We start from the raw sequence: 108,223 nt of genomic DNA, 5'->3' as shown, positions 1-108,223 counted from the left end.
TCCTCGAATGCAGAGAGCCGGTTTCTCCGCTCACCTTCAGGAGAGCACGCTCTCGAATCGAGGACATTTTCAAGGCGGTGGACAACAGGAGCATCGACCTGATGGAACTAAGCTCGATGGCTAACGAATTGTGTGCAGAACTTGCAGACAAAATGTACCAATATGTCATCACCAACCAGAATCCTGTTCAATCTCCAGATACATCCAGGAAGTTCTCAGAACCACTCTTTATGGATTTGGGCCAAACAAACACCGACAACACCCAAGTTCTGACAATGATTCTTGAAGATTCTGCCAAAACGTTCGTGCAACAGCTGCTCCTCTGGCTCAAGATGGAACCCGGGACACGTCAGAACCATGCCAACGAGCTGTGCGGCTGCTTGAACGACATCCATTCGCTTGTTAACGGGAGCATCCATTCACAAAATTTCCTGGAAGACGCGTTGAATCCAAACAGTCTACCAAAAGACACGATTGAGTCCTACCAGATTGACAAGGTGGGAACAAATCCAGAGAACATAACAGAGGTACATTTAAAAGAGGACAATGAAGGCTCCAAGGCAGATACCCTGTCATCAGATGTGATGCAAAGCGCCGTCCCTTTAAGAAAAATCAACATCATAAATAATCCAGAAATCAAGGCAGATGTCAGTTCACAGAACGCCGATTCCTCAGGACCAGGAAACCATCCACCAGATGCCATCGGTGAAGCTTGCGCCTTGGAAATAGTCTCTCCTGGAATTCCAAGTCTTGAAAACATACCACAGATGAATTCCCCAAAGCTAAAAGGTCCGCCACCTGTCTCAGTTTATAACTTCTGCACCTTGGAAGTCTCATCTCAGGCTACAAGTTCCAAAATAAAGCCAGAGGTACACATGCCAAACATCTTCCCCAAGTACTCAAAACCAGTGGTCCAAAGAGACTCCTGCACTTTGAAGATGTTCACAGAAACCGAATATCTTAATGAGGACAAGCGCAAGTTCATGTCTGATGTAGACCTACCACTTTCCATTGGTACCATGAGTCCCAAAGACCAGGACGTTTGTTTGCAAGAAGACAGCAAACTTCCCAGGTCAGAAAACCTGAACCAAGACACAAATATGGACTCTGATCCACTGCAAAGGGTCCCCACTGAAACTATACATCTAGGAAACAAGCCAGAGATCGATTTTCAAGATGACACAAACACTGACAGATTGGAAATACCAACCCCAGGCCCGACGAGTGACCCCAAAACATTAGTCTCCACTGATTCCACAAGCCCAGAAAACCTAGCAAAGCCTAGTTTACAAGAGGCCATAGAAGACACATCCCACGACACCAACGGCACCTCCACCTCCTTAGAAAAGATCACAGTCAGAACTGCAAATCCAGTCAAAAAACCAGAGGTCCAGTTCCAGGACGTCATCTCCCCTGGCTCCGTCACAGAAAATGGCATGGGTGACTCCAATCCCTTAGAGAAGATCGTAACAGTTGCAGACTGCCACCCAGAGGTCTTCTTTCAGGAGAACGCAGATGCCATTTGGTCTGAAAGTACATTCCCGGGCACTATTGGCGACTCCAGGACTGAAACAAGTCCAGAAGACAAGCTATACTTGACTGTAGTTGAACTTGAGTATACGTCCCAAACCGCGGTTGGTACAGGACACTTCCAAGAGCTTTTGCTTCCACGCCCATCTTCACAAGAGAACACGGGGACGGACTGCTCTCATGCTCCACGGCAGGGTGGCACGGCAGACCTTTGCCCAAGAACCCCTACCCTACTAACTAAGGGTGACTCTTGTCAATCGCTGTCCAATATATTTTCTATTCAGGAGGCCGAGCTTACCAGCAGCAGTGAGAGTCCAGACTACTTCGGAGAGCTAGAAGAACTGAGCAAGCTGGACAAACGACATAACCTGACGGACACCCGACCCCAGACCCCGCTCCCAGTCCTATCAGAGTCTCCGTTCCGTCCCATGTGCACGGTTCACGAAGAGCTCCTGACTCTGGTGGACGTGATCATGGTCCAACTTTTCGCGGGTCTGCCCGAGAACGTGGGACGACTGGTGGCCTCTCAGGACGCGGTGGCGGCCGTCCACAGGGTCTCCAAGAGGATGACTCGGGATGCGCTCCTGCTGCCCTGGAACAAGTTAGGACCTCGCAAGGTGAACCGGATGGTGAAGGAGGTCATCCGGGGTCTCAAGCGGGAGTTCCAGACCCCGCAGAGGCTCGTCGAAGTCTTCTCGTTCGACCCCGACGCGTTCGATGACGCCGTCCTGGAGCTTCTCCTGTCTAAGTTTGATAGTCTTCCCTGCGAGTCCCGGCTCCGGTCTTCGGCCGTGGGCAGCTTCTTCCGGGCCTTTTGTATGCGCCCGGGGAACCGACGAAAATAAGGAGCTTAGAAACGATTCAACAGTTCTCAGTTTAAGAAATTCCAAAACACGACCGGGTTTAATTGTTCGGGTCAAATATTAAAAATAAATCTCATATTCAGTTTCATTCTTGCTTCAGCGCTCGTCGTTTCACATCCAAGGTTTTTATCAAAGGAAATGTAAATAGCAAGTTTCACCGAAACGACAAATTTGAGAGAGAAACCAGAACATTGTTCATCAGGATGCACTTTCTCACCCTGATCAAGATTTTAAAGGGACAGTGTGTGTTAAGTGCAGGGGTCTCCCACCTTTTTAAATTGCGAGCTACTTTTCATCGCTAATTAGCTCAAAAGGGCATCCTGGCTAACAACCTTTTATAAAATAATGACATAGCTAAATAGCTTGCAAAACGGTAGCTTGATAGTTAGCGAGAGGTAAAGGTAACTAGATAGCTAGTTCAAAGTCTAGTAAGCCATTTAATATCCAGATAATAATAATAATAATAATTTACTTGTATTGTCATTCTTTGTAACAATGTACACAGAACGAAATGTCGATGCACCTGACCCGTACAGTTAAACTGTAGCGAGCCGATGCAGCCGCAGCCAAACGGGGCGCAGCCATTTTAGTCATTAGGTGAGCAAACCCCCCATTCCACCCCTTAATGCTGAGCGCCAAGCAGGGAGGCAATGAGTACCAATGTTGTAAGTCTTAGGTATGACTCGGCCGAGGCTCGAACCAGCGACCTCCCAGTCTCAAAGCGGGCGCCCTACCATCTAGGCTACCGAGCTGGTACTACAAAGCTAAAAACAAAGCTAGATAGCTAGCTGGAAAAGAGGCCATTATTTAGCTCGTTAACTAGCTAAAAAGTTAAAGGTCAGAAAGGTAGCATGCAAAGAAAAAGCTAACTAGCTAGCCAAATAGCTAAAAACGTAGGAAGATAGCAATCTAGCTACAAAGCTAAGAAGGTAGATAGGATGCAAAAAAAGCTAGCTATCTAGCCAAATAGCTAAAAACGTAGGAAGATAGCTATCTAGCTACAAAGCTAAGAAAGTAGGTAGGATGCAAAAAAAGCTAGCTATCTAGCTTGCCAAATAGTTAAAAAGGCAGGAAGATAGCTATCTAGCTAAAAAGCTAAGAAGGTAGGTAGGATGCAAAAAAAGCTAGCTAGCTGGCCAAATAGCTAAAAACGTAGGAAGATAGCGATCTAGCTACAAAACTAAGATTTCCAGATAAGACAGCTAAGAAGGTTGCCAGATGGCTCAATAAAACTGCAATTTTTTGCTCATTCGCTTTAAATTGAAATTGAGTTTGTTTTACTTCCTGTAAAATAAAAAAAAACCTGAGTACATATATTTGTTTAATACACAATGAAATGATCTGCATTTCAATAGCGCTTTTCAAGTCAATGACTTCCCAAAGCGCTTTACAATGTGCTCCACATTTCCCAATAGCGGCCTTGCAGCCATGTAAGACGCTAACCTGCTTATTGGGGGTTCAGTGTCTTACCCAAGGACACTTTGAGGTTTGACATGTAACACGGACGAACCGGGATTCGAACTGGGAATCCGGACTAGCGTCATAAGGCCGCGCATTTGAACATCATTTTCCAAAGTAGAAATACAGAGAACAAGAAAAATGGAGAAGTGGTTAGGAATCAAGCCAAAGAAGAAAGATTCAAAAGAAGCTAACAAAATTGATGACGCTACAAAACGTCTCCGCCCAGGTCGCCAACAACTTTTTCAAGAAAAATAAAGTAAAAAAAAGAAAAATTTCTTTTCAAATCAAACTTTGCTTTATTCTGATTTTGAAATCTTCATCCAATTTTGGAATTTCGGTTTGTTTGGTAATTTGGATACTATGCTGCCAATCAGAAACCTGCATTGAATAACCCTGCTTCCGGACTTTCCCGAGCCTTATAAGGTCGTGCATTTGCATATCATTTTCTAAAGTAGACGCACAGAGAACACAAGAGAAATGGAGAAGTGGTTTGGAATCAAGCCAAAACCTCAGCCCCAGAAGATTCAAAAGAAGCTAACAAAATTGATGACGCTCCAAAACGTAAACGTACATTAAAAGTATCGTGCGATGAGTCGTCTTATTGTGTTTCTGTTGTGGTAAATACACTTGCATTTGTAGAATAGATTTGCATACATTTAGAAATTTAGAAAGACTAGCTTACAGTTGTGAGAAAAGGTCGTGTTGACATCAGTTCGGGAAATTCTTGGCAGACAATTAAGTTTCCTTGAAGATAGAGTGCAAGGAACGGGAGTCTCTGTATAAACTGACCTCAGGGTGTTTAGAGGAGCCATCTCCTTGTCTCCTTATAGGGAGACGAACGAGAAAAACAAATTCCGAACTTGATACGTGATACCGGACCGCCTTTTGGGGTGTACTCAATTGAAGCTTTAAAAACATTGTCATGTCCCGAGCTCTCTGAGACCTTCATTGACGCATCAATAAAGTTGTATCTCCCTCCTACGAGGCTGGCTTCTGTCCATTTTCCTTATCCACATATGAGAAGACTTTTCTCTCGATTATCGAACCTCCAATTTCCCCAACATTTCAAGTTGTGAAAAATGGGGCAAGGCCACTTTATGGCTGGGCAGGCAACTTTTCACAGTTGTGCGCTAATATTTTGTCATGACTTTCAGACACTGCCATAGCTAATGATATGTAAAAAAAGCTAGTATACAATAATTCCTGTGAAAATTTTGAACATGTTTATTAAACATTTCATCAAAATGACATAAGATTTGAGTTCCCACTCTTAACAAGTGTAACAGGGTGGATGTGGTATGCTATCTAAACTAAAAAAAAAAATTGAAAAAACAAAATAGTGGTACTTACTCTTCTTGAACGTTTTCCCCCAAAATCTAGTGTTACAACAAAGGCAATCCAGAAAATTAAAATTGAACGGAAGTCCATGACAAATGACTGGGGACATAGCACTTTCGAGTACTTGTACTACAGAGAAATTTATTTGAAAAAAAAAATTGATCCTGCATACATGTTCGTGTGTCCTACAGTAGAGCACTAATAAAAGTCCTTTCAAAATAAGACGAAGCGCATTTTTACACAAAATATAGCATGTGATGCCACCGGATAACAGAGAGGAGTTGAATATGAGCTAAACAACCAAATGCGTCTTTTATTTATCGAATGACAGGAAACTAAAAGAAAATCGTGAAGCCTCGATTGGTCGTCGCGAGCACAGTTATTTGGGATGTGCTACTTTCATGAAAACTAGAATGACTCCGATGCCAAAAACTGCTCTTTTTAAATCTATTTTCAACTTACTAATGGAAATATTTCACAGGAAGGATAGCAGAATATGAAGCTCGTTTTAAGGACTAGTTTTTAAAAAATGTGACTCAATCCTTAAAGCAGAAATATCATTTCAAATGTGTATCGGAAAAATATTCGCATTTAGGACCGCAAAGTGCTAATCACGATCCATGTCATTCAAATGAGTCCAGATGAGGCTCATTTTCCGACTCTTCGCGTCGCCGTCTCTCTCGGACGATTCCTGCGCTCGATGTTCTGTGGCGGAAGCCCCGCCCGGCTAAGCCCCGCCCTCCAAACCACTCAACCAATGAAGGGAAAGCGAGAACCTTCTTTAAAATCTGAGTTCAGGACCTTGGCCAGAGACTCTCATTGCTCTGGGAAACACTGGATCCATCGTGTCTTTTTTCTCATTCCTGGTGCTGAATCAAACACACGGTCCCTTTAAACAAAATGTGTACATGTTAAAATTGCCAAAATATCTTCTTCATTTTAAGCGTTTCTTTTTTGATATTGGTACAAACGGGAATCTATAAATGCTCATTGCGAAAAAAAACAAGTTAAATAGAGAATCGACTAAAAAAAAGACACTCAAAACTGCCTGAAAGTTTATAAAACGATAAACTAAATCGTTTTTTTTTAAATTTGAAAAACAAGAAGTGAAATGAAGACAAGGTTTCCAGTCAGATTTCCTTTTACTACGGGCGCTAACAGAAAATGAGCAGACTATGAAAAAAGACGGGACGACAACAAAAAGCAAAAGAAAACAGAGTGGTTCTCTTATTTACAGCTCCTCTTTCGTCCTTGAACGCACCGCGGAGCCCCGCCTCATTTGCATAATGAGCACTTTTAAATAAAAACAATAACGGGGACGCGCCTCAGCCCTTGTAAGTGTTTGAGGAGAATCGCGCGCTGCTCCTTTAAAGTTCGGGGTCGCTTTCCAGAGTCCGATGGCGGCGCTCTTCCACCTTCCGGTTGGCGTTCGATTCCTTATCCCTTCCGGCGGCTACAGCCTGGCTCGCTGGAAAAAGACCTGAGGAGGGAAGCGTGGAGGTGTAAAGACCCCCATCCCCACGAGGATCCCTTTCCATAAAACAACCGCCTCAGAATCAGGGGCGTTACCGAGGGAGGGGGACAGGGGTGAGTGCCCACACAGAGAATGCTGAATGGAGTGGTGAGAGCGGTCCGAAAATTAGAGAAACAAAAAGAAAAAAAGACAAAAAGGAAAAACAAAAATGATCAAGCAAAAAAACAAAAAAAAAAACAAAAAAAAAAAAACAAAAAAAAAAAACAAAGAGGTCAGAAGCTGGGTAAAAAATAAAATAAAATGAAAAAGCATAAAAAGCAAGAAAGGGAAAATACCAATAATAAAAGAAACAAAAGACAATAGAACAGAGGGAGAGAAAAAGGGAAAAAAAGATAAAAGAAAGAAAGCGAGAAAAAAATAATAAAGAAGAAAATAACCAAAGAAAAAGATAAAACTTGAAAGAAAAAAAATAATCAGGCAAGATAAAAGAAGTAAAAAGCTAGGAATAAAGAAACAAAAGGGAAAGAAGAGAAAAAAGCAAGGAAAAAAAAAGACAGGTTTTGGGGGGGTCCCTCTGTTCACTATATTATTACGACTAATGATATCATATCCCACACACAAAAAATAATCCATTATCTTCCTAAATTATAATAATAATAGTTGTCTCTGGATCTTGAACGGAAAGCAAAGCAAACCTTTAGGTAGGTCTTGAGGACTTTGGCGTCGGGCTGCTGCAGGACGTGACAGAGTTCCTGGAAGACACAAGACGGGCCAAAACTTAAGCTACCGTGCAAAAAATTTGGGGTCACAATTTCTGTTTTATTGATCTACGAGTTGTCCAATGTCTGCGGTCCTTTGCCCGTTTCATGCAGATTTGGCTACATACACCCTTTTCAAGGCCAAATTCAAGCACTTCAAGGCCCAATTTTTAAATTTTTCTAGTTCCTCCAAAGGAAAAAAACCAGTTCTGATGAATGACTGATGACTTAAAGTCGCTATCTTTCTGCTAGCACATACTTGGTGCTATTTTGAGCTGTACCTATCTATGATCTTTTTGTGTCAACGGGCTGCTATAAAGTGACATGAATTCTGCCGTTCTGCTTCAATAATGCTGCGTCACACTTGTTTACAAACATGGAAAGGGCTTTAGAAGTGTTGGGGAATAATGGAGGTAAAAAAAAAAAACAGTACTTTATGTATAAAAGCAAAAAAAAAAATTGAGCCAAATTTTGACTCATTTTAATCATATTGATTGCTCCGAAGAGGAGTGCAGTCAATCTTTCAATCCAATCATTTTTTTTTTAGCTTTTTTCTCGATCTAATTTTTTGCATGTTCTTCGGATGATCTGTCCCCAAGTTATTATTTTTTTAGCATTTAATTATGTATGTGATGGACTTCTAGAAAGAGTAGTCAAACATTTACTACACTTTCACAATGTCTAAAACTTGGCCAAAGTCAAATACGGTTGCAGGGGTTTTTAAGCTGTAAATTGGTCTTGTCCAAATGGCCACTTTTGGAAACGCTTCGACATACCTTTTGTAAAAGGTGTAAAATGCAATTTTTAGTTTTTCAGATTGTGATCAAGAATAAACAGCTTAATTACATTTATTGTTCCGCATTTTCAGGGATCTTGTGTTGGTTGACTTTAAATCTTTTCAGTGTGTAAAAAAGATAACATGGTTTTATATTTTACCCCAAAAAATTGAAGATGTGTAAATGTTTTAATTTATATTTCATGGGTTTTCAAGGATCCCCTGCATGACATATGAAATTATTATATGAAAAATCTGAGAAGCCATGAGGGAGACAAGAGACGGTTTTCTAAATAGAGCTGTCCTCTTGGGTGCGACCACTAGGGGCAGGTGGCGTTTCACATGACAATGGCATAACGACTGAGAGCAAGTGTGTCAGTGTTATTTTAATCACATTTTTCAAATGTTTCTTCACTTATTTGGTGGGCAATAGAGTCAGACTGCCAAAAAACATGGCAATGGCGACACAAGTTCAAGCATTTACAGGCATCTCACCCAAAATTCAAGCATTTTCCTGACCTTGAAAAAGACAACATTAAAACTGAAGCATTTTCAAGGATCGCAAGCCTCTAAGGAGCCAGCACAGTATTAAAATCTGACCTGCGCCACGTCAGGACCCACGTGCAGTGACGGGAGGTAGTCTCGCTGCAGGAATTCCAGCAGCTCCGGTCCCTGGAGAGCACAGAGACATCAAAACAAGGAACAGATGGGAGCGAAAAACGGAAACTGTACCTGCTTGATGTAGATGGTCTTCAGCGTGGCGGCCACTTCCGATAATATCTGAAAAGGCGGCGCGGGAAATCAAATGAAAACCTCGGCGTGCAAGAAGGAAATGCAGACAGGCTCAGAAAACGCACCAGTACGGTTTGAGCGTCGGCCATGTCGAAGGTCGGCTTGAGAGGAGCCAGGAAACAGGCGGGAACGATGTGTTTGTAGGTGAAGTCGCTGAAGCCCGACATGCCGGCCTTCCCTCCTGCAAGTGCGGCACACAGACGGTTGGCGCGTAAACTATGGCTCGCGAGCCAGATATGGCTCTTTACATGATGACTTATGGCTCGGACATCAAATCACAATCGCATCATAGCGTTCCAAGCGCGTTGTCTGTTTCCAACCTCCCAAGAGGATAGAAGAGAAACGTACATTAAAGCAATAAAGCGCGTTCCCTTTCTGCCATGTCTTCTCTCTGCGTATATTTTCCCATGATAGTGAGTCAAACAGGTTCCCGACCCCTGGCCTAGATACCCTAGTGGTCGCGAACGCCGCCGACTCACCCCAGAGCTCCACCAGCTTTCCGAGAACGGCGAAACAGGTCTTTTGCGCCACGGGGTCCGGGATATCCACAGCTCCCTGGATGACGGTGAAGACCACCCGCTCCATGTTCTCTGCCCCTAGAGACGACGGGAAGTCAGTCCCCGACGGCAAAGTGGAGCCGGGAGAGAGGAGGGCCTCACCCTGGTTGGCGAGGACCTCGTTCATGCCGCTGCCCGCCACCGTTTGGACGAAAGAGAAGTAGCTCCTTCGTAGCATCTGCTTCTCCAACGCCGCCGCCTGGTCGTTGGCCTCGGCGGGCCGGGCCAGGGCCTCGAATATGGACAGCACCAGAGGCATGAAGACCTGCTGCAGGAACGGGGACACCTGCCCCTGTCGGGACAAAGGAATCGTCTCTGGTCACAACACACTGACGCGAATTTTCACAAAGGGCCACGTCGGCGTCATGGATGTCCTCATTGGGCCTGATGTCAATTGTTTTGTCTAAACTACAAGGAGCACACAAATACCCCGATCTGGCCATGAGTTGATCAATCAAGCTTGTGTTTTTGATGGAGCGAGAGCATAAAAACAAGCTCAAGTGGAAGTGATTAGCTATTATCATAACATGAGTTGGTCAATCAAGCTTGTGTTTGTGATTAAGCGAGTGCATAAAAACAAGCTCAAGTGGAAACGATTAGCTGCTTGAATTTGAGTGGCAATTGCCATGTTTTTTGGCAGTCCAAAAGTACGGCGGATCCGATTGGAAATGCATGCAGTATTTCTAGGTGTGCCTTAACATACAAGGTTCTAGGGTTGGACCGTATTTGAGAGAAAAATGATCAAATAGACATGGCTGACCAAAATTGCAAAACATTTTATGCACAGGAATCAAACTTGAGACACTTTACCACTAGAACTACACCAACAATGGTACAAATGCCATAAGAGTCGGTATTGGAGCTCATCTCATTGTCACACAGTTTTTAAGCACGGTGCCAGGAACTCTGATTTGCATAGTACATTCTGAGAAGTTCAGTCTCTCCCCACTAATTCAACAAACAGAGAGTAAGTATTTCAACAAATACCATACAAGCTCTTTTACATATGCATACATATTAAACCAAGAGGTTATTTACACACAAGTGAATATGTAGGGATAGTTTAACCAGTCAGAATGCACTATGCAAAACTGTATTGTGGCACCGTGAAACAAGTTCTTATCGCATTCTCGCTTTGAACGAGTTATAGTTCAGTGCAGCTTATCTACGAAAGATAAAGTGGTACTGCTACATACCAGCTTAATTTGTTCCAGGATCGTGCCTGTAGCTCAAATTTCTCAGGAATTTTCTGGATAAGAAATAATGAAAAACGAGTTTGTCTGTTGTCAACCTCTCAAGAGGATAAAATAGAAACGTACATTAAAGCAATAAAGCGCGTTCCCTTTCTGCCATGTCTTCTCTCTGCGTATATTTTGGAGCAACGCCCAACAACGTTCTCTCCATAATAAAACATCTTCCATTAGGAATTTAAAATTTGAAAAAAATATAATATGATAAATACTACAATACCACCAAAAGAGAACGACAAAAATACCCCGACAGAAATATACTAAAAAATTCCCACAAAACGGTCTATAAAATGAAGAGCTTAAAAACAGGGACCTATTATTTAGGTTTTTCTAAGAGTTTGAAAAACGTGTTCCTGGGCCACCTTGACATATGTGATGTCCTTCTGCCACTTACTTTGAATTTGCAGGTAATCTGGCTGATGAGCGGGATGAACTCCTGCAGGTCTTTGGCCTCGCAGTCCTTCAGCATGTGCTCTGAAGCGGCGGGGATGAAGGGCAGCACCTCCTCCTCCATGCAGATGATCATGCGGTGCAGGAAGGATCGCACGCAGCAGCGCAGCGCCCCCCTCTGGACGGGGCAGCTGAGCGCCGGCAGGAAAGTGCGCAGGCACTCCCGGTAGACCTCGGTGCACCCGCACTGCTTCACCGTCTGCTTGTTGCTGAAGGCCTTGCTGGTGCGACTAGCCATTGGAATAGATTTCTTGTTAATTCGTTTCGAGGTAGCCCGATATGAAACGCATTAAGTCACGGGTGTCAAACATGCGGTAAAGATCGGGCCCGAGAGAAGAATTAGCTGCAGTTTTGAATGTGTCCACTTGATGTCGCCAAAGCCAGGTGCAACTCGCAATGTAACCGGAGCTGTATTTCTCTTTTTCTCTATCCCTTTTAATTAGTCATTTTTGTTGTTCAATCACTTTCTTTCTCCCTCTCTTTCACAATGACAATTTATTGATTTGACTCTTTTACTTCTCTCATTCTTTTTCTTTATCTTTGTCCCTTTCTCACTCAATTTATTTCCCATCTTTCTCCCTTTTCCCTCTTATTCTTCCTCTCTTTATTGTGCTTTCTCCCTCTTTCTTTCTCTTACTCTGTCTCACTTGTTCTCCCTCTTTTTCTATCACTCTCTCTTCCTCTTATCTAATATTTCCCCCTATGTTGCGGTCCGGAGCCTTCGCACTGAAAACGCTGGTCTACTAGTCATCCCAAGAGCCAAGAAGAAATCCAACAGTGTTTTCCATTGGGTGCTTTGGTGCTGTGGAATGTTCTTCCCCCCGAGATTCGATCTGCAACCTCAGTGGGATTGTTTAAATCCAGGCTTAAAACACATTTCTATTCTGTAGCGTATGAATAATCTATATTTTATGTTGATAATGTGTGTATTATTTGCCCTCATGTAGGTTTTAGATCAGGGGATGTGTCATAATAGTCTGTGGGTTGCAATCATCTGTGGTCTGTGCAGCCCTTTGAGACTCTTTGTGATGAAGGGTGTCACAAATAAACTTGACTTGACTCATCCTGAGGTTTTTGAGTTTTTCCTTGCCCTCGTGTCGGTTTTAGATCAGTGGATGGTGTCCCAAAAGCCTGTAGTTTGCAATGGTCTGTGGTCCGTGCAGCCCTTTGAGACTATGTGATTTTCATCATACATCTACTTATAACATTCATTGCATGTTTTTCATCTGCCATCAGTATGTACCTGTATTAACTCATCTTCATTCATGCAATGTTTGCGTTGCCTCGTCTGCTAAAAGCCACGTGAACTCCCCTTTCCACGATGCTTTTCATGTACGTTTACGTTTTGTAGCGTCATCAATTTTGTGAGCTTCTTTTGAATCGTTCTTCTTTGGCTTGATTACTAACCACTTATCCATTTTTCCTCGAGTTCTCTGTGCATCCACATTGGAAATGATATGCAAATGCACGACCTTAGAACGCTCGGGAAAGTCCGGAAGTTATTCGATGCAGGCTTCTGATTGGTTGCCGAGTAAGCAAATTGCCAAACGAACCGAAATTTCCAAACCGAACAGAGATTTCAAAATCGGAATAAAGCAAACGTTTGATTTTTTTAAAAAATCTTTCAGTTGTTTTTTCCCCCTTGAAAAAGTACACCCGACGTAAAAGATGCATGCCCCGATTTCAGACACTGATCCCACGATATATTTTAACTTGTATGTCAAGTACATCTGAGGAAATGGACATTACAATTGACACTGATTGAACATTGCATCAGAAAATCGAAATTATAAATTTTAATCCTTAAATGTCAAAATATACCCAAGACTTTTGGAACAGCCTGTATTTTTTCGCGCCAGGGTTCATATTCCCATTCACCTTACGAATCCGACGGCATGGCTGAGGCAGTCGGCGATGGCCGCCTGCGTCTCCTCGTCGCTTTCCAGGGGAAGCTTGTCCAGCAGCAGGCGGAAGGCGTCCATGAGGGGCGCCAGGAGGCCCCGCATCAGGGCCTGCTTCCTCTCCAGAGGACTCTCCCCGCTCACGATCAGCACGCCGGCCGCCTCGAACATAAAAAGCTGGTCGTCGCTGGTCAGCGCCGCCGTCAGAGCCTTATCCTGCGAGACGCCAAAAGACAGCGAGTCAGCTAAGGTCCCCTGGAAAACGGTTGCCGTGAGGATGACGTACGGGTGGAGCCAGTTCCAGGAGGTCCTGGATCCGAGTCAGGATGTCTTCGATGAACGAGGTCATGTGTTTGCTAGGAGGAAAACCAAACGTCAGGAAACGCAAATGTTGCTGGATGAAAACGGAACTCACTGTAGTGTTTTGATGAAGCGCGAGAAGAGGTAGGCCACCCGACTGCGGACTTTGGGACTGTTGTGTCTTAATCCTCGTTGGTCCAGAAACGCCATCTAAAATGAGGGGGAAAATGACTTTGGCGAGCAGTGACATTAATGATCAATTAGTGCCAACGTTTCAAAAAAATATATATGCACTAGTCTCAATGCACTCTTATTACAAATTAGGCCAGTCTCCAAGCACTATCGCATGAATATTTTGGACTATACTTATAACCTTTCATCTTATTTTTCTCTTTTAGCGATAGAGTAGAGAGAAATAGAGAGAGAGTAAGAGAGAGAGATAGAGTAAGAGAGAGAGAGTAAAAGATAGAGTAGGAGAGAGATAGAGAGATATCGAGGGATAGATAGTTTGTGTTGCATTCAAATAATTTCCAATGATATCAAGTTAATCTTGTTGCCAACATTGTACTTCCACAAAAAAAATTAATTAAATACAGTTGTGTATCGTGCAACCGACTCAATAAGCCCCCAAAAATGTTAGTATTATGCGACAAAAGATACCAGGAAAAAAAAATGGAATTCTTGTGAAAGAATTGTAAAAACAAATGACGTTTGTAGGCCCTGCAACCTTTGCAATCGTACATGAGTCAATGAATTCAAAAGCGAAAAATAATTTTGCATTGCCGGAAACTCAGCAAAATGTAACTTGATGTCAACTTTTGGACATGTTTGATAATGACTTAGTTGCCACGCTTGTGATTGCCGTCGCTCACTGTTGTTTCAAGCGTTGCTCACCGACTTTGTGTGAACGCTCAGACCCGTTGAAAATTACAGGGAACATTGCTGGGCAGGGAGCAACCGATGATCTTTTGGGCTGTGTTGTTTACTCTCTGTATTTTGCATTAAAATAGTTATTATAATCACATTATTATAATTCATGAAATGAACTGCATTTCTATAGCGCTTTTCAAGTCAATGACTTCCCAAAGCGCTCTACAGTGTGCTTCACATTTCCCAATAGCGGCCTTGTATTGCAGCCATGTAAGACGCTAACCTGCTTATTGGGGGTATTGGGGGTTCAGTGTCTTACCCAAGGACATTTCGACATGTAACACAGACAAGCCGGGATTCGAACTGGGATCCCTTGATCCCAAGACGAGCGATCTACCTCCCGAGCTACTGCCTACTTCATGAAAATGAAATGTCGATTTGATGTAGAATTCATTGAACATGCGCTTCAATCTCCCGTCCCATTCCAGCCCTGCGCCTAATCGATTCATTCAAAAGTGAATTTTTTTTTTGCCTCTCCGGAATCTCCGCAAAATGTAACGTGATGTCAAGTTTTGGACATGTTTGATAATGACTTAGTTGCCACACTTGGGATTGCCGTAGCTCACTGTTGTTTCAAGCGTTGCTCACTGACTTGTGTGAACGCTCAGACCCGTGCGAAAAAAGGGGGAACATTGTTTGGTGAGCTTTGCACTTTTCAGGTTCCTTGCTTCAGATCGTGATGTTTCTGTGATGAAATCATATCTTGAATCCCACATGTTTGCACTTCCCAATAATAGATAGATACTTTATTCATCCCCGTAGAGAAAATTCCCACTTCCAGCAGTCTACCCCGTTGTTTATTAACAGATGAAAATGATGCCCTAGGGGTGCTTGTAGCGAAGTGGATGACGTCACGCCAGTCCAAAAGTTCGACATCCCTGCGGCAGATGGAAAACTTCTCTTTGTGAAAATCCAGAGATACACCACCTCGTGTTAGCAAGTCCGCCTCCTCTCCGATTCCCCCCGGCTTTCGTGTCTCTGTTTAGCGGCATTGAAGCCGGATAGCTCCGGGTGGCTACACGTTAGCGTCCGGAATGGTAAACGTGAGCCACGTTTCCGCAAAACACAGCAACTGCGCTCCCTGTGCGCTTCGATGTTTTCCACCAGCACTCGATGATCTTATTTGGTCGTGAGTTCGCATTTACCATGATTACGGATGGTACCGAAGACTTATAACGCCGCTAGCCGCTTCGCTAGCTCCGGCTCTTCTTCCACGATAGGCCCCTTCAGAGAATTCTTCAGAGCAAGGAGTTGAAATTCCTTGAATACACACATTTTTGTGCGCTAAAACCCATGTCCCAAAGGATAGAAGTAATCCATAGTGTAGTTGTCAAAACGGGAAGAAAAAACACCGAAGATAGGAGCAGACAATAAAACAATAGGGCAGCTGCTGGAAAAGGCAGCCGTTCGTGGCAGCTCCGCTTTGATGTGGCATGATGGATTTCTGGTGACACGGTACAGACACGTATTTGCTTCTGAGAACGTTAACGGGTTAAGTCCTTATTCTATGTCAATTCCATAGTGTCAAATTCCGTCGTTATTGAATGCAATAAAGAAAATTCAATTCTATGAAATCTCCGTACCAAAACGTTTGGAATGTGCTGCGGTTCCACGATGAAGAATTTGTCGTATCGGACCACCGTCTCGAAGAATTCTAAAGAGACGGCCGTGTGCGGGTAGTCGCTCACGCCGCACGTCACCAACTGAAAAAAAAAGGCAAAAACAAGCGAACCTAGCTTCGAGTATTTTAAGATATTTCTACAAATCGTAGTTCCTTGGTTGACATTTAGTTGTGTGATGATAATCGTGGTGTGTTTCGCTCACCGTGGTCATCATGTTCTGCAGCGCTCCAGTCTTGACGGCGTCCCCGGTGAAGTGAGCCCCGTGTGAAGCGGGTAAAGCTTCTCCCAGCATGTACAGTAAACGGATGGCCACCTCCACCTCCATGAAGGAGGCACCCTGCCACTTCCTGCCATATACATAGACAGGGTTCGGACACCTTTTTCATGGACAATTTTACGCACCATCAAAACAAGTTTTCCAGTACCTTCAAAGACACGATCAAAAGAAAGGTTTTTTTTTTTTTTACTATGATGACTAAAAGTCGCTATCTTGCTGCTAGCACATACTTAGTCCTATTTTGCGCTGTTCCTATTGAAGAATGTTATACATTTGACCATAAAAGATTTTATACGATTGAATACAAGTTACATTTATTGAGTGCAATGAAGATTTTCACCCAGTAGGCTTAAGTTCAATGACAGGTCACGCTGATCCAAATGCAGAATATTTTGGCTGGTTCTGTTGATAACAGGACTCTGACGGAGGACGGCAGACATTGTTTGGATTGGTCCAGACATCGCGGCGCTCTTCTCCGAGATGGTGGAGCCCAGGGGGCTTCCCTGGCACGCCCAAGAGAGGAGCTGGCACACCAGCTTGCGGAAAAACATGGACCGAGAGGATAAGCGGGAAAACGAGAGTAAGGAGGCTTGAGAGAGACTCCAAAGACACTAAATGTGCCATATTCGATGGAGTTCACTTAGTTAAATTGTTTATGAAATTAAATCTGCCCCTGTGTGGAAATGCCGGTCTCTTGTCCATCTTTTCCTTCAAGAAACGAGCGCGGATTGTTAGGTGAATGTAGGATGTGTTTGGTTAATGGAGTCAGATAACTCATTCGAACAATTTGGTGAAAGATACATTTTAATATTTAATTCCCAGCACTATCTATGATCTTTTTGTATCAATGGGCTGCTATAAACTGACATGAATTCTGCCATTCTGCTTCAATAATGCTACGTCACACTTGTTTACAAACATTGGAAGGGCTCCATAGATCCATCCATCCATTATCTGCACCGCTTATCCACAGAAGGGTCGCGGGGGTGCTGGAGCCCATCCCAGCCATCTTCGGCTGAACTGCTTGCCAGCCAGTCTCAGGGCACACAGGGACAGACAATTCACTCACTCATTCACACCTAGGGATAATTTGGACCCAATATGCATGTTTTTGGAATGTGGGAGGAAACCGGAGTGCCCGGAGGAAACCCACGCAAGCACGGGGAGAACATGCAAACTCCACACAGGGAGGTTCGATCTCATGACCTCAGAACTGTGCCGCACACGCGCTAACCACTGCGTTGCCGTGCTGACGGGCTCTATAGATGTTGGTTAATAATTGAGTTCAATACTAAAAACAAAAAATAAATAAAAAAAACTGTATAAAAAGCAGAAAAATGAGCCAAATTTGGACTCATTTTAAATATAACGAGTCCATTCAATCTTTCAATCAACTGTTAAACAGATGCTTTTTGTTTTACTCAAATTTATATTTTTTTGCATATTTTTTAAAGGATTAGGGTCAAAATAGAATTATAGGGTGTTTTTTTCATTTCATCATTTATTTATAGCACTGGAGATTTCATATTTAAATATAATTTAATTTGATTGTTTTGCATTTTCAGGAGTTAGGTTTTATTGTTCGACTTGAAATCTATTCGGTGTAAAAAACTGTGAATATTTCACGTGTTTTTCAAGATTCCCTGCAAAATATACCAAATTACGAGTTAATAAATAATGTGGCGTATCTTTTTTTTAACGTTATTGATAGTATATCATAAAAGAAAAGTAAAAAAAAAATCTGAGGAGCCGATGGGAGCCAAAAGAGCTGGATTTCTGAAAAGAGCTGTCCTCTTGGGTGTGACCAGGGTGGGCTCAAATGACAACACCATGATGACTAAAAGCAGGCATGTCTGCCATTTTCACGCACTTTTAAAAGAAAATTCTTCATTTATTCCATGTTCTAAAGCACAGGTGTCAAACAGGCGGCCCGCGGCCAGATTAGGCCCGCTAAGGGATTGAATCCGGCCCGCGACACAAGGCTCAGAGAAGCGCAAGAGAAAAACAAGCGTCAGGTTGAAGTATGTCAACTTCATGTTGCCAAAGCCAGTTGCCTCGAACAAAGACACTGTATTTGTTTCTCTCGCTTTCTCTCTTTTCCACCCCTTTTCTCCCACTCTCTCTCTTTCACTCTCTGTGTCTCTATTTTTCTTTTCCTTTGTTGCTCTTTGTCTCTTTCTCTTTCTGTGTATTTTTAACTTCATTTGCTCTAACTTTCTTTTCTCTCTTTTCCTTTTCTCTCTTCCTACCCTTCGCACTTTCTTTTCTCTTCTTCTGTCTTTCTATTTCTCTTTGGATTTCTTTCTTCCTCTTCCTTTCTTTTCCCCCCTCTCTCACGACTTTTTATATTTTCTTTCTCGCGCTCTCTCCTTCGCTCTCTTTCTCTTTCTTTGTCCCGACCTCTCTCCTTTTCCCTTGCTCTTTCTCTTATTTCTTTCTCTCTCTTTTTCTTTCTCTCTAATCTACTTGTCCGGCCCCCGACAGAATGTTTGTTCTATCGTGTGGCCCCCGAGTTAGAATGAGTTTGACACCCCTGGTCTAGTCAGACTGCCAAGAAACATGGCAATATCACCCATTTCAAGCATTTCCTTGACCTTGAAAACACAACCTTAAAATTCAAGCATGATCAAGGATTTCAAGCATTCGTACAGACCCCGATAAAAACAGCCTAAGCGCCCATGACACGGTTCGTGCGCTGGTGGCTCACCGCATGGTCTCGTTGAAGATTCTGCGAACAGACTCTAGGACCAGCTCCGGGGACACCTGGGCCAGGCGGTCCAGGAGCATCTTCAGCTGCTTCCTGTACTCCACAAACATGGCCTCGTCCTCACCCTGCCGCGGGCATTAGCATGTCAGCGTGGCGGATACATGCGTGGCACGTGACGGGACGTGAAAATACCTCGTTGTCGAAATTGTACTCGTCGTCGTACGTCAGCTTCTTGATGACGGCCAACATGATTGCCTGCTCATAGAAAGACCATGAGCCGTGTCTCACACGTCAACAACTCCAAGCACACACACTCACCTCCACGTTGTTTTTCTGACTGTCGTTCAGCTCGGGCAGCTGTCAATCACATAAGAGTGAGTTAGAGCAATGTTTTTTCAACTTTTTTAAGTTAAAGCACATAAACGGAAACACTACCAGACATTGAAGATCGAAATTTAACAGGGCAAACTAGACGGGAACGCTAACACACACTGGAGATCTAAATCAGACAGAACAAAAATAGACAGCAACGATACTGGAGATCGATATTAAGCAGGGCAAACTAGACGGGAACGCTACAAGACACTAGAGATCGATATCAAACAGGACAAAAATAGACAGGAACGATAACGGAGATCGATATTAAACAAGACAAAATAGACGGGAACGATACCGGACAAGAAACACAAGCAGGAAACCGGGCAGGGTCTAAACCCAGAGGTTCGTTGACGGACTGACAAAGGGTGAGTGAGAGCACCAAGCTCAAATAGGAGGGAAGCCAATAAGTCAATGAGCCGCAGCTGGCCCCAAAGCTGCGTTGATGCTGTTATGGACTTTCCGAACAAATTTCAACATGTTACCTAGTGTTTTCTTTTATTGATGTTTACTATTGTTTGTGTACTGTAACTCAATGCTAAATCTATTCCACCCTGGTCATCCTGGAAGGGAAATGACCACTTGTGAGGCCCCTTCAAGGTTTTTGTTTCCCTCACGCTGAGGTTTTGAGTTTTTCCTTGCCCGCATGTTGGTTTAAGATCAGGCGCTGGTGTCATTGTAATCCTGTGCAGTCCTTTGAGACATTTCTGTGATTAAGGGAGTCATAAATGTGACTTGACTTCTTTCATCGAAAACATCTGAGTACAACCCCTATAGAAATACACAAATAAAAGTATTAACGATTGAATTGAAGACATAGGCTACAACAAGGGTTTCCAGAATTTTCAGAAAGCGGACTAGATTTGGTAAGCTGAAAATGTCTGAGGTCCGATTATTGAGCCTGGCATTCTTTGAACAGTTTTCATAAATTCAACAGCCGTCAAAGGCTTGCAGTGCTTGGCGATCGGCAGTGCTTGGCGATCGGCATTGCGACCTCCTAGCTTGCCTTTGTGGCATTTTCCATTGACTCGCGAAGTCGTTCAGCTTTCAGTTGCTTCACTGTTTCCATTTTTTTGTAGTCAGCATGTTTCTTATAGCAGTGCCTTTTGATATTATATTCTTTGACAAAAGCCACGGTCTCTCGGCAAATTAGGCAGACACAGTTGCTTCGAATTTTGGTGAAAAAAATACTCCCATTTTCACCTCTATGTGAAGTGGCAGCCCTCACAGTCAACTTTCTTTTTTTTTTTCTTTTAACTACAGTCAGCATGTCAGAAATTGGCTAAAATTCTCACAGAAAGCTAAGGGGCAAGGTGGCCATTATTTCATACTGCAGTCAACATTTGACAGATGGAGGAAGCCAGTAAAAATGTGATCACGGGCTGGAACTGGCCCCCAGGCCAGACTTTGGACATGCCTGAGCAACAATATAGCCTAAACTAAAAACGTAGGCTGTTGTGATCCAAATGTCTTTAATGGGAATCAATCTATTTGTGGCGGTAGTGACTCACGTAGAGATGAATATTTTCACAAAAATATTGACAAAGACATTTTTAAGCTATTTTCGTCTTCATCTGGATTCAAGTCTTAATATTCTCATGTGCCAATGAACGTGGTAAAAATAAAGGGACTGCAGTTCCTCATCTCAAAGCATGAGATGATTCTCTACTAGCGCACGAACATTGTAGTTTTAGGAAATCAGTTTATTGTATTTTCCATTTTAGTCAAATAAGAAAATTCATCAAGCAAAAAAGATTGAGAGATTGAGGAAAGAGAAAATAAATGAGCAAAATTCTAGCACTGGATTTTAAAGGGGTTGTTTTCATGGCACCATTTAACTTTCCATCTTTGCAACATTGCTCTCAGTCGGATGAGAGATTATAATTCATGCGTTTGTTGACTGCAATGCCCTACTCTCCGGTCTCCCGAAATCCAAAATCAAGAGCCTTCAGCTGGTACAAAATGCTGCGGCAAGGCTTTTAACTAAGAAAAGAAAGTTTGATCACATGACCCCGATTTGAGCTAACCTGCATTAGGTCCCAGTTAACTTAAGATGTGATTTGAAAGTTCTGTTGGTAGTATACAAAATCATGCATGGACTTGCTCCCTCATTTCTTTCAGATTTAATATCCCCCTATGTTCCGGTCCGGAGCCTTCGCTCTGAAAACGCTGGTCTACTAGTTATCCCAAGAGCCAAGAAGAAATTTTCTCCATTCGGGCCCCGGTGCTGTGGAATGCTCTTCCCCCCGAGATTCGGTCTGCAACCTCAGTGGAAATGTTTAAATCTAAGCTCAAAACACACTATTATTGTATAGCTTATGAATAACCTATATTTTATGTTGAGAATATCTGTGTATTATTTGCCCTCATGTGGGTTTTAGATCAGGGGATGGTATCATAATAGTCTGTGGTTTGCAATATTCTTTGATCTGTGCAGCCCTTTGAGACTCTTTGTGATTAAGGGCCAAATAAATAAACAGGACTTGATTTGATTTGCTTTTCTTAAAGTGCAATGCAAATAGCAATCTGCTGCCACCCAATGTTCCGGGAAAAAGTAGTTTTATGGATAGGCGATCAAACAGATACTCAAACATTGTCGGATTGTTGCAGATAAATTATTTGTAGTCAATAATTAGATGAAATTGGACTGTTTTCCGCAGCACACCAGACAAAGTCTCGACTGGTTGAGAAGCATTAAGACAAAGAACAAACCGTTCGGGATGAGGTACCTGTTTGAGGACGTGCAGGTACTCGTAGCAAAAAGTCACCACGTTGGCGGAGATGTCGTCGTCTGGGTGCATGAGGAGGCGGAGCACCAGAGTCACTTTGGCCTCCAGTGCCTCCAGGGCGGCGCCGGCGTCCTCGGCGCTGCCGGCCTTGGCCAGCTTGGTCCAGCTCAGGACCAGACTCTGGCCCATCCCATTGACCAGGCGCGAGAACTTGGCCAGGAAGTCCACATCTTCCTCCTTCGAGAAGCACCAGCCAGAACGCGTGAACACCACATGAAGCAACTTCGACCCGGTTATCGCAAATCCGTTTTTTGAACAGTGGTCACTCTTTATACCAGCACCTACGCAAAGTTTGGTTTTACAGGGTTCGTACACATTTTCATGGCCAAATCCAAGCACTTATAAGGCCAATTCTTCAATATCTCCAGGACCTTCAAAGGAAGAAGTCCAGTGTTGATCTAAAGAACGTTTTCTTCTTGTTGGCTTTGATGAATCTTACTGTGGGGTCCAAGTAGCAGGCCACTGATGTGTGGGAGAGCTATGAATTGGCCAACGGTAGAAAAAACATCAGGCAAAGACTTGTTAAATTTTTAAACAGCTGTAGCAGGGAGAGTCGCGGGAGGACAAGCAACTGGCTCGTTCTCGCTCACCGTACACACACACTCTGGGTCAGGAAAAGTACTGGTATGTTTAAACAAAGACAAAAGACCACCTCCATGGAAAAGCACCAACACCTTTAAACAAAGACAGCAAGACTAAGAAACGGTCAAAAGGAACATCAACTGATTAGAAATACACACCTTGAGCAAATACGTTTAGGCCTACTTATACCTTTTAATTTATTCTTCATTTATTGCGTGGTCTATTTGGTGTGACAGCCAAGAAACATGGCAACAATTTCAAGCACTTCACCTAAAATTCAAGCATTTTTGAATGAATGAATGAAAGATTTTCAAAGATTAAGCACCCATACGAACCCTGTGTAATGCGTGTTTTTTTTCGAGCCAGACAGCAGCTAAACATGGCAAGGTTTTCAAGCACTTCACTTAAAATCCAACCCTAAAATTCAGCAGAACAATCGGGACGGGGGCCGACCTGCTCGATGTAGAAGAAACCCGCCGACTGCAGCACCTGAGCCAGCGACTCCACCAACTTGGTCTTGTCTACGGGGTCCATGCCCTTGTTGACGATCTCCAGCAGACAGTCGCAGGCCTCCTCGCGCAGTTCCTCCACCGACATGTGGCTGAGGAGAAGGTCCACGAACCTGCCGCCACATGTGTAGCACGTCAGCTAAAACCTTGTCTAGGGTTGCCGTAAATATGACATGTACGTAGTGAAGGATTTTATACATTCTACTATAAAGGATTTTATACGATTAAATACAAGTTACATTTATTGAGTGCAATGAAGATTTTCACTGAGTTGGCTTAAGTCTAATGACAGGTCACGCTGATTCAAATGCAGAATATTTTGTCTAGTTCTGTTGCTATAAGGACTCTGACGGAGGACGGCAGGCATTGTTTTGATAAACGCTCTGCTGTTATGAGTTTTTCAGACATAGCGACGCTCTTTTAAGAAATGGTGGAGCCCACGTGGGGGCTTTCCAGGCACGCCAATGGGAGGAGCCGGCACACCAGCTTGCGGGAAAAACGTGGGTCGAGAGGAGAGAACGAGATAGGAGGCTTGACAGAGACTCGAACGACACCAATTCGATTAATTCCTAACAGTAGCTACATTCACTCGAAATGTGTAGAAAACTTAAAACCAGAAGCGAAGCAAAGAGACCTTCATTTGTTCTGCTTCTGTATTCACTTTAGGTGTGTGTGTCGATTTGAATGATATTTTTACTCATCTGTGCACCTCATTGTTTGCACTGTATTCAAATTTTGCACTTTATGACTGAAAATTTGAGTCAAGACCCAAGCGCACAAAAACTGGGAGCGTCTCTTGAAACAGTGGTGAGCGACATCAATCCCAAGAGTGGCAACCAAACCATTAAAGAACACTCCCAAAACCAAATCAAGTGACATTCTGCTGGCTTTCCGGCAACACATTTTAATAAATTGGCTAATGGAATAATAATAATAATAATAATAATAATAATAATAATAATTTCCTTTGTATTGTCATTCTTTGTAACAATGTACATAGAACGAAATGTCGATACACCTGACCCGTTGTAGCGAGTCGGTGCAGCCGCAGCCAGAGGGCGCCGCCATTATACCAATTAGGTATGTGTCGGTCGAGGCGCGAACCAGCGACCTCCCAGTCTCAAAGCCGGCACACTACCATCTAGGCTACTGAGCTGGATATTGGTAAGGTTGCACGGGCCACGCTTGTTGTTTTTACAACAATGGTTTCTCTTTTCTTACATAAATTTCACAATTAGTGCAGTGTTTTTCAAGGCTTTTTGAACCAAAGTACACTTTTATTTATAAAAAAGTTCTGAGGCACGCCGTCCGTCTAAAATGTTTGAAAATAAAATGATGTCAAATATTTCACTATACTACCTCATAAGAAAATAATACTTAAAATAAAAAAGAATGATGTGCTTTATTTATGTTTTTATTCTTTTACAGTGCAATCTTAAACCGCTTTGTTAAACAAAGTTATTAAATGTACTGTGCTACCTCATGAGCAGATAATTAGTATATAAAAATCTACTGCCACCTACTGATATGGATGACTATTACAGTTCCTTGTCTGAAGATAGCAAAAATACTGAAAAATGGCTTGATTTTTTGGGAAAGATAAAATTCGGCAAATTCCAGCGGCACACTAGACAAGGTCTCACGGCACACTGGTTGAAAAACACTGAATTAGTGGATATGTTCCATTGGTTGGACGATACAGAACTGTATTTAATCACACTTTTTAGTAGAAGTACAATGTTGGCAAAAAGATTGTTTTGATATTTTTGCTAATTATTTAAATGTAAGACAGGCGCAATTAAAGAGACCTGGGGCGGCAGTGGCTCAGGAGGTAGAGCTCGTCTTGGGATCAAGAGATCGCAGTTCGAATGCCGGCTTCTCTGTGTTACATGTGGAAGTCTCCTTGGGTAAGACACTGAACCCCTAATGCCCCCAATAAGCAGGTTAGCACCTTACATGGCTGCAAGGCCGCTATTGGGAAGTGTGAAGCACATTGTAAAGCGCTTTGGGAAGTCTTCATTGACTTGAAAAGCGCTATAGAAATGCAGATCATTTCATTTTTCCTTCTTATCCCTTTTTCTTTATTTCGTTCTACTTTTCTTTTTTTCTTGCATTTTTTCAAAATTTGTTCTGTAGTTTCATCTTTTTCTTTTATTTGTTACTTCATTTTCTTTTTTTTTTGCTTTTTCTTTGTCTACTTTTCCCTGCGGTTTTCTTTTCTTCCTGTTCACATTTTTCCGCTTTTCCCTTTTAAAGTCATTTTTGTGCATGGTTCGATCACCCCTCTCGAGGGATATGACGTGCGTGGGTAGGTAGAGATAGAGATATATAGAGATAGAGATACAGAGAGAAAGATATCTAGAGAGAGACAGATATAGAGATATAGAGAGACATAATAACTGGCAATTTATGGATGAAAGCAACAAAAACAATCTGAAGAGGCCTTTTGTTGAGCAGGTTCTCTAAACAAAGACACAAACTTGACGTAGTCACAAATGTAGGAACGGTCTTGAAGCTACTAGGTAGTCTAACTGTGAAGGTGATGGGTAAATCACACTCGTCTCTCAATATTTTCATGTCTTCTATCTATCTACCCTGGTCATATCCCTCGAGAGGGGTGACCGACAGCAAGACAAACGCATACAGAATAAACAAATTAAAGGGGAAAAAGTAGCAAAAAACAAAGATAGAACTATTTTTAGACCATGGCCAAACCAAATGCCTTAACACCCTAACAGGTTGGGCACCTTGGCACCTAAGTTGGTCATGCTTTCGTCCCTCACTCAAATGGGACACGAGAAAGCGGCCATGTCACTCACACTCTTCTGTTCAACAGCAGGTCCCGACAGCTTTTGCTGGTTTACCCCTGCCGCATCATAGAAACCGTCCAAGTATCCCACTATCCTTTCACAACACCTCTTCACTTATTCCTATCACCAACGAGAGCTCTAGCTTCCATTATATTTAGACCTCTTTCCTGTCTTCCATGTCTGAGTGATAAGAAAAAATACAATTTTTAAGCAATCTCCTCTATCCATCAAGCCGAGAGCTACTTTTAGATACTATCTAGCGCCAAGGGCTACAAATTTACAGTTGGATTTGTATTTCTAAAATAAAAACTTATCACGCTATGTTATTAAAATGTTATAACCAGGTCAATAATTGGAAGGAGGGTTAAATAGTCCTTATCAACCCCCCCAAAAAAAATCACAAAGACCAAGCACTAACAAGCTGTTTTTAAAACTGGTCCGCAGGCACCTCAGCTGTGCAGTATGTGTCATATTAAGCTCGTGTTGTCACCAGGGTTGGGTAGGGTTACTTTAACTGGATTACTTTTGGATGACTCCAATACCAAATATGCTCATAAAAGACAAAAGAAACGAAATAGGAATAAAATGACTCCATTTTGTGCAGGCTTGGGGAGTAACGGAACACATGGAAGGGCAAAAATGATGTTGGCAAGCTGTCTGGATTGATTTTCATTTTCTTTCTGTCGCATTTTATGTTAGTTTTGCCGGAGATCAAAGCCAGGAGAGAAAGCTTACCACGTGTTGGGAGTCATCATTTTATTCCTATTTCGTTTCTTTTGTCTTTTATTAACATATTTGGTATTGGAGTAATCCAAAAGTCATTGAAAGTAATCCAGTTAAAGTAACCCTAGCCAAACATGGTTATCAGAATAGCGTTCGACAAAAATTTGTGTGAGGAGAAATTCTTAACGGTGACGCACCGCTGGTTGGCGATAAGTCCCAGGTCGATCCAGGACACGTAGGCCCCGACCACTTCCAGGCACTGGCAGGTGAGCTCCGGGTGGCTCTGCTGGTACGTCTGCAGGATCTGGAACCAGGACTCCACCAGACTGGGGATGCACTGCTCCCGCATGGCGTCCTTGATCAAAGTGTTCCGTCGGGATGCCTGGACAGATGCCGGCGCATGGCGTGGGATATACAACTAAAATAACTTTTTTTTTCACAACTTACCTCTGAAAATTCGCAGCACAGAAAATGCAAAAACACAAATTGAAGACGATTATGTTGCAGTTTAGGCCCCTCAGAGGACAAAGTCGACGAGAATGAATTTGTGTTGTGTTGATAGTGAAGGATTATTATACATTTTACTATAAAAGATTTTATACGATTAAATACAAGTTACATTTATCGAGTGCAATGAAGATTTTCCACTAAGTGGGCTTCAGGTCACGCTGTTCCAAATTCGGAATGTTTTGGCTGGGGAATTTTGATAACGGGACAATGTTTGGAGAACAAGGCCCTGATGACGTAGAAACGCTCTGCTGTTTTGAGTTTCTCCAGACATCGAGGCGAGGGGGTGGACCCCACATGGGTTTTTTTTTCCTGGCACGCCCATGGGAGGAGCCGGCACACCAGCTTGCGGAGAGACGTGGGTCGAATAAGAAAGGCAGAAGAGAGGGAGCTTGACAGACTCGAGCGGCACTAATTCGGCCATATATTTGATGGAGTTCACTTAGTTAAATTATTTAAGAAATTAAATCTGCCCCCGTGTGGAAATGACGGTCTCCTTTCCATCAAGAAACGAGCGCGCATTGTTAAGAAAATATAGGTTGTGTTTGGTTAATGGAGTCAGATAACTCATTCGAACAATTTGGTAAACGATACACATTTTAATATTTAATTCCTAACAATAGTATGTTTTATTGTCATGATTACTGATGTGACTCAGCTGTGCCTGCTCCTTTAGCGGCAACTGCCTCAGACTCCGATTGGCTCCCTGTCCCTATTTAAACCCACTCCTTTCTGTCACCTGTTGTCAGTCCGTCTGCGAATCTCAGATTACTCTAGGCAAGCCTTTTTCGACCCTGACTCCCACCAGTTTTTGCTCCCGTCTGTTCCACTGCTTTGACCCGTTTTATGATCCTGACCATGTCTACTCTCCTCTCCTGGCTTTTGACTCGTTTCTGATCCCGACCACGTTTTTTGCTTTCCTGCCCCGGCTACTGACCCGTTTTCCGTTCCCAACACCGCCATCGCTCGCCACGGAAGACCCACTTCCGCGTTCAGAGCAACCTGCTTCCTGCGACAAGAAGTGGTTAGCGCGTGTGCAACACAGTTCTGAAGTTGTGAAATCGAACCTCCTGTGTGGAATTTGCGTGTTCTCCCCGTGCTTGCGTGGGTTTCCTCCGGGCACTCCGGTTTCCTCCCACATTCGAAAAACATGCATGTCAGGTTAATTGGCCTGTCTGAATTGTCCCTAGGTGGGAATTAGCGAGTGAGTTTTCCTAGCAACCGTTTCAGGGTGTCCCCTGCCCACTCCCCGAAGATAGCTAGGATGGGCTCCAGCACCCCCACGACCCTACTGAAGATAAGCGGTGTGGAGAATGGATGGACGGAAGACTTGGAGACCCCTACTTTGGATTATCAATTTAGTTTATATATATATATATATATATATATATATATATATATATATATAAAGCGGAAGTAGCCCAAGGAAGTAGAACACTCTTCTTGGGACCGAGAGGTCGCAGGTTTGATTCCTGGATCCTCCGAGTTACATGTTGAATCGTACCTGGGCAAAACATGGAACCCCTATAAGTAGGCAGGTGATTTACCCATGTGTGTGAATAGAATAGAATATACCTTTATTGTCATGGTTACAAAATGGGTTGAACATATTGTGTGAACAAAATTGGACGTGGCACTCCAGTTCACATTTTACAGTGAAGCATATTATAAAACTTTTTGGGAGGTCTTCAGTGACTTGAAAAGCGCTATAAGCAGGGATGAAGCTCCTGGGTTTTAAGCAATTTACTTGTCCAAAACCATGCTTGAACTAATCATTTAAGTAACATCTTTAGAGGATTTAAATAACAAAATCATTTGCCCACAGATCTGATTTTTTTTTGTAAATACTGCAAGATCAGTGATAAGGTCTTTTCTTCTGAATTGTTGGATGGCAGACTTCTTCCATTCTCGACGAGGTCTTAGCGGCTAATAATGCTAACAAGCGAGTACGTTTAGCGAGACGTAATATATCCGTAAGGCCAGCATTGGCTAGCAGCATTAAGGGCAAAGAACTGAAATCTCATTGGATTGGAGAGAGATGGACACATTCGAGCCCAATCAAATTTCAGTATACTGAATTCCGTGTCACCCCGACATTGTATGAGGAAATGTTGCCCCGACTCAAGTGATTTGAAAATAAAAGTACGCTTTAAAAATCAATAAAAGAAGTATACATACCGTAAATTCCGGACTATAAGCCGCTACTTTTTCCCCCAAACGTTCAACCCTGCGGCTTATTCAGTGATGCGGCCAATTTATGTCATTTTTCTAACGGCCGCCAGCGGCGCTCGAGTACAAAACGTAAGATTTAGACCGATGGAATAAATGCGCCGAAAAAGACTGCAACTTCTTAGCTTGTGCACAAATTAAATAAGCGTAGAAATATCCTCATCATGCAAAATGCAAAAAGAAAGGCACATGACGCAGCTTTCAAGCTAAAAGCAATCGAGCAGTCCGATAAAGAAGGAAACAGCTGCTGCACGTAAACTTTACTTTGCTAGCGTGTTTATGAATAAGGGAGCGTGGGACGACGTCTATATGACAGTCTCTTTCCCACACTGGGGAAGACGACTTTGATGACGTCAGTTATAAGGAGGAAGATGAGGACGGTTTACCGTGATTTTTACAAGTACGGTATGTTTTTTTTAACAGAGCCGTTTACTGTGCTACGAGCGTGTTGCTAGTAGCGTTTAACTACCCTTCACAGGCACAGTTTGGGATGAAAGTTGTAACATTATTATTAAAGCTTTGAAAACTCTCTAGGTGTAACGTCTTTCTTTGTAAATATGTGTAACCATGTATAATATATATTTGCAACTGTATATTTTTGTAATGTATTTATTTTAGAGACTTATTCTGATATGTTTTCCACGGGCGAATCAAAAAGAAGGGGCGAAAACAACGGGGGCTGACGGGAAGTGGAGTAAAGGTGAGACGTGCTTATGGACGCAGCGGACAATGGTGGATATATATTTTTCCCACCTTTACCTTTGGAAATATACAATTTTTTTCCTTGGATTATTTTCAACGGGACCCGGACTCTGCAGGTCTGCATTTAACCTTAAGTACCGGTATCATGTTACGTTCATTTTGCCGGCTGTGGTTTTTGGACTGTGTACTTTATATTTAGTTACAATCGCTGGACTCAAAGTCAGGTTTGGTTTAAATTTGTGATTGTGTTACATGGTTTAAATGTGGGCGCATGCGGCTGATATACAGGTGCGGCTTGTGTAAGTACAAAAGCGGTTATCCTCTTAAAATGTGGTGGGTGCGGCTTATAATCAGGTGCGCTCTATAGTCCGGAATTTGCGGTACTAACTTAAAATACGTAAACTATGGAAAAAGTGAAAGCGAAAAAGTCGGAATTCCGACTATAGTCGGAAAAATCACATCCCTGTATAAGGGTAGTAAGCTAGGTCGTTCTGGGGTTCAAACAAGCAGTAAAAAAAGGGTGCTCGGTACCTCCGGCGCATGAAGGACGTCCCTGTCGACCACCTCGCCGTCGATGGCCATGAGCGTGCGCAGGTAGATGTCGACGCCGCGGGGGTCCGAGCCCACCAGCGCCAGGATGTCGAAGAAGAAATCGGGCCACAGCGCCGGATACTCGGCCACGAAGGTCAGCGCCAATACCTGCGCCGCTTTATTGCGCACGAACATCTTCTCCGGCTGCGCGCTCAGCAACTGGGGGCCCGAAAAAGAGTGCTTACATCACAAATACGGTATCGAAAGTAGACCAGATGCTCACTAGCGTGCCTACGCGGCGGCCATATTGGTCAGGTCAACGTCCGCTCATCACTCATTTTACAACCGATTTTCATGCGGGGAACTTTTTTGTCAACAACAATTGCTGAAAATACTAAACAGTAAAAAGGCATTTTTTTTAAATCACCACCTAAGAATTCATTAAAACAATTTATGAAAAACTATACAAGTTAGAAACTATTGCGTTGGATTTTTAACACATGATATAAAACTCGTTGAAACAAAACATTTACAATTCAAAAGCAGTGTTAAGGGGATTCCATTTTTTTAAAGCTTCTTTTATTTGAATTTTGCAAATCAAGGTAATAATCATTTGTGTGTGTGTGTATGTATATATATTATATATATACATATACAGTGTCTGAAATAAGGTCTGCCCGGACGCCCAGGGCGTGCATCTTTTACATCAAGCGTACAACTTACAAAATGTCTCTGCCCGGGTGGCCGACAATTTTTTCAAGAAAAAAAAAAAAGAGCCAAAAAAAAAAATATATATATATATATATATATATCGAAATTTTCGTTTTGTTTGGCAGTTTCCATACTCGGCAGCCAATCGGAAGCCTGCATCGAATAACTTCCTGCTTCCAGACTTTCCCGAGCGTGATAAGGTCGCGCATTTGCATATCGTCTTCCAGTAGACGCACAGAGAACGTAAGAAAAACAGAGAAGTGGTTAGGAATCAAGCCGAAACCTCAGCCCCAGAAGAAAGATTCAAAAGAAGCTAACCAAATGGATGACGCTACAAAACGTAAAGGTACATTAAAAGCATGGTGGAAAGAGGAGTTCACGTGGCTTGTAGCAAACATTGCATGAATGAAGATGAGTAAATACAGGTACATACTGATGGAAAACAGCGATGTCAAATACATGCAATGAATGTTATAAGTAGATTTATAACAAACTTAATATTAAAGTGTTGTTCTGTTATATATTCTGATAAATAAAAACGCTGGCAAAGGACTTTGATTGGGTGAGCAGTACAGGTGGGCGGATCCCTGCACACAGCGCAAGGCACTTCCTTCTCTCTCTCTCGCTCAGTGCAGTCTACACTCAAAGTGAATATGCTTATCGTTTGCAGTCATTTGTGACATTTTTACAAAAGAACTTTGCATGCACATTGTTTTGAAACAGTTATTCAGGACAAATTTCATGGAAAAAAATGGCCTCAAGACTCTTAACTGAAGGTGGAAGACAAATTGTAAATGGCATATTTACAATGATTTGGGACACAGGATTTGGCATTATTATCATTTCATACAGATGATGAGATCATCAAATGACACACAGTGAAATCAAATGTCCTGAAGAATTAGCTTTTGTCTAGTTTGGCAGTTTTTTCAATTTGGTCTGAAAAGATATGATGTGGCTCTCTCAATTTCTTTTTAAAATTTGTTTTGCTTTTATGGCTCTTTGGGTCTAAAAGGTTCCTGACCCCTGTCCTATATGGTCTATGGGTTGCATTTGAGGGTGGGTCGCACGGTGGAACTCACCTGAAACTGCAGCCACTTCATCAGCGACTCCCGGATGAGCTGCCGTTGGCCCCCGCTCAGCCCGCCGTGTCTGCGCCAAAGAGTCAGTCTTCAAGCGCCCTCTACAGTGTCGGCGGACCCGCTCCTTTCTCCTTACCTGAACTTCACCTGATGCTCCAAAACTTGGAAGCAGAAGAACTTGACGTGGTCGTCGCTGCAAAGCAGAGGGCGCAATGTCAGCAGGGGACTGATTTCCAAACACCGGGGCTGCAACTCGAGGTAAGATTTGGCCTAAAAACTCAGCCCGACCGTACCCGCGGGTATTAAAGCCGGCCTAGCCCGAGCCTGACAAATTAACGTGATTCGAGGGACCGACCCCGAGAAAACCTGAGTTCGCATATTTTATGATGCAGAGTAGCTGCGCAGATCCTCACAGAGAAAAAAAGGTAACACAGAAGGAGAGGGAGAGAAAGATGGAGAGTGGGGGAGAGAGAGAGTGAAAGAAAGATGGAGAGTGGGAGAGAGAGACAAAGAGTGAAAGGGGGAACAAGAATGAAAAGATAGGAGGAATAAAGAGACGGAGAGAGAAAGAAAGCAAGAGAGCGAGTAAGAGAAAAATGCAGAGAGAAAGAGAGACAATGAGAGGAAAAAAGAGAAATAAAACAGAGACAAAGAGCGAGAGAAAGAGAGACAAAGACCAAGAAAGAGAGTGAAAGAGACAGACAAAGAAAGAGTGACAGAATGATAGAAGAGAGACAAAGAGAGAAAGCGAGATAATATGTTGCCTCTCAGAAAAAAATAAGTTCTTCAATTCAAATCAATGCTTTTTACATGCCAACACAAGAGAGTAGTTTGCACAGTGCTGGGCCATCAGGGCTTATGAGGCCTCTGCTGTCCTAAAAATATCGGAATCATGTGATGTTCATTATATTGTTTCCACCCTTTCCCTCATATTGGTCTTAGATCATGGAATGGTGTAATAGTAGTCTGTGTAGCCTTTTAAGACCTCTTGTGATTAAGGGCTATAAAAATAAACATGATTTAAACATGACAAGACGTGGTGAAGAATTTTATACATTTGACTATAAAGGATTTTATACGATTAAATACAAGTAAGATTCATCGAGTGCAATGAAGATTTTCACTGAGTGGGATTCAGGTCACACAGTTCCAAATGCGGAATGTTTTGGCTGGGGAATTTGATAACAGAACTCTGACGGGGGGACGGCAGGCGATGTTTGGAGAACAAGGACCTGATGACGTAGAAACGCTCTCCTGTTTTGAGTTTCTCCAGACGTCAAAGCAAGGGGGTGGACCCCACGTGGGGGCTTTCCTGGCACGCCCATGGGAGGAGCCGGCACACCAGCTTGCGGAAAAAACGTGGGCCGAGGAGAGAAGCAGAAGATCGAGAGAGGAGGCTTGACAGAGACTCAAGCGACGCTAATTCGGCCATATCCGATGGAGTTCACTTAGTTAAATTATTTAAGACATTAAATCTGCCCCCGTGTGGAAATGCCGGTCTCTTGTTCATGTTTCCATCAAGAAACAAGCACGCATTGTTAGGTGAACGTAGGTTGTGTTTGGTTAAAGGAGTCAGATAACTCATTCGAAAAATTTGGTAAACGCTACATTTTAATATTGAATTCAGACTCCCACTAGCCCTCGAGACAGGAACGCTATTGCCCCCTACCTGTAGAGTCCTTTAGCGAGGGCCTGCGCACACACCTCCCAGGCGTCGTGCGACTCCTTGAGCTGCTCGAAGTACACCATCGCCTGAAGGACACGCACAACCAAAAGTGGCCTTAAGCATCAAACAGCGGTTCCCTTTCCGGGTGTAAATGCCCACCCTCTGGCGGTAGGGGGCGTCGGCGTTGGGGTCCAGCCCCAGCAGGGCCTGCTCGTCCATGCCGATGAGGGCGGCGGAGCGGCAGGCCATGGGTGGGCGGGTTAGCTCCTGTACTCGCGCTCCGTGCTCGTCTGCGGCGGCAGCCCGGCTCCTCTCATCTGGAGGAAAAGGATGGAATCGTCTTTATTCTCGTCGGTATCGACCTCGTGAATCAGGAGACATGAGCACTTCAGGGTAAACCTGTAAATAGGATAAATAGGCAAGAATATTTACAATGTAGTGCTTAGAGACTGGCGGCCTTAGTGCAATGAAAAAGAATACTGCTAGTGATCCCAAGAGCCAAGAAGAAATCCGACAGTGTTTTCCATTGGGGGCCTTGGTGCTGTGCAATGCTCTTCCCCCTGAGATTGGATCTGCAACCTCAGTGGAAATGTTTAAATCCAAGTTTAAACACACACTTCTATTCTATAGCATATGAATAACCTAGATTTTATGTTGACAATATCTGTGTATTATTTGCCCCCATGTCGGTTTTAGATCAGGGGATGGTGTCATCATAGTCTGTGGTATGCAAATGGTCTGTGGACTGTGCAGCCCTTTGAGACTTTGTGATTAAAGGCTATACAAATAAACTTGACTCATCTTGAGGTTTTTGAGATTTTCCTTGCCCTCATGAATGTTTTAGATCAGGGGATGGGGTCATAATAGTCTGTGGTTTACAATAATCTGTTGTTTGTGCAGCCCTTTGAGACTGTGATTAAGGGCCAAACAAATTAACATGACTTGAGGTTTTGGAGTTTTTCCTTGCCCTCGTGTCGGTTTTAGATCAGGGGATGGTGTCATAATAGTCTGTGGTTTACAATAATCTGTGGTCTGTGCAGCCCTTTGAGACTCTTTGTGATTAAGAGCCAAACAAATAAATGTGACTTGACTAAAACAGTTTTTGGACCAGTGGGACGCAGTAAATATGACACAGGGTCCCTTGAAGTGAAATCAGGGATCCTGCAGCTTTAGACACATTTTAATTGGTCTTTTTTAAGAATTTATGATTCCTTTTGAAATCAAATTTGAGACAAAGTCGACCAAAAACAAACCAAAAAACGGATACAACAAAAACAAAAAAAGGATGTTTACAGTACTCCATTGATCCGCAGTCTAAACTGGCAGATATCTACTAATTCCAAAAAACTCTTCTGCCACATGCATGGAGTATTTTTCTCATGAAAATTACTATTTGGTCCGATGTAAAACGTTTTGGAAATACATAAGATTTTCGAAAATTGGAGTGAAGACATTTTTCAGCAATGAATTCAATGCCAAGCAGTTGAGGGTGTCCACTGCCCGAAAAAATCTGGGATAGGCCCCAGCCTCCCCGCGACCCTACTGCTGATAATGTGCGCGTGTGGTTGACAGTTGCTAGCATGAGCTAACAGGAGCTGACCAAATGGAGCGTGACAGCCTCAGAACACTACTGCCCCCGACTTTTCATCCCAAACTATCCCGACAATAACAATAACCTCCAAAGAAGCCAAAAACCACCCTTCCAGATAAAATACCCCCGCCATTATCGCCCCCTTGTTTAATTGAGGTTCCAGTACTTTCTTCCCAAACTGCCTCGTTCCTTCCCGTCCTGCCTGCCGCCATTGAGTTTCTTCTGAAAAAAAGCGCACATACTGACCTTAAATCATGCGATATTTTCCATTTAGGGGGCTTCCCGAAAAATATCCAGCGTCGCCGAGTGCCTTTAGCTGAGATTCTATCCGACAAGCTTTTCCGATCTGCCGTCGTGCGGCGTGTCTACCCTTCACTTCCGGTTCACTGTGCCGGAAGTAGTTCTAGTTCTTCTTCGCTAGTAGTTAGCACGTTTCTCGGGGCACTGCTGCGGCCCCATAGTTTGATATTAAAATAAACCAGTTTACTGTATTAGAAGGATTCTAAGCGTTTATCTTTATAAATGATAATTTTCTTTTTTTGAGTATGTTTGTATTGCTGTCAGTCACCACTCTTGTGAGATGTGACCAGCGTAGATATATTGATACTTTTTTTTTTTAGAATATACCTTTATTGTCATTGTTACAAAATGGTTTGAACATATTGCGACAACGAAATTGGACGTGGCACTCCAGGTTCACATTTTACAGTGAGGATAAAATAGAATATACCTTAATGTCATTGTTACCACATGGGTTGAATATATTGTGACAACGAAATTGGACGTGGCACTCCAGTTCCACATTTTACAGTGAGGATAAAAGAAAACATAGAAGATAAAGGAACATAGAAGATGTGGATCTGGAGGGGGGTGTATGAGGGACAGACAGAGATGGTCAGATCCAGCTAGGTAGGGGGTGGGGGGGAAGCTGTACGCATGTTCAGGTCCAGTGTTTTACCCCCTGGTTACACAGTCCACGTATTGAATGAACTTGGGATATACAGTCCTTAAGCATGCCTGATTAAAGTCGCCGGCGACGATAAAAGCGCCGTCAGGGTGTGCAAGCTGCTGTTTATTGATAGCAGCGGGCAGGAGATTTAGCGCTATGCTAACGTTAGCATCCGGTGGAACGTAAGCAGCAATCACAACGACCACACTCTCTCGGTAGATAGAAGGGTCTACACCAGACCTGGGCACTCCGGTCCTGGAGGGCCGTATGTTCTGCATGATTTTTGAGGTTTCTCTGATCCAATACAGGTGATTCCAATCACCAGTATCATTAACGAGCACTTGCTAGCTTGCTAACGAGGTTATAATTTGTATCACCTGAGTTAAAGAAGAGCAAACTTCAAAATCTGGCAGGACGTATGGCCCTCCAGGACCGGAGTGCCCAGGTCTGGTCTACACGATAATGCTAGAAACTATTTATCGGGTGAACAGTGTGTTCTGGTGTTATTGCAGCACATAGTCCCCCACCCCTGATTTTACCGGAGTCTCTGTCTGTAAATAACTCTAAATAAAACAATTGAGGGACAATTTTAATAAGGAAAAACCTTAATACATTTTAGAGATTGTATATTCTATGTCGCCGTAACGAATGAAGGAAAATTTTATTTCGAACATTAGAAAATAAAAACAGGACAAAAACAATGACAACAACAAAATAATGTTACATAATATGTTCGAAAAGGGGTAGTAAGAAGCAAATGCTTATATTCCCTACTCCTTCATCTTCCCTATTAATTACATTCTATAGATAGCTCCTCTTGTGTCTAACATAACAAAGTCTCACAAATATACATATTACATAGGTCAGATATCAATAATTATAATAATAACAATAGTCACATATTTTATACACTAATCATCGTAGAACCCATCCCTCAACATCATAATGCCACTAGTCACTAAATACCATTGTGACACCAATGATAATAACAACAATAGTAATAATATTAATAATAACAGTATGATATAACAATAGCAACAATAACAACAAAGGTAAATATAGTTCTAAACGCATTATTCCCAATCTCTCGTATCTCTCATACCCCATTTTCTTCATCTCTGCATTCTGCCAGTAATGTTTTTTTGTATTTAAATTTAAACACTTTAATAGTTGGGCATTGTTTGATCTTGTAAATTGTTCCAAAGTTTGACTCCGCACGCAGAAACACACATACTTTTCCTGGTGGTTCTCACCTTTGGGATTATGAATTCACTACAGCCCCTTAAATTATAATTTCCTTCTTTCCGAATGAATAATTTACGGATGTTTTCTGGCACTATGTTTTTGTTGACCTTAAATAGCAGTTTTGAAGTAAAAAAATTTTACTAAATCCCCCAATTTTAATCATTTGGACTGCAGGATAAAAATATGAGTATGATCTCGATATCCTACACTGTGTATGGTTCTAATTGCACGTTTTTGGAGGATAAAAAAGGGGCTGGAGTCAACTTTTGTAATATTGGCCCCAGACTTCTGCACAATATGTTAAGTATGGCAGAACTAGAGAACAAAATAATGAATACGATTCATTATACCATATTTTCCGCACTATAAGGCGCACCTAAAAGCCTTTATTTTTTTAAAAGCTGACCATGCGCCTTATAATACAGTGCGCCTTATATATGGATCAATATTAATTCGCAAAGTCTTGCAACTAATGCAGCAGCCGCCGACTAGATTTCCCTCGAAGGTGAAGTCGTCCGTGGTGTATGCTGGGATTTATTTACCGGCGTTTCATTGGCTAACCAATGTGTCAATCATCATTTGAATCGATCACTATTGGCTAAAGTTATTCGGAGGTAAAGGGGGCAGATCTTTTTTATCATTTACAGGCTCGCATAGGCTAAGGCGCAAAAGCCTGCAATTGGCCGAAAAAGATGTGTCAATCATCAGTTGAATCAATCACTATTGGCTAAAGTTATTCGGAGGTAAAGGGGCGGATCCTTTTTATCATTTACAGGCTGGCATAGGCTAAAGCGGGAAAACAAAGCCTGCAATTGGCTGAAAAAGATGAATGTGAATAGCAAGTGTGGTTGTCTACGGCATAGAGGAAACATGTTAAACCATTCTGTATTTGTAAATATTTGATTCTCCTGGATTTACTACACTCACGGATATAAGAGGACCTTGGTTGCACATTATTAGTGAACACAACGACTTCGGTGAGCTACTCCGGCTATATATTTTCCCAGTATCTTGTTTCAGACTGAACTCGATGTTTCCGTGATAAGCGGTGCAGATAATGGATGGAATGGAGTGGCTATTTTTAAATTAAACTTAATTCCAAGTGTTTATTGTCATATGCACAGTAAAGTTGCGAGCGAAAAAGAAAATAGAAACTAAGGAATGGTTGGCATTTCTTGAATCCCAAGACTTCAACCTTCCGAATGATATTTGGAACGATGCATTTGAGTGACATCGTACGGACACCGCATCCGTACATGTCTGAGACACGTATTTGCAAGCTTTCGGAATGTTAAGGGGGTAATAAGTTGGACGGAACTATCTGACTGTTTTGTCCACGTTCCCATTGTAGCGCCTTATAATCCGGTGCGCCTTATGTATGTCAAAAAATAGGACCAAAATCTATTTTTTCGGGGTGCGCCCTATAACCCGGTGCGCCTTACAGTGCGGAAAATACGGTAGTTTAAAAGGAATTTGGATTATTAATTATTGAAATGCTTTTAGATACCTTAATTTGTATGTGTGTTTTCATCATGTTTCCGTCACGTGATACAGTCTGATATCGTCCACTGAGCGTGTCACAGTTATTCTAAAGGGAACTTCTATGAGTTGTATTAACCTCATTAGGAATGGAGAAGCAAAACTTGAAGTCCTTCAGAAACATATTCCATCGCTCAGTTGTCCGAGCCTTTCGTTTCCGACGAATTGGCTCTCTGCAACAGCTGGAGCATTATGGGATAGATGGGTGCGAATTCCTTGCCGTTCCGCACCCGGACCGACTGGACGTAGGCCTCCAAAGTACCCCTGTTGGAAAACGCAATTCAGCTTCTTACACCTGAGAACCATAGATTGGAAAAACTTTGCTGCTCGAAGTCATGGCATTATTTTTCGGATGCACTTACAACTGAGGCCAGCCTCCAAGCATATTCCCACGAAATATTGCTTATTTATTATAAAATATTGTTTTTTAAATCGCATTTTTCCCTTTCAAGTCTTTTATTACATGTTTATCCTGGACTGCGATAGAGATAGAGAGACAGAGACAGAGATAGAGAGCGAGAGAGATAGATATATAGATAGATAGAGATAGAGATATAGAGAGAGAGATAGAGAGTTGTATGGGGTATTTTGTATTCTTTATCTTATTATTTTCTTTTTCAACACAAGGATACTGCTAGAAATGTGAATTTCCCTACGGGGATGAATAAAGTATCTATCCATCTATCTATCCATCTAATAATGGGAAAATGTATTTTAGACCTTAAATCTTATATTGATAATCGAATAATAAAGGTGTCAACCAGTATAAACATTCACTATCTTACCATGTTTATCAGCCATCAACACAGTATTTAAGAAAAAATAAATCCTGAGACAAACCTTTAGCATGCATAAAACAGTAAACGGGGAAAATACAAAAAGACCTTTATAGTACAATGTGAAAAAAACATATCCGGATCCATGATGAGTGAAGCGATTACCTGATGAGAGCGAGACGGTCTTTCTCGGAAGGATGCTCGTCCATCCACTGGGAGTAACGTGTGACGGACCATTCGGCTCTCTGTCGATCACAAACCGTCAGTTGTGCAGGCAAGGTCGGATGCCGCAATCTTTTTTGAGTCACGTTCCCAAAGTCAAATAGTTTATTTCATAGCGTTGCCGTAAAATTGGCCTCCAATCGCAATTCAAAACCGTATTTGACTTTGGGCAAGATTTAGACATTGTGAAAGAGTTGTAAATAGTTAACTACTCTTTCTAGAAGTCCATCTGATTGTGCACATTTGCTCGTGATAATCACGCGGAAAAATGGATACCAGGTTGCATTTACGCAAGTTTATTTCGGCTCTGATCTAAATACACATCATAAATATGTGTAAATTTAATTGGCTAACCAATGTGTCAATTAACACTTGAATCAGTCACTATCGGCTAAAAATCTTTGGAGTCGAAGTTTTTTTATGATCCCGCCTTTATAGGCGATTGCAGGCTAAGGACTGAAAAAAGTTGCAATTGGTTGAAAGGTGTGTTAATCGAAAGGTCAGAGGCTAACGGCCACATTGGAAAACATTTTACGAATGTTTACTTTTAAAAGAGAATTATAAGGGCGAAACAAATTGATTACATGACCCCGATTTGAGCTAACCTGCATTGGCTCCCCGTTAGCTTAAGATGTGATTTGAAGGTTCTGTTGGTAGTATACAAAATCATGCATGGACTTGCTCCCTCATATCTTTCAGATTTAATCTAACCCCTATGTTCCGGTCCGGAGCCTTCGCTTTGAAAATGCTAGTCTAATAGTGATCTCAAGAGCCAAGAAGAAATCCGCAGGTTGGAGAGCATTCTCCATCGGGGCCCCGGTGCTGTGGAATGCTCTTCCCCCTGAGATTCGATCTGCAACCTCAGTGGAAATGTTTAAATCTAAACTTAAAACACACGTCTATTCTATAGCTTATGAATGACCTATATTTTATGTTGACAATATCTGTGTATTATTGTCCCTCATGTCGGTTTTAGACCAGGGGATGGTGTCATAATAGTCTGTAGTTTGCAATAGTCTGTGGTCTCTGCAGCCCTTTGAGACTCTTTGTGATTAAGGGCCAAACAAATAAACATGACTTGACTTGACAATTACAGCAAGGATCGCCAGACGATGCAGGAATGCTTTTGGGCGGATTTTTTTTTGTCTTTTATCTGTCGGCATTGTCGTGTGTTTCGGGATGAAATATTTTACGTGGTTTGATTCACTGGACTCTTGTGAATGTAACGAGACCATGTTTGTGAAGAATCGCTTCATGAGTTGAATACCACAGCACTTTTTGTGTGAGTTATACTGGCTTTCAAGTTTTCAACTATCTTATCAGACTTATGGGGTTGTCTCTGTGGATTGCACATATCTTGACTCCCAAAAGTTGAAACCTTCCAATGATATGCGGCATGAATGATTTCAGTGACTGTTGACATTGTGGAGACACGTATGACTTTCAACAGTCCGACGGCCCGTTAAGGAGTTAAACCCCACGTTTGGTATCAATATAGAAGGATCTTATACATTTGACTATAAGGGATTTTATACGATTGAATTCAAGTTACATTTATCGAGTGCAATGAAGATTTTCACTGAGTGTGCTTCAGGTCACGCTGTTCCAAATGCGGAATGTTTTGGCCGGGGAATTTTGATAACAGGACTCTGACAGGGGAGGGCAGGCGATGTTTGGAGAACAAGGCCCTGATGACATAGGTGTTGTTTTGGTTAATTCCAGACACTCCTCTCAGAGATGGTGGACCCCACGTTGGGGCTTTCCTGGCACGCCCATGGGAGGAGCCGACACACCAGCTTGCGGAAAAAACATGGGCCGAGAGAGGGAAGCGGAAGATTGAGAGAGGAGGCTTGACAGAGACACGAGCGACACTAATTTGGCCATATTCGATGGAGTTCACTTAGTTAAATTGTTTAAGAAATTAAATCTGCCCTTGGGTGGAAATGCCGGTCTCTTGCCCATCTTTTCCATCATTGTTAGGTGAATGTAGGTTGTCTTTGGTTAAGTCGAACAATTTGGTAAACGCTACATTTTAATATTTGTTTCCTAACAATATGTAAAATAGGCAGTGAGGTGCATCTACCTGGTGCGGTGACATGAGCTCGGAAGGCGCCCTGGCGAAAAGGAAGTGAAGCACAGCGCTGTAAGGAATCAGGTCGCCCACGGCCGGACTCTTGACTATCAGGTTACTTGTCTGAAACAGCAGCGGCCTGAAACACAGCATCAACGTGAGCTTGGCATCAGTATGAACACGCAAAACCTCTTCATATATTTCAGTTGGGGTTTGTCGAATATCCTGCGTACCGAAAGGAACGAAGAACTCTGTAAGGTTTCCCCAGGTCAGATACTCGCCTGCAGAGCGGCGCCACAGCCAGCTCCATCTTGAAAACCGGACAACACCAAATATCAAAAATTGTTGTAGTAATACAAAGATAATAAAGGTGATTCTAAATGTTATTTTTACTGAATGGATGTTTTTTTGTACCACTAGGGGGAGAAATATATATATATATATTATATATATATATATATATATATATATATATACCAGCTCAGTAGCCTAGATGGTAAGGCGCCCGCTTTGAGACTGGGAGGTCGGTGGTTCGCGCCCCGGCCGAGTCATTCCTAAGACTTAAAAAGTGGTCGGCGGCGCCCTCTGTTGGCTGCGGCTGCATCGGCTCGCTACAACGGGTCAGGTGCAATCGACATTTCGTTCTGTGTACATTGTTACACAGAATGACAATACAAGGAAATTATTATTATTATTATTATATATATATATATAGAGAGAGAGAGAGAGAGAGAGAGAGAGAGATATAGAGAGAGAGATATAAACAGAGAGAGATATAGAGATATATATATATATATATAGAGAGATAGATATATAAAGATAGATAAATATAGATATAGAGAGAGAAAGGGATAGAGAGAGAGATAGATAGATTTAGGGACAGAGAGAGATAGAGGGAGAGAGAGATATAGATATATATAGAGAGATAAACATAGATAGATATAGATAGAGAGAGATAGAGAGATAAAGGGATAGAGAGAGAGAGAGAGAGAGAGAGATAAATAGAGGGAGAGAGAGATAGATATATATATATAGATAGAGATAGATAGATACAGAGATAAAGGGATAGAGAGATACATAAATAGATAGAGATAGATAGAGGGAGAGAGAGCGAGAGAGATATAGATATAGATAGAGAGATGGAGGGAGAGAGAGATGTAGATATAGAGCGATATATAGATATAGAGAGATAGAGATAGATATAGATAGAGATATAGATAGAGAGATATAGATATATATAGATAGAGATAGATAGATAAAGAAATAAAGGAAAAGAGAGATAGATAGATAGAGATAAATAGAGATAAATAGATAGAGGGAGAGAGAGTTAGAGATATTGATATAGATAGAGATAGATAGAGAGCGATAGAGAGAGAGAGAGTGTTAGAGACAGAGAGAGAGAGAGAGAGAGAGAGAGAGAGAGAGAGAGAGAGAGAGAGAGAGAGATAGATACTTTATTCATCCCTGTAGGGAAATTCACACTTCCAGCAGTATCTAAAATATTACAAACGATCCTTTAAGTCCTTGACCTGTTTCCGGCCATACCGGCCTGAGAACGCCCAATCTTGGGAAGCTAAGGAGGGTTGGGACGGGTTTACGGGTGCTGTAAATAGGTCATTTTGGCCCACACTCAGCTGCGACAGCACTGACTGTATCCCCAGGTTAATTTGGTGATAAATAATTTCCCCAGGGCGACCAAATAAACGGAATTAAGTCTTTATTACTGGTTTATCAGGGCAGCACTGCGCCACAGGTCTGAGCCAGGTCCGAATCCAGCGATGCGACATTCGGTTCACCGTTTACCAGGGAAAGTAACTATTTTCCTAACTTCAGAATTTTAAATTTTATGATCAGTATTTGAGTCAGTTGACATGTAGTTGACTAATACTGCACCTCACCGGCAACTAATGTATCCTACACTTGAAGTTAAATGATAGTAAACAATAAAATAACAATCAGCAGTAAACAGTTTAATCAATTAAATTTAACTCTCACAACATGAGACAACTGGTCAAGTAGACTTAGCCTACTGTACTTTAAGTATTTTGTTCACAGCCAAAATAATTGTAAATGAATAAGAATTAAGTTTCACACAGTGGTTAGCGGGTGTGCGGCACAGTTCTGAGGTCGTGAGATCGAACCTCCTGGGTGGAGTTTGCATGTTCTCCCCGTGCTTGTGTGGGTTTTCTTCCGGGCACTCTGGTTTCCCCCCACATTCCAAAAACATGCATGCCAGGTTAATTGGACTTTCCAAATAGTCCTTAGGTGTGAATGAGTGAGTGAGTTGTCCGTCTCTGTCCTGCAACTGTCTGGCAAACGGTTCAGGGTGTCCCCTGCCCACTGCCCGAAGATAGCTGGGTTGGGCTCCAGCACCCCCGCGACCCTACTGAGGTTAAGCGGTGCAAATAATGGATAGATACTGGTTTATTCTGGAGCATCCTGACGAATCTCATTGTAAAATTCGTTACAAAAAAAAAAAAAAGAAGAAGTTCTCCCCGCACTCACTTGAGCAAAATCGGCAGCCAGGCGCATCTTTCCGCCTTCGCCCAGCGGGCGAAGCAAACTGGCGTGTCGGACGAAAAGCTGGATCGCCCGTCGAGCGATCCTCTCCGTGCTTTCCAAGATGAAATCCGTGCACTCGAAGTGCCGGAAGTAGTCGCTCATGACTCTGGAGATAAATCCCTGCAGCTCTTTCATGTAGAGCGAGCAGGGAATTTCAGGCGGGTTTGGACTGGGCACCTTGCTGCAGAACACAAAGAATATTCAAAACATTTGAAGCGGTTCCCTTTTTTATGAATAGAAGAAATGGGAGACCTTGAAAAGTCCTCCTGGTGGAGCGTGATGATGATGGCTTCGATGGAATCGCTGACCGACTGCAAGAGAGGCTGCACTGCGTTGGTCATCAGGGCCTGGACGTCCTAGGCAAAGAACCCACAATGGACGGCGTCCTTTAAGCTGCAATTGTTCCTGTTATTGGCCATCATTGGAGTCCCAGTGACGTAAAAAGGGCTTGTGGCTTACTGATAAGGATTAGCATAACACCAGTGTTCATTTGACCTCTGAAAAGTGATGGGTCCCGGGGACTTGCATGCTCAAAAATCTATGGGTCCCAACCAGGGTTGGGTAGGATTACTTTCAATGACTTTTGGATGACTCCAATACCAAATATGCTAATAAAAGACAAAAGAAAGTAAATAGGAATCAAATGATGACTCCCAACACGTGGTAAGCTTTCTCTCCTGGCTTTGATCTCTTTGATCTCCGGCAAAACGAACATAAAATGCCACAGAAACCAGGGTTGGGTAGGGTTACTTTAACTGGATTACTTTCAATGACTTTTGGATGACTCCAATACCAAATATGCTAATAAAAGACAAAAGAAAGTAAATAGGAATCAAATGATGACTCCCAACACGTGGTAAGCTTTCTCTCCTGGCTTTGATCTCTTTGATCTCCGGCAAAACGAACATAAAATGCGACGGAAACAAAATGAAAATCAATCCAAACAGCTTGCCAACATCATTTTTGCCATTCCATGTGTTCCGTTACTCCCCAAGCCTGCACAAAATTTTGTCATTTGATTCCTATTGAGTTTCTTTTGTCTTTTATTAGCATATTTTGTATTGGAGTCATCCAAAAGTAATTGAAAGTAATCCAGTTAAAGTAACCCTACCCAACCCTGGTCCCAACAGAGATCTATGGGTCCCCAAAATTTAGTGTTATCGAGGTTGAAATTGTAAATCGGTGACAAATAATATAATAAAATCCATATATTCATTCAGTTTTAATCATCAAATTATGAATTCATTTTCTGCATCAAATTATTGTCGGTAATATACCGATTCAAGGGATAACCACAAACCTGTCTTTTTTTCATTTTCTCCTTTCATAATTCCTTTTTTTTAAACTACTTTATACAACATCATCATTCGTAATATAATGAATCAAAGCAAGTGAGCCGTTTCAGAGCTGGCTCACTTGAATGAGTTGAGCCGAAAAAGCCGCTTCTCTTAAAAGAGACGGACTTTTCACCACACAACTCGAGATCGGCGTGCGGACGAAAACTCGAACCGCGAGACCAAAACAACATCTGCCGGATCTGCCTGACATAAAGTTTGGAGTGCGGTAAGTCTTTGTTTAAAAAAAATGTAATCGGGTAATAATGACAATTTTGTGTCAAAAAAAGTTGCGTCCCGGGGACGCACGTTGATTTGAGACGATGCGTCCCCAGGACGCAGGGACGCGGGCAAACCAGAACACTATATATAACTTGCTATGAAATGAACCTGTTTTTCTATTTAATACACAAGTAATCATTCACACACGCACACATATGGTCTCATTCAAAGATCCACACATTTAGGTATTTTTCCATTGTATGTAATGTAATGCGCATGCGGGACTTTTCAATAAATACGCGCTACTGAACCGGAAGTGGTCAGAAAGATCCGGACAGCCTGAGGTGCCACGTTGTACTCGCTGACGGGTCATTCTCCTACTGCAGTAGTCCCTCCAAACTTTATTTCCGGCGTTTGCCTGTTTTCTTTGGTCAGCCGAAGGGGCCGGATCTAATATTTTATATTTGGACTCGACACACACCTATAAGCGGTGTCTGACACCCGTGACAAAATGGCAAAAAAAAACAAAGAATATTTGTCAGAAATTCAAATAAAACTTCAGAGACTGGGAGGTCGCTGGTTCGCGCCTCGGCCGAGTCATACCTAAGACTTATAACATTGGTAAAATGGCGGCGCCCTCTGTTGGCTGCGGCTGCATCGACTCGCTACAACGGGTCAGGTGTATCGACATTTCGTTCTGTGTACATTGCTACAAAGAATGACAATACAAAAGGAAATTATTATTATTATTATTATTAACTCGCTGAGACTTTAATAGTAAAAATATTGTAACACAACTAACAAGTAAACCTGTTTGATAAACATTTTAAGAAATCACAAAAAAAAAAACATGAAATCGTATTGCAAAAAGCAATCACATTTTTAACAAAGCTCGCGAATTGTTAAGTGTGGGCACTTCTTTTTGAGAGCCAAATTGACAAACTAACGTTATGGTAACAGCTAATCACTCCGCTTTCCACTGGAGCATGCTTTTTACCCTCGCCCTCAATCACACACACGCATCCTTGATTGACGAACTAATTTTCTGACAAGCGCTAATGTATCGGTCTCCACCTGAAGGTGCTTTCCTAAAACCAGCGTCTGAAACTCCTGAGAAAAAGTTACCGGACACCAGGGCAGACAACCTTGAAAAGTTGCCTCCCCATTTTTCACAAGACGACTTATCGCAAAAAAAGGATTGATAATCAGTATATATAACAGAACAACACTTTAAAATTAAGTTTATTATAAATCTACTTATTACATTCATTGCATGTATATGACATGGCTGTTTTCCATCTGCCATCAGTAGGTACCTGTATTGACTCATCTTCATTCAGGCGATATTTGCGTTGCGTCGTCTGCTACAAACCACGTGAACTCCTCTTTCCACTGAAGGATTTTATACATTTGACTATAAAGGATTTTATAGGATTGACTACAAATTCCATTTAATGCAAACGTACGAACCCTGACTCATGTGAACAGGTCAACTTATCTTGGTTAACGTTGACCCACAAAAAGCAACTAGAAGAAAAGTTTTACAAGATTGTTTACCTCCAAGGTCGAAGATAGGGCCTCCGCGGGAGCCGTCGAACTTGCCCCCAGACCAGAAATGATCTAAAAACAAAAACAAGTCGGATAGTAAATGTTTTAAATAATATAGCAAACAGAACTCTCATTTCACCTTGGCAACAGCCTGCTGCAGACGGTAGAGCGAGTTGACGACAGCCGTGTTCCTCCTCTGGCCTTCGGATAACGGACCGATCACCTGACTGGCATCGCTCTGAGTGCACAACTGCACACATTCGAATTAGCAAAGTACGTAATACAGATTTTCATTTGGCTCAAACAATAAAACAAAATAAAGAATACCGGCTCCCAAGTGGGGCTACAAAGAAACATCCTCAAAGTGATGAAGGATTTTATACATTTTACTATTAAATACAAGTTACATTTATCGGGTGCAATGAAGATTTTCACCGAGTGGGCTGAAGTTCAATGACAGGTCACGCTGATCCAAATTTGGAATGTTTTGGCTGGGGAATTTTGCTAACAGGACTCTCACGCAGAACGGCAGGCATTGTTTGGAGAAGTTATTTTGATAAGCGCTTTGCTGTTATGAGTTTTTTAGACATCGAGGCGAGGTGGTGGAGCTGTAGAGCCTTCGTGGGGGGCTTTCCTGGCGCGCCCATGGGAGGAGCCGGCACACCAGCTGGCGGAGGGACGTGGGTCGAGAGAAGAACGATAGAAGATCGAGGGAGAATCGAGAGAGGGCTTGACAGAGACTCGAGCGACACTAATTCGATGGAGTTCACTTCGTTAAATACTTTAAGAAATTAAATCTGGCCCCGTGTGGAAATGTCCATATTTCCCCAAGAAGAAACAAGCGTGCATTGTTAGGAGAATGCAGGTTGTGTTTTGTTAATGGAGTCAGATAACTAATTCGAACTATTTGGTAAACGGTACATTTTTAATATATTTAATTCCTCACAGTGATCAGCCCTAAAAGAAACGTACCAGTTGTTCGGACTTGACACAGAAAAGTCGCACGGTCTTGGCGGCGTTCCTGGCAACGGCGAGAGCCAGGTCTGAATCCAGCGATGCGACATTCAGTTCACTGCGAACCAAGCAAAAACGGAACAAGTGTATCCTACGCTTGAAGTTCAACAATAATAAACAGTAAACAATAAAATAATCAGCAGTAAATATAGTTTAATAAAATAAATTGAACTCTCACAACACGAGACAACTGGTCAAATAGACTTAGCCTACTGTACTTTATGTATTTCGTTCACAGCCAAAATCAATTGTAAATGAATATAAATTAAAAAAAAAATTCAAAAATTAAAATTAAATAGAATAAATCACAATCTCTAGTCATACAACTGCTTAAGAAGACAAATGCTTCTGTACTTCAAGTATTTTTACACAACAAAAGTAAACATCCATCCATCCATTATCGGCACCACTTATCCTCAGTAGGGTCGCGGGGATGCCGGAGCCCATCCTAGCTATTTTCGGGCAGTGGGCAGGGCACACCCTCAACTGCTTGCCAGCCAGTCGCAGGGCCAAAAGTAAACAGTTCAACAATATAAAGTGTGTTAAACAGTGTCGTGTAAAGTACATAAATCAAACTTTCACAACTTGAAACAACTGGTCAAGAAGAAAAGAGCAACTGCTATTTTGTTAACAATAAATTTCAACAGTACCTCCATCACATCCACATCTCTCTCCCCCTCTCTGTCTATGATATCTGACAAGACCTCTCTCCGTGAAGCAAGAGCAACTGTTTAGAGACGCAGGTCCCAAAGAAAAAGAATCCTACAATGGTTTCCCCAAATTAGATGTTAAGTAGTGTTAAATCAATAGCGCTCTTACACGTGATATTACGATAAGTGTGACGTCATTGTTTTGTTTAATTGACGATGGCTGCCGGGTTAGGTTGAATGAGAGCCAAAAGGCCGAGCGAGGACGTCTTGCTTTTCTTCCTTACGCACAAGCTTTAATATAAGAAAACATGCCGATGTGTACTAGAGAAAGTAAAGCACCGCTTTTGACAGTAACAGTAACACTGGAAATAATAATTCGATAACCCAGTTACAGAAAATATAACGCGGTTAGTCTCCACACTGCTTATGACCAAGACTAGCAAATGCTCATTTCACCACTAGATGCTCAGTGACAATTCTGGCAGAACAGCAATCTACAACTACAGTACACTGAGTGACTTGATACCACCTTTGTTGTGGATTATTGGAGTCGAGCTTGACATAAGGAGAACGCATTGGTTTAAAACGGGAAATTCCGGGCTTGTTTCTCCCGAGTGTAAATGTCAGCGAATGTTATTATTAATCGCCTTGAGCTGCCAAGGAATAACATTTTTCTTTTCCAAGTTCTTATTGGCAGAGAACATGCGGTCAAGCCGACCCTAACAGTTCTTGGAAAATGGGAAATTGTGAAAATCGAAAGAGGACAAAACATTCTGTCTGGTAGCGTCCATTTTGAGATAAACACGTGCGTCATCGCGAGGGGGACAGGAGAAAGTAATACGAGATGTCTTAGGATATAAAAAGCCAATTGTCTCTGAAGACAAATGTGACCTCTGTTTTGTACGCTGATAAAGATAATTAAACGAGCTCTACCTCTCACGCCAAGACTTCTCGGAATCTTGTTTTACATATTTTGGCGGCATATTTCTCGGGCTACTCCGAGACCTTCAGCAGCAGATGGCGCCATTGATTTACGACGGGTACGTTGCAACCGATCCGGGTTGTTAGTCGAATGCTACCCGTCTTGCATCATGTACTGCCAAGTACTAACCTGTTGATGGTCTTTATGATGCTCTCCAGCTCGTCTTGAGAGGGTGGGTTGCGTCCACCCGGTGGAAATACGAGGTTGATGGGGTCGAACAGGCGAGAGAGAGACTTTGACAAGTAGGCCGCTTCGTACGGTTTAAGGGAATCCTTGAGTGCCCTCTCGGGACTGCGCACACCCAACAAACATAAAGAACAGGTTGGAATTCATTGAGTTGTACTAGGGTTCCCAGAGTTAAAATTTAAGACTTTTCAATGGCTTTTGAAATCTAATTTAAGTCCACAAAAAAACACGATTAAAACAAAATAAATAAAAAGCAGATATTTTTTTGCCACTTCCTATTTAATGAACACTTTCTGGGCATGGTCCAAAGTAAATGTCCCTTATCGAAGTTGCCATGTGTACTGTGGGTAGAACCAAGACACGAGTCTGCTCTAAATAGCCCGACTGAGACCACATCACCGTTTTGATAGTTCCGTTATTGCTGTCACGCCAATTGCCACTAGAGTAAATCGGCAAATTATCTAAAAAGACAATTGATCAATTTTACAAAATCTTTTTGGTTCAAACAAATATAAATCTTATTTAGGTATTCATCTTTTTAAGACTTTTGATAATCGAATTTAAGACAAACAGGGGCCAGTTATGGCCCGTAATAAAATTTTTGCTAGCCTGCGGCCATAAATTTAAGGATATGTTGAATGCAGTATAAAATAAATTTGTACAAAAAATATCACCATTTCACCAGATGATGGCAGTAGCCCTTAGGCTTTCTTTGAGAATTTTAGCCCAACTTATTTCCAACATGGCAACTGAAAAAAGGAAAGTTGATTGTGAGGGCTGCTGCTTCCAGGACAAGTGGAAATTTGAGTATTGTTCACCAAAATCTGAAACAACTACATGAGACTAATTTGCCGAGTGACTGGCTGTTTTCAAAGACTATCATATCAAGAGGCACTAAACATTCCGACTACAAAAAGTGAACAGGAAACAAACGCTGTGAAACGGTGAAGCAACTGAAAGCAGTTTTAACGGCACAGCAGCTCGTTTTCACCAGACTCTCTGCGTCAAATGAAAACGATACGAAGGCGAGCGACGAGGTCGCATTACTGATTGCCAAGGACTGCTATTTTTTGGTGGGAGGGTGAATCTATTAAAGACTGTTTAAAGAATGCCAGGCTTACCAAAAATGGCACGCTCTCTGCAAAGTTTGGACACCCCTGATTTAAGTTATTTAATGGCAATTAAGACTTTATTTTTACAATGATTAATATAATGCCTTTTAGGACTTTCTAAGAATGCACAGGAACCCCGATTTTACCTACAACCCGATTGACGTAGCTAGATGGATTGATCAAACTAGGCTGTGTGATACTTCATTGACAAAGGTATCTTTATGCATTAATACAATCCCAAAACTTTATGTAACATCTTACATGCCCACACTTCTTGTGTAAATATTGTGTAAATTATAACCTTTATCTTCTTTGTGGGATTGTGGGCGCGTTCCTAAGGATGGGCTGGGCACCCGTATGATGCGGCAGGGGTAAACCAGCAAAAGCTGTCGGGCCCTGCTCTTGGACAAAGGAGTGTGTTGTGTCACCTTAACCCGAGTGACACGGTCGCTTTCTGGTGTCCCATTTCATATGGAGGGACAAAAGCATGACCAACTTAGGTGCCGAGGTGCCTAACTTGTTTGGGTGTTTGGGCATTTGGGTTGGCCATGGTCCCCAAAAATTTGCGTGTGTTTTTTTGCTATTTTTTTCCCCTTTTATTTTCTTTGTTATTGTATGTGTTTGTCTTGCTGTCGGTCACCCCTCTTGAGGGATAGGACCAAGGTAGATAGATAGAAATCTTCTTTGTTCCTTTATCTTCTTTGTTTTCTTCTATCCTCACTGTTAAATGTGAACCTGGAGTGCCACGTCCAATTTCGTTGTCACAATATGTTCAACCCATTTTGTAACAATGACAACAAAGGTATATTCTTCTTCTTCTTTAGGTTGCTTACTTGTAGTCCTGTTTGCTTTGAGAGAAGAGGTCAGGGCTGTCGGTTTCCGGCTCCAGTGTTACATCCGCCCCGCCAATGTTGATGTTGGAGCTGTGCAGGCTGGCGCTGTACTGCAGGAGGCGCCGCCACAGCTCATTGTACAGGCGCAACAATTTCGGATACTCTCCTTCGAACGCTTGCTTCAGGTACGAAGAGGCTGTTTGGTGGAAAAAATGAACAACACGGCAGAGCTGTTTCCGCAGTCTAAGTTGCTCAAATTTCAGGATCTTATCAAATACAGTACAGCTGTAATTGTATTTGAAGCTTTTAGCAAAATATTGCCCGTAAATTCACAGAAAACTTTTGAAATTCAAGAAAGGGCTTGTGATTTGAGAGAATATGGATCATTAAATATAACTAGAATTCGAACAACGCGTAAAGTTTTTTTGTGTGTCTGTCCGTGATGTAAAACTGCCGAACGGTCCAAGTTTACGTCTGAAACAATGCACAGGTTTAAACTACAGTATTTTCACGACTATAAGGCACACTGGGTTATAAGGTGGCCCCCCAAAAATAGTCCTATATTTTCCATACATAAGGCGCACCAAACTATAAGGCGATACAGTGGGAACGTCAAACTTATTAACCCTTTCACATTCCGACGGCTCGCAAATAAGCAAATACGTTGTTCTCAGACGCATACGGAAACGGTGTCTGTACAATGTCACCAATCGCTCAAATGCGTCATTCCGCATGTCATTAGGAAGGTTAAACTCTTGGGTTTCAACAAATACCAACCATTTCTTAATTTCTATTTTTGCTGACAACTGTGTGGACAACAAAGTAAGAATTTCATTGTGCAGGGAAACGTAGTTCTTAATAGACTCATCAAGATACATCAGGTCTGGAACGAGATACTGGGAAAATATATAAAGCTGGGGTAGCTCACCAAAGTCATCTTGCAGCCATCACATTCAATAATAGTACGCAACCATGGTCCTCTTACATCCGTGAGTGTAGTAAATCCAACCGTGTCAAATATTTACACCAAAACACGCAATAATACCGACAAATAGGAGAAAAATTCCGCCGAGAAGCATCTGCATCGATTGACATTGCTTGTTGCTAGCTGACCGTTCAGCCCCAAAATTCCTGTTCACAAATACAAGCTGGCAAAAAATGTTTTCTCCACCCATAGAGCAACCTAACATGTGATTCACATTCATCTTTTTCGGCCATTTACAGGCTTTGTTTTGACCTGCTTTAGCCTAATCTAGCCTGTAAATGCTAAAAAGGAGCCGCCTCCTTTACCTTGGAATAACTTTAGCCAATAGTGACTGATTCAAAGGATGATTTACACCACGGACTACTTTGCCTATGAAGGAAAATCTAGTCGGCGCCTGCTTGCCTTAGTTGCGAGACCTTGTGACTCAATATTAACCCATATATAAGGCGCACGGATTTATAAGGCGCATGGTCAGCTTTTGAAAAAAATAAAGGCTTTTCCGTGCGCCTTATAGTTGTGAAAATACGGTAATCTAGAAAAAGTTGGTCTGGTCCCAGTATGCAATGCGAGAGGCTTAGTTGGCTCTGTAACGTAAGTCTGTTCTACGATTGTTGGTATTTTATGCCCTCAGCATCGTTGGTTTTCTGTTCGGACCATTATTCATACTATTGTGTAGAATTGTAAGTTCTAAATGTCAATTATTCTCATCTCATCTCATCAGCCGTACCGCTTATCCTCATTAGGGTCGCGGGGGGCTGGAGCCCATCCCAGCCATCTCCGGGCAGTGGGCAGGGGACACCCTGAACTGGTTGCCAGCCAATCGCAGGGCACACGGAGACAGACAACTCATTCGCTCATTCACACCTAGGTACAATTTGGACCGGCCAATTCACCTGAAATGCATGTTTTTGGAATGTGGGAGGAAACCGGAGTGCCCGGACGAAACCCACGCAAGCACGGGGAGAACATACAAACTCCGCACAGGAAGTCTGGAGCTGGATTTGAACCCACGCAGGAGGTTCCCATGACATGAACTGTGCCGAACAAGCGCTAACCACTGCGCCGCCGTGCTGCCCTGTCAATTATTCGTTTTTCTAATTTTCCATGAGGAAAACGGTGCTGTGTTAAGGATTCTTCCCTGCAAGGAATTGGGATAGGCATTTGAAAGATTTGACTTCGGCCTACTCCCTTGTGTATATTATCGTATTGTATCCGTTTTTTCATGCGCTAATATTTTGTTTTTTCCCTTGGTAAATTGTTGATGTCTTTTTGTGCATGCTGTGACTCAATCAATCAAACGAGACGCCATATTGGCAATTTACCCCGAAACAAACTCTCACCTTGAGTAGCTTTATGAAACTCCTCTTTTAATGTCTTTGTTACGTCGGTCCAAAAGGTGGAGAGGATATCAGGCTCGCCATCCTGTCATTGGATATAAGAAAGATCATTTTCTATGAAGGTGCGTCATTCAAAACACGATAAGTTGACGAGCGATTTGGACCTACAATCAGATGAACACAGAAAAAGTGTAAAAGAAAACGAAGTTACTAAATAAAAATCCCCAAAAAAGAAGTCATTTTGATGCTCAACAGTGGTAGTGACTCACCTTAATAATCTCATCGATAAAACATCGGTGAGTGACAGGGTCTCGCTTCTTCATCAGGACCTTCTGAAGATGCTGCACCTAAAAACCAAAAAAGATAGGGGAATACACACTTGATTAGTATGTATGTATTTCGCTTATTTTTTTTCTTTTCTAACATGTCGCAACAACATCCATCCATCCATTATCTGCACCGCTTATCCTCAGTAGGGTCGCGGGGGTGCTGGAGCCCATCCCAGCTATCTTCGGGCAGTGGGCAGGGGACACCCTCAACTGCTTGTCAGGACAATCGCAGGGCACACAGGGACAGACAACTTGCTCGCTCATTCACACCTAGGGACAATTTGGACCGGCCAATTCACCTGAAATGCATGTTTTTGGGATGTGGGAGGAAACCGGAGTGCCCGGAGGACACCCACGCATTTTCCAATTTGCTTCAGTATTTACTTGCATAGACAACTACAGAAAAATCGAAGTACAGTACTTAGTAGCACTGATTTTTGTGTTATCTGATGGAAAATTAGCTTTAAGCTAAATCTCGTCATTGCAAAATATATTGTGCATTGTCCCTGTTAAATAACAAACCCCGTTTTCAAAAATACCAATATGTTCATCGTAATTGGCACCGTCACAAATTGTCAGGAGAGAAGAGTTGTGTGCAGTGTTGGGACTTGCGCGTTACAAAGGAATACCATCCTGGACCCGATTACTCTTGACAGTAGCAAGTGCAGTAAATCGTTATTAATAAAAATGCTATAATTACACGGTCATTACTATAATGCCACTTATTAAATGCAAATCTTGTTTTACAGTGTCACTCACATTGTCGCAAACAACCCTTGATCCGCCAACAACATTCTTGGTTATTTTTACCGACAAAGCACAAGTAAATACAGTTACTGTGGCACGGTTTCAAGCACGGACTACAAGATGTTAAATTTCTCCTCATGGAGATATTCTCCTTACTGTATGAACTTGCATCCACACCTAGGGACAATTTGGACCGACCAATCAACCTGACATGCATGTTTTTTTGGAATGTGGGAGAAACCGGAGTGCCTGGAGGAAACCCACACAGGCACGGGGAGAACATGCAAACTTCACACGAGCGAACCACTGCGCTGCCGTGCTCTATTGATGTTGGGTCATTGAGTTCAAAAAATTAAAAAAAACAGTATTAAAAGCAGAAAAATGAGCCAAATTTGGACTCATTTTAATTATAACGATTGCTCTGAAGCAGAGTGCAGTCAATCTTTCAATCATCTGCTGATCCTATGCTTTTTGTTTTAATCAAATTTATTTTTTTTGCAGTTTTTAAAGGATCGGGGTCAAAATAGAATTGTGAAGTGTTTTTTTTTTTCATTCCATCATTTAATTTGATTGTTTTTCATTTTCAGGAGTTAGGTTTTATTGTTCGACTTGAAATCGGTTCAATGTAAAAAACTGTGAATATTTCATGTGTTTTTCAGGATTCCCTGCAAAATATATTCAATTGTGAGTTAATAAATAATGTGGCGCATCTTTTTTTAACGTTATTGATAGTATATGCTGCCCCTTGCAACAACATCACATCACAAAATGAATAGATCACCTGAAAACGGACGCTTCTTCGTCAAATCATATAAAAAAATATATCATTTATTACATTATTCTACTGCCATCAGTTAGTTCGTTTTGCTTTGTTTTTGTTTCATATCATTCTCCTCCCAATTTTCTAACAATATAATGTTTTAAACCCGAGTCAATTGTGAGTTTTCTCATTGAAGGATTTTATACATTTTACTATAAAGGATTTTATACGATTAAATACAAGTTACATTTATCGAGTGCAATGAAGATTTTTAACTGAGTGGGCTTCAGGTCACGATGTTCCAAATGCGGAATGTTTTGGCTGGGGAATTTTGATAACAGGACTCTGACGAAGGACGTCAGGCATTGTTTTGATAAACGCTCGGTGTTGTTTTGAGTTTCTCCAGACATCGAGGCGAGGGGGTGGACCCCACGTGGGGGCTTTCATTGGCACGCCCATGGGAGGAGCCGGCACACCAGCTTGCGGAAAAAACGTGGGCAGAGGAAAAAAAGCAGAAGATCGAGAGAGGAGGCTTGACGGAGACTCGAGCGACACTAATTCGGCCATATATTCGATGGAGTTCACTTAGTTAAATTCATCTCATCTCATTAGCCGTACCGCTTATCCTCATTAGGGTCGCGGGGGGGCTGGAGCCCATCCCAGCCATCTCCGGGCAGTGGGCAGGGGACACCCTGAACTGGTTGCCAGCCAGTCGCAAGGCACACAGGGACAGACAGCTCATTCGCTCATTCACACCTAGGGACAATTTAGACCGGCCAATTCACCTGAAATTGTTTAAGAAATTAAATCTGCCCCCGTGTGGAAATGTCGGTCTCTTGTTCATTTTTCCATCAAGAAACGAGCGCGCAGTGTTAGGAGAATGCAGGTTGTGTTTGTTTAATGGAGTCAGATTACTAATTCGAACACTTTGGTAAACGGTACATTTTAATATTTAATTCCTAACATCATGAATTATGAAATTGGATAGGACGTGTACCAAAAGAGCAGGTTTCTTAACCTGATGAATGCAAAACTGCTGAAAATCAGGCTCATGGTAAGATGCAATGTCCTCCCCCTCCTTACTTGTTTGCAGGCAGCACAAATCTGGTCCATGAGTTTCTCCAGGTTGGTCCATAAAGCAGCCCGAAAAGCAGCCGTGCCGCCCGGAGTTGGGAGAATTGCTCTCCCAGGGGCAGCTAAGAGAAAGAGAAAACACAACATCTATTTGATCTTCATCCTTCCAAAAAGTAGTCATTTCTACATTCTTGACTGTTTTCCTTTCATGATAAATTAAAAGAAAATACATTTTTAGCCTGGCTAAGAGTAGGTCTAGGCATTCCCAGAAGTGGCCATTGGGAGACGACCAGTTTACAGCTTTAAAACCTCTGCCACATTTTTAGACATTTTGAAAGAGTTGTAAATGTTTGACTTGATATAGCGATATATAGCAATATCTATCGGAGAAATGCGTCACGAGTTGACTCCCAGGGGAAGTTATTAGTGAGCTGTCCTTTTAGTTTTCGGGTATCTTGATTGTGATGTTTATGCGAGGAGTCCATTTTAAAATTGTCATCATAATTTGAATACCAAGAGTTTAAGCTTTTCAATTGTAGGTGGCATGTGGATTTTAGTGACTGGTGACATCGTACAGACACGAATTTGATTCTCAACAGTGCGATGGCGGCATGTTAAAGGGGTTAATAACTTGAATATGCGATCACATTTTATATTAGGTGGAATAGAATGAACTGTTTGCAATGTCGACATGTCGATCTACATTATCATTATAATTTCCAATCAAAAACAACCCTCTTTTACCTCTTGGGTTGGAGGGCTGTGTCAGGCCCTTAATGTCCAAAGCAGCGACGATGCTCTCCTGTATGCCAGTTTGGAAATCTCCAACCACAGAGCTAATAGTGTCCTTCAGACTTCCCAGGTTGTAGAAAACCTGCAATGCTGTTCCGACCTGCGTAGGATTCTGACAAGCAAAATGGAGAAAAAATAAACAGTTCTTGAAACATATCAGAACCAAGTCGTTTTTAGTGCTCATCGTCCGGTTTCTTACCTGGATCTCGATGCCCTGCTCCAATAATCGCTTGGCCTGGTTCTCGACCTCCAGCCTAGCATTACTGATCAGGACCAGGTGATTCTCCAGCACCTCAATTCCACTCAAATCCACTCCTTGTGACAAATAATCTGAGGTTTATGAAAAGAAGAAAGCATACTAGTCAAATGAGCTGCAGTACGTGATACTGGTCTAAAACTTGGGAATATGACTCAATTAGCCCAGTTTGAGCACATGGTGGGGCAATGAGAACCTTTTCAAGCTTTAGAATGAAGTTAAGAATTACTACTAAGGGTGAATGTATTATAGAAGGGGTCGGGAACCTTTTTGACCCAAAGAGCCACAAAAGAAAAATAGTTTGAAAATATATCTTTTTTTGAGAGCCAGTATGGGATGGAGTTCAGCAGAGAAAAAAAAATCTAAAGTAATGACCAACAATACTGAGAGCTAGATGCTGTCACCAAATTGAAATATATTGGAGCTGCCATAACAGAAGAGGGGTCAGAACCAGAAATCCTGACATAGCTTAAACCATAGCTGCACTTGCCAGACTTAAACCAGTCTGGAGGGACAAGTACATAGCAGTGAAATCATCTTCCTCTACGCTTGGGAGACTGACTCTCCCAGCAAAACTGGAAAAGAAAATCCAGGCCATGGAGATGCCATGCTACAAGAAAATTCTAGGAATCACCATCAGAGGGCGCACTGTACCCTACCAAGAACTGTTGTCAATTCTCCACAGACAGAATCTTCAGTGGTATGGTCCTGTGACAAGATCATCAGGACTCGTCAAGATTTTTCTCCATGACACAGTTCAAGGGAGCGGAAGAAGAACTAGGACCTCAACATTCAGGAACCATACAAGTTAGGACAACTTTCAGCAAAACTGCCAAAACCGCTCTCTAGACAAAACCTAATTTTTTAGTACAGTTATTTCAAGTGTGTGATGTTAGATGATTTGATCAAATGTATGAAATAGGAATAATGCCATAGCCTGTGTCTAAGGTGGGCTTAGGGCACTTCCCCAAAAAGTTTGTATCTGTAAACCAGATGGTATCACGTTTCCGTTTCAAATATTGGTACCGCCCAAAGGGGCGTTTTCTTTCTTTCTCTTTCTTTGTTCTGCTGAAATAAATGCAGTTTGGTGGGGGAAGGGCCCCCCAGATTTAGGAGCGCGGCCAAGGAGATGGACGTAAGTTCCTCCTCTCCTGGCCCCTCCCCCTCTCCAACTGTAGTCGAATCTTTTTGAGCGTTAGCAACTTGTAAATAGCTCTCCCACATGTAAGAGGTCGATTTAGACCCCACAGTGTCCCATATCAACAAATATACCACTTTAAACGTGTCATCCTTACCGCAGTTACTGAAGACTGTTGAGGCCTAAGGTTCATTTTTTCCATAGATAATGGTTTTAAAACAAGGTGAGCGCAGAGTTCTTTCATAAAAATGTCACAAAATACAGCAAACAAGGATTCAGACGTATTTACCTTCGGTGCAGACGACGCTGGGCAGTGAGAAGTATGTTTGCTGTGTGCTTAGCCCCACCCACTCTTACTGCTCACCTAATTGCTCTGAGTGTTTGGCTAGAGGTTCTGGGCGTTTAAAGTTTTTTCTGTGGGTTTTCATCATAAAGTGTCTCAACACTCGATAAAGGGATCTTTTTAGGGATTTACAGTCTGCAATACCTAGACTGTAAACTGTAGTGGGGACTGTGCGCTTCATATACTGGACCGCCTAAACCGCTAGCATTATGGATTATGCACGCACCGATTTACTTGATAAGAATTTTATCTCCGAGCCATATGTACTAACAAAAAGAGCTCTATCTGGCTCCGAGTATTGTTGTGGTTTATTGGAGTCGAGCTTGACATAAGGAGAACACATTAGTTTATAAAACGGGAAATTCCAGGCTTGTTTCTCCCGAGTGTAAATGTTAGCGAGTGTTATTGTTAATCTCTTTGGGCTGCCAAGTAATAACATTCTTCTTTGCCAAGTAATAACATTCTTCATGGCGTGGAACATGCGGTCAAGCCGACCCCAACGAGTTCTTGGAAATTGTGAAAATCAAAAGAGGACGAAAACATTCTGTCTGGTAGCGTGCATTTTGAGATAAACACGTGCGTCATCGCGAGGGGGACGTGCTAAGTAATACGAGATGTTGTCGGAGGATATAAAAAGCCACTTGTCTCTGAAGACGAATGAGATCTCTGTTTTTTGAGCTCTCCCGCCAAGACTTCTCCCTGCATCTTGTTTTACATATTTTGGGGCGAGGCAATGCGGTCTACTCCGAAAGTATTTACCAACCTAGTTCGTTGAGACTGTGAGCAGCCTTGGTTATCTCCCGACTGCCTCCTTGAAGCTGGAGCTGAAGCCTCTTGCTCAAGTGCAAGATTCGGATAATTCTCCGCAGGAAGTCGCAGGCCAGCTAGGCAAATGAGGGATAATAGAAGCTATTGACTACAAGGAGCCATTACTTTTGCCGCCATCGGCTGCAATTTGGAACCGAAAAGGAAATTGTGTGGTGTCTTGAAGGAAGGCTTACCTGCAATCTGCTTAACTGGGTGATCCTGGCCACCATCTTGTTGTACGGGTCAACTATTTTGCTTCTTATCCTGAAAAAAAACAAAACATTCATGTACAGGTACTTAGCACTTCCATCCGGTGTCATGGAAGACGAGCCAAAAATTTGATGAATTGATTCGAAAACCTCTGCAATTGTTTATTTTAGTTTGGCCACATTTTTAGACATTTTGAAAGAGTTGTAAATGGTTGACTTGATATAGCGATATATAGCAATGTATATCGGAGAAATGTGTCACGAGTTGACTCCCGGTCATTGATTTCTGCATCTGGAATGGTTGTAGGAAATGACCTAATTCTAAAATGAATGTTGAATTGAATAGTCTTTATTAACGTTATGAGACATTCTATGCGACTCGATTGGATATGGCACTCTAGGGTAAACATGTAATAAAGACTTTAAAACGAAAAAAAAAAAAAAAAAAAAAATGATAGGACTTTGTTAATACGCGGGATAAATAGGCCAGAATATTTATTAGGTCGTGTTTAGAGCATAGGTGCCCAACATGTGGCTCGTAAGCTGGATCACACCCAGGGTTTCAATCCGGCCCGCGAGAATACGCTGAAAAAGCACAGGAGAACTATGACTTGCAGTAAAAATGTGTCCACTAGATGCCACTAAAGTCAGCCACCACAAAGCAACTGGAGCTGCACTGCTTTCTCTCTCTCTCTGTTTCTTTCTCTTTCTCTCTCTCTCTCTCTCACTCCCCATTTTTCTTTCCCGATCTCTCTTTTTCTTTCCCTCCCTACAATTCTTCTCTTTCTCTCTCTGTCTCTCACCCTTCCTTATATTAATTCTCCGATTTTCATCTATTTTTTTCTCCCTTTCCCTCTTTTTCCTCTTTCTCTCTGTCTGTCCTTTTCAATTCTCTTTCTGACTTTTCTTTCTTTGACTATCTTTCTAGTGTCTCTCTATTGATTTTTTCCTTTCTTTATCTTACTGTATTTTGTTTTCCCTTAATTTCTCCATTCCTTCTCTTTTTCAAAATTTCTCCTCTCATTGCCTCTCTCACTCTGTCTCTAAGTTCTGTATTCCCTCCCTCTCTCTCCCTCCCCCCATCTTTTTTATCAGATTTTCTTCCTCTATTTCACTCTAGTTTTTTCTTTACTCATTCTCTCTTTCCTTTTGTTTGTATTCCTCTCTCGTGCTCTTTCAGTATTTTCTTTTTCGCCCTCTTTTACTCTCCCCTCTAATTCTTCTCTCTCTCTCTCTCTCTCTCTCTCTCTCTCTCTCTCTCTCTCTCTCTCTCTCTCTCTCTCTCTCTCTCTCTCTCTCTCTCTCTCTCTCTCTCTCTCTCTCTCTCTCTCTCTCTCTCTCTCTCTCTCTCTCTCTCTCTCTCTCTCTCTCTCTCTCTCTCTCTCTCTCTTATATTTCTTCTCAGATTTTTCTCACTCCCCCTCTGTCTTTCTCTTCTCTTCTCTTTTTTCCTCTTTCTCTCTGTCCTTTTCAATTCTCTTTCCTCCCTTTTCTGTCTTTCTTTCACCTCTCATTGTCTCTATTTGTTCTGCATCACTCTCTTTTTTCCTCTCACTTTCTGTGTCTCTTTCTCCTCTTTTGTGTCTTTTTACCTTCTTTTGCTCTCCCTTCCATTTTTCCTTTTCTCTCCCTCTCTCCCTCTTTCTCAATCTTTTTCTCCTTTCTCTTCTTTCTCTCCCTCTATTTTACAAGTTTTTTTTCTTTAATTGTTTTCCCTTTCCTTTTATTTTGATTCCTCCTCTCTCGTTTTTCAGTATTTTCTTTCTCCCCCTCTTTTACCCTCCCTCTCTTTATCCCCCTTTTCTCTTCCTGTTTAATCGACCTAGCCTGGCCCCTATGGATTTTTTTTCTACCTCGTGACCCCCCCCGAGCTCCATGAGTTCGACACCTCTGGCTTTGACACTGGACTAATTTTTGCAGACGTGCAACGAAACGAAATGTGCAATGTAAAAACAGATGCATTAATAAGAAGTGCACCAACACCTAGCACACAGGTGTCAAACAGGCGGCCCGCGTGCCAGATCAGGCCCGCTAAGGGATTGAATCCGGCCCGCCAGACAACACTCAGAGAAGCTCAAGAGAAAAACAAGCTGCAGGTTGAAATATGTCAACTAGATGTTGCCAAAGCCAGGTGCCTCGAACAAAGACACTGTACTTGTATTTATTTCTCTCTCTCTCTCTGTTGCTCTTTTTCTCTTCCTTTGTTGCTCTTTGTCTCTTTCTCTCTCTGTGTCTTTTAACCTCTTTTGCTCTAACTTCCTATTTTTCTTTTTTCTCTTCTCTCTTCAAACCCTTTGCGCTTTCTTTTCTCTCCTTCTGTCTTTCTTTTTCTCTTTGGATTTCTTTCTTCCCCTTCCCTTTCTTTCCCCCCCTCTCACGACTTTTTATTTTTTGTTTCTCACGCTCTCTCCCTCTCTCTCTTTTTCTTTCTTTGTGCCGCCCTCTCTCCTTTTCCCCTCCCTCTTTCTCTTATTTCTTACTCTCTCTTTTTCTTTCTCTTGAATCTACTAGTCTGGCCCCCGACAGAATGTTTGTTCAATCGTGTGGCCCCCGAGTTCAAATGACTTTGACACCCCTGTATTAAAGCCAAATTAGTGCAGAAGCTATTGACGCTAGCGGGGAAACGGAAGAAAAAAACCTTCTGATGATCCACCGACAACAGACAAAAGCACAAAGCTTACCTGTCAATGGTCGCCTGTAGAGCGCCGATCCTCGTCTGCATCATCTCTTGGACCCCTGCGGGGCAAAGAGTTACATCCCTTCAGTAAAAAGCTACTGCCTCGCGTTCCATGAGAGCTGCGCATTTTTCACAAAATAAAGGATACCGTCGTTTCCGGACTGTAGAGCGCACCCGGTACACTTTTTCAAGGAAAAACCATTTTGGACATGCATAAGCCGCACCTGACTATAAGCCGCATGCGCCCACATTGACAACAGAGATATTTACAAAGGAAGACGGTTAACAATATACGGTACCTTGACCCTTGACAGACTCTCGATAAAAAAATACGTGTCAGTACGATGTGAAGGATTTTATCCATTTGACTATAAAGGATTTTGTACGATCAAATACAAATGGCATTTAAATGCAAAAGATATTCACTGGCTGGGCTGTCGTACAAGGTCAGGGCAGGCTGGTGGAAGATGATGTTTACAGGAACGGCGGGAACGGGACGTAAGGCTGATATGATAATCAGCACTTCCCGACGCAAGAGGGGCCCTGGTGACGCAGAGACGTTTGGGGCCCAGACATCGAGGCGATAGGGTGGAGCCCAAGTGGGGATTCTCTGGCACGCCCATGGGAGGAGCTGGCGCGCCATTGTGCGGGGAAAAGATGGCCAATGAGAAGAAAGCTAAAGCTAGTTGCGGACACACATAGCAAATTGGAGAAGGGTGGGATGTCTTTTGATATGTTTTTTGAAATGTATAAATGATCCTGGAAACATCGGGGTGGGAGAGTCATCTGCGGAGGGCACACTTACATCTGCAGTTGTGAATAAACCCGCCCCCGTGCGGAATTGCAGACTGTTTAATTATTTTCTTTCATATGTTGACTATTTTTTGCACTATGATGACTAGTTTTGCACCAAATGCATATTGCACAAACCCTTACGATATCAAACTGTATGGAACATCCTACATGCCGACATTTCTTGTGTAAATTTTGTGTCAATTATAACTATAACCTTATCCTCCTTGTTTTATAACCTTATCTTCTCTGTTCCTTTATTTTCTTTTTTTTTTTTTACCTCACTGTGAATGTGTGAAACTGGAGTGTCATGCCCGATTTCATTGTCACAATATGTTAACCCATTTTGTAACAATGACAATAAAGGTAGATTCTATTCTATTCTATTATTCTCTCTCAAAAAACGAGCACGGATGACTGTTGGGTAAATTAGGTCGTGTTTGGTTAATCCAGTCCTATAACTAATTCGAACATCTTGGTAAATGTTTGGTACATTTTTATACTTAGAAATCCAACAGATGTCACCTAAATACGTCATCCCACAAATTATTGGAAAGTACAAACTCTTGGGATTCGGGATATGATGACCATTTCAAAATATACTCATCGGAGAAACATCACGATCAGTCTGAAACAAGATACCCAAAAACTATAACGCCGAAGTGAATCACCATTACGTCCTGACGTTATATTTAAAAAATAGACACTCCATTCCATCCATTATCTGCACCACTTATCACAGAAACATCGAGTTTAGTCTGAAACAGGATACAGGGACAATATATAGCCGGAGTAGCTCACCGAAGTCGTTGCGTTCAATAATAATGTGCAACCATGGTCCTCTTATATCCGTGAGTTTAGTCAATCCAGGAGAATAAAATATTTACAAATACAGAATAGTAAAAAATGCTTTCTCTATGCCGTCAACCCAACATGCCATTCGCATTCATCTTTTTCGGCCAATCACAGGCTTTGTTTCTCCCCTTTAGCCTATGCGAGCCTGTAAATGATACAAAGGATCCGCCCCCTTTACCTCCCAATAACTTTAGCCAATAGTGATCGATTCAAATGATGATTGACAGATTGGTTAGCCAATGAAACGCCGGTAAATAAATCCCAGCATACACCGCGGACTACTTGGCGTTCGGGGGAAAATCGAGTCGGCGGCTGCTGCATTGGTTGCAAGACTTTGCGACGTAATATTGATCCATATATAAGGCGCACTGTATTATAAGGCGCATGGTCAGCTTTTGAAAAAAAAGGCTTTTAGGTGCGCCTTATAGTGCGGAAAATACGGGATTATGAAAGCCGTACCTTCAAGGGATTCTATCCCGGTTGCCTGAGCTAGTAGATCCTCATGTCTTGCCACCACCTAGGGAACAAATTAATAAGTGAGACAGACTTTTAAGAAAAAAAATTGCTGTTAAGCAACAATATCAATTTTTTTAAAAAGTTGATAACAAATGTAGGAGAGGAATGGGCGCCGTCAAGCTGTACTTGCCCAAGACACACTACAATAAATGGTGCACCGGTGAAGGCATAGGTGTCAAAAAATAAGGCCCAAAGGCCGGATAATGCCCGCCAAGGGTTTTATTCCGGCCCGAGATCGAACGCCAAGAGAAGTACAAGAGAAAAATAAGATGTTTCCAAAGCCTGGCTTACACTTACAAAACAACTGATGCAATATGACTTTCTCACTGTATGTTTTTCTGCGTCTTATTCTTTTTTCACCCTCTTTCTCATCTTCTCTTTTTCTTACTTTGCTTATTTTTTTCTCTTTTTCTTTCTTTATCTCTCTCCTCTTTTTTTCTCTGTCTTTATCTCTTGGTCTCTCTTTCTGTTTTTTTCTCACTTTGTCTCTGTCTTGCTATCCATCTTTCTGCGCCTTTGTCACTCTCTATTTTCTTTCTTTCAGTCTTTATATCTCTTTGCCTCAATCTTTCTGTCCCTTTCTTGCTTTCTCTGTCTTGATATATGTTTTTTCTCCTTTTTTTCTATCTGTCTCTCTTTCAGTGACTCAACTTTGTCTCTTTCTCTCTCTATCTTTTCTTTTCTACCTTTATCTCTTTTTGTTACTTTGACTCTTTTTACATCTTTCCCTTTCTCACTTTCTCTCTCTTCCTCTATTTCCCACTGTTTTTCTCTCGTCTTTCTGTCTCTCTCTTTTTCTGTACTCCTTTTATCTTTCTCTCACTTTCTCTCATTAATCTCTCTCTTTGCATCTTCCTTTCTCCCTCTATTTGTCTCTTTATTCTCTTGCTTGATTTCCTTCTCCCTTTTTCCATCCTCTTTATTTTTGTCTTGCTCGCTCTTTCTTTCATTCATTTGTTCTGTCTCTTTTTCCCCTCCATCTCTTCATTAGTCTTTTCCCCCCTAACATTAGGCCCCCGAGCTAAAATGAGTTGGGAATGAACTGTGATGTTGAGGGATTAACAAATTATGATTTCACAGCAACAGCACGTCAGCGCAGTGGTTAGTGCGTGTGCAGCACAGTTCTGAAGAGATGGAACCTCCTGTGTGGAGTTTGCATATTCTCCCCGTGCTTGCGTGGGTTTCCTCCGGGCACTCCGGTGTCCTCCCACATTCCAAAAACATGCATGTCAGGTTAAATGGCCGGTCCAAATTGTCCCTAGGTGCGAATGAGTGCGTCAGTGGTCTGTCTCCGTGTGCCCTCTGATTGGCTGGCAACCAGTTCAGGGTGTCCCCTGCCCATTGCCCGGAGATGGCTGGGATGGGCTCCGGCACCCCCGCGACCCTACTGAGGATAAACGGTGCAGATAATGGATGGATGGATTTCACAGCATCAGAAACGACGTCACCTTACGTTATTCATCCCACTGAACCCCATTTACAACCCTCATGTTATATTCCCTATTTCTAGGACACATGTGTCAAACAGGCGGCCTGCAGGCCAGATTAGGCCCGCTAAGAGATTGAATCGAGACACGAGACGACGCTCAGAGAAGCGCAAGAGAAAAACAGGCCGCAGGTTGAAATATGTCCACTTGAAGTTGCCAAAGCCAGGTGCCTGGAACAAAGGCACTGTACTTCTATTTCTCTCTCTCTCTTTTCCACCCCTTTTCTCCCACTCTGTCTCTTTCACTCTCTTTTTCTCTTCCTTTGTTGCTCTTTGTCTCTTTCTCTCTCTGTGTCTTTTACCCTCTTTTGCTCCAACTTCCTTTTTTCCTTTTCCTCTTCATACCCTTCGCCCTTTCTTTTCTGTTTTCTCTCCTTCTGTCTTTCTATTTCTCTTTGGATTTCTTTCTTCCTCTCCCTTTCTTCTCTCCCTCTCTCACGACTTTTTATATTTTGCTTCTTACGCTCTCTTCCTCTCTCTCTTTTTCCCACCCTCTCTCCTTTTCCCTGCCTCTTTCTCTTATTTCTTTATCTCTCTCTCTCGTCATCTGTCTCTCTCTCTCTCCTTCTCGTCATCTGGCTCTCTCTGTCTCTCTCTGTTGTCTCTCTCTCTCTCCCCCTCATCATCTAGCTCTCTCTCCCTATCGTGATCTGGCTCTCTCTTTCTCGTCATCTGGCTCTCTGTTGTCTCTCTCTCCTCCCCCTCTCTCTTGTCAACTGGCTCTCTCTCTCGTCATCTGGCTCTCTCTCTCTTTCTCTCTCTTGTCATAAGGCTCTCTCTCTCTTGTCATAAGGCTCTCTCTCTCTCTTGTCATCTGGCTCTCTCTCTCTGGCTCTCGTCATCTGGCTCTCTCTCTCTTTTCATCTTTCTCTCTCGTCATGTCTTTTTCTCTCTCGTGTCTCTCTCTCTCTCCTTCTCGTCATCTGGCTCTCTCTGTCTCTCTCTGTTGTCTCTCTCTCTCTCCCTCGTGATCTGGCTCTCTCTCTCTTTCTCGTCATCTGGCTCTCTCCGTCTCTCTCTCTCTCGTCATCTGGCTCTCTCTCTCTTGTTATCTGGCTCTCTCTCTCTCTTGTCATATGTCTCTCTCTCTCTCTCTCTCTGGCTCTCGTCATCTGGCTCTCTCTCTTTTCATCTATCTCTCTCTCGTCATGTCTTTTTCTCTCTCTTGTCTCTCTCTCTCGTCATCTGGGTCTTTTTATTTATTTCTTTCCCTCCCTCTTTCTCTTATTTCTTTATCTCTCTTTTTCTTTCTCTTTAATGTACTAGCCCGGCCCCCGACAGAATGTTTGTTCTATCGTGTGGCCCCCAGAGTTCAAATGACTTTGACACCCCTGTTCTAGAACTTTATTGCATGGTTTTGTCTTCAAAGAGGAGGACATTGGAGTTATTTGTAACGAAGTAAACGACGTTCATACCTGGCTGTGCAGTTCTTTATCCAGTTGACTGATTCCTTGTGCTAGCTTCGCTAGTTGTTCGGCAATGACGGCATGGTGGATAGCTTGAGCGGTATAGATCTTCACATCGAAATCTCGAGTCAGGAAATCCGCGTAGACTTCTACAAACACACGAAAATTAGTCCAATATTCCGCAATGATGTCGGGAATATCGAAATGACACAAAGTAGTCGCTCAATGAGTGTTTATACCGTCTTTGAGAGATGAATTAAGGGAAATGTCTCTGCCGTGGAATAAGTTCTCCATGTTGACTTCCGCAAACGACAAACCGAATTCTTCTTCTACGGGTTATTGTCTTATCCGTGGCGAACTTAAACATAGTATATAGTAGATAGCCGCTTAGCCAAGTCTTAGTATGTCTTCCATATTGGATGTGGCAAATCCACCGTTTAACTTGGGCTAGAACAGTGTTTTTCAACCAGTGTGCCGTGAGACCAGGGTTGGGTAGGGTTACTTTAACTTGATTACTTTCGATTACTTTTGGATTACTCCAATACCAAATATGCTAATAAAAGACAAAAGAAACTAAACATAAATAAAATGACTACATTTTGTGCAGGCTTGGGGAGTAACGGAATACATGGAACGCAAGCTATTTGGATTGATTTTCATTTTTTTTCTGTCGCATTTGATGTTAGTTTTGCCGGAGATCAAAGCCAGGAGAGAAAGCTTACCACGTGTTGTGAGTCATCATTTGATTCATATTTAGTTTCTTTTGTCCTTTATGAGCATATTTGGTATTGGAGTCATCCAAAAGTCATTGAAAGTAATCCAGTTAAAGTAACCTTACCCAACCCTGCGTGAGACCTTGTCTAGTGTGCCACAGGAAATTGCCCATTTTTATTATTTTATTCTCTTGTTATTTGTATTTAAATAAAACATAGTTTTTGCCATTAATCATCCAACTGTAACATTCATCCACACCGGTAGGTGGCAGCATTTACTTTCTCTCTTTTTATAAAGTAATTCTCTGAACATGAGACGAAACAGGTAAAAATATCTATTAACCTACAGAAAATAATGAAAGAAATGTAATAAAGTAAAAATCTTAATTTAAATATCTTGATAATCGCTCTATAAAGATTGAAAAAAGGTCAAAATGTATTAAATCATGTTTTGTAGTACTAGAAAAACATTTTTACTCATTTTTAGTTTGTTTTCTAAAAAAAAAGTCAAGTCATGTTTATTTGTGATGCCCTTAATCTCAAAGATTCTCAAAGGGCTGCACAGACTACGGATTATTGGAAACCACAGATTATTTGGACACCGTCCCCTGATCTAAAACCTTCATGAGGGCAAGGAAAAACTCAAAAACCTCAACATAAAACAACTCATTGGTGACGGCTTCATGAGAATCTTATGTGAGTAAGAGTACAGTTTCTTCATCACAAAACTACTCAAGTAAAAGTAGAATAATTTAGAACTTGTTAGGTTTCTAACCAACAATCATGCGTGCTCGTTTTTGGAGAGAGTACAAAAAAATCAAACAGCCTTCAATTCCGCACGGGGGCGGGTTTATTCACAACAGGAGCTGTAAGTGTGCCTTGCGGAGATGACTCTCCCACCCCGATTTTTCTATGATCATTTATATATTTCAAAAAACATCTCAAAAATACATCCCACCCTTTCCCAATTCGCTATGTGTCTGCAACTAGCTTTAGCTTTTTTCTCATTGGCCATCTTCTCCCCGCACCATGGCGTGCCGACTCCTCCTCCCATGGGCGCGCCGCCGCCTCGCTGAAAGGCGTCGCGGATGTTTGTCCTTGTGCGTCTGGCCTTCTCCCGTCAGCACTCACAGGAATTCTCTTATCAACATATGTCTGATGCATTCCAGACAACCTAACCTTCTAATATACCTTGAAGAAAAACAGTCAGTGAATCTCTCTACTGCATCAAACTGTAGTTAACTTTAAAATATCTTTTACAGTCAAATGTAAAAAAACCTTCAAACTCCAAGTACAAATTGTCCTAAAACTTACTCGAGTAAAGATAACGAAGCAAATGTTACTGTTTACTACCCACCTCTGCGGATAGTACTGGTTTCCTTGGTTACCAGTAGCAGGGGAAGCTTCCTGCTGTTTCAGAATCAGCAGCTTCATTATCTGGTTGCTGTTGTTTTTTTGGTCTCTTCAAGATTAGCCGGACATCGGCCATGACAGGCAGCTGCGTTTGGGTAATACCGATACTAGATCCTGAATCATTGGGGAAAAACTCTTTCTTAAGTAGAATTGCATTTTAAAATATCATTTGATGTCGTCTAAAATGACAAGTGTAATAGCCCAGTTTGAAGTGCAATATGCTGGTTGTGTATAGTTTTTATTTAAAATGTTCAAGACACTAAATCCCTAATGCCCCTGAAAAGCAGATAGGTGCCTTGCATGGCTGACGCCGCTTTTGGTGAGTGAGTGTGTGTGTGAATGGGTAAGTGTGACTTGAAAAGCGCTATAGAAATGCAGACATTTACCATTCTTTGTTTAGTTCCATGTGTGCACTGTTACTTTTAATGTGTACATTGGGTTATCAATGAGTTAGGGTTTTTAAATCTTTATTTATTCTGAATATTTATGGATCTTTGCATTTTCTTTTAACTGTGAATGGATGAATGGACGGTCCAAACAAAGTTTCGTTGTTCTTTGACAATGACAATGTTGTGGATTAACTGCAAGTCAGCTTGATGGAAAACATCTGGATGTTATGAAACAATGTTGATAGAAGAAATACCAAAGTGTTGACTGAGCAGAGTTGGGGCGGGAAAAGACACTGTTGATTCCGAAAAAGAATACTTTCGGTTCAGAGGAAAACATTACGTAACCACGAGGACACAGTATAAAAAGCTCACCGTCTCTTAGACGGACTTTGAACGTGGATGAATGTTGTTGAATAAATAACGTTCCCTTTCCGCCATATTTCTCTCTTGAATATTTTGGGGCGACGCCCAACGACGTCCTCTCCAAAAACAGTACGTTTTTCTGAACTTCTGAAATGAGTTGTTGTGGGGTTCTAAAACAGTATTTCATTTTCATTCAGATTAGTATTTTTACATTGTATTTTTTACTTTATTGACTCTTTGACTTCATGAGCAAAATATTGTGCAAATGGAAGTTATTTTAGTTTTCATGTTGACGAGGTTACAGTTTGAAGTGCAATATTTATTGTGTGTACAGTTTTTATTTTAGATACTGAAGTTATATACTATTTTATACACTGTTTTATCTTACGTAAAGTCAAATATACTTGTTCTAAAATCCGACTTCAGTGCTTGAGGGAAAACTTTGAGAGAAGGCTGTCGTAAAAACATCTGTGCTTTGGAATGTGCCTTTTCTTCAGTCTGTGCAGATGGCGGTGATTTGTCACTTCCTGGGGGGGTTAGAATGTGTGTGTCGTGCCCCATGCTGTCCGGAGGGCGACGATCTATCACCCTTCTCCCAAGCTTCAAAGGACGATTGGGAAATTTGCATCAAGGACGGCGCGGACCAATCAGCCAGAGGTTTGATCATGGGGCGGTGAACAGTTCATCGCCATGTGTCATAAAAGGGGCAACTCGGAAGCCCCCGTCGCTCACTTTCCTACACACGATTGTAATTGGCAAGGAAGAAAGATCCGATGTGTTCAACTCTGATTTGGCTAAATATATTAATATGTGGACTATACTCGGCTCAATAACTTCTCCAGCTTCTGGACATGCGCCAACTGTAAGGGTTTGGACAAGACACGTGAAGTGTCTTAGGAGTCAGATTTCAGTTTAACAAATGTTGAAACCTTACAATACTGAATACTTCATATTAGAGGAGAATACTTTTTATTATTGTACTTAATAGTCTTTACATTGTATATTTTGTCAACTGGAGTGCAACCGTAAAATCAAATAATACAAGGTGACTCAGATTTTGACACATACAGGATCTATGAAGGTACATGATAATAAGTAGAGCGATAAAAATTGACTCCAAACTGAAGGATTTTATATCTTATTTATTTGACTATTGGATTTTATACAATTTTATACAAATTACATTTGTTGAATGCAGTGGGGATTTTACACAGGGAAGGCTTGAGGTCAGTGCGGCCTAGACAAGAATGATGTTTACAGAAAACAGCGAGAACGGGGACAAGGGCTGACGTCGGAGGAGCCTGTGACGCGGAAAGGGGACATTATTTGGAGAAGTTGTTCTGATAAGGTTTGTTGTTGTGAGTTTTCCTTAGACGTGGCGGCGCCTTTCGGCGAGGAGGTGGTGAAGCTGGCACCTGACCCGCCCCATGGGAGGGGCCTTTGTGACGCACCGATCAGACGAAGTGGTGACTAGGTGGAGGCCACGTGGAGAGTTTCTGGCCCGCTCATGGGGGAGGAGCCAACACCCCAGCTTGTGAAAAGACGTGGGCAGAAGACGGAAGAAGAGACGGGAGATCAGACCGAGAATGAGAGGGAGGCTCAAAGAAGACTAATTAGACTAATTCGACAATAATTCGGCTAAATTCGATGGAATTCACCTAGTTAAATTCTTTAAGAAAATAAATCAGCCCCCGTGTGAAAATGCCGGCTATTCTTGTCCATCTTTTCCCAGAAAGAAACGAGCATGCATTGTTAGGAGAATGAAGTTTGTGTTTGGTTAATGGAGTCAGATAACTCATTCGAACAATTTGGTAAACGCTACATTTTTGAATGTGTTTAATTCCTAACAAAACGCAAAAAAAGTCAAAAGGATTTTAAGGGATCAAATATATTGTGCATACATGTACAATTTTTGGGTACAGCTCATATAATGGCTACGTTGCCCAAGACGTTTCGACTCAGTCTTTTTGAGTACAATAAATATATTTGAACAGAAATTCCGACCAGCTTTAGAATCCCAACTGCTGGCAGGTCAAACTAAAGTACCTTAGTGGAAAACTCTGCAAAGTTGCCAGGATATAGGCAACCATGGCAACTATGGAACTCCTGTCCTCCTCCTCTCCAGCCGGTCCAGCTTTTCCAGATTTTCTTTCAGAAGTTCGGAAGTGGGGTTCAGACTCAGAGCTCTCTGGTAGTACATCCGGGCTGCTGCATAGTCTCCCTAAAGAAACACACACTCGAGTTTTGATTGACCTAAGATTCATAGTATGGAAAATAGCAATCTCATGCTGACACATGGAGTTAGAGTCAAAAGAGGGAGTCATGCAAAAATGCAAAGTACAGACCCTCCCCCAAGAACGTTTTGTCATATGGCCAGGCTTCAGACTAAAAGCTAAAAACTGAAAAAAAATTCTAAAATATTTTCTGTAAAGAAAAAACAAATTATTTCAATTTTCTATATTAAACCTACAACGAAAAAAACTGAAAAGTTGGTGAAGCAAAAATATTGGCCTTCTGTTCTCTCAGCTTAGCCAACTGAATCCAGACTTCTGATTGAGGACCTAAATGACTAATATTGCAACATTTACCTATATTCTGAAAATATCAAAATGGAGGAAGCAAAAAAAAACACGGCGAACCGACCGAGACCTGTCCGTCACTTTTAATTTTCAGCCCCAACAATAAGGAAACTAATCAGAGACGCAACAAAGAGTCTCATGATTACATTGTAAGACCTGCAAGCATACACAGCTAAAGTGGGAAAATCTGTCCATGAGACGACCATTAGTTGTACTCTGCATAAATGTGCCCTTTATGGAAGAGTGGAAGAAGAAACAGCTCCTAAAAGAATAAAAAGGCCTGTTCGGCATTGGCGAAAAGCCACATCGGAGATACAAATAACATGTGGAACAGGGTGCTCTGGTCAGGTAAGACCAAAAAAATGAAAAGCGTAACACTGCACCTCTCCCTGAAAACACCATCCCCACTGTCAAACATGGTGGCAGCATTATACTCTGGAGTTGCTTTCTTCTAAGAGATGATGGCAACTGGGACCAAACACAGGGTCTGCAATAGACCTAAGATTAGGGCGCAGGTTCACATTCCGACAGGACAAGGACCTAAGACATCGGGAAAACTCTACAATAGAAGGGTTTAAAACTAATAATATAAATGTTAGTTTCGGAGCAGACTTATTGCCTCGCCCCAAAACATAAAAACAAGATGCAGGTAGATCTTGGCGGGAGAGGGAGAGCCGTTTATTTATCTTCGTCAGAGTTCAAAACAGAGTTCTCATTCGTCTAAGAGACAATCAGATTTTATATCCTCAGACATCTCATGTTACTTAGCGCGTCCCCCTCGTGATGACGCACGTGTTTATCTCAAAATGCACGCTACCAGACACAATGTTTTTCCCCAGAATGTTTTCCCCCTGTTCGATTTTCCAACGTTACACAATTTCCAAGAAACTCGTTGGGGTTGGCCTGACACATCCAAATTCCTGACTTGACCGCTTGCTCCACGCCAGGCGAATGTTATTACTTGGCAGCCCAAGGCGATTAATAATAACATCCGCTGACATTTTAAACTCGGGAGAAACAAGCCTGGAATTTCCCGTTTTAAACTAATGTGTTCTCCTTTTATCAAGCTCAACTCCAATAAACCACAACTCGAGCTCTCACTCCTGTCTAGCATTTGTGGAAAGATCTGAAAATTGCGCTGCACAAATTATCACCATCCAATTCAAGAAACTTGAAGCTGTTTTGTAAGGAAGAATGGGCAAATAGATCAGTTTCAAGATGTGCGAAACTTATAGGGACATACCCAAAAAGACTTGTGTCTGCCAATGCAGACAAAAGGAGCTTGTACAAAGTATCAACTCAAAAGAAGCAAATTATTTTTGCTGCACCTACTTTTATTTTTTTATTTTGTTAGCACAATATAAAAGTCTTTCTACCATACATACCTCCAATCTGCAATTCACCCTTTCCTTTCATCTTTGTTTCACTCAAGGCGAACACATCAACCTTCCTTTTAGTCATCATCCTCCTCTTTCTTCCACTCAGTCGCTTTACTTCCACATCCTCTCACATTTAGTGCCCCTATAACTAGGGTTTGCGAGACCTTTCGGTCTCCCGCCTTGCTGTCTCTTAGGGAGTAGAGATAGAGAGGAGAGGATTCCCAGCCCCCTCGCTCCCTCCACTTTAGTCGCCTCGTAGGACACGCAGCGGACCACGGTGGGAGAATTCTCACACCTCCCAGGGGGAGAGGGCCCCTCACCACAGGATAAAGGTAACTATAAAAGGTTGAAGAAATTTGGTTTCTTTTCACAATTGTGCCGCACATGTTGATTCTTGGAAAATATTTTGAGTTATTTCATGTATTACTTTTGAAGGATTTTATACATTTTACTATACAGGATTTTATACGATTAAATACGAGTTACATTTATTGAGTGCAATGAAAATTTTCACTGAGTGAGCTTCAGGTCACGCCGTTCCAAATGCGGAAGGTTTTGGCTGGGAAATTTCGATAACAGGACTCTGACGGAGAAGGCCTGATGCACAAGGACAGACATCGCGACGCTCTTCTTTGAGATGATGGAGACCAAGTGGGGGGCTGTCCGGGCATGCCCATGGGAGGAGCCGGCACACCAGCTTGCGGAAAAAAATGTGGGCGAAGGAAGAAAGGCAGAAGGAAGCAAGAAAATCGAGAGAGAAGGCTCGACGGAGACTCCAGCGACACTAATTCAGCTAATTCGATGGAGTTCACTTAGTTAAATACTTTGAGAAATTAAATCTGCCCCCGTGTGAAAATGCTGGTCGCTTGTCCATAGTTACCCATCAAAAAACAAGCGCGCATTGTTAGGTGAATACAGGTTGAGTTTGCTTAATGGAGTCAGATAACTAATTTGAACAATTTGGTAAACGGTACATTTGAATATAAAATTCCTAACACTTTGAAGGCGATATGGAGATGAAGGAGATATGGCATGATGTCAAAAAGTTCTTGATGGGATTGGGGGGGGCAATAGTTTTGCAAGGCACTATACTGGATGTAGGCTTTCCCAAATTAGCAGAATGTTTTGACTCTTTTTCTGTATGTTCTATTCTCAGCAAGACAGTGGAATCCACATTGCATTGATGGAATTGACAGATGAATTTTGTTAGAATTTGCGGCTTTTTCTACCTTCATATGTTGAATTCCTCCCATGTTCATCCAGGCTTGTGATTGGTCAGGTTTGAGTTCCACAGCCAATTTGTAGCTCTAACGAGGGAAACAAACACAATGGAAAGCTCAGAGAATGTTCCGGAATGAGTCATTAGCCATTTATGGCCCTTTAATGAGTAGATAGGCTCATTGATGGTAAGCTTAATGCATTGTTCGGTCCATTATATAAAAGGCACAGTCTTCATTAGTTTACAGTCAAGGTGTCACACCAACAGACCCCCTAAGAATCCTTTATATAGATTGAAGGATTTTATACATTTTACCATAAAGGATTTTATACGATTAAACACAAGTTACATGTATCGAGTGCAATGAAGATTTTCACTGAGTGGGCTTCAGGTCACGCTGTTCCAAATTTGGAATGTTTTGGCCGGGGAATTTTGATAACAGGACTCTGACGAAGGACGTCAGGCATTGTTTTGATAAACGCTCGGTGTGGTTTTGAGTTTCTCCAGACGTCGAGGCGAGGGGGTGGACCCCACGTGGGGGCTTTCATTGGCAGGCCCATGGGAGGAGCCGGCCCACCAGCTTGCGGAAAAACGTGGGCCGAGTGAGAAAGGCAGAAGATCGAGAGAGGAGGCTTGACAGAGACTCAAGCGACAATAATTCCTCCATATATTTGATGGAGTTCACTTAGTTAAATGCCGGTCTCTTGTTCATTTTTCCATCAAGAAAGGAGCGCGCATTGTTAGGAGAATGTAGGTTGTGTTTGGTTAATGGAGTCAGATAACTAATTCGAACAATTTGGTAAAAGGTACATTTTGATATTTAATTCCTAACAAGATATTCACTAAACAATTTAGCTTAACTGTAGAGACAATTTATGATAAAAAAAACAAAAACAAACTGTAAACACTCAAAAGCACACATAGCAATTTGATTGGGTGAGTGGTAGGGGTGGGTGGAGCAATGCAACACAACACGCTCCCCTCTCTCTCACACGTGCCCACTGCACTGAAGAGAAGTACATCCATGATTTTTTTCCTTTGCAGTTTTTTGGACATTTTTTACAAGAGTACTCTGCTTGCACTGTCATGGAAGAGATAAGTCAGAGCTTGCCAATAGAATTGAGGAGAACACTCGGCTTGATTTAAAACAGCTGGCGAAACTGACAGGAAGTTGGCTGGGTCACGTCGACTTCTCCAACTGTCTTCGGGGAAATTGCGTGGTTTTGGAGAATCGAAGGAGGGAAAAACACTTTGGCTTGATCAGGAACATGTGGACGATTGCAAAACGGTGTTGGCCGAGATAGGTTCATTCGGAGAAAAAACACTGTCGATTCTGGGAAGCATGCGGCCGGTAAGAGGAAAAACAACACGTGATATTTCTGACGTGATGTTTCTGCTCCGGAGGGTATAAAAAAGCTGATTGTCTCTTAGACGAATGAGAATGCATTTTGAACGCTTACGAATGTTAATAATCGACGCCTCTCTGTCAACTCTCTGCTCTTTTGTGTATATTTTGGGGTCTGCTCCGAAAGCATCTTGTTTTGAAACCGTTATTTATGAAAGAAAATGAAGGTCAAAACGAGACTCAACGATCTTAATTAACTGTGTGTGAGGTTGCTGCTCGCAGACAGAGGGCGCCATGGAACTGATGACCTAATTGGGCACACCTGGACCGTAGTATTTAAGGGCCAGATTGCTGAATAAGCATGATGGGATCGCTGAATGATGCATGATGCATGATGGGAAACCCCCAGGCGGCAGACGCATGCGCTCGCTTTGTTTGCAACGAAGAAAAAAACCGATACCGAGATAGAGGCTACCGCGGCGAACCCGTTTAACTTGATTGATTTGCCGTTTCGTGATAATCGGTGTATACCGGATGGTACCCATACTTTGCGTTTTTCTGTACAGATTTCCTTGAACGTCGTTCTCGTCTTAAAATGCATAAAAAACGTACTTTGTACGGCAAAATCGTACAGGTCGACAGGTATGTGTTAAGCCCACTTGAACTGCGCCCAAGAAAGCCCTTCTCGTAAGATTTTGGAATTATTCCAACCTTACAGTTTTTTGGACTGTGTTTTTGTTACCAGTTTCTCCATTCCCCTCCTCTATGGAGCATCCTTTTGCTGCTTTCTTCTCCCCATTAAAAAATTTGACACTTGAACTTGAATTTTCTCCGCACAACATAATTGTCGGCGGCGCAGTGGTTAGCGCATGTGCGGCACAGTTCATGTCTTGGGATCCTCCTGCGTGGGTTTAAATCCAGCTCCAGACTTCCTGTGCGGAGTTTGTATGTTCTCCCCGTGCCTGCGTGGGTTTCCTCCGGGCACTCCGGTTTCCTCCCACATTCCAAAAACATGCATTTCAGGTGAATTGGCCGGTCCAAATTGTCCCTAGGTGTGAATGAGCGAGCGAGTTGTCTGTCCCCGTGTGCCCTGCGATTGGCTGGCAACCAGTTGAGGGTGTCCCCTGCCCACTGCCCGATGATTGCTGGGATGGGCTCCAGCACCCCCGCGACCCTACTGAGGATAAGCGGTGTAGCTAATGAGATGAGAGATGAGAACATAATTGTCTGAGAGAGATAAAGGGTTAAAGTGGTATGTTTTTTGATATGGGACACAGCCTCCGGTATTATTCTTATTTTCACAAATTTGATCAAATCATCAAATGTGAACTAAAATGCGCGGCAAATTTGGTCCAAAGAGGGGGTTTGTCAGTTTTGCTGAATTTTGTCTTAAAATATATGGTATGCTTCCCTTTCTAAAAAACAAAAAAATATATACATAATTTGCTATAATAGCTTTTAGGGTTAAAAAGGTTCCCAACCCCTGGCTTCCCAGAAAGTCACTGAAAAAGGTAGAAAAGCGGAGACAGTAGAGTTTAGAAAACTACCTGGAAAGCCTGCTCCAATCGGTTCATCTCTCGAAGTTGGTTTCCTTTGGAAAAATACAACTCTGCCTTCACTGTCATATCGCTGGGATTCAGCCGGAGGGCGCCGTTGAGAGCTTCCAGAGCCTGTGTCCACAAATGTCAAGACGAATTTATTTTTAGCTTCATTTTCACATGGTAAATTGTCATTTATAGTGTTTGTATTTTTGGGTAAATGTTATAGCACTTATTTTCAATGCACTATTATTACGATGCACATTGCATTATTACTATTATTATTATTATAACTTAAACCAGTTTTTGTAAGCACTATGTTGTCATCCTGATTTCTCTTTGCATATACACCCTGACAGTCTCTTATGATTTTCGCCTCAAAGTCTCTATACGACATGTTTTTACCCTGGAGTGCCATGAAGAGAGAAAAAATGAGAGAAGAGAGGGAGAGGGAGACTGAAAGAGAAAAGTAATAGAAAAGAGGAGGGAGAGGGAGAGAGACTATAAGAAAAAGTGAGAATAAGAGAGTAAAGGTTAAAGGAAGAGAGGGGGGAAAGATAGGGGGAAAAAACAAGAGCGAAGAGAGGGAGGGAGAGAGACACTGAAGGAGAGAAAAGTAATAGAAAGAGAGACGGGAAAGAGAAAGAGAGGGAAATATAAAAGAGAGGGAGAGAGAGACTGAAAGAAAGAGAGAAAGGGCGAGAGGAAGAGGGGTGAAGATGAGGAGAGAAAAAATGAGAAGAGAGGGAGAGAGACTAAAAGAAAAAGTGAGAAAAAGAGAGAAAAGGTTAAAGAAAGGGAGGGGGGCAGATAGGGAGAAAAAAAGAGAGAAGAGAGGGAGGGAGGGAGGTAGAGACAGGAAGAGGGAAATAAAAAAGAGAGGGAGAAAGAGTGAATGAAAAAGTGAGAGAAAGAAAAGTTTGAGGAAGAGAGTGGGAAAGAAAAATAGAGGGAACGTGAGGGAAAAGAGGTAGAGAGACTGAAAGAAAGAGAGAAAGGTCGAGAGGAAGAGGGGGGAAGATGAAGAAAGAAAAAAATGAGAGAAGAGAGGGAGAGACTGAAAGAGAGAAAGGGTGAGAGGGGGAAAGATGAAGAGAGAAAAAATGAGGAGAGGGAGAGAGAGACTGAAAGAAAGAGAAAAGTAATCGGAAGAGAGGGGGAGAGGGAAATAAGAAGAGAGGGAGAAAAAGTGAGAAAAAAGAGAAAAGGTTAAAGGAAGAGAGGGGAGATAGGGAGAAAAAACGAGAGAAGAGAGGGAGGGAGAGAGACACTGAAAGAGAGAAAAGTAACAGAAAGAGAGATGGGAAAGAGAAAGACAGGGAAATTAAAAAAGAGAGGGAGAGAGAGTGAATGAAAAAGTGAGAGAAAGAAAAGTCTGAGGAAGAGAGGGGGGTTGAGAAAGTCGGAAAGTGAGGGAAGAGTGGTGGAGAGAGACTGAAAGAAAAAGAGCGGAGAGAGAGAGAGAGATAAAGAATAAAAGCAAGAAAGAAGAGGAGAGAGGGAGAGAGACTGAAAGAAAAAGAGAGAAACAGAAGAGTTAGCTGAAGAGAGGGGAGGAAGAGAAGGAGGGTGTTAATGAGAGAAGAGAGCAAGAGAGACTAAAAGAAAAAAATAATGGGTCAGAGGAAGAGAGGGGGGAAACGATAAAGAGAGAGAAAATGACAAAAAAGAGGGAGAGAGAGGCTGAACACAAGGTTTCACAATTTTGATATCAATGACAATAAAGACGATTCTAAATCTAAAATGGATTTTAACTTGATTTCAGTAATTTGGTTCATTTTTGGAGTGCAGTTTGAAACTATTTCAAAATACATTGTGAAGTATAAAAGGACAATTGTACGATGCTGCCATCTACTGACACGGATGAATGTTACAATAGATTACTGCAAAGTTGGAAAGACAATGTGGTTGAAAAACGGCGTTCTAAGCCAAATGAATGCTCAAACACACAATACCAGGAGAAGACTAGGGTTTTTCTTTTCAACTGTCCCTTTAAGAATGTACTGATATGAAAACCTGTGTGTGGTTGCCATCTTTGCTGTAAATGGAAGACAAGAGGCGGTAGCACTCGATGCAAGGTTTCCCTCCGGAAAGGATGTCTCGGGTCATCTTTTCGGCCTCTTCCGTGTGGCCCGCCGTGACCAACACCTGAGCCTGGAGACCGGTTTTAGGATGAAAACGATGTGTTGGAGCACAGACATTTAATCCTACTTCAAAAGACAATCGTGTGAGAATATCTTTCTTTCCCTTTCTTTTTCACTCTTCCTTTATCTTTCCCATTCTCGTGTTGTCTTTCTTTCTTTCTATATCTTCTTACCCGCTTTCTTTAATTTGATCTTTTTCAGACTCCTTTTTTTCCTTTCTTTGTCGCTCTTGTCTTCTTGTCTCTCTTTGCATCTTTTACTTGCCCAGCCTGTCTTTTGCCTCTCTTTTATCCTTATACTATTTTTTTCCCTTTATTTCAGTCTCTTTTCTCTCTCTTCTTTCCCTCTCCTTCTGTCTTCCCCTTTCTTTGTTTAAACTTTTCTGTCTCTCTCCCTCGTCTTACATTTTCCCTCTCTTTCTCTTTCCTCCTCTTTTCCTCTTAACCTTTTCTCTCTTTTTCTATAAGTCTCTCTCCTTTACCCTCTTAAATCTTTCCCACTCTCGTCCTCTAACTTTTCTCTTTCTCTTTCAGTCATGCTCTCCCTCTCTTCTGTCATTTTCCCTCTCTTTATCTTCGTCCCTCTCTTTCTCAAACTTTCCTCTTTCAGTCTCCCTCTCGTTTTTTCTCTCTTTATCTTTCACCTTCTTTTCTCATTTTCTTTAAGTCTCTCTCTCCCTCTCTTTCTTCCCTCTACTCCTATTAGTTTTGTCTCTTTTTCTTTCAGTCTCTCTCTCCCTCTTTAATGTCATTTTCTCTCTCTTTCTATCTTTCCCCCTCTCTTCTCCCAACCCTTTCTCTTCTCTCTCTATCTTTCCCCCCTCTTCCCCCAACCCTTTCTCTCTCTCTCTCTCTTCTCATTTCACCCCCTTTCTCTTCTTGCCCTCTCTTCCATTAACTTCTCTTTCTCTTTTTCTTTCAGTCTTTCCCTTTCTCCCCTTCTTTCTTGCAATCATTCTTTATCGCTCTCTCACCTTTCAGTCTTTCTTTACCTCTCTTCCCTCACTTTCCCTCTTTCTCTTTCCCCCCTCTCTTCCTCTAACTTTTCTTTCTCTCACTTTTTCATTCAGTCTCTCTCTCCCTCTTTTTTATTTCCCTCTCTTTCTCTTTCCCACCTCTCCTTCTATAACTTTACTCTCTTTAAGTGTCCATCTCTCCCTTCCTCTCTTCTCTCATTTTTTCTCTCCCCCTCTCTTCCTTTAACCTTTTCTCTCTTTTTCTCACTTTTTCTTTTAGTCTCTCTCCCTCTCTCCTTATTTCCCTCTCCCCCTCTCATCCCATCACTTTTCTCTTTCTTTCAGTCTCTCTCCATCTCTTCTCTCATTTTTTCTCTGTTCATCTTTCCCCCTCTCTTCCTCTGACCCATATTCTCTCTTTCTTTCTTTCAGTCTCTCTCTCTCCCTCTCTTCTCTCATTTTTTCTCTTCATCTTCCCGTCCTCCTCTCACCCTTTCTTTCAGTCTCTCCCTCTCTCCCTCCCTCTCTTCTCTCGTTTTTTCTCTCTATCTTTCCCCCTCTCTTCCTCTAACCTTTTCTCCCTTTTTCTCCCTTTTTTTAAGTCTCTTTCCCTCTCCGCCTCTCTTCCTATGACTCTTTCTTTCAGTCACTCTCTCCCTCTCGTCTCATTTTTCCTCCTTTTATTTCAGTCTCTCTCATTTTCCCTCTTTTAAATCTCCCCCCTCTTTTCCTCTTACCCTTTCTCTCTTTTTCTTTTAGTCTCTCTCTCACTCTCTCGCTCTCTTCTTTCATTTTACTCTTTCTCTCCCCCCTCTCTTCCCCTAACTTTTCTCTCTCTTTTTCTTTCAGTCTCTCTCTCCCCTTTCATCCTATCTCTTGTTCTCTTGAACCTACTAGCTTGGCCCCAGTGAGAACACAGGACACATGCTCACCAGCGCCAGCCAAATGTGGTGGTTGTCCGGCTGCAGGCCGGCAGCTTCCCTGTAGACGCTCAGCGCTTGTGGGTAGCGCCCCGTGTTGTAGTAAAGCGCCCCGAGAGGCGCCAAGATGTCCGCCTTCCGCGTCACTCGCAGCGCTCTGCGGGGGAAAGGTCGAAGTTTGAGACCCGTCATGGCGTCCCCGCTTTGAATGCCGGAGTACCTTTTGTACCAGGACTCGGCCTCTTCGTTCCGATCGGAGGAGCGAAGGAGACGACCCAGGTTGACCATGGCGACGTAGTGGCTCGGTTTCAGTTGTATCGCTCGTTGGTAGTGAGCTGCTGCCAGGTCTTCCTTTCCTGGGGAGTGAAGGATTTTATACATTTGATTATAAAGGATTTTATACGATTGAATACAAGTTACATTCATTGAATGCAATGAAGATTTTCACTGAGTGGGCTCAGTGTTCATTTTACCTGTGTCCCGGGGACTCGCATGCTCAAAAATCTATGGGTCCCAACAGAGATCTATGGCTCCCCAAAATTTGGTCAAATTTAGTTGACATTGTAACTTGGCAACAAATATATAATAAAAATCTATATATTCATTCAGTTTTCTCATCTGATCTCATCTCATTAACTGCACCGCTCATCCTCAGTAGGGTCGCGGGGGTGCTGGGGCCCATCTCAGCAATCATCGGGCAGTGGGCAGGGGACACCCTGAACTGGTTGCCAGCCAATCGCAGGGCACACAGGGACAGACAACTCGTTCGCTCATTCACACCTAGAGACAATTAGGACGGAGCAATCCACCTGATGTCTTTGGAATGTGGGAGGGAACCGGAATGCCCGGAGGAAACCCACGCAAGCACGGGGAGAACATACAAACTCCGCACAGGAAGTCCGGTAGCTGCATTTGAACCCACACAGGAGGTTCCCAAGACCTTAGAACTGTGCCGCACACGCGCTAACCACTGCCCCGCCGTGATGCCTCATTCAGTTTTAATCATCAAATTATGAATTCATTTTCTGCATCAAATGATTGTTGGTAATATACCGATTAAAGGGATAACCACAAACCGGTCTTTTTTTCATTTTCTCCTTTTCTACTTCCTTCTTTTCTTAACTTCTTTATACAACATCATCATTCGTAATATAATGCATCAAAGCAAGTGAGCCGTTTCAGAGCCGGCTCACTTGAATGAGTTGAGCCGAAAAATCCGGTTCTCTAAAAAGAGACGGTTTTTCACCACACAACTCGAGATCGGCGTGCGGACGAAAACTCGAACCGCGAGACCAAAACAACAATGGCGGATCTGCCTGACGAAAAGTTCGGAGTGCGGTAAAATCTTTGTTTAAAAAAAATGTAATCGGGTAAAAATGGCAATTTTGTGTCCAAAAAGTTGCGTCTCGGGGACTCATGTTGATTTGAGACAATGCGTCCCCAGCAAAAATGAGATGGCAAACCAGAACACTGGGGCTACAGCTCACGCTGATCCGAATGCGGAATGTTTTGTTTAGTTCTGTTGATAACAGAACTCTGACACAGGAGGGCAGGCATTGTTTGGAGAAGTTGTTTTGATGAGTTTTTCAGACATCGGGACGCTCCTCTCCGAGAGGGTGGGGCCACGTGGGGGCTTTCCCGGCATGCCCATGGGAGGAGCCGGCACACCAACTTGCGGAAAAAACTTGGGCCGAAAAATAAAGCAGAAGATCGAGAGAGGAGGCTTGACGGAGACTCGAGCGACACTAATTCGGCCATATATTCGATGGAGTTCACTTAGATAAATTATTTAAGAAATTAAATCTGCCCCCGTGTGGAAATGCCGGTCTCTTGTCCAGCTTTTCACATCAAGAAACGAGCGCGCATTGTTAAGAGAATGTAGGTTGTGTTTGGTTAATGGAGTCGGATAACTTATTCGAACAATTTGATAAACGGTACATTTTAATATACTTAATTCCTAACAACGTACACAAAAGTCCCAGTGAACTTACCCGTATCCACCAAGAACACTCCGTAGTTATTATGCAGGTCTGAGTTGTCAGGACAATTCTCCATGCCTCTTAAATACGTTTCGTGAGCTTCGTTGTAGCGTTTCTACCAAATACAAAGTGAAGAAAGTTGAGTTTAAGCAATAAGGATACTCACGGAGTCAAATATTGAATCCCTTAAACTCTCTCAACAGTTGGCTCAAAAGAATAGCACAATTTGGGTCAGGGATGGAGCAATCCACTACGCGGGTCCATGTGACCCAAAAATGGGATGTTTTAAACAAAAAAAAATGAATCAAATCAATCTGTTTTCAAATGCCAGAACATTGATTTGTTTAACTCTGAGAAGACCGAAATGTTAATTATCGGTCCATCTAAATGCCGTGACTTGTTCTCAAAAACGGCTCTGAACATTGACAAATGTGAGATCACCCAAAGATGTAGGCGTCGTATTTGACCCCGATCTGTCCTTTCAAACACACGTGAAGAATATTACCAGAACAGCTTTTTTCCATCTTCGCAACATTGCTAAAATTCGCCCCGTACTGTCTCAGTCGGATGCAGAGATTATAATTCATGCGTTTGTTGACTGTAATGCCCTACTCTCCGGTCTCCCGAAGTCCAAAATCAAAAGCCTTCAGATGGTACAAAATGCTGCAGTGAGGCTTTTAACTAGGACAAGAAAGTTTGATCGCATGACCCTGATTTGAGCAAACCTGCATTGGCTCCAATGTTCCCTGTCATTTTTCTTACGGGTCTGAGCGTTCACACAAAGTCGGTGAGCCATGCTTGAAACAACAGTGAGCAACCATATTCCCAAGTGTGGCAAGATAATTCATTATCAAACATGTCCAAAACTTGACATCACGTTATATTTTGCTGAGTTTCCGGCAATGCAAAATGATTTTTCTCTTTTGAAGAAATTGACTCATATATTGCAAAGCTTGTACGGCCTACAAACGTCATTTGTTCTTACAATTCTTTCACAGGATATCCATTTCTTTTTTATTCTTGATATCTTTTGTCGCATAATATTCACATTTTTGGGGGCTTATTTAGTCAGTTGTAAGATACAGAACTGTACTTGGAAGTACAATGTTGGCAACAAGATTCACTTGATATAATTTGAAATTATTTGAATGCAACACGAACCTTTTCTTATTTTTTCCGTGTTTTTTTTCTACTTTATTTTAAACTCCTTTAAAAAAATCTCATTGTGTTTATTTTTTCCGAGCTGTTACTTTTTTCTTTTTGTTCTCTGTTTACTTTTTTCCTACATTTCTTTCTTTTCTTTTTCTCTGGCTTTTTCTGAAATTTTCCTTTTTCTCTTCCTTTTGTTTCTTTTTTTCTCAACTTTTCACTACTTTTTCATTTTGGTATTTTTTTTCTTTTTTGTTCTATTCCCCCTTCTTTTAAGTCATTTTGTGCATAGTTTTACATAATATTTGGTCATGTTGGGATGAAAGAAGCAAAAACAACCCGAAGAGCCGTTTAGGACCCGAAAGAGCCGGTTCCTTTTAGTGAGCCGAGCCGAAGAAGCCGGTTCTCAACCAACTCTACTAACTTTACTCAACTTCGTTCTACTTCGACTCGACTTAAAAATACCGCATTTAGGACACAACGTCAGGGGAACCCGTGTATTTTGACCTTCATGCACTGTAACTTTGACTTAAGTGGCTTCTTAATTAGTCATTTTGAGCCCTGATTTTTGTGCGCTGGCTAGATTTTCTCGTGCGCTGAGAATGTGCGAGCAGTGCGCAATTGCGCACACGCGCAGCTTAGAGGGAAAACTGATTGGCTCCCCGTTAGCCTAAGATGTGATTACAAAGTTCTCTTGGTATTATACAAAATCATACATGGACTTGCTCCCTTATATCTTTCAGATTTAATGTCCCCCCCATGTTCCAGTCCGGAGCTTTCGCTCTGAAAATGCCGGTCTACTAGTCATCCCAAGAGCCAAGAAGAAATCTGCTGGTTCAAGAGATTTCTCTATTCGGGCCCCAGTCCTATGGAATGCTCTTCCCCCTGAGATTGGATCTGCAACCTCAGTCGAACTGTTTAAACCTAGGCTTAAAACACACTTTTATTCTATAGCTTATGAATAACCTAGATTTTATGTTGACAATATCTGGGTATTATTTGTCCTCATGTAGGTTTTAGATCAGGGGATGGATGTGTCATAATAGTCTGTGGGTTGCAATCATCTGTGGTTTGTGCAGCCCTTTGAGTCTCTTTGTGATTAAGGGCGTCACAAATTAACATGACTTGAAGTTTTTGAGTTTTTCCTTGCCCTCATGATGGTTTTAGATCAGGGGATGGTGTCATAATAGTCTGTTTGCAATCCTCTGTGGTCTGTGCAGCCCTTTACCAGGCTGCAATGGATGTTGCAATAACAAATAATAATAATTTCTTTGTAATAACCTGATAAATGGGTTAAAAAACTAAAGTTAATTTTTCGTCTGTTAACAACAAAAAAACAACAACAAATGGAGCGTAAAGAAACATAAAATTAGATGAAAATGATCCAAGGAATGAATCGGTCCATTCCCATAGCACCGATTCATCAAAAGCAGCGTCCAATTTTACCTGGTCGGCATAAAGGGACGCCAGACTGGAATAAGCGTCGGCGAAATGTGGCCCAAACTTGATGGAGTCGTGCAGCAGCAGCTCGGCTTCTTTGTCCTCGTCCCGTGACCTTCGTTAAAAGACGCTCAGAACAATTAATCCTGGCTCCGCTCCCACGTTCGCTGCCATTGACAGCTAGAAACGTCCAAGATTGACTAGAAAGGACTTAACCTCAAAAATATTTTCATGTATAATTGTGCCGTTACTTTTATAGTGAGAGAAAGAAAAGTTAGAGGAAGAGGGGAGGGAGAGAAAGAAAGGGAAAGTGAGGGAAGAGAGGTAAAGAAAGACTGAAAGGTGAGAGAGAGAGTGATAAAAAATATAGCAAGAAAGAAGGGGAGAGAGGGAAAGACTGAAAGAAAAAGACAAAGAGAAGTTAGTGGAAGAGAGGGCAGGAAGAGAAAGGGGGTGAAATGAGAAGAGAGCAAGCGAGAGAGAGAGACACTTAAAAGAAAAAGAGATACAATGAGAGGGGGAGAGAGAAAAGTTAGAGGAAGAGAGGGGGGAAAGAGAAAGAGAGGGAAAGTGAGGGAAGAGAGGTAAAGAAAGACTGAAAGGTGAGAGAGAGAGTGATAAAAAATATAGCAAGAAAGAAGGGGAGAGAGGGAAAGACTGAAAGAAAAAGACAAAGAGAAGTTAGTGGAAGAGAGGGCAGGAAGAGAAAGGGGGTGAAATGAGAAGAGAGCAAGAGAGAGAGAGAGAGAGACTTAAAAGAAAAAGAGACACAATGAGAGGGGGGAGAGAAAGAGAGTGAAATGAAAGAAGAGAGAGAGACTGAAAGAAAGAGAGAAAGGGTGAGAGGAAGAGAGGGGGAAAGATAAAGAGAAGAAAATGAGAGAAGAGAGGGAGAGAGAGACTAAAAGAAAAAGGAAAGTAATAGGAAGAGAGGGGGTCAATTAACTCATTGTTAATTCTGCAGTTAAAACACCGTCACGGTTACCGATGGTCAAGAGCGGTGGCTTATATACGATGAAGTATGTTTACGTGCTTGTTTACATACAATTTGTGTATGTAAACTTACGTTGTGCGTTTACATACGCTTTTGTGTGTACTGACGTATGATTTATGTGTTTACGTACGTTTTTTTGGAATTTACATGTTTTTGTGTGTATTTACAGTACAGTACCATTCATGTGTTTACGTACCTTTTTGTGTGCTGACATAAGTTTTTTTGTGTTTACATACATTTTTGTGTGTAATTACGTATGAGTTATGTGTTTACGTACGTTTTTTGGAATTTACATTTTTTGTGTGTATTTGCCTGTGTTTTAAGTGTTTACATACGTTTTTGTGTGTTTAGATACGTTTTCTGAGTATTTACGTATGATTGATATTTATATATATTTATATATTGATGTTTTCATGTTTTTGTGTGTATTTACAGTATGTACAATACGTGTATACGTACCTTTTAGTGTGATCACATACGTTTTTTTGTGTGTAATTACGAACGATTTGTGTTTATGTGCGTTTTTGTGTATTTACAGTATTTGCGATATGAGTTTTTTTACCTTTTAGTGTGTTTACATACGTTTTTGTGTGTTTACATACGTTTTTGTGTGTTTACATACGTTTTTGTGAGTATTTACGTATGATTGATATGTCGTTTGTTTTTCTGTGTTTTCATGTTTTTGTGTGTATTTACAGTATGTACAATACGTGTATACGTACCTTTTAGTGTGTTTACATACATTTTTGTGTGTATTAACGTATGATTAATGTGTTGACAAATGTTTTGCTGTGTTTTCATGTTTTTGTGTGTATTTACTGTATGTACGGTATGTGTTTACGTACCTTTTTGTGTGCTTACATACATTTTTGAGTGTATTTACATGTGTTTTATAGATAGATAGATAGATAGATAGATAGATAGATACTTTATTCATCCCCGAAGGGAAATTCACTTTTCCAGCAGCATCCCTAAGCTGAGAACAATCGAAAATAACTGAGAACAATCGAAAATAACACGGGAGCTGCTGGAGTGGCTGCGTGTTTACATACGTTTTTGTGTGTATTTACGTAAGATTTATGTGTTGACGTACGTTTTTGTGTGTTTTCATGCTTTTGTGAGTATTTACAGTATGTACGATATGTGTTTACGGACCATTTTGTGTGTTTACCTTACGTTTTTGTGTGTATTTACATGCGTTTTATGTGCTTACATACGTTTTTGTGTGTATTTGAGGAAGATTTATGTGTTGACGTACGTTTTTATGTGTTTTCATGTTTTTGTGTGTATTTACAGTATGTACGATATGTGTTTACCATTTTGGGTGTTTACATATGTTTTTGTGTGTAATTACATGCGTTTTAAGTGTTTACATACGTTTTTGTGTGTATTTACGTAGGATTTATGAGTTTACGTAAGTTTTTTTGTGTTTTCATATTTTTGTGTGTATTTACAGTATGTACGATATATGTGTTTAGGTACTTTTTTGTGTGCTGACATACGTTTTTGAGTGTTTACATATGTTTTTGTGAGTATTTACGTACGATTCATGTGTTGACGTACGTTTTTGTGTGTTTTCTTGTTTTTGTGTGTATTTATAGTATGTACGTTATGTGTTTACGCACATTTTTGTGTGCTGACATACATTCATGAGTAGCTTTATATATGTTTTGTGCATTTAATAATAATAATAATAATTTCCTTGTATTGTCATTCTGTGTAACAATGTACACAGAACGAAATGTCGATTGCACCTGACCCGTTGTAGCGAGCCGATGCAGCCGCAGCCAACAGAGGGCGCCGCCGACCACTTTTTAAGTCTTAGGAATGACTCGGCCGGGGCGCGAACCACCGACCTCCCAGTCTCAAAGCGGGCGCCTTACCATCTAGGCTACTGAGCTGGTTCCATACGCTTTTGTGTGTACTTACGTACAATTTATGTGTTTACGTACCTTTTTGTGTGTTTACATACGTTTTTGTGTGTATTTACGTATGATTTATGTGTTGACAAACGTTTTTGTGTGTTTTCATGTTTTGTGTGTTTTTACTGTATGTATGATATCTGTTTACGTACCTTTTTGTGTGCTTACATACATTTTTGTGTTTTTACGTACGTTTTTGTGTGTATTTACGTATGATTTATGTTGACGAACGTTTTTGTGTGTTTTCTTGTTTTTGTGTGTATTTATAGTATGTATGTATTGTGTTTATGTCCACTTTTGTGTGCTGACATACGTTTATGAGTGGATTTATATGCGTTTTGTGCATTTCCATACACTTTTGTGTGAACTTACGTACGATTTATGTGTTTACGTACCTTTTAATGTGTTGACATACGTATCTGTGTGCAATTACATGCGTTTTATGTGTTTACATACGTTTTGTGTGTATTTACAGTACGTATATGTGTTTACGTACGTTTTTGTGTGTTTACATGCGTTTTTGTGCGCGTTTACGTCCGTTTTTGTGTATATTTTCGTATGTTTTTCTGTGTGTTTATGTTCATGTTGATTGTTATTTTATTATATTGTTTATTGTTTGCATTTCAAGTGTAGGATAAATCAGTTGCTGATGAGGTACAATACATATTAGAAGGTTCTCTAACACAACTATCTGATTTTCTCTATTTAACGGACTCGAATAGTACTCAGAAATCTTGACATACTAAAACTTTTACGGAAATAGTTACTTTCCATGGTAGCAAGTTACTTTTACTGTAAAGTAATTCAGTTACTATCTCAGTTACTATTTGGAAGAAGTAGTAATTATAACTAATTATGTTTTTAAAGCAAACCTTGTTAAAAACATCAGATGGACGAGTGACCGTACAAGCTTTCAGACGTACTTGAGAAGATTTCCTAGGTTGAAGAGTGCCCGATTATGCTGAGGATTGATGTCCAGCGCTCTCCTGTAGTAGCGCTCCGCCTCCTCCGGATTGGGAGTCAGAGTGCCGAGATTGTTCATTGCGCTGGCATGGCGGGGGTACAACCTGAAAACGGGACTCCATTTCATAGGAAGGTATTATAGGGCAGGGGTCGGTAACCTATGACACGCGTGCCAGCAGTGGCACCTGAGTGCACGGCAAAATAACAATCATTATATTTTAAAAATGCGCATTTTTACTTGAAATTTAGACATTTTCAGTTGCGCCCAGTGTTATTTAGAGGCTTTACGTTAGCTTTTCCTCTGTTTAGTGTGTGTTTTAAACCAGCCAACGAAACACATGCGCGCGATAAATGAACGAATCGTGACGGCTCCTCGAGCGAAAACATCTCGTTCTTTCCAACCAGCGTGGACAGACAAAGGAGGCTTTGTGCAAAAAAATGACCGTGCTGTTTTGTGCATTATGCCTTGAGAGCGTTGTACCTCGCACAGCAAGTGTTAAACATGATTACCAGACGAAAAATGAACATGAATTCAAAGATGAGTCCGACATGACGGAGACATTAAAACGCGCTGTGTCCAGGTACGGCAAACAAACACAGACCCTGAAAACCTTTGTCACTGCTAAAAACGCCACCACTGAAGCGAGCTATCACATTGCTCACTGCATAGCAAAGCACAGAAAACCATTTATATCTGCGACCAAATCAGCTGTTATTTCTGTTGCACTTCGTAAACACCGTAAAGACCGATAGACCAATTCATCTGATACCAGCAATGTTCTTGGAACTGTAAATTTCGGATACAAGACGCTTTTCCCCCCCTAATTTTTTCCCCAAAATATTTGTATTGACCCTTTCTCCTTAGTGGTGGTACAGAAGATTGAAGGAGATAGTAAACATAGGGGTCTCCTTTGCAAAACAATTTCAACGTATGACATTTCCCACCTACTGTGGGAAAGGCAGTAAGGCAGCCGCTGTTAGGTGAGAAAATACTCAAATCCCACTTGTCCTGGAAGCGGCAGCCCTCACAATCAACTTTCCTTTTTTATTTACAGTCTCCGTGTCGGAAAGGGGGTGAGCTTAAATTTTCACAGAAAGCCAAGGCGTAAGGTACCCAAAGGGTTGTTTCTGTTTTAATCCAGAAAATTAAAACAACTGATGAAGTAAGTAAATAAAATAAGAGAAACTGGGAATCTAGGTAACAACATATAAATCCAAAAGGTAATGATGACAGTATTAATCAATCAATTAAATGTTGACAGTAGGGAAAAAAGAAATTTATATATATATATATATATATATATATATAAAGTAAATAAACAGCGAGGGCGGGTATATTTTCCTCTGTTTTCTAACCAGCGCAAGTATTCTTTTGCCTCCAGCTTCGATTGTGACGTTGCCTATTAATAGGTCTCTACCAGGGGTGTCAAACTCATTTGAACTCTGAGGCCACACGAAAGAACAAACATTCTCTTGGGGGCCGGTGTAGTAGATTAGAGAGAAAGAAAAAAAAGAGAGAAAGTAATAAGAGAAAGAGAGGGAGAGAAAAGTAGAGGTTGGGACAAAGAAAGAGAGGAAGGGGGGAAAGAGAGAGAGAGAGAGAGAGACTGTGAGAAACAAAAGAGATAAAATGAGAAATAGTGAGAGAGGGGGAAAGAAGTAGAGAAAGAGAGAGGAACAAGGAAGAGAGAGCAAAAGAAGGTAAAAAGACACAGAAAGATATAATAAGAGCCAAGAAAGAAAAAAGAGGCAGAGAGAGTAAAAGGAAGGAAGAGAGAGAGAGAGAGAGTAAAAGGGAGTAAGAGAGAAATAGAGAGAATAAAAGGGAGTAAGAGACAGAGAGTAAAAGGGAGTAAGAGAGAGATAGAGAGTAAAAGGGAGTAAGAGAGACAGAGAGAGTAAAAGGGAGTAAGAAAGAGATAGACAGAGAGAGAGTAAAAGGGAGTAAGGGAGAGATAGAGAGGGAGAGAGAGAGTAAAAGGGAGGAAGAGAGAGTAGAAGAGAGAGAAAAAAGAGAGAGAGAGAGAGAGAGAGAGAGAGAGAAATAGTACAGCGTTTGTTCGAGGCACCTGGCTTTGGCAACATCAAGTGGACATATTTCAACCTGCAGCTCATTTTTCTCCCGCGCCTCTCCGAGTGTTGTCTCGTGGGCCGGGTTCAATCCTTTACCGGACCTGATCTGGCCCGCGGGCCACCTCTTTGACAACCCTGGTCCATTCAGATGCCTGGTATCAGAATTCACACATTCCTACAAATGGCATTATTAGTCAAATTTGATTATCTATTGTCATTCACTCCCTAATGCAACACTTAATTTCTAGATTTCTTTTTATCATTATTTAGATTTTTAAACTTCCGAGAAAATCACAATGATCTATTACTGGGCAACTACTATTGAAACTGTCTTATCTTCCAAGTCTCAATCGTACCTGAGGGCAATCGTGTAGTGACGAATGGCTTCTTGGTGCCGAGCGCCGTCCTTCAGGAAGTTGGCGTAGTTGTAGTGGACTTTGGCGTTGTGGGGCAGAGTCCAGATACCAGAACTAAAACCAGGACCAGAAGAATAATCCTTGAGTTAAAATGCGCTCTTGGTTTCACTGACAAGTCTTATAGACCCTTTCATAGCCTACGTCAAGCGTGATGTCACGGTCGAGACTGGGAGCAAAACAATACTTGCGCTGGTTAGAAGACAGAGGAAAAGAATCGGAGAAAATGCCCTAGTGATCGTAAATCGAAGTTTTACAGGATCCCGGCGAACATTCTTGATCATAGAAAGCAAAAAGATTGGACCGTGGCACTCATCAAAAATGCTTCGGGATTGCAGCGCACACTTCAGATCAGGTAAGAGAAATTAGACATTTACGGTTGTTGATATCGAGTGCATATTACTTATTATATGGGCAAAATATCTTATTTTCTAACTGTTCGCGTGTTGCCTAAATCAAGATAGATAGATGTCTAGATATATGTCTAGATAGATAGATGTCTAGATAGTTGATGTCTAGATAGATGTCTAATTGTCTAGATGGAGAGATAGATGTCTAGGTGGAGAGATAGATGTCTAGATAGATGTCTAGATAGATAGATGTCTCGATAGATAGATGTCTAGATAGATGTCTAGATAGTTGATGTCTAGATAGACGTGTAGATGTCTAGATAGATGTCTAGATAGATGTCTAGAGGGATAGATAGATAGATTGATAGATGTCTAGATAGATAGATATATGTCTAGATAGATGTCTGGATAGATGTCTAGATAGATAGATGTCTGGATAGATGTCTAGATAGCTGTCTAGATAGCTGTCTAGATAGATGTCTAGATAGATAGATAGATAGATTGATTGATAGATGTCTAGATAGATAGATGTCTAGGTAGATAGATGTCTAGAGAGATGTCTAGATAGATAGATAGATAGATGTCTAGATAGATAGATATATGTCTAGATAGATGGATAGATATATGTCTAGATAGATAGATGTCTGGATAGATGTCTAGATAGATCGATGCCTAGATAGATGTCTAGATAGATAGATATAGATGTCTAGTTAGATGTCTAGATAGATAGATGTCTAGATATTTAGATAAATAGATACTTTATTCATCCCTATAGGAAAATTCACACTTCCAGCAGTATCCTTGTGTTTGAAAATGAAATAATAAAACAAAAGAGATCGAATACAAAAATACCCAATATAACGTGTTGATACAGAGTATTTAAATAGTGCTACAAAAAATACACACGTTAATAAAAATAGGGTAATATGCCAATGTGGGGGTGGGGTTTCATGTGGGCTTTGACTCCCCCGGGTGGAGTTAAAGAGCCTCATGGCATGAGGAAGAAATAATCTCCTCAGTCTGTCCGTGGAACAAGACTGTGACAGCAGTCTGTGGCTGAAGCTGCTCTTCTGTTTGGAGATGATGCTTTGTAGTGGATGTAATGAATTAATACAATCCAAGTAATTTATTAGATACATTTAACAATTTTTTTGTTTGTTGTTTTGATTTTCTTTGAGAAGGAATGTCCTCTGGGATCCTGTAAAACTTCAATTTACGATCGCTTCAGTTTTTTCTCCCATTCTGGTACGCAAACAAACAACACGACGACAACCAAAAGCCACAACTGCATTCTTTTCCTCTGTCTTCTAACCAAGGCAAGAATTCCTTGGGTTAAGCCCCGCCCATCAGACTGGTCACAATGTTGTGTCTCCGATTTGTGTGGTGCACTCGCCTGAACAGGGCTTCCCTGGAGAGCCAGACTTTGTTCTGCTGGACAGTCTTCCAGGAGAGCAGCAGCAGAAGCAGGAGCATGAAGGCACCGAGTACTGCGGTACCCAAACGGCCCACCGACGAAAAGAGACGGCTCAGTCCGTGGACCACCAGGATGCAGTAACCCATGCTGCGGCAGAGGGGAACGGAATCCCAGGACAGAAAAACGATAGAAAGGTTTTTGGTCAGCTCGGGATTCGGACCCGCGACGGCAACCCGTACGTGCTCACCTCGGCATGTATAGAACCCTTTCGGCGACCACGAAACCCACTCTGAAGAAAAGATTACTGGCGGGAATGAAAGGAAAGACCAGAAACAAGAGTCCCATCAACACCTCGGGACTCTTTTGTCTCTACAATCAAAAGACAGACATAGAAAATCCATCATCGGTTTTTTACTTAATAATACTAGATGAAAAAAAAACAATGGTAATAGATAAGGCTGATGACCTGTTATAAGACTCGATACTGTTTTCCTGTGGGTATTTCCTGTCCCGTATTGTTCCCGTTTATTTTTGTCCTGTTTAATTTCGGTTTCCAGTTTTGTTTCCGTCTATTTTTGTCCTGTTTATTATTTTCTCTAGTTTTTGTTCCCGTCTAGTTTGTCCTGTTTATTTTCGATATCCTGTTTCAATACGAGTCCTGTCTGTCCCGTCCTGTCCGGTGTCGACCCCATCTGTCCGATATCAACTCGGACAATTGGAATCGTTCTCGTCGGTCTCTGGCTTCCTGTATTTCCACGCCAGATTGCTGCCTAACATGCATGACTCCCCATTTCCCATAAAATAAAACGCTTCTGTAAGAACGTCACGTGTTTGGGTCCTGATCCTGTTCTGGTTCATGACAGCGTGTTGACAAATTCCAGACCGCTTTGAAAGCACCATCACTTAGACGCAGGGGTGTCTAACTCCTATTAGCGTGGGGGCCACGTGGTCGAAAAAAACTCTCATGAGTGCCGGACTAGTATATTAAAGAGATACAGACAGAAAGAGAGAAAGATAGACAGAACAAAAGTGAGAGAAATAGAGAAAGAAAGAAAGAGAGAAAAAGAGAGAAAAAAGAGGGAAATAGAGAAAGAAAGAAAGAAAGAAAGAGAGAAAGAAAGAAATAGAGAGAGAAAGAGAGAAATAGAGAAATAGAAATAGAGAAATAGCTTGAGGGCCACGTGGTCGAAAAAAACTCTCATGAGTGCCGGACTAGTATATTAAAGAGATACAGACAGAAAGAGAGAAAGATAGACAGAACAAAAGTAAGAGAAATAGAGAAAGAAAAAAAAAAGAGTAAAAAAGAGAGAAAAAGAGGGAAAGAAAAAGAGAGAAAAGAAGAGAGACAGTGATTTAAGATATAAGAGAGTAAGAGTGAGAGAAAAAGAGAAACAGAAAGGGGAGAAAGCGATATAAAGAGAGAAAGAAAGAAAAGAGAGTGAGATTGAGAAAGAGAGAGAAAAAAGAGGAAGAGACAGTGATAAAGAGATTGGTATTAGTAATTCATATCAGAACTCAAAAAGCTCAAGTAATCAGTGTAGGAAATTCTAGCATCCTTTGAAGAAATAAAAAGATTTATGGTGGAGCACAAGCAACACCTAGAGGCAAATTCGTTTACCGATTGCAGTAAAGAATAATTCGTTTCAATCCGAACGATTTTCAAAATTAAAGCTAGAAAAATCCCTACAGGATTTAAACTTCAAGCATTGGTCTTGGCATCCCAATTCAAAGTGCGTATTTACTTGCAGTGAACGAATACAATGCAGGCAAAGGGCGGCCATCCCTGCAGCGAGTATCACGGTGGCCAGATTGCGGACGTCTCCCAGAGACTCCACGAGAGGGATGCTTCCCACTTGCCAATCGTAGCACAATACCACGGGGGCCATCAACAGCCAAGTGTTGAAGGCCAGCAGGTAAGAGTAGGTCAAAATTCTGCACAAGCGGAGGCACAAACAGAAGAAGGTCAACATTTACCATCCCAGCAATTTACCGTATTTTCCGCACTATAAGGCGCACCTAAAAGCCTGTATTTTTTTTTTTTTTTTTCAAAAACTGACCATGCGCCTTATAATACAGTGCGCCTTATATATGGATCAATATTAAGTTGCAAGGTCTCGAAACAAAGGCAAGCAGCCGCCGACTCGATTTTCCCCCAAAGGCCAAGTAGTCCGCGGTGTATGCTGGGATTTATATACCGGCGTTTCATTGGCTAACCAATGTGTCAATCATCATTTGAATCGATCGCTATTGGCTAAAGTTATTCGGAGGTAAAGGGGGCGGATCCTTTTTATCATTTACAGGCTCGCATAGGCTGAAGGGGCGAAACAAAGCCTGCAATTGGCCGAAAAAGATGAATTTCAATCACACGTTGGGTTGCACTACGGCATAGAGCAAACATGTTTTACCATTCTGTATTTGTAAATATTTTACTCTCCTGGATTTACTACACTCACGGATATAAGAGGACCATGGTGGCACATTATTATTGAACGCAACGACTTCGGTGAGCTACTCCGGCTATATATTTTCCCTGTATCTTGTTTCAGAGTGATCTCGATGTTTCTTTGATGGGTCTTTTCTTAAATTCAACTCAATTCCAAGTGTTTATTGTCATATGCACAGTAAAGTTGCGAGCGAAAAAGAAAATAGAAACTAAGGAATGGTTGGCATTTCTTGAAGACTTTAACCTTCCGAATGATATTTGGAACGATGCATTTGAGTGACATCGTACATACACCGCATCCGCACGTGTCTACGACACATATTTGCTTCTTTGCAAGCTTTGGGAATGTTAAGGGGGTAAGAAGTTGGACTGAACCATCTGACTGTTTTGTCGACGTTCCCATTGTAGCGCCTTATAATCCGGTGCGCCTTATGTATGGAAGATATAGGACCAAAAACTATTTTTTGGGGGTGCGTCCTATAACCCGGTGCGCCCTATAGTGTGGAAAATACGGTAATTGGATTTCCTGGTCATTGCCAGGGCCAGTTGGAGACAGTGGGCCTCTAAAATTCTCCGTTTTTGTATCATTGTAAAGTAGGTATAAAGTTTGAAATACTTTCGGAAAATATTGGACAAATACCACATACCTGGTAAGTAATTCGGGTGCAAAAGAGGCGGGATTGTCCTGTTCAGAGAAATGTGGCATAGAACCACCCATTAACCATAGTCTGAATGAGACGATGGCCAGTACCTGGAAAAATCAACTCATTGATGCAACTTCATTTCACTGGATTATACAAATACAATCTATGATAAAGGAGACATATCCTAGTGATTCAACGTTTTGGGGCTTTTAGCGTTTTTAAAAAAAAAATTCCAGTACCTCTTTGTCCCGTTTGACACCTACACTTTGGATGACTTTCTATCCTATGGTTATGGGTTTTAAAGCACAAAAAAATGCGTTTTTTCGAGGAATCAACTCCTTGACCTGAAGAATTCTCGTGCCAGCGCAATGAGGGGGCCCTATCGTGGCTGCAGAGCCGGAGCTAGCTAAGCGGCTAGCGGCGTTATAAGTCTTGGGTACCGTCCTTAATCATGGGAAATGTGAACTCTCTACCAAATAAGACCGACGAACTGGCTGTGCTGGTGAAAAACATCAAAGCGTACATACAGGGAGTGCAGTTTGCTGTGTTTTACAGAAACGTGGCTCACGTCTAGCATCACGAACGCTAACGTGGAGCTACCCGGAGCTACCCAGCTTCAGCGCTGTTAGGACAGACAGACACAAAAGCCTGCGGGAAGCGGAGAGGAGGCGGACTCGCTATCTACATGAACACGAGGCGGTGTAACCCTGGGCACAAAGATTTCCATCTGCTGCAGGGACGTGGAACTTTTGGCCTAGCGTGTGACGTCATCCACTCCCCTGTTGCTAAACTACAACACAGCACCCCATCCTGTTAATCTGTTAATAAACAACAAAAGAATACTGCTGGAAGTGTGAATTTCCCTTCGGGGATGAATAAAGTATCTATCTATCTATATTCCTTGTAAAATAACTAAAATCCATGGATATTTCTCCTTTAAATTTTCAACATAGTAATAAAAAAAGGGCACTCACATAGCTCGAAACAACAAATGCTCGTTTGATAAAGGGTTTCCAGCACTGGAAAAGCTGTTTGGTGTCAGATCCTGAAAGGTGACTGAGAAACAGAGAGAATGACACACATTACCAGGATTTTTCAGTAAGCCAGGTTTGTATTTCTATAGGAAAGTTTGTCCTCGTTCATAAACAAAAGAAACTATTCCTTTCCTACTTTAGCTTGACAAGCATATGCAGGTCACTTTCAGAAATGAATTATTTGAAGCACCGGGCTTGGTTCCTTTTAAAGGTACCTGGCAAAATGTGAGAGGGCTTTCCTAGGACCATTTTTTTTTCAATTGTTGGAATTAGTCATGGGCAGCGAGACAACCTACAGGAGTGACCAAGGCTTCAGGGGGGCGCACACTAAGCATGCTCCGTTAAAGATCAATGGTGGAGTTTGAGCAGAACCTGGTTCCTGGGTGTGCATATCAGCAAGGACATGTCATAACATCACATCCCTAGTCAGATAAGACCATCAGGGCCTGTATTTTCTCTACCAACTTAAGTGCCCCTACCCCCTTCATGCTCTCATTTTACAGAGGAACCATCAAGAGAATTCTGGTTCCTCCACTGTTTCCCACCTTAAAACCCTGCAGTGCATCGGGAAAACAGCAGAAAAGGTCGTTGGTGTCCCCCTCACGCCCCTCATGGACAGCTACAACTCCCGCTGTTGTGGATTATTGGAGTCGAGCTTGACATAAGGAGAATGCATTAGTTTAAAACGGGAAATTCCAGGCTTGTTTCTCCCGAATGTAAATGTCAGCGAATGTTATTATTAATCGCCTTGGGCTGCCAAGTAATAACATTCTTCTTCGCGTGGAACATGCGGTTATGTCGACCCCAACGAGAAATTGTGTAAAATGTAGTGTGGAAAATCGAAAGAGGATGAAAACATTCTGTCTGGTAGCGTGCATTTTGAGATAAACACGTGCGTCACTGCGAGGGGGACGTGCTAAGTAATACGAGATGTTGTCTGAGGATATAAAAGCCAATTGTCTCTTAGATGAATGAGATCTCGGTTTTGTACGCTGACAAAGATAAATAAACGAGCTCTCCCTCTCCCGCCAAGACTTCTCCCTGCATCTTGTTTTACATATTTTGGGGCGAGGCAATAAGGTCTGCTCCGAAACCGCCTCACCTGCAAAGCCACCAGGATTTCATGTGAGCCCACCCACCCACCTCACAGCCTCCGAAACCTGGTGCCGTCAGGGAAAAGGACTGCAGTCTCTCAGAGGGGGGAACCAGCAGACTCAAGGACAGCTTCTTCTATCAGGCTGTCAGGACTCTAAACTCTCTCCCTGCCTCACCTGCAAAGCCACCAGGATTTCATGTGACCCCCACCCACCCACCTCACAACCTCCATAACCTGGTGCTGTCAGGGAAAAGGACTGCAGTCTCTCAGAGGGAGAACCAGCAGACTCAAGGACAGCTTCTTCTATCAGGCTGGCAGGACTCTGAACTCTCTCCCTGCCCAACTCCCGCCTCACCTGCAAAGCCACCAGGATTTCATGTGACCCTCACCCACCCACCTCACAACCTCCATAACCTGGTGCTGTCAGGGAAAAGGACTGCAGTCTCTCAGAGGGAGAACCAGTAGACTCAAGGACAGCTTCTTCTATCAGGCTGTCAGGACTCTGAACTCTCTCCCTGCCCAACTCCCGCCTCACCTGCAAAGCCACCAGGATTTCATGTGACCCCCACCCCCCCACCTCACAACCTCCATAACCTGGTGCTGTCAGGGAAAAGGACTGCAGTCTCTCAGAGGGAGAACCAGCAGACTCAAGGACAGCTTCTTCTATCAGGCTGTCAGGACTCTGAACTCTCTCCCTGCCCAACTCCCGCCTCACCTGCAAAGCCACCAGGATTTCATGTGACCCCCACCCCCCCACCTCACAACCTCCATAACCTGGTGCTGTCAGGGAAAAGGACTGCAGTCTCTCAGAGGGAGAACCAGCAGACTCAAGGACAGCTTCTTCTATCAGGCTGTCAGGACTCTGAACTCTCTCCCTGCCCAACTCCCGCCTCACCTGCAAAGCCACCAGGATTTCATGTGACCCCCACCCACCCACCTCACAGCCTCCATAACCTGGTGCCGTCAGGGAAAAGGACTGCAGTCTCTCAGAGGGAGAACCAGTAGACTCAAGGACAGCTTCTTCCATCAGACTGTCAGGACTCTGAACTCTCTACCTGAAGTTGAGTTAATTGTGCTCTCCTCACCTGAAAAGAGGCTTCCCGCAGAGCACGAGGGCGTCGTAGAACACGCAAACGCCGAACACGGTGATGCCCGTCTCTTTCACCAACATGGCGCAAGTGCCCAGCAGCAGACTGATGAGCAGAGAACCCGCGGACACGGTTGAGGGTGTCGAGTCTTCAGACCTATACACCCCGACGCTCCTGAGAGGAGGAGAGACTAAATTTAGCATTTCTTATATATGTTTGAAAGCTCCTTGATGGTTTCATCGCAACTCACCTTATATAGAAGAGGAATGCTAGCAGGAAGAGCAGACATGCTAATAAATCAGCCCTCCCCACTATACCGGACACCTGCAAAATGTAAATGGTAAACGGTCTGCATTTCTTTAGCGCTTTTCAAGTCAATGAAGACCTCCCAAAGTGCTTTATAATGTGCTTCACACTTACCCATTCACACACACACACTCACACACCAATAGGGAGTCAGCCTCCAAACGTTTTGAGGATAATCAAGATGCTAAATGGTAAATGGTCGGCATTTCTAGTCAATGAAGACCTGCATAGGGTTATGAGTGCACTGCAGGAAAGAGGTCTAAATCTAGTGGAAGCTAGAGCTCTTGTTAGTGATAGGAATGATTGTGAAAGGATAGTGGGATGTTTGGACGCGTTGTAAGGGATAGGCAGGGCACCCGTATGATGCAGCAGGGGTAAACCAGCGAAAGCTGTCGGGCCCTGCTGTTGAACAGAAGAGTGTGTTGTGTCACCCTGACCCGAGTGACACGGCCGCTTTCTCGTGTCCCGTTTCATCTGGAGGGACCAAAGCATGACCAACTTAGGTGCCTAACTTGTTTGGGCGTTTGGGTAGGATATGGTCCGCAAAAAAATGTGTGTGTGTTTTTTGCTACTTTTTCCCTTTTTATTATTTTCTTTGTTTTTGTATGCGTTTGTCTTGCTGTCGGTCACCCCTCTCAGGATAGATAGATAGGTTTGCATTCCATGACTTGGTGTGGTTTGATGACATAAAGTGGTTCTCTGTCATGAACTCACGGCCTCGGTATGGACAGGATGCACAGCAAAGAGGACGGCGGTGACAAATGCCAGGTGAGTTTCCTCAAAGACGCAACGCTCGCACGTGTACATCAGTAGGCAGGTGACGGCGCAGTGCAGACACACGTTGACCGCGTGGAAATACAAAGGTGTCATGCCGCCCAGCAGGATGTTCAACCTGATAGAGAGAGAGAAGGGTTTATACAATGAAAACGCCCTACATCGCATGGTTAGAACAGCCCATGTTGTGGATTGATGGAGTCGGCTTGCATAAGGAACGCATTCGGATATAAAAAGGGGAAAATCCGGCTTGTTTATCCCAAGTGCAAATGTCAGCGAATATTATTAATAATCGCCTTGGGCTGACAAAAGAATGGCGTTCTTCTTTGCCAAGTCTTCTTGGCAGGGAACATGCAAGGTCGAGCCGACCACAAACAATTTCCAAGAATTGGAAATGTTACAAAACATCCTGTCTGGTAGCGTGCATAATAAACAAGAGCGAGGGGGACGGGCGAAAGTAATACTGATACTGTTGTATTAGGATATAAAAAGCCAATTGTCTCTGAAGACGAACGAGACCTCGAGACTTCTGTTTTGTACGCTGATGAAGATAATCAAATGAGCTCTTTCTCCCACGCCAAGACTCCCTTGCATCTTAAGTATTTTGGGGCATATTTGCTGGGCTGCTCCTCGATACCCAGAGGATAATCGGGGTATCACTCCCCTGCCTGCAAGACATTTACACCAACCCACCCTGCACACTGCCTTTTCAGCCTCCTGTCCTTTAGGAAGAGATACAGAAGCCTCCACTCCCTCACTACTAGGCTCACTAACAGCTTCATCCACCAGGCAGTGAGGCTATCAAACTCTTTAGTATTTTAGTATTATTTGTGCTTCTGCACTCTATTGTCATCAATGTATGCACATGGGGGTGTGTGAAATTGAGTTTGGATTCCTTGCATTTCAAGTACTTCTAAAATAATTGACAAAAAAATTGACTTTGAAAACCCTATCTAATGATTTGAGAGTTAGGTGCTCTCAGGAGAGGAAGGCTGTTCTCCTTCCGTCTTTTCTCTTTAAACTATTTCCCTTTCTTGTTTCTCTCTTTCTCTCTCTTTTTCGAATGTATTTTTTCTCCCGATCCTACTCTATGTCTCTCTCTTTTTCATTCAGTCTCTGTCCTATCTCTCTCTCATTCTGTATTTTTCCTCTTTCTTTCATTGTCTTTTTTGTTTTTCTATCACTCTCTCTGTTTCTCATTGCTTTTCCCTCTCTCTCTCTTTTATTGCCCGCCCCTCTCTCTCTAATCTGTTCTCTTTGTTGTCTCTCCCTCTCCCTTTTTTGTTCTGTCATTTGCCTGCCTATCTTTTTCCATTCTGTCTTTATACTCTCGCTCTCTCTCTTTTTTCATTCTGTCTTTTTCATTTTGTCTTTTTCCTCTTTCTCTTCCATTATATCTTTTTCCTTTCTCTCTCTCTCTCGCGCTCTTTCTTCCATTCTGTCTTTTCTCTCTCCATTTCTCTCTCCCCGTTTCACTCTTTTTCATTCTGTCTTTTTCCTCTCTCTCGCTTTCTCTCGCTATGTCTCTCTTTTTATTCTGTCTTGTTCCTCTCTCTCCCTTTATGTCTGTTTTTTTTATTCTGTCTGTCTCCTCTCTCTCCATTTCATTCTGTCTTTCACCCCTCTCTCTCTCACTCTTTCCTCTCTCACTCTATGTCTCTCTTTTTTATTCTTTCTCCTATTTCTCACTCTCTTTCTCCCTTTCATTCAGTCTTTTTCCTCTCTCACTCTATGTATCTCTTTTTCATACTGTCTTTTTCCTCTCTCATTATGTCTCTCTTTTTCATTCTGTCTTACTCCCCTCTCTCTCTCTCTCCTCTCTCTCACTTTATGTATCTCTTTTTCATTCTTTCTCCTATTTCTCTCTCTCTCTCCTTTTCATTCAGTCATTTCCCTCTCTCCCTCTTTATGTCTCTCTTTTTCATTCTGTCTTTCTCCTCTTTCTCTCCCTCTAATTCTATCTTTTTCTCTCCCTCTCTACGTATCCCTATTTCTTACTCTCTTTTTCATACCCTCTCTCATCTACTAGGCTCCAGGAGATTTTTTTCCTACCACGAGGCCCCCGAGATAAAATGAGTTTAACACCCCAGGTGTAGACCCATGATAACATCACACCAAGTCTGTGGGACCCCTCCATTATGGCCGACTGTCTACATACGGGTATGCGCGGGACGTCACGCCAAAAACTATCAATACAGTGTCGCTAAAAAGTAGCGTTGCGTGACGTCATAGGAAACGTCAATCGACGACTTTGGTTCCGTCTGTAAAAAGAACTCACTTGAAGGAAAGGACGCACAACGGTCTGTAGGATTTATGGCTGGAATTGTCCGACATCTTCTTGCCCCAAAAATCGTTGGCGAAGACGTCCCGGAGACTGGAGCCAGGTCGCACGTCCGGGTTGTTGACAATCGCCCAAACATCGTCGTGGACTAATTCGCCATTAATGGAGTTACAGTAACATAACACGCAAAGTGTCACCAGAACCGCGAAGCGACACCCGGTCCGCCGGACGTCGTTCTGAGGATGCTTGGAGGGAGTTCCCGGGGGTGTCATGTCTTCCCCAAAAGCGAATTTAAGGTGCTATTAAAGGCGTGGGCGGTCAAAAATTCGTCCATTCCGCTTGGTCAGGGAGGTGATTTTAACAGCAGTTTTGGCGTAGTGTGCTGCCTTCGCGTACTATCGGAATTTAGACGAACCGACCGGGATGTAATAAATACATCAAAAGGGATTTTCGTTTGTTTAAGTTGTTAAGTTGTTTTTCCAGATAAATTAAAAAATACGTGGAATATATAATACTCATCTTGACGACTTAGTGAAGAAACTAGCGCTTGTTTGTGCGCGCAAAGTCTGAACGGCATTCAACAAGCTTAGCTCTACGATTTTGATCCGTGTTCGCGAAGGGCACACGTCCCACTTTCACGCGCATGCGCGAAGAGCTGTGTGGGAATGCCGCGACTAAGCAAATGAGAAACATGGGTAGAGGTTCTTTCGCGGCAGGGGCCTCAGACCCTTTTGTGCTCGGGGGCCAAACGGGAGGTGGAAAAAGTCCCCCGGGAACTAGGGCGTCAAGGAGAAAGAAAGAGAGGGCGAAAAAGACAAAGAGACAGGAAAAACGAGAAAGAGAGAGAGAGAACGAGAAAGGGAGAAAGAGAAAAAGAAATAAAGCAAGAGGAAGATAAAAAGAAAGAGGGACAATATAGGGAAAATTTGAGAGGGATAAAGAAAGAAAAAAAAAACATGCACAGTAATGGACAAAGAAGAAGAGAAAGAAAATAACAAAAGATATTGAGAGAATGAGATCCATTATCCCTTAGGGTAGCACTTAAAGGGACAGTGTGTATTTGTCAGTGCACCCTAGTGGTAAATAAATGAATCCATGGTACATCAGGGGTGTCAAACAGGCAGCCCACGGGCCGGATTTAATCCCTTAATGGGCCTGATCCAAAAAACGCTGAGGGAAGTGCAAGAGAAAAACGAGCTGGAGGTTGAAATTCGTCCACTTGATGTTTCCAACCCAGGTGCCTCTCACAAACGCTGTTCTTGTATTTCTTTGTCTCTCTCTCTCTCTCTCTTTCTCTCTCTTTCACTCTCTCTGCCTCTCTTTCTCTGTTTCTCTTTGTGTATTTCTCTCTTTGTGT

General features: G+C 42.2%; 3 protein-coding genes across 4 annotated transcripts; all 3 read right to left on the bottom strand.

The window, feature by feature from the left end:
* Nucleotides 1–5,054: 5,054 nt before the first annotated feature.
* Nucleotides 5,055–36,193, bottom strand: xpot (exportin, tRNA (nuclear export receptor for tRNAs)). The gene is made up of 25 exons (XM_088347796.1): nucleotides 36,039–36,193; nucleotides 34,361–34,600; nucleotides 34,205–34,287; nucleotides 32,672–32,728; nucleotides 32,536–32,605; nucleotides 30,743–30,961; nucleotides 26,971–27,155; nucleotides 23,185–23,353; nucleotides 22,090–22,326; nucleotides 19,304–19,342; nucleotides 19,178–19,240; nucleotides 18,986–19,110; nucleotides 16,204–16,348; nucleotides 15,963–16,082; nucleotides 13,565–13,659; nucleotides 13,436–13,505; nucleotides 13,127–13,365; nucleotides 11,193–11,478; nucleotides 9,651–9,840; nucleotides 9,471–9,587; nucleotides 9,057–9,172; nucleotides 8,932–8,979; nucleotides 8,800–8,871; nucleotides 7,362–7,418; nucleotides 5,055–6,672 (listed from the first exon to the last, which is right to left on the bottom strand). Exons 2-25 carry the CDS (start codon nucleotides 34,448–34,450, stop codon nucleotides 6,646–6,648), a joined length of 2,919 nt encoding a protein of 972 aa, XP_088203922.1. The 5' UTR covers nucleotides 34,451–34,600; nucleotides 36,039–36,193; the 3' UTR covers nucleotides 5,055–6,645.
* Nucleotides 36,194–37,187: 994 nt separating this feature from the next.
* On the bottom strand, nucleotides 37,188–69,857 carry cog5 (component of oligomeric golgi complex 5). 2 transcript variants are annotated; one of them, XM_088348177.1, is made up of 22 exons: nucleotides 69,786–69,857; nucleotides 69,556–69,695; nucleotides 66,598–66,655; nucleotides 64,496–64,550; nucleotides 61,800–61,869; nucleotides 61,562–61,682; nucleotides 59,261–59,391; nucleotides 59,014–59,173; nucleotides 58,279–58,391; nucleotides 55,629–55,706; nucleotides 55,363–55,444; nucleotides 53,038–53,233; nucleotides 51,036–51,197; nucleotides 49,233–49,332; nucleotides 48,400–48,510; nucleotides 48,270–48,332; nucleotides 45,409–45,512; nucleotides 45,100–45,337; nucleotides 42,828–42,904; nucleotides 42,607–42,733; nucleotides 40,467–40,546; nucleotides 37,188–39,789 (listed from the first exon to the last, which is right to left on the bottom strand). In XM_088348177.1, exons 1-22 carry the CDS (start codon nucleotides 69,838–69,840, stop codon nucleotides 39,660–39,662), a joined length of 2,451 nt encoding a protein of 816 aa, XP_088204303.1. In that variant the 5' UTR covers nucleotides 69,841–69,857; the 3' UTR covers nucleotides 37,188–39,659. The 2 variants fall into 2 exon arrangements, with proteins under 2 accessions (XP_088204303.1, XP_088204304.1); XM_088348178.1 differs by lacking the exon at nucleotides 37,188–39,789 and having other exon boundaries at nucleotides 40,463–40,546.
* A 3,689-nt stretch (nucleotides 69,858–73,546) lies between these two features.
* tmtc1 (transmembrane O-mannosyltransferase targeting cadherins 1) lies at nucleotides 73,547–107,324 on the bottom strand. Its single transcript, XM_088347545.1, has 20 exons — nucleotides 106,864–107,324; nucleotides 104,526–104,703; nucleotides 103,756–103,829; nucleotides 103,503–103,679; nucleotides 101,262–101,343; nucleotides 100,291–100,394; nucleotides 98,943–99,132; nucleotides 97,448–97,569; nucleotides 97,180–97,347; nucleotides 95,380–95,493; nucleotides 92,911–93,054; nucleotides 89,078–89,186; nucleotides 86,495–86,597; nucleotides 84,724–84,859; nucleotides 84,516–84,660; nucleotides 82,501–82,638; nucleotides 80,494–80,616; nucleotides 77,612–77,689; nucleotides 74,471–74,645; nucleotides 73,547–73,955 (listed from the first exon to the last, which is right to left on the bottom strand). Exons 1-19 carry the CDS (start codon nucleotides 107,136–107,138, stop codon nucleotides 74,520–74,522), a joined length of 2,586 nt encoding a protein of 861 aa, XP_088203671.1. The 5' UTR covers nucleotides 107,139–107,324; the 3' UTR covers nucleotides 73,547–73,955; nucleotides 74,471–74,519.
* Between the last annotated feature and the right edge of the window lie 899 nt (nucleotides 107,325–108,223).

This window comes from Urocampus carinirostris, chromosome 11 (genome assembly GCF_059441175.1).
Source record: "Urocampus carinirostris isolate Australia breed hairy pipefish chromosome 11, RoL_Ucar_1.0, whole genome shotgun sequence".
Taxonomy (NCBI): Eukaryota; Metazoa; Chordata; class Actinopteri; order Syngnathiformes; family Syngnathidae; genus Urocampus; species Urocampus carinirostris.
Note: the sequence above shows the minus strand (reverse complement) of the source record. Positions and strands in the feature narration are given on the sequence as shown.

Bases quoted from the DNA above. Each gene is read 5' to 3' on its own strand.
- tmtc1 (XM_088347545.1), bottom strand. From the start codon at position 107,138: ATGACACCCCCGGGAACTCCCTCCAAGCATCCTCAGAACGACGTCCGG. The intron at 104,704-106,863 runs GTGAGTTCTTTT...TCTCTCTATCAG, and splicing joins TTGTGCGTCCTTTCCTTCAA to GTTGAACATCCTGCTGGGCG. The intron at 84,860-86,494 runs GTAAGTTCACTG...TTCACTCCCCAG, and splicing joins AGTGTTCTTGGTGGATACGG to GAAAGGAAGACCTGGCAGCA.
- cog5 (XM_088348177.1), bottom strand. From the start codon at position 69,840: ATGGAGAACTTATTCCACGGCAGAGACATTTCCCTTAATTCATCTCTC. The intron at 69,696-69,785 runs GTATAAACACTC...GTGTGTTTGTAG, and splicing joins TAATTCATCTCTCAAAGACG to AAGTCTACGCGGATTTCCTG. The intron at 40,547-42,606 runs GTAGATGCACCT...TGTGATCGACAG, and splicing joins AGCTCATGTCACCGCACCAG to AGAGCCGAATGGTCCGTCAC.
- xpot (XM_088347796.1), bottom strand. From the start codon at position 34,450: ATGGCCTGCCGCTCCGCCGCCCTCATCGGCATGGACGAGCAGGCCCTG. The intron at 13,660-15,962 runs GTACGGAGATTT...CCCTCATTTTAG, and splicing joins AGCACATTCCAAACGTTTTG to ATGGCGTTTCTGGACCAACG. The intron at 6,673-7,361 runs GTTTGCTTTGCT...TTCCCTCCTCAG, and splicing joins TCCTCAAGACCTACCTAAAG to GTCTTTTTCCAGCGAGCCAG.